The following is a 132,955-nucleotide window of genomic DNA, read 5'->3' as shown; positions in this document are numbered from 1 at the left end:
GGGAGGTATTTGTGAGTTTCTTGCATTGTGCGGGAGGTTGGACTAGATGGCCCTGGAGGTTCCATCCAACTTTATTAGGATTCTATTAGGAAGAATTCCTGACTGTTAGAGCGGTTCCTCAGTGGAACAGGCTTCCTCGGGAGGTGGTGGGCTCTCCTTCCTTGGAGGTTTTTCAACAGAGGCTAGATGGCCACCTGACAGCAATGAGGTTCCTGTGAATTTAGGGGGAGGTGTTTGTGAGTTTCCTGCATTGTGCAGGGGGCTGGACTAGATGACCCTGGAGGTCCCTTCCAGCCCTATGATTCTAAGAGGACGGAGATCCATTTCCCCTGGAGAAAATGGTCACTTTGGAAGGTGAACTTTACGGCATCGTACTCTGAATTCCTGTTTGGGAAAAAATGAAATAATTTTTTTAAAATTAAAACTTACCCTTACTCACGTGATGACATCACTTCCTTATAGTACCGGAAGTGACAGTGAAATCTTAAATTGTTAATTAGTTTTTGTTTAAATATCTTGTAAAATTAATGTATTGATCTATGTTATTAGCCGCCCTGAGCCTGCTTCGGCGGGGAGGGCGGAATATAAATAAAACTGATGATGATGATGATGATGATGATGATGATGATGATGATGATGATGATGATGATGATGATGATGGAATCTCTGGAAACTAAACTACAGAGTGCCGGGCAAGTGACAGGAGGGGTATGGGTGGGGAGGGGGGACAGTGACAGTGGTTACGGTGCTACAGTTCTTCCGGTAAAAGCCTGGAAGTGAAATAGGGTATCTCTAGGATTCACTGGAAACTCTATGGTAACACCGTAGAATTTCCGGTGGTTCCTAGAGCTATCTGACGTCACATCCAGGTTTCTACCATAAGTGATGCAGCGCCACACGCAATGCTGCTGTTTCCTCTCCCTCTATACTGGTGCTCCTGGGAGCAGTGGGAGTTTAGGGACCCCTCACCAGGACTTCGCAGTTCTACCAAACATTAGTGAGTGGAGAGGCCTGAATTTAGACAATCAGAGTTTCCTTGTGATATATGGACTCCGCCTGTACTAGGGTTGCCAAGTCCAATTCAAAAAATATCTGGGGCCTTGGGGGTGGAGCCAGGAGACTTTGGGGGTGGAGCCAAGATCAAGGCTGTGACAAGCATCATTGAACTCCAAAGGGAGTTCTGGCCATCACATTTAAAGGGACGGCACACCTTTTCAATTCCTTCCTTCCATAGGAAATAATGAAGGATAGGGGCACCTTCTTTCGGGGCTCATAGAATTGGACCCCCTGGTCCAATCTTTTTGAAATTTGGAGGGTATTTTGAGGAGAGGCAGTAGCTGCTATACTGAAAATTTGGTGCCTCTACCTCAAAAAACAGCCCCCCCCCCAGAGCCCCAGATATCCGCGGATCAATTCTCCATGATTTTCTATGGGAATAAATCTCCATAGGGAATAATAGAGTTCCCAGAAGACATTTCCCTCCCCTCTCCCCGCTTTCTGATGACCCTGAAGCGGGGGGAGGGCCTCCAAACCGGGGGATCCCCTGCCCCCACCTGGGGATTGGCAACCCTAGCCAGTACTGGTACGCTGGTAGGTCATTGGGGATGGTGGAGAAGACAGGAGCTGTGAAGCTCCACAAGTCCTCAAGATTTTCTGGCCCCATCCACGCACGGAATATCTGTCTTTCACTTCCTACTAAGGGACCCCCGTCAAGGGTCGTTTTGTAGAAAAAGAGGTGCCGAAGTTCATTAGCACAGCTCATTTGCGTATGCCACACACACCCCGACATCACCGGAAGGTGCACTAAATTCTCTCAGCTCAGCGTCGACCTTCGAATGCTCCTTGAATTAGAATTGTCATCTTAAAACCTGACTCCCATCGAACGTTTTGAATTACGTTTTGAATTTCCTCTACGTGGCCGCAGTGGCATGACGTCTGCTTTATACGTTTTGGTCCATTTCCCATTTCTTTGTGGGGGGGGGGAAATGTTAGAAAGCTTGTCAGATTTGAAGAGTTCAGGAAAATTCTCACAGGGGGTTTAGAATGATGGAGCCCAGAAGCAAGCATTTGCGGGGGGGAAGTAAGAAAGAGCACAATAAAATTTAGAGGTTACTCAGCTCCGCTCCTGTGAGCTCCTGCCCAAAATGAGGCCTGGACCCCATAGGGTTGCCAATCCCTAGGTGGGGGCAGGGGATCCCCCGGTTTGGAGGCCCTCCCCCCGCTTCAGGGTCGTCAGAAAGCAGGGGGAGGGGAGGGAAATATCTGCTGGGAACTCTTATTATTCCCTATGGAGATTTATTCCCATAGAAAATCATGGAGAATTGATCCGTGGGTATCTGGGGCTCTGGGGGGGCTGCTTTTTGAGGTAGAGGCACCAAATTTTCAGTATAGCATCTAGTGCCTCTCCCCAAAATATCCTCCAAGTTCCAAGAAGATTGGACCAGGGGGTCCAATTCTATGAGCCCCAAAAGAAGGTGTCCCTATCCATTATTTCCTATGGAAGGAAGGAATTGAAAAGGTGTGCCATCCCTTTAAATGTGATGGCTAGAACTCCCTTTGGAGTTCAATTATGCTTGTCACAGCCTTGATCTTGGCTCTACCCCTAATGTCTCCTGGCTCCACCCCCAAAGTCTCCTGGCTCCACCCCCAAAGTCCCCAGATATTTCTTGAATTGGATTTGGCAACCCTAGGACCCCATCATTCTGAAGGCCGGATTCAAGCCCTACCTGCCGTGTGCAGAGGTGTCCTTTTGATTTTGCTTTCCGTGTTCCAGATGTCAGGAGAGATGTCGAGCAAGTACTGGATGATTTGAGGATCTCCCTCGCGACAGGCGATATGGAAGCAATTCCACCCATCTTTGTTTTTCAGCAGGGGGTTTGCCCCACTTTGCACAAGATCTCGAATCACGTCCAAATTCCTCCGGGTACAGGCCATCATTAGGGGAGTCCTACAATTCGGAGCAGCGGAGAACACAATTCACAATCCTGTTACTTGTGCCAGAAAGAGAAAATATGTCAGATTTCTGAGCCTGGGTAACCAGACCTGTGACAGATTCCCAGCTCTGATTTCAAGTAGTACTAAAATCCAACCTATAGAAATTGCGCATCCACTGGACACAGATTACGTAACAGAATATCGCATAACAAGCCACCAGACCAGATACATTTCGGCTATAAGAGCCTTCCACAGTGGCCTAAAACCAAGGAGCACACACGTTAAACTGTAAAACTTACCACAAAACAGGCAGGTTGGTGGTATTTCCTGAAAATAGTGAAAGTATATAAGAACATATGATCATAAGAGAAGCCATGTCGGATCAGGCCAGTGGCCCATCCAGCCCAACACTCTGTGTCACATAAGAACATAAGAGAAGCCCTGTTGGATCAGGCCGATGGCCCATCCAGTCCAACACTCTGTGTCACATAAGAACATAAGAGAAGCCATGTTGGATCAGGCCAATGGCCCATCCAGCCCAACACTCTGTGTCACATAAGAACATAAGAGAAGCCATGTTGGATCAGGCCAATGGCCCATCCAGTCCAACACTCTGTGTCACAGAAGAACATAAGAGAAGCCACGTTGGATCAGGCCAATGGCCCATCCAGTCCAACACTCTGTGTCACATAAGAGAAGCCCTGTTGGATCAGGCTGATGGCCCGTCCAGCCCAACACTCTGTGTCACATAAGAACATAAAAGAAGCCATGTTGGATCAGGCCGATGGCCCATCCAGTCCAACACTCTGTGTCACATAAGAACAGAAGAGAAGCCATGTTGGATCAGGCCAGGGGCCCATCCAGTCCAACATTCTGTGTCACATAAGAACATAAGAGAAGCCATGTTGGATCAGGCCAATGGTCCATCCAGTCCAACACTCTGTGTCACATAAGAACATAAGAGAAGCCATGTTGGATCAGACCAATGCCCCATCCAGTTCAACACTCTGTGTCACTCAGGAGGTGGGTGGCAGCTACAAGCATAGAAAGCTTCAAGAGGGGATTGGATAAACATCTGGAGCAGAGGTCCATCAGTGGCTATTAGCTACAGTGTATTGGTGGAACTCTCTGTCTTGGGCAGTGATGCTGTGTATTTTTGGTGCTGGGTGGGGGCTACGATGCGAGGGCTCCTAGTGTCCTGCCCCCACTGGTGGACCTCCTGATGGCACCTGAGTTTTTTGGCCACTGTGCGACACAGAGTGTTGGACTGGATGGGCCATTGGCCTGAACCAAACATGGCTTCTCTTATGTCCTTATGTGCCCCATCCTTCATTATTCCCAATGGAGGGAAGGCGTTTGAAAGACGTGTGGTCCCTTTAGATGTGATGGCCAGACCTCCCTTTGGAGCTCCATGATGCTTGTCACAACCTTGCCCCAGGCTCCACCCCCAACATCTCCTAGCTCCGCCCCAAAGTCTCCTGGCTCCACCCCCCAAAGTCCCCAGATATTTCTTAGATTTGGCAACCATCTAAGGAGCAGGACGGCAAAGAGCCAACCAGCCTACCAGTCTGCTTTCTTCAAGCAATCCACGGCTGCTCCTCTCTCCAAGAGGTACAAGACACAGTCCCGGTGGCCCATGGAGGCTGCTTCGTGGAGAGGCCGCTTGTAGTCGTTATTGAACAGCTCGACGTCCATCTCCAACGTCTCTACCAAGTACCGGAGAACGCTGAGGCGGCCGTGCCGGGCTGCGTAGTGGAGCAGCGTGTCCCCTGACAGCCCAAAGTGCTTCCGCTTCACTTCCCCGCTCAGATCCGCGACATTTGTGACCTCTTCTTTGAGAAGGGCAAGCTTTCCGTCTTGAATCAACTTGGGAAGCCGTTTGGGGGTTTCGCCGTCCGCTTTCATAGCATTTGGGGGCTCCTAGAAGGGTGTTAAGATTCAGAATTAGTGGATAGCAGGGCTGCCAGTTCCCCAGGTGGGAAAAACACTCTGTAACTATATGAACGTGTGAAGCTGCCTTCTACTGAATCAGACCCTCGGTCCATCAAAGTCAGTCTTGTCTACTCAGACTGACTCCAGGATCTCAAGCTGAGGTTTTTCACACCTATTTGCCTGGACCCTTTTTAGTTGGAGATGCCGGGGATTGAACCTGGGACCTTCTGCTTACCGAGCAGATGCTCTACCACTGAGCCACCGTCCCTCCCCAACATATATGAACATATGAAGCTGCCTTCTACTGAATCAGACCCTGGGTCCATCAAAGTCAGTCTTGCCTTGAACTTCACCCAAAGGGTGATTAACATGTGAAGACTGCCACAGGAGGTGGTGGCGGCCACAAGCATAGCCACCTTCAAGAGGGGGTTAGATAAAAATATGGAGCAGAGGTCCATCAGTGGCTATTAGCCACAGTGTGTGTGTGTGTGTGTGTGTGTGTGTGTATTTGGCTGCTGTGTGACACAGAATGTTGGACTGGATGGGCCATTGGCCTGATCTAACATGGCTTCTCTTATGTTCTTGCCTACTCAGACTGGCAGCAGCTCTCCAGGATCTCAAACTGAGGTTTTTCACACCTACGTGCCTGGACCCTTTTTAGTTGGAGATGCCGGGGATTGAACCTGGGACCTTCTGCTTACCAAGCAGATGCTCTACCACTGAGCCACCGTCCCTCCCCAACATATATGAACATATGAAGCTGCCTTCTACTGAATCAGATCCTGGGTCCATCAAAGTCAGTCTTGCCTACTCAGACTGGCAGCGGCTCTCCAGTGTCTCAAGCGGAAGTTTTTCACGCCTCTTTGCCTGGACCCTTTTAGTTGGAGATGCCGGGGATTGAACCTGGGACCGTCTGCTTACCAAGCAGATGCTCTTACCACTGAACTACCGTCCCTCCTCCTATATGTTGTAAAGAAATGCCAAACACAATTTCTTACATGCAATTCTCATTTATTATTCATATGAATTTCATAAAGCAATAAGTCTGTTGTCCATTAATCCAACACAAATAAAGTTCCAACACTGGATACTATGAGCGGTGCCGCAGTCTGCTGTCTTTTGCATCCCTCTTGTTGGCAGACGCAGACGGTACCGACTGATGTGATTCTGCTATGATTCTTCCTAGGGTTCTATGACCTCATATGAACATATGAAGCTGCCTTCTGCTGAATCAGACCCTGGGTCCATCAAAGTCAGTATTGTCTTCTCAGACTGGCAGCGGCTCTCCAGGGTCTCAAGCTGAGGTTTTTCACACCTATTTTGCCTGGACCCTTTTTTTTGGAGATGCCGGGGATTGAACCTGGGATCTTCTGCTTACCAAGCAGATGCTCTACCACTGAGCCACCGTCCCTCCCCTGACCAGCAGTGGCTCTCCAGGGTCTCAAGCTGAGGTTTTTCACGCCTGCTTGCCTGGACCCTTTTGAGTTGGAGATGCCGAGGATTGAACCTGGGACCTTCTGCTTCCCAAGCAGATGCTCTACCACTGAGCCACCGTCCCTCCCCATAGCAGGTAGCAGTCCTCAATCCAACAGGTGCGGCTACATGAGTCCTAGCCTCAAGTCATGTTTCATTTGCCACTTCTACCGGCCGTGTGCTACGGCGGAACCCGTGCTAAGGCAACAGCTCACATAGCTTTGTTACATCTCATGCGCTTGGCATTTATTTACACCATTAGTTACACAGTGTTTTTCTTGCTTTACTAATCTAGACACTGTGAGTTTCTGGTTTGCCTAATCCCCAGGTGGGGGCAGGGGATCCCCAGGTTTGGAGGCCCTCCCCCTGCTTCAGGGGCATCAGAAAGCGGGGTGGGGGAGGGAAACGTTTGCTGCCGAGGACCTGTCTACTTGAGGGACCGTCTCTCCCCGTATGAACCCCAGAGAGCGCTGAGGTCAGCTGGAAAGAACCAGCTGAATATCCCTGGGCCAAGGGAGGCCAGATTGAAGTCCACCCGGGATCGGGCCTTCTCCATAGCAGCCCCCCTACTATGGAACCAACTCCCGGAGGAGGTACGGGCCCTGCGATGTTTAGACCAATTCCGCAGGGCCTGCAAGACCCACCTCTTTAAAACAGCCTTCACATAAAACCGAGCCAAGAAAGTCCTGCTGGATATGTTCTACGTTTTATGTTTTAATCACTGGATTTTATGAAAGATCTTGATTATAGCACCATAATCTTAAGTCTAATGTAATTTTAATGATTTTAAGGAGGATTTTATAACTGAAATTGTATATGAATTTATAATTGATTGCACATGGTTTTATTGTATACTGTATTTACATGTTGTGAGCCGCCCTGAGCCTGCTTGCGGGGAGGGCGGGATACAAATAAAAAGTAGTAGTAGTAGTAGTAGCTGGGCACTCCATTATTCCCTATGGAGACCAATTCCCATTGGGTATATTGGAGAACCAATCTACAGATATCTGGGACTCCAGGAGCGCTGTGTTTTGTGGTAGAGGCACCACACTTGCAGCATAGCACCCAGTGCCTCTCCCCAAAATACCCTCCAAGTTTCAAAAAGATTGGGCCAGGGGATCCAATGCTATGAGCCCCATAACAAGGTGCCCCTATCCTTCATTTTTTCCAGTGGAGGGAAGGCAATTAAAATGTGTGTGGTTCCTTTAAACGTGATGGCCAGAACTCCCTTTGGAGTTCAATTATGCTTGTCACAACCTTGTTCCTGGCTCCATTCCCAATGTCTCCAGGCTCCACCCCCAAAGTCCCCAGATATTTCTTGAATTGGACTTGGCAAACCTATCTATGGGTGTGGTTTCCTCAACACAGTCTCCAACAAGGCGAAGAAGAGGAGGAGGAGGAAGAGGAGGAGATTAGATTTATATCCCTCCCTTCACTCGGAGTCTTTGTGACTTACAAATGCCTTCCCTTTCCCCTCCTCACAACACACACTCTGCTAGGTACGTAGGGCTGAGAGAGCTCTAACGGAAACTGCTCTCTCAAGAACAGCTCTGTGAGAACTTGTGGCTGACCCAAGACCATGCTAGCAGGTGCAAGTGGAGGAGTGGGGAATCAAATCCCGTTCTCCCAGATAAGAGAGCTCTGGCTGACCCAAGGCCATTCCAGCAGCTGCAAATGGAGGAGTGGGGAATCAAACCCAGTTCTCCCAGATAAGAGAGCTCTGGCTGACCCAAGGCCATTCCAGCAGCTGCAAGTGAAGGAGAGGGGAATCAAACCCGGTTCTCCCAGATAAGAGAGCTCTGGCTGACCCAAGACTATTCCAGCAGCTGCAAGTGGAGGAGTGGGGAATCAAATCCCATTCTCCCAGATAAGAGAGACCTGGCTGACCCAAGGCCATTCCAGCAGCTTCAAGTGGAGGAGGGGGGAATCAAACCCAGTTCTCCCAGATAAGAGAGTTATGGCTGACCCAAGGCCATTCCAGCAGGTGCAAGTGGAGGAGTGGGGAATCAAACCCAGTTCTCCCAGATAAGAGAGCTCTGGCTGACCCAAGGCCATTCCAGCAGCTGCAAGTGGAGGAGTGGGGAATCCAACCCGGTTCTCCCAGATAAGAGAGCTCTGGCTGACCCAAGGCCATTCCAGCAGCTGCAAGTGGAGGAGTGGAGAATCAAACCCGGTTCTCCCAGATAAGAGAGCTCTGGCTGACCCAAGGCCATTCCAGCAGCTGCAAGTGGAGGAGTGGAGAATCCAACCCGGTTCTCCCAGATAAGAGAGCTCTGGCTGACCCAAGGCCATTCCAGCAGCTGCAAGTGGAGGAGTGGGGAATCCAACCCGGTTCTCCCAGATAAGAGAGCTCTGGCTGACCCAAGGCCATTCCAGCAGCTGCAAGTGGAGGAGTGGGGAATCAAACCCGGTTCTCCCAGATAAGAGTCCGCACACTTAACCACTACACCAAACTGGCTCTCCAGTTTAGAGGGAGCATTGCTCACAGGGTGTGTGTTGTGGGTGGGGGGGGAGGTAAAAGAGATTGTGACAGCTCTGAGACTCTGAGATTCAAAGTATAGGGCGGTGGGCAGTGTTCCCTCTAAGCTGAGTTAGTGTGAGCTAGCTCACAATTTTTAAGCCACTGGCTCACAAATGTTTTGTCTTAGCTCTGGAAAAACGACCCCAGAGCAAACTAATCAATGTAGTAGCTTGCAACTTTAATGCAGTAGCTCGCAAAGTAAAATTTTGGCTCACAAGGCTCCACAGCGTAGAGGGAGCATCGGTGGCTGGATGTAAATCCAGTATCTTCTTCTTCGTCATCATATGCACAATTATTCGTGACATAAAGTAGTTGGACTTTGGGAGCAACATTCTTCATTTCCTGCCATTTATAAGCCCAGGGATAACCCCCTGGACCCAACATCCTGCCAAGGATGAATGACACAGGAGGCCGTCTGAAACATCCCCTCTGTCACCCGGTTATTTTAAGGCCACGTCACCACACACCTCACCTGCCCATTTTCGCCCATTAAGCCTTGATTAAAAGGACAGGCCGGTTTCCCCCTCCAGCTAAACCTCTCTGGCCCTCAACAGCAAAAAGCAGGCGTTTTTTCCAAAGCCGCCTAGAGGGTTGGGTTGAACATAGCCAAGACCACGGGAGCATGTCTCACGTTGCCTTTCCGAAGTGAAAATTAACAACCAAACGAAGCACACAGGAAGGGCTATTTTTGTAGCCGGGAACTCTTTTGAACATAAGGCAGGCCTCGAATTCAGCAGGAGCTCACCGGAGCCCAGCTCCTGAACCTTTCTGGGGGTTTCCCCTCCTCCTCCCCACCTACCATGTCCATTGAATAGGAGGTGCGGCTGCATAAGGGTCCCTGGATGAGGAGAGCGGGCAGCCAGCCAGCCCCCAGGGGCTTTACCACGCCCTCAGCAGCCCTCACTAACCCTTGGAGAAGCCCACACTATAGGGTTGCCAATCCCCAGGTGGGGGCAGGGGATCCCCCGGTTTGAAGGCCCTCCCCCCGCTTCAGGGTCGTCAGAAAGCGGGGGGAGGGGAGGGAAATATCTTCTGGGAACTCTGTTATTCCCTATAGAGATTTATTCCCATAGAAAATCATGGAGAATTGATCCGCGGGTATTTGGGGCTCTGGGGGGGGCTGCTTTTTTTTGATAGAGGCACCAAATTTTCAGTATAGCATCTAGTGCCTCTTCCCAAAATACTCCCCATGTTTCAAAAAGATTGGACTAGGGGGTCCAATTCTATGAGCCCCAAAAGAAGGTGCCCCTATCCTTCATGATTTCCTATGGAAGGAAGGAATTGAAAAGGTGTGCCGTCCCTTTAAATGTGATGGCCAGAACTCCCTTTGGAGTTCAATGATGCTTGTCACAGCCTTGATCTTGGCTCCACCCCTAATGTCTCCTGGCTCCACCCCTAATGTCTCCTGGCTCCACCCCCAAAGTCCTCAGATATTTCCTGAATTGGACTTGGCAACCCTACCACACTACCCTTTCTCCACTTCTCATGTGATTTTGGGTGACTTGCTGGCCTTTTGACTGGTGGGGGCGTGGTGGCCAAGGAGAGCCCCAGGTGAGCAAGGCCTGCTTGGATCTCTAGCCAGCCCAAGCAGGCCTCGCTTACTCGGAGCTCTCCTATCTTGTATCAGGTTGCTTTGGGCTGGTGTGTGTGGGGTGGGGGCACAGCAGCATATGCTAACGAGTTATGCTATTGTGCTCCACCACCTATTTTTCTACAAAATGACCCCTGTATCGGGCCACACATCCCTGATGTAGCCAATCCTCCTGGAGCTTACAGGGCTCTTAGTACAGGGTCTACTGTAAGGTCAGGAGGACTAGCTAAATCAGGGGTGTGTGGCCTAATAGGCAAAGGAGGTCCTGCTAGTATTCCTTACAGGGCTCTTCGTACAGGGCCTGCTGGAAGCTCCAGGAGGATTGGCTGCATCAGGGGGTTTGGTCTAATATGCAAAGGAGGTCCTGCTAGTATTCCTTACAGGGCTCTTCGTACAGGGCCTACAGAGAGCTCCAGGAGGATTGGCTGCATCAGGGGTGTGTGGCCTAATAGGCAAAGGAGTTCCTGCTACAAAAAAAAGCCCTGTACACAGGAAGAAGAAAGGAGGAAGTCACCAGGATGAGAAATAGCCACTAAAGAAGATGATGCTGATGGTGATATTTTGGATTTATATCCCGCCCTCCACTCTGAATCTCAGAGAGGCTCACAATCTCCTTTTACCTCCCCCTCGCCAACAACAGACACCCTGTGAGGTAGGTGTCCCAAAAGTAGAGAAAGAAGTCCTTTTCTCCCTTTCTCACAGTACAAGAATTCGTGGGCATTCCATGAAATTGCTGAGCAGTCGAGTTAAAACGGATAAAAAGAAGTCCTTCTTCACCCAAAGGGTGATTAACATGTGGAATTCACTGCCGCAGGAGTGGTGGCGGCGGCTACAAGCATAGCCAGCTTCAAGAGGGGATTGGATAAAAATACGGAGCAGAGGTCCATCAGTGGCTATTAGCCACATCATATTATTGGAACTGTCTGGGGCAGTAAAGCTCTGTATTCTTGGTGTTTGGGGCGGGGTGCAAAGTGGAAGGGCTTCTAGCCCCACTTGTGAACCTCTTTTTTTGGCCACTGTGTGCCACAGAGTGTTGGACAGACTGGATGGGCCATTGGCCTGATCCAATATGGCTTCTTATGTTCCCTGTTCTTCATTTTTTCCAGCGGAGGGAAAGCGTTTAAAATGTGTGCGGTCCCTTGAAATGCAAACTCCCTTTGGAGTTCAGTTTTGCTTGCCACAATCTTGCTCCTGGCTCCACCCCAATGCCTCCTGGCTCCACCCCCAAAGTCTCCTGGCTCCACCCCCAGGGTCTTCAAATATGTCTTGAATTGGACCTGGCAACCCTCAATCTGAGACAAGCATCATTCCAGCCGTTTGCTTTCCAACCAAGCACAAGAGCACTGCCTTTTTGTCTTTCTGGCAAGCCACAAGCATCCTAAAACTGCCTTTCTGTATTCAGCTTGCTTCCTGTGGTTCGCGTGGGGATAGCAAGCACTTTGCATTCAAGTTCCATTAAAGTATGGCCAATGGCTGGGGCTGGGGTTGCCAAATCCAATTCAAGAAATATCTGGGGACTTTGGGGGGTGGAGCCAGGAGACTTTGGGGGTGGAGCCAGGAGACATTGGGGGTGGAGCCAGGAGACATTGGGGGTGGAGCCAGGAGACTTTGGGGGTGGAGCCAGGAGACATTGGGGGTGGAGCCAAGATTAAGGCTGTGACAAGCATAATTGAACTCCAAAGGGAGTTCTGGCCATCACATTTAAAGGGACGGCACACCTTTTCAATTCCTTCCTTCCATAGGAAATAATGAAGGATAGGGGCACCTTCTTTTGGGGCTCAAAGAATTCGACCCCCTGGTCCAATCTTCTTGAAACTTGGGGGGGGGGGTATTTTGGGGAGAGGCACTAGATGCTATACTGAAAGTTTGGTGCCTCTACCCCAGAAAACAGCCCCCAGATCAATTCTCCATTATTTTCCAAGGGAATAAATCCCCATATGAAATAACAGAGTTCCCAGCAGACATTTCCTCCCCTCCCCCTGCTTTCTGGCGACCCTGAAGCGGGGGGAGGGCCTCCAAAACGGGGGATCCCCTGCCCCCACCTGGGGATTGGCAACCCTAGCTGGGGCTGATGGGAGTTGTAGGCAAAAAACATCGGGCCCCCCCTGCTTTAAACCATTTCAGCCCCCAACGCCCATTCGGTGTATTTGCAAAACAACCTTACACAGATAATCTGAAGAAGTGTCAGATGTCAGCAGCTGGAGCAGTCCTTCCGGGGCACATGGACCCGCCCCTTTGCATTAAACCACACCCTTCACCAGGGAGCACAAACAGAAATTTGCCCTGTGTGCGTCGCCTACGTTAGGAGAGCTGCAGGGGTGGCCAATGGTAGCTCTCCAGATGCTTTTGCCTACAACTCCCATCAGCCCCAGCCATTGGCCATGCTGTCTGGGGCTGATGGGAGTTGTAGGCAACAAACGTCTGGAGAGCTAACGTTGGCCACCCACATGCACACGAAAGCTTCTATCCAGAATTAAACTCTCTTGGGCTTAAAGGTGGCCCTGGACTCCAACTTGGTTCTGCTGCTTTGGATCAACCCGGCGACTCACCTGAATCTCTCTCTCCTCAATAAGTGTAGATGAGATTGGGGTCTTCAGCTCCATGCGCCAGTCCTCATTTTGTAATAATTTCACTCCCAGCTCTGCAATGAGAGAAAGCCTCTCGAAACCCTGCACTTTTTCAAAAGTTTAACTCTTTGCACTTGCACGTCTTTCTGTATTGCATCCCTATGGGCTCCCGTCAGGCTTGCCCTCAAATGGTGATGTCCTCGGCATCGGAATTCTAACTTGTGGGGCGCGCTTCTCTACTTACCTCTTTGGGACAGAAAGGAAATAAACTCCGGGCAAAGGTTGCCGTCTTCCGCGAGGGGGGGCGGGAGCGCCATCTAGCCGCACCCGGAAGTATAACAAAGGCTTTGCAAGATTAGCTCGTTGGAGGCCGAGGGCGGGCTCGCGGCCAGAGGCGGCCGGTGGGGTAGGGTGTTCGACTCCAGGAAGCAGGTTAGGATGCGCGCACAAGGAAGGGATTTGCAGCTTCTTGGATGTTTGCAAACTTCACCAGGATCAGAGTGAGACTTTGCGGGGCGGGAGAGGTTTTCAGTCCAATCATGCAAAGGGAAGCAGAGGGTGGGAAAGGGTAGAGGCTTATAAAATTGGGCATGATGGGGGTTGCCAGCCTCCAGGTGGGGCCTGGAGATCTCCCGCTCTTACAACTGGGGGGGACCTGGCAACCAGTTTTCCTAGGTTTGCCAATCCCCCGGTGGGGCAGGAACAAAGCCCGAAGGCATCCACGAAAAACCAGCCTCAATTATGAAAACCTTTATACAGATTGCTTTATACAGACTGGAGAGCCAGTTTGGTGTAGTGGTTAAGTGTGCGGACTCTTATCTGGGAGAACCGGGTTTGATTCCCCACTCCTCCACTTGCAGCTGCTGGAATGGCCTTGGGTCAGCCAGAGCTCTCTTATCTGGGAGAACTGGGTTTGATTCCCCCCTCCTCCACTTGCAGCTGCTGGATTGGCCTTGGGTCAGCCAGAGCTCTCTTATCTGGGAGGACCGGGTTTGATTCCCCACTCCTCCACTTGCAGCTGCTGGAATGGCCTTGGGTCAGCCAGAGCTCTCTTATCTGCGAGAACCGGGTTTGATTCCCCCCTCCTCCACTTGCAGCTGCTGGAATGGCCTTGGGTCAGCCAGAGCTCTCTTATCTGGGAGGACCGGGTTTGATTCCCCAGTCCTCCACTTGCAGCTGCTGGAATGGCCTTGGATCAGCCAGAGCTCTCTTATCTGGGAGGACCGGGTTTGATTCCTCACTCCTCCACTTGCACCTGCTGGAATGGCCTTGGGTCAGCCAGAGCTCTCTTATCTGGGAGAACCGGGTTGGATTCCCCACTCCTCCACTTGCAGCTGCTGGAATGGCCTTGGGTCAGCCATAGCTCTGGGTCAGCCATAGCTCTGGCAAAGGTTGTCCTTGAAAGGGCAGCTGCTGTGAGAGCCCTCTTCAGCCCCCACCCACCTCACAGGGTGTCTGTTGTGGGGGAGGAAGGTAAAGGAGATTGTGAGCCGCTCTGAGACTCTTCGGAGTGGAGGGCGGGATATAAATCCAATATCATCATCATCATCATCATCATCATCATCATCATCTTCTTCTTCTTCTTCTTCTTCTTCTTCTTCTTCTTCTTCTTCTTCTTCTTCTTCTTCTTCTTCTTCTTCTTCTTCTTCTTCTTCTTCTTCTCTTCTTCTTCTTCTTCTTCTTCTTCTTCTTCTTCTTTCTTCTTCTTCTTCTTCTTCTTCTTCTTCTTCTTCTTCTTCTTCTTCTTCTTCTTCTTCTCCTGCAAAAAACGACTTCTGATAAATACAATTACAAAAATACCCCCGAAACCAAAGTTTTTCCGTTCAGTGCCAAAGTTCATTTTTGTGTGTGTGTGTAGTGGAAGTCTGGGGAAATCCTTGACGCCATGAAGTAGGAGTCCAGCGCTTCGACAGCCCTTTCGACAAGGAAGGTGTGTAGGCAAAAAGCAACACAATGCTATTTCGCGACAGGGAAGGGCAGTATAGCCCTGTTTCACCTGTGGCTTTAACAAGCTTCGCTGATCTGGAATAATTCATACATAGCAATAGCTGAACTTTTTCCCTGCAGGTTAGGTTCTATTGCTATGTGTGAATGATTCCAGATCGGCGAAGCTTGTTAAAGCCACAGGCGAAACAGGGCTATATGCGCTTCCCTGTTGCGCAATTGCGCAGCTTTTCATCTCCACACCCTCCTTGCTGAAAGACTGTCGAAGCGTTGGACTCCGACTTCACGGCTTGTCAAGGATTTCCCCCGGACTTCCACTACACGAAAAATTGAACTCTGGCATGGAACGGAAGGACTTTGGCTTCGGGTATTTTGTAATCGTATTTAACAGAAGTATTGTTGTTTTTGGAGGAAGCAATCTGTAGAAAGGTTTTCATAATTGAGGCTGGTTTTTCGTGGATGCCTTCGGACTTTGTTCCGGCTTCACTTTTCCACTTTACTCTTTGTGTTCCTCTCAATCCCCAGGTGGGGGCAGGGATCCCCCGGTTTGGAGGCCCACCCCCTCTTCAACATCATCAGAAAGCGGCGGGGAGGGGGAATGTCTGTTGGGCACTCCGTTATGTCCCATGGAGACCGATTCCCATAGGGAATAACGGAGAATTGATCCGCGCGTATCTGGGGCTGGGGGGGGGCTCTTGTTTGAGGTAGAGGCACCAAATGCCTCCAATGCCTCTCCTCAAGAGACCCTCCAAATTTCAAAAAGATTGGCTTGAGGGGTCCAATTCTATGAGCCCCCAAAGAAGGTGCCCCCAAAGAAGGCATTTAAAAGGTATGCAGTCCCTTGAAATGTGACAGCCAGAACTCCCTTTGGAGTTCAATGATGCTTGTCGCAACCTTGCTCCTGGCTCCGCCCCCAATGTCTCCTGGCTCCACCCCCAAAGTCCCCAGATATTTCTTGAATTGGACCTGGCAACCCTAAGTGCTTCCTTTAAGCCAGGGACCTGCCACACTTGTTTAATGCAAGAGCCGCATTGAAAAAATGTCAGATATTTGAGAGTGGAGGAAGGAAGGAAATAGATAGGGATAGAGAGGTGGAAAGGAAGCAACTTTAACTTTAAATGCATTCCCCAAGCTGCTGGCTTGGCCTGGAGAAGTGATTTAAAGAGACAAATGCCTCCTCCAAGCTGGCCAACAGGGTGGTGGGAGCTTCGAGAGCCACACGACACGTGTGAAAGAGCCACATGTGGCTCTTGAGCCACAGTTTGGCCACCTCTGCTCTAAGCTGAGTTGGTGTGAGCTAGCTCACAGATGTCTTAGCTCAGGAAGGAGGACCCCAGAGTACAATAATTTACGCAGTCGCTCAGAATTTTAACAGCAGTAGCTCACAAAGTAGAATTTTGCTCACAAGACTCTGCCGCTTAGAGGGAAACATCGCTGACAAACTTCTCTGCCCTGTTGTTGGCCCTCCTGAGGAACTGGTTGGTCACTGTGTGAGATCAGATGCTGATCTAGATGGACAGTTGGTCTGATACAGGAAGGAGACAGATTTGGCCCTTCTTTTGGGCTTTCGATGCTGGATTTCTAATCGCAGGGAGTTTTCCAACATAAGAGTTGTGAGACAGATTGGACCCTTCCTCCTGGGCTTTTGATGCTAGCTTTCTAATAGCAGGGCATTTTCCAACCTAGAGGAGCTTTCCCAAATGCAATCCTACACCTTGGGTTTTTGCTGCCTCCGTCTGCTGGTGGCACGACCCAGGCCGTAAGGTGTGTTTCCAGCTGAAAGCAAACCCCTTGCCATTTTGTTGACTTCTTTCCTGCTAACAGTGAGACGTTTTAAGCGCCTTCGTCTCTCAGCCAATGACTGTGACGCTCTGAGCCAGAGCCCAGAAGGCACCGCAGCTTTGACACAGCCCTTCAGCCAGACGCAGAGCAGACGAGAGTCCCAACCGGGGTCTCTACCCTACTTACCGGACCAAGAGGCGACCAATAGGTACGGCAGCGTCTTGACTTCTGGCATTCTTGGAAGTCCTTTTTCCACCAAATAAGTCATTAACAGGTGCATTTAGAGATGTAAAATTTCCAGAAATTTTGAAGCTCTGAAAAAAAACCCCTAGTTTTTTTTCCCGTTTCCCCCCCCCCTCCCCCGCCCGGAAAAAAACGGAAATTTTCGGAAAAATGGAAAAAAATGCTACATTAGCACTTCTTTTTTCTTTTCCAGATTGGAAGCCGTTCTGTTACTCGAGGAACATAGAAATATGACAATTTTACTTGGCATGAAATTATCACGACTAGCTTCTTAAAAACATCGTGTCTCCAAACCATTATTGCAAACAGAATTTACTTTTTAAATAACATTTATTTGTAATCGTAACAAATGGAGCAACAATCTCCTGAACTGTTTACTAGTTTATGTGGAACAGACAAAAAAAACCCCTCCACAAAACAATTTTTAAAAATCCAGAAGTAACCATTATTCATATTTCCTCTCCACAGTATTAAATAAAAATAAAAAAACTCATTCTCATAAAAAGAATTGAAGAGGGGGAAAGTGTATCGAAGGGAGTGTAGGACTAGGTTTCAGTGAATGGGCATGACCTAGGACTTGCTTGTCCTCAGTGCACAGAAGTTAGAATACTCTGATGAAGAAGAAGAAGAAGATATTGGATTTATATCCTGCCCTCCACTCCGAAGAGTCTCAGAGCGGCTCACAATCTCCTTTACCTCCCCCCCCCACAACAGACACCTGTGAGTAGATGAAGATATTGGATTTATATCCCGCCCTCCACTCGAAGAGTCTCAGAGCGGCTCACAATCTCCTTTACCTCCCCCCCCCCCACAACAGACACCCTGTGAGGTAGATGAAGATATTGGATTTATATCCCGCCCTCCACTCCGAAGAGTCTCAGAGCGGCTCACAATCTCCTTTACCTCCCCCCCCACAACAGACACCCTGTGAGGGTAGATGAAGATATTGGATTTATATCCCACTCTCCACTGCGAAGAGTCTCAGAGCGGCTCACAATCTCCTTTACCTCCCCCCCCTCCCACAACAGACACCCTGTGAGGTAGATAAAGGTATTGGATTTATATCCCGCCCTCCACTCCAAAGAGTCTCAGAGCGGCTCACAATCTCCTTTCCTTTCCTCCCCCACAACAGACACCCTGTGAGGTAGATGAAGATATTGGATTTATATCCCGCCCTCCACTCCGAAGAGTCTCAGAGCGGCTCACAATCTCCTTTACCTTCCCCCCTCCCCACAACAGACACCCTGTGAGGTAGATGAAGATATTGGATTTATATCCCGCCCTCCTCTCCAAAGAGTCTCAGAGCGGCTCACAATCTCCTTTATCTTCCTCCCCCGCAACAGACACCCTGTGAGGTGGGTGGAACTGGAGAGGGCTCACAGCAGCTGCCCTTTCAAGGACAACCTCTGCCAGAGCTCTGGCTGACCCCAGGCCATGCCAGCAGGTGCAAGTGGAAGAGTGGGGAATCCAACCCGGTTCTCCCAGATAAGAGAGCTCTGGCTGACCCAAGGCCATTCCAGCAGGTGCAAGTGGAGGAGTGGGGAATCAAACCCGGTTCTCCCAGATAAGAGAGCTAGGGCTGACCCAAGGTCATTCCAGCAGGTGCAAGTGGAAGAGTGGGGAATCAAACCCAGTTCTCCCAGATAAGAGTCCACACACTTCACTACACCAGACTGGCTCTCCATACATACATATTTTTTTAGAAATGATTTGGAAAAAATATTTAAACACCTTATCTTAAAATATTTTATTCATCAAGTTAAAATAAAGCATTCCATAATCAATTTTTGTTGGGTTTTTTTCAATTTTTCCAGTTTTTTGGAAAAAAACTTGGAAAAAACCCAAACTTTCCCCTCCAGATTTTTCCAGGTTTTTTCTGGGCCTTCACATCCCTAGGTGCATTTCCTGCCTGGGGCAAATAATGCCCTGTATACTTGGTGCTGGGGGGGGGGGGGGGGGGACAGTGGGAGGGCTTCTGGAGTTCTGGCTCCACTGGTGGACCTCCTAATGGCGCCTGGGTTTTGACCACCATTGGACTGGTTTGGCTACTGGCCTGGTCCACACCTTCTCCTACACCTGGGGCAATGCTGCTCTGTATTCTTGGTGCTTGGTGGGGCCACAGTGGGAGAGCTTCTGGAGTTCTGGCCCTGCTGGTGGACCTCCTGAGGGCACCTGGGTTTTGGCCACTGTGTGATACAGAGCGTTGGACTGGATGGGCCGTTGGTGGGAAAGTCAGAAGGACTTCTCCATGCGCTCTTTATTCCCAGGCAGGACCTTATGGGAGAAGATGGTCTTTCAGATAGCCGTATAAGGGCTTTGAAAGACAAAACCAGCCCCTTGAATTGGGCTCAGGAAAAAATTGGTAGCCAGTGTAATTGCTATACTCATGGGCTTACTTGCCCTAGGTAGCTGGCCCCAACCAGCAGTCTTGCAGCAGCATTTGACATGAGCTGCAGCTTCTGAACAGTCTTCAAGGAGAGCCCCAAGTCGAGCACATAGCAGTAGTCCAGTCTAGACGCAACTAAAGCATAAATTATTGTGGGTAGAGCCGACTGAACCAGGAACGGGCACAGTTGACACAACAGCATCTTCTTATATTTGGAAGCTGCTTCAATATTCTTCCTTTCTCTGTCTCTCCAAGGAACAGGCCACCAGAGTACCATCACTGATTACTTCAAAAGCAAAGCGCACCCCTCCCCATTTGCGACTGGCAGGCCCAAAAGCGACAAAATCAAAGCTGAGGATCTCCCGGAATCCTGTTCCCTTCTTGGTGAGGAACAAGACATGGCCCCAACGGCTTCTGGGAAACGGCCATGTTTCTCTCTCAGTGCCTGCCACACAGACAGCAGCCAATGGGACCAGGCGACTCCAACGTTGTCAGACGGGGTTTCCGAGCAATCTCCAGACCAGGCCGGCGTCAAAGAGGAAGTCGACGACGCAGACTCCGATCCGCTTCCGGACGCTTGTTTTGGGCTCCTGGGAACCCCGCCCTGGGCAGAGCCTCAAGGGCACATCGACAAACTGCCGGATGAAGTCTTAAGGGGCATCTTTGCCGTTTTGCCCGCTGTGGAACTCTACCAGAGCCTCAGCCTGGTGTGCCATCGCTGGCGGCGGATCATCTCCAATCCACAGGTGAGCAGCACTTTAGTGGCTTATTAGAGAGCTTCAGAGAGCCAGTTTGGTGTAGGGGTTAAGTGTGCAGACTTTAATCTGGGAGAACCGGGTTTGATTCCCCACTCCTCCACTTGCACCTGCTGGAATGGCCTTGGGTCAGCCATAGCTCTTGCAGAGATGTCCTTGAAAGGGCAGCTTCTGGGAGAGCTCTCTCAGCCTCACCTACCTCACAGGGTGTCTGTTGTGGGGAAGGAAGGGAAAGGAGATTGTAGGCCGCTCTGGGACTCTGTTCTTGAAAGGGCAGTTTTTGTCAGAGCTCTCTCAGCCCCACCTACCTCACAGGGTGTCTGTTGTGGGGGAGGAGGATAAAGGAGATTGTGAGCTGCTCTGAGTGGAGGGCAGAATATAAATTCAATGTCATCTTATCAGAAGGGGTCGCATTCAGTGGGTTTTTTCCTCTTTCAAATGTAGTTTATTGAACTTTGAATTTTCTTATACAACAAAAAAGATGACACACAAAGGTAAGTATTAAATAAATTGTACAAGTGTGCAAACTTAAATGTAAATACAAGGACTGTCAGGGGTTTTGCACAATAATATTTGTACAGCTAATAATAATTTAAACAATAATTTAAAAAATAACATTCATAACCTTAAGGAAGTCAAAATATTGCTCAACTGTTAAAAGGATTGGGTAGGAGGTGATGGGAAAGACCTTCACCTAAGACCCTGGAGAGCCATGAAGTGGCGCTGTGGCTCAGTGGCAGAGCATCTGCTTGGCATGCAGAAGGTCCCAGGTTCAATCCCCAGCATCTCCAGTTAAAAGGACAAGGCAGGAGGTGGTGGGAAAGACCTCCGCCTGAGACCCTGAAGAGCCATGAAGTGGGGTTGTGGCTCAGTGGCAGAGCCTCTGTTTGGCATGCAGAAGGTCCCAGGTTCAATCCCCAGCATCTCCAGTTAAAAGGACAAGGCAGGAGGTGGTGGAAAAGACCTCCGCCTGAGACCCTGAAGAGCCATGAAGTGGGGTTGTGGCTCAGTGGCAGAGCCTCTGTTTGGCATGCAGAAGGTACCAGGTTCAATCCCCAGCACCTCGTTAGAAGGACCAGGCAGGAGGTGATGGGAAAGACTTCTATCTGAGCCCCGGGGAGAGGGTAACATAATTTCACATGTTCAAGGCAGGGGGTATCCTCTTTCCATCTCTCTCTTTGTCTTTCTCCCCTTCCCATATCCCTTTCTTCTGTCACTCCCCAAAAGCTTTACGGCAAGCAGGAGTTTTGAACGTAGAGCCGCTGGGATCCCAGCCTGATGTCTAACCACTGCACCGTCCTGTCCCTCTTTACGTCCAGTTTTAAAAGCAATCTGATGCGTTCCTTTGCCGTTTTCAGTTCATCCCCTGGAAGAAGCTGTACCTTCAGTATCTGAAGGCGGAAAGTCACGCCCTGCTGACGGTGAAGGCCATTCAGCGCCGGTACAGCCTAACTAGAGAGGAGAACCAGTGCATGCTGGGATTGATACGGTGAGCATGCCTTCGTAAACGAGGCCGCAGTGATCCCCTGGGCTTCTCGTTGTCTGTCTGCCCGCTCTGTATCCCGTCTTCTCTGCAAAGGGGTCAGGTCAAAAGTGCAGCAGTTTTATTTTTTGCACATAACAACCTGCCAGGAGCAGAAAAGGACCAACAGCATTTGTTTCTACTCTTCCCCCCCCGCTCCCCCCAATACTTGGAATCATGGGTGGAATTCTAGCAGGAACTCCTTTGCCTATTAGGCCACCCCCCCCCCCCCCCCCCGCGATGTAGCCAATCCTCCTGGAGCTTACAGCAGGCCCTGTACGAAGAGCCCTGTAAGGAATTCTAGCAGGACCTCCTTTGCCTATTAGGCCACACACCCCTCATGCAGCCAATCCTCCTGGAGCTCTCAGCAGGCCCTGTACGAAGAGCCCTGTAAGGAATTCTAGCAGGACCTCCTATGCCTATTAGGCCACACACCCCTGATGTAGCCAGTCCTCCTGGAGCTTACAGCAGGCCCTGTACGAAGAGCCCTGTAAGGAATTCTAGCAGGACCTCCTTTGCCTATTAGGCCACACACCCCTCATGCAGCCAATCCTCCTGGAGCTTACAGCAGGCCCTGTACGAAGAGCCCTGTAAGGAATTCTAGCAGGACCTCCTTTGCCTATTAGGCCACACCCCCCTGATGCAGCCAATCCTCCTGGAGCTTCCAGCAGGCCCTGTACGAAGAGCCCTGTAAGGAATTCTAGCAGGACTTCCTTTGCCTATTAGGCCACACCCCACTGATGCAGCCAATCCTCCTGGAGCTTCCAGCAGGCCCTGTACGAAGAGCCCTGTAAGGAATTCTAGCAGGACCTCCTTTGCCTATTAGGCCACACACCCCTGATGCAGCCAATCCTCCTGGAGCTTCCAGCAGGCCCTGTACGAAGAGCCCTGTAAGGAATTCTAGCAGGACCTCCTTTGCCTATTAGGCCACACTCCCCTGATGCAGCCAATCCTCCTGGAGCTTCCAGCAGGCCCTGTACGAAGAGCCCTGTAAGGAATTCTAGCAGGACCTCCTTTGCCTATTAGGCCACACCCCCCTGATGCAGCCAATCCTCCTGGAGCTTCCAGCAGGCCCTGTACCAAAAGCCCTGTAAGGAATTCTAGCAGGACCTCCTTTGCCTATTAGGCCACACCCCCCTGATGCAGCCAATCCTCCTGGAGCTCTCAGTAGGCCCTGTATGAAGAGCCCTGTAAGGAATTCTAGCAGGACCTCCTTTGCCTATTAGGCCACACCCCCCTGATGCAGCCAATCCTCCTGGAGCTCTCAGTAGGCCCTGTATGAAGAGCCCTGTAAGGAATTCTAGCAGGACCTCCTTTGCCTATTAGGCCACACCCCCCTGATGCAGCCAATCCTCCTGGAGCTCTCAGTAGGCCCTGTATGAAGAGCCCTGTAAGGAATTCTAGCAGGACCTCCTTTGCCTATTAGGCCACACCCCCCTGATGCAGCCAATCCTCCTGGAGCTCTCAGTAGGCCCTGTATGAAGAGCCCTGTAAGGAATTCTAGCAGGACCTCCTTTGCCTATTAGGCCACACCCCCCTGATGCAGCCAATCCTCCTGGAGCTCTCAGTAGGCCCTGTATGAAGAGCCCTGTAAGGAATTCTAGCAGGACCTCCTTTGCCTATTAGGCCACACACCCCTGATGCAGCCAATCCTCCTGGAGCTCTCAGTAGGCCCTGTATGAAGAGCCCTGTAAGGAATTCTAGCAGGACCTCCTTTGCATATTAGCTACACCCCCCTGATTTAGCCAATCCTCCTGGAGCTTACAGTAGGCCCTGTATGAAGAGCCCTGTAAGGAATTCTAGCAGTGAAGGCCATTCAGCGCCGGTACAGCCTAACCAAAGAGGAGAACCAGTGCATGCTGGGATTGATACGGTGAGCCTGCCTTCGCAAACGAGGCCGCAGTGATCCATTGGGCTTCTTTTTGTCTGTCTGCCCGCTCTGTATCCCGTCTTCTCTGCAAAGGGGTCAGGTCAAAAGTGCAGCAGTTTTATTTTTTGCACATAACAACCTGCCAGCTGCAGAAAAGGACCAGCATTTGTTTCTACTCTTCCCCCCCCCCTCCCCTCCCCAATACTTGGAATCAGGGGTGGAATTCTAGCAGGACCTCCTTTGCCTATTAGGCCACACCCCCCTGATGCAGCCAATCCTCCTGGAGCTTACAGCAGGCCCTGTAAGGAATTCTAGCAGGACCTCCTTTGCCTATTAGGCCACACACCCCTGATGTAGCCAATCCTCCTGGAGCTTACAGCAGGCCCTGTACGAAGAGCTCTGTAAGGAATTCTAGCAGAACCTCCTTTGCATATTAGGCCACACACCCCTGATGTAGCCAATCCTCCTGGAGCTTACAGCAGGCCCTGTACGAAGAGCTCTGTAAGGAATTCTAGCAGAACCTCCTTTGCATATTAGGCCACACACCCCTGATGCAGCCAATCCTCCTGGAGCTCTCAGCGGGCCCTGTACGAAGAGCCCTGTAAGGAATTCTAGCAGGAACTCCTTTGCCTATTAGGCCACACACACACACACACACACCCGATGTAGCCAATCCTCCAAGAGCTTACAGGGCTCTTCTTGCAGGGCCTACTGCATCAGGGGTGTGTGGCCAGGGGTGGAATTCTAGCAGGAGCTCCTTTGCCTATTAGGCCACACACCCCTGATGTAGCCAATCCTCCAAGAGCTTACAAGGCTCTTTTTTGTAAGCTCTTGGAGGATTGGCTACATCAGGGGGGCATGGCCTAATAGGCAAAGGAGCTCCTGTTAGAATTCCACCCCTGCTTGGAATGCATTTCCAATAAGGACACAGAGCTCAAAAGCCTCTGAAGTACTGATGACTCAATGGTAAACAACGCATCAGGCGTGGTGCTCTCTCCCAACAACACAACAACGTCATTTCTGGAAGTGACATCGCGTCCATGGCAACACATGACTCTCTGGGCAAAAACTCTATGGTACTTGAGGGGTGGTCAATGGTAGCTCTCCAGATGTCTTTTGCCTACAACTCCCATCAGCCCCAGCTAGCATGGCCAATGACTGGGGCTGATGGCATTTGTAGGCAAAAAAAACATCTGGAGAGCTACCGTTGGCTACCCCTGCTCTATGGTAAAAATTGCTTCTACCAATCAGCTATTTGCCCAAATACCAGAGTGCCCCCATTTTGCTGGTGAGGGATGATGTCATTTCCGGTGCCTGCCTCCTCCCTGCTGCCAGCAAGTCCTTCTCCCCCTACCCCACCCATGGCCAGGGGGCACCAGGCAACCATGTGCTGAGCTGTGGTTCTATCTTCTTGTTCACCCAGGTGTGTAGCAGCCATTAAGAACCATCAGCGCCGAGACTCAGAAGCCATCTTGGAGTGTTTGAAGAGCCACCCGCTGTTTCGTGTGGCCGAAATCTGTGTTGTGAAGCGACTGCCTGATTTGGAAAGCCCGCACGAGGGGGTACGTCCTGAGTCTTTGCACAGTGAGAGGACTTCTAGTGACCTGGCTCCATTGGTGGACTTCCTGATGGCACCTGGTTTGTTTGGCCACTGTGTGACACAGAATGTTGGACTGGATGGGCCATTGGCCTGATCCAGCATGGCTTCTCTTCTGTTCTTATGTTACTCAGAGCGCTGGACTAAATGGGCCATTGACCTGATCCAACATGGCTTCTCTTCTGTTCTTATGTGACACAGAATGCTGGACTGGATGGGCCATTGGCCTGATCCAACATGGCTTCTCTTATGTTCTTATGTGACACAGAGTGTTGGACTGGATGGGCCGTTGGCCTGATCCAACATGGCTTCTCTTATGTTCTTATGTTACTCAGAGTGCTGGACTGGATGGGCCACTGGCCTGATCCAACATAACTTCTCTTCTGTTCTTATGTTACTCAGAGCGTTGGACTAAATGGGCCATTGGCCTGATCCAACATGGCTTCTCTGATGTTCTTCTGTGACACAGAGGGTTCGACTGGATGGGACACTGGCCTGATCCAACATGGCTTCTCTTCTGTTCTTATGTGACACAGAGTGCTGGACTGGATGGGCCATTGGCCTGATCCAACATGGCTTCTCTTATGTTCTTATGTTACTCAGAGTGCTGGACTGGATGGGCCACTGGCCTGATCCAACATAGCTTCTCTTCTGTTCTTATGTTACTCAGAGCGTTGGACTGGATGGGCCATTGGCCTGATCCAACATGGCTTCTCTTCTGTTCTTCTGTGACACAGAGTGTTGGACAGGATGGGCTATTCTGGCGGGGGAGGGCGAGATATAAGAATAAAATTTACTTTACTTTACTTACTTTACTATTGGCCTGATCCAACATGGCTTCTCTTCTGTTATGTGACACAGAGTGCTGGACTGGATGGGCCACTGGCCTGATCCAACATGGCTTCTCTTATGTTCTTATGTTACTCAGAGTGCTGGACTAAATGGGCCATTGGCCTGATCCAACATGGCTTCTCTTATGTTCTTCTGTGACACAGAGTGTTGGACTGGATGAGCCATTGGCCTGATCCAACATGGCTTCTCTTATGTTCTTCTGTGACACAGAGTGTTGGACTGGATGGGACAATGGCCTGATCCATCATGGCTTCTCTTATGTTCTTCTGTGACACAGAGTGTTGGACTGGATGGGACAATGGCCTGATCCAACATGGCTTCTCTTCTGTTCTTCTGTGACACAGAGTGCTGGACTAAATGGGCCATTGGCCTGATCCAACATGGCTTCTCTTATGTTCTTCTGTGACACAGAGTGTTGGACTGGATGGGCCACTGGCCTGATCCATCATGGCTTCTCTTATGTTCTTCTGTGACACAGAGTGTTGGACTGGATGGGACAATGGCCTGATCCAACATGGCTTCTCTTCTGTTCTTCTTTGACACAGAGTGTTGGACTGGATGGGCCATTGGTGTAGTGGTTAAGTGTGCGGACTCTTATCTGGGAGAACCGGGTTTGATTCCCCACTCCTCCACTTGCACCTGCTGGAATGGCCTTGGGTCAGCCATAGCTCTGGCAGAGGTTGTCCTTGAAAGGGCAGCTGCTGGGAGAGCCCTCTCCAGCCCCACCCACCTCACAGGGTGTTTGTTGTGGGGGAGGAAGGTAAAGGAGATTGTGAGCCGCTCTGAGACTCTTCGGAGTGGAGGGCGGGATATAAATCCAATATCTTCTTCTTCTTCTTCTTCATCCAACATGACTTCTCTTATGTTCTTATGTCACACAGAGTGTTGGACTGAATGGGCCATTGGCCTGATCCAACATGGCTTCTCCTATGTAACACAGAGTGTTGTACTGGATGGGCCACTGGCCTGATCCAGCATGGCTTCTCTTCTGTTCTTATGTGACAGGAAATAGCAAACCACCTCTGTTCATCTCTTGCCTTGAAAACCGTTCGGGGTTGTCTTAAGTGGGCTGTGACTTGATGGTGCTTTACACACACAAGGACCAATTGACAAAGCTCTCTTTTTTAATGTTTCTTTCCCTCTCTTTAGATACCAAACGTCTGGGCTGTGATGGCAGCCATCGTGCTCTTCTCGGGATCCCTCGCTGACATCCAGAAACTGGTGACTTGCCTTCAGAGACCTGGTTCTACCCTCTCACTGGTGGATATAACAGAAGCCTTATATTGCATGGCTACCCTTCTCCACAGCATGAGGGACAATGGAGTCAATGTCAGTAACCGGTATGTGTGCAGAAAAAAGGGGGTGCTTAGCAAGTGCAGGCAGGGGGTGGTTGAAGTTATGGAGGGGTTCTGAGATGCATGTAAAGTGGTGGGGGCTACAAGAGGGGGCAGCTTCAAGAGGGGATTGGATAAGCATATCAAGCAGAGGTCTATAGTGCCTATTAGCCACTCTTGTATTCTTGGTGCTTGGAGGGCAAGAGTGCGAGGGCTTCTGGTGTTCTGGCCCCACTGGTGGACTGCCGGATGGCCTCTGGGTTTTGGCCACTGTGTGATACAGAGTGTTGGACTGGATGGGCCATTGGCCTGATGAAACATGGCTTCTCTTATGTTCTTATGTGACACACAGTGTTGGACTGGATGGGCCATTGGCCTGATCCATCATGGCTTCTCTTCTGTTCTTATGTGACACAGAGTGTTGGACTGGATGGGCCATTGGCCTGATCCATCATGGCTTCTCTTACGTTCTGATGTGACACAGAGTGTTGGACTGGATGGGCCATTGGCCTGATCCATCATGGCTTCTCTTATGTTCTGATGTGACACAGAGTGTTGGACTGGATGGGCCATTGGCCTGATCCATCATGGCTTCTCTTATGTTCTTATGTGACACAGAGTGTTGGACTGCATTCTATGTCCAACATTCTATGTCACATAAAAACATAAGAGAAGCCATCTTAGATCAGGCCAATGGCCCATCCAGTCCAACACTCTGTGTCACACAGTGGGCAAAAACGCCAGGTGCCTTCAGGAGGTCCACCAGTGGGGCCAGGACACTAGAAGCCCTCCCACTGTGCCCCCCCCCCACACCAAGCACCAAGAAGACAGAGCATCACTGCCCCAGACAGAGAGTTCCATCTATATCTTGTAGCTAATAGCCACTGGTGGACCTCTGCTCCAGGTGTTTATCCAAAATGATGTTTGACTTGGAACATCAGGGGAGGGATGGTGGCTCAGTAGAAGAGCCATCTGCTTGGTAAGCAGAAGGTCCCAGGTTCAATCCCCGGCATCTCCAAATCAAAAGGATCCAGGCAAATAGGCATGAAAAACCTCAGCTTGAGACCCTGGAGAGCCGCTGCCAGTCTGAGTAGAGGAGACTGACTTTGATGGACCCAGGGTCTGATTCAGTAGAAGGCAGCTTCATACGTTCATATATATATAACCTCTCAACATTTTGAAATTGCTCACTCCCAGCAGCCATTTTGTGTTTGGTCCCGCCTCTGACAGCAGCCATTTTGTTTTGCTGCCAGCTAACCGTTTTAGAGTTCCCAGCCTGCCCACAGACTCCAGAAGCTCAAGGAACCCTCCCCCTAACCCCACTGGCTCCTTCAGTTTCTCACTTTCCTCTCGTAGGATTCACTACAACATTTTCTACTGCCTGTGCCAAATGGAGAACTCAAACTGCGGCCCAGCGGTCGTCAAACCAGAGGTGCCCAGCTGCAGCTACGATGGTGGCCATGGATGCAGGTACTGCCCATCTGTGGCGCCCCCTGTCGGTGCCCCCACCCCCCGGGGCCTCTGCCATGGTAGGGGAGGGAGGCTCAGAGGTCTTCAGGCCTCAGAAATATGGAGCAGGGCTGAGTTACCGCACTCAGTTCCCTCTACGTCGCAGATTACTGTCACCGGGCCCTGTTTCCCTTCTTTCTCTCTTTCTCTCTCCGTCTTCACGCGGCCCTTCCTCCGCCTCTCCTTTCCTCCCCGGCCAGCAGCGTTAATCCCCCCCCCCCTTTTGGGGGGGAAAAATTAACTTTTATTGGATTTTGCAGCGTTGCATAGGTATAATAGAAATAACACAATAGAAAACAAAGCAGGAGTCAAGTGGCACCTTGAAGACCAACCAGTTTTTATTGAGAATGTCAGCTTTCGTGTGCTCTTAAGCACACTTCATCAGATGAGGAATCCAGCACAGTGAGCAAAGCCATACAGAGCTGAGCAGAGCCGTACAGAGCTGGAAGGCAGTGGCCCAGAATGCAACAAGGGGCAGAGACTGACCAAGAGAGAGATCTTGGGGTCGTGGTAGATAACTCACTGAAAATGTCGAGACAGTGTGCGTCTGCAATAAAAAAGGCCAACGCCATGCTGGGAATTATTAGGAAGGGAATTGATAACAAATCAGCCAGTATCCTAATGCCCCTGTAGAAATCAATGGTGTGGTCTCATTTGGAGTACTGTGTGCAGTTCTGGTCGCCGCACCTCAAAAAGGATATTATAGCAATAAAAATGGGCTGGTCTTAAAGGTGCCCCTTGACTCCTGTTTTGTTCAGCTGCTTCACACCAACACGGCTGCCCGCTTGGTTCTAAAGGCTGCCCGTCCTTTATCTCCATTTCATTATTTTTCCATTGGACTGCATATGAAGCAGTGCGCATGCACACATAAGCTCATGCCTTGGTCCTAAAAGTGCTTTCTTGGTCCTAAAAAGGGGTGGCCGAAGTTGCTTCACTTAAGAACCACACAGATGTTTGGAGATAGATCTGCTATCTGTCTACTAGACATACTGCTGTTTTGCTGCTTTCGCATGCTCCTGCTGCTCAGATCAAAGGTTTGCTCAAGTTAATTTTACTGCATGCTGCTGTTTTGTTGCTTTCGCATGCCCAGGCTGCTCAGATCAAAGCTTTGCTCAATTTGTTAATTTTACTATTCTGTCATTGTACTATTTTGCATTCGAAACCACCGCCTACCAGATAATTTTATTTCACTGTCATTGGTTCTTTAATCTGTCCCATGTTGCATTCTGGGCCCCTGCCTACCAGCTCTGTATGGCTCTGCTCAGCTCTGTACGGCTTTGCTCGCTGCGCTGGATTGCTCGTCTGTGGAAGTGTGCTTAGAAAGCTGACGTTCTGAATAAAAATGGGTTGGTCTTAAAGGTGCGCCTTGACTCCTGCTTCGTTCAACTGCTTCAGGCCAACACGGCTGCCCGCTTGGATCTATGTACAATAGACAACAGGATAACATAAACTTAAACAAAGGACAAACGGTGCCGTGCAAACTAGAACGAGTTTCAAGCCAAGAATAAAGTTGCATAAGAATAGTATGGTTTCAAAACAGGATTTTACTTCATTCTTGCAAGGACATAGTGATAGAATTTCTTGGTATAGGGTTCTCCGGTTGAAGGAATTTGCGTATTCAGGTTCCGTGCCTCTTTTTTCTAGGATTGGGGCCATTTGGAGACAAAACGTAGATAGGATTAGTATGGATTTGATTGGTCCAGACCAGATGTGATCTTATCCATGACCAGATGGTCCCAGATTTTGGAAAGGCAGAGGTCAGTGGTAAGGAGTTTAGGACTCTTCCAGCTCTATGATATTACAGACTTGGCTGAAGTGAGGAGAATGCTCAGTAGAGGGCATTTATGGGTTGCTATTTTAGTGATTTGCCAGTGATTAAGAACATAAGAACATAAGAGAAGCCATGTTAGATCAGGCCAGTGGCCCATCCAGTCCAACACTCTGTGTCACATAAAAACATAAGAGAAGCCATGTTGGATCAGGCCAGTGGCCCATCCAGTCCAACACTCTGTGTCACATAAGAGAAGCCATGTTGGATCAGGCCAGTGGCCCATCCAGTCCAACACTCTGTGTCACATAAGAATATAAGAGAAGCCATGTTGGATCAGGCCAATGGCCCATCCAGTCCAACACTCTGTGTCACATAAGAACATAAGAGGAGCCATGTTGGATCAGGCCAGTGGCCCATCCAGTCCAACACTCTGTGTCACACAGTGGCCCCAAAAAATTATATATTGAGCAGGATTAGCATGGGATCCATTGGGAGTGTGGTTTCAGTTGAAACGCTTGGGGCTCTTCAGCAGGGAAAAACGTTGACTATGGGGTCACATGATAGAGGTTTACAAGATAATGCCTGGGATGGAGAAAGTAGAGAAAGAAGTTCTTTTCTCCCTTTCTCACAATACAAAAACTTGTGGGCATTCGATGAAACTGCTGAGCAGTTGGGTTAAAACGGATAAAAGGAAGTACTTGTTCACCCAAAGGGTGATTAACATGTGGAATTCACTGCCACAGGAGGTGGTGGCGGCTACAAGCATAGCCAGCTTCAAGAAGGGTTTGGATAAAATTATGGAGCAGAGGTCCATCAGTGGCTTTTAGCCACAGCATATTATTGGAACTCTCTGGGGCAATTCATGCTCTGTATTCTTGGTGCTTGTGGGGGGGCAAAGTGGAAGGGCTTCTAGCCCCACTTGTGAACATCGTGATGGCACTTGAGATTTTTTGGCCACTGTGTGACACAGAGTGTTGGACTGGAGGGGCCATTGGCCTGATCCAACATGGCTTCTCTTCTGTTCTTATGTGACACAGAGTGTTGGACTGGATGGGCCATTGGCCTGATCTAACATGGCTTCTCTTATGTTCTTACGTGACACAGAGTGTTGGACTGGGTGGGCCATTGGCCTGATCTAACATGGCTTCTCTTATGTTCTTACGTGACACAGAGTGTTGGACTGGGTGGGCCATTGGCCTGATCTAACATGGCTTCTCTTATGTTCTTACGTGACACAGAGCGTTGGACTGGATGGGCCATTGGCCTGATCTAACATGGCTTCTCTTATGTTCTTAATCACTGGCAAAGCACTAAAATAGCAACCCATAATTGTTACTCCTGCCCACTTGCCTGTCTGGCAGCTGTGGAAGGATTAGCTGAACTCTGATGTGATGTGACGGAGTGTTCACAAACACTCCACACTTCTGAAGCTATTAAAAACAGCAGAACAGTGCCGCGTGTAAAAGAAGGGAACAAGCACCTTGGCTGCGAAAAAACTTTAAATTTAACCTACCACTGAGGACATAAAATCATAGAATCATAGAGCTGGAAGGGACCCAGGAAACTCACAAAGACCTCCCCCCAGATTCACAGGATCTTTATTGCTGTCAGATGGCCATCTAGCCTCTATTTAAAAACCTCCAGGGAAGGAGAGCCCACCACCTCCCGAGGAAGCCTGTTCCGCTGAGGAACTGTTCTGACGGTCAGGAAGTTCTTCCTAACGTTGAGCTGAAAACTCTTTTGATTTAATTTCAACCCCTTGGTTCTGGTCCTACCTTCCGGAGCCACAGAAAACAATTCCACACCATCCTCTATATGACAGCCCTTCAAGTACTTGAAGATGGTGATCCTATCACCTCTCAGCCGCCTCCTCTCCAGGCTAAACAGGCCCAGCTCCTTCAGCCTTTCCTCATAGGACTTGGTCCCCAGACCCCTCACCCTCTTCGTCGCCCTCCTCTGGACCCGTTCCAGCTTGTCTCTATCCTTCCTAAACTGCGGTGCCCCAAACTGAACACAAGACTCCAGGTGAGGTCTTACCAGAGCAGAGTAAAGCGATACCATCACTTCACGCGATCGGAACATTCTGTATGATTCCGTTCATACAGTCCAAAATGTTGTATGCTGTCTGTATGGAAGGGACCACACCAGCCAGTGAGCTTGGGATTCTGGGGGGATTGTGGGCTAGGATGCCAAGTGGACTGACTATGCACTTTAAAGCAGGGAAGAAGAGTTAAACGTCAAACAGAGGTTTACACTAACTCCAGGCCGGAACAGGGACCCCTTGGCCCTAACAACAGGTTTGCATTGCGATCTTTCTGTGCAACAGGTAGAGATGCACCAGGCGAAGAACCACGTGGGAGAACCTTCATCTGGTGAATTTCTGCTTGTTCTGCAGATAGTCAAAGCAGGACCAAGGGGAAAACCCCCAGCCATTTGCCGCTTAACAGACCTAGCAACAGCGGAATGGTGAACACGGCCGTCTCTGTTTCGTTCAGACTGAACGGTGGCGGTTGTCTCAGTCCCGGTGTAGGGTGGAAGGGCGCAAAAGGGAGACGAAGACTCTCCCCGCGAACCGTCTGTGGTTCCCGCGGGCACCGAGCACTGGGGCACATGCCGATGAGGTCCTCACCTTGTTTCTCTAGAGAGCCAGTTTGGTGTAGTGGTTAAGTGCAAAGACTCTTATCTGGGAGAACCGGGTTTGATTCCCCACGCTTCCACTTGCAGCTGCTGGAATGGCCTTGGGTCAGCCATAGCTCTCATAGGAGTTGTCCTTGAAAGGGCAGCTGCTGTGAGAGCCCTCTCAGCCCCACCCACTTCACAGGGTGTCTGTTGCGGGGGAGAAGATACGGAGATTATGAGCCGCTCTGATTCAGGGAGAAGGGCGGGGTATAAATCTGCAATTCTTCTCCTTCTCCTCGTCCACTTGCAGCTGCTGGAATGGCCTTGGGTCAGCCAGAGCTCTCATAGGAGTTGTCCTTCAAAGGGCAGCTGCTGTGAGAGCCCTCTCAGCCCCACCCACCTCACAGGGTGTCGGTTGTGGGAGGGGGGGAGATATGGGAGATTATGAGCCGAGGGTGGAGGGTAGAATATAAATCCAATGCCTATCTTACTTGCAGGGGTGGAGGGGAGGCGGGGGTCTCTCAGCGTAGGGTTGCCAAGGACCTAGGAGAGGCTATCCGGACACTATCTTACTCATATTGAAATACAAGATCAGTTGTTACTCCTGCCCACTTGCCTGTCTGGCAGCTGTGGAAGGCTTAGCTGAACTCTGCTGTGATGTGACGGAGTGTTCACAAACACTCCACACTTCTGAAGCTATTAAAGACAGCAGAACAGTGCCGCTTGTATGAAAGAAGGGAACAAGCACCTCGGCCGCGAAAAAAACTTTAAATTTAACCTACCACTGAGGACATAAAATCATAGAATCATAGAGTTGGAAGGGACCCAGGAAACTCACAAAGACCTCCCCCCAGAGTCATGGGATCTTTATTGCTGTCAGAGGGCCATCTAGCCTCTGTTTAAAAACCTCCAAGGAAGGAGAGCCTACCACCTCCCGAGGAAGCCTGTTCCGCTGAGGAATCGCTCTAACGGTCAGGACGTTCTTCCTAACGTTGAGCTGGAAACTCTTTGGATTTAATTTCAACCCGTTGGTTCTGGTCCTACCTTCCGGAGCCACAGAAAACAATTCCACACCATCCTCTATATGACAGCCCTTCAAGGACTTGAAGATGGTGATCCTCTCACCTCTCAGCCACCTCCTCTCCAGGCTAAACATGCCCAGCTCCTTCAACCTTTCTAAGTTGCAATTTCTTCTCCTCGTCCACTTGCACCTGCTGAAATGGCCTTGGGTCAGCCATAGTTCTCATAGGAGTTGTCCTTGAAAGGGCAGCTTCTGAGAGAGCTCTCTCAGCTCCTTCAACCTTTCTTCTAAGTTGCTCTGAGTCTCTGATTCAGAGAGAAGGGCAGGGTATAAATCCGCAGTCTTCTTCTTATCTGGGAGAACCGGGTTTGATTCCCCACTCCTCCACTTGCAGCTGCTGGAATGGCTTTGGGTTAGCCATAGCTCTGGCAGAGGTTGTCCTCGAAAGGGCAGCTGCTTTGAGAGCCCTCTCAGCCCCACCCACCTCACAGGGTGTCTGTTGCAGGGGAGAAGATATGGAGATTATGAGGCGCTCTGAGTCTCTGATTCAGGGAGAAGGGCGGGGTATAAATCTGCAATTCTTCTCCTCCACTTGCAGCTGCTGGAATGGCCTTGGGTCAGCCATAGCTCTCATAGGAGTTGTCCTTGAAAGGGCAGCTGCTGTGAGAGCCCTCTCAGCCCCACCCACTTCACAGGGTGTCTGTTGCGGGGGAGAAGATACGGAGATTATGAGCTGCTCTGATTCAGGGAGAAGGGCGGGGTATAAATCTGCAATTCTTCTCCTTCTCCTCGTCCACTTGCAGCTGCTGGAATGGCCTTGGGTCAGCCAGAGCTCTCTTATCTGGGAGCACCGGGTTTGATTCTCCACTCCTCCACTTGCACCTGCTGGAATGGCCTTGGGTTAGCCATACCTCTCTTATCTGGGAGAACCGGGTTTGATTCCCCACTCCTCCACTTGCACCTGCTGGAATGGTCTTGGGTTAGCCATACCTCTCTTATCTGGGAGAACCGGGTTTGATTCCCCACTCCTCCACTTGCAGCTGCTGGAATGGCCTTGGGTCAGCCATAGCTCTGGCAGGAGTGGTCCTTGAAAGGGCGGTTTTTGTCAGAGCTCTCTCAGCCCCACCTCCCTCAGAGGGTATCTCTTGTGGAGGAAGGAGATAAAGGAGATTATAAGTGGCTCTGAGACTCTGATTCAGGGAGAAGGGCGGGGTATAAATCTGCAATTATTCTCCTCGTCCACTTGCACCTGCTGAAATGGCCTTGGGTCAGCCATAGTTCTCATAGGAGTTGTCCTTGAAAGGGCAGCTTCTGAGAGAGCTCTCTCAGCTCCTCCCACCTCACAGGGAGTCTGTTGTGGGGGGAGAAGATATGTGAGATTGTAAGCTGCTCTGAGACTCTGATTCAGGGAGAAGGGCGGGGTATAAATCTGCAGTCTTCTTCTTTGATTCTGTTTAGCGCCAGCTCTAACATCCAGCCGACCCGCGAACAGCAGTTGATCTTAAACCACGCCATCGTGCCCGGGCAGGTTGTGAAAATCATGGCGTTTGCAGGTAAGCCTGGGGGTTGCCTTAACTCCCAAACTGCTTTTAACGCACTCTGCGCTCTTTGGAGCAGAATGGCCTTACCCCCACCGCAGTGTCTGTTGAGAGGCTGAAACAGGGAAGAGAGGATTTTGTACGGTGCCCTGAGCTCCCTGAGAGAAGATCAGGATTAAAGATTTGCAAAATAGTTAAGATTGCCCAGGAAAGGCTTGAAGCTGCCTTATGTCAGAGCATTGGTCCATCAGGGTCAGGATTGTCTACTGAGACTGGTGGCTTTCTATTTCAAGGTGGAGGGTTTAAACTGGAGATGCTGGAGATGGTTTAAACTGGAGATGCTGGGGATTGAACCTGGGACCTTCTGCATGCCAAGCAGAGGCCCTGCCCCTGAGCTATAGCCCCACTTCATGGCTCCCCAGGATCTCAGACAGAGGTCTTTCCCATCACCTTCTCGCGGCTCCTTTTAACTGCAGATGCCGAGGATTGAACCTGGGACCTTCTGCATGCCAAGCAGAGGCTCTACTGTTGAGCCACAGCCCCTGATAATTTTGACCTTGCTAGACCAAGGGTCTTACTTAGTATAGGGCAGTTTCTTCTATACAGGTGAAGGAAACACTGTTAACCTCACCTTATGGATACAGGTGGAGGCCATTCTAGTTTTGGAGCCCTTGATTGGTTTCCTGGGCTTGAGGATTCAGAGCCTGAGGCTTGGAAGCTGTTTTCTGTAGCAAGTAGTTTTTTCAGTTTGGCGGGGGCGGGGGGGCAGGGGGAGTCCCACAGCGAACGTTGCAGCGGAACGGCTTCGCAGGAGAACCAAGAGATGGGAATGCCAGAAACAGTTATGGTCGTCCCTTTCCCAGGGCTTTTTTTGTAGTAGGAACTCCTGCCGGTTTGGTGTCGTGGTAAAGTGCATGGACTCTTTTCTGGGAGAACCGGGTTTGATTCCCCCACTCCTCCACTTGCAGCTGCTGGAATGGCCTTGGGTCAGCCATGGCTCTCGCAGAGCTGTCCTTGAAAGGGAGGAGTGGGGTTTGATTCCCCCACTCCTCCACTTGCAGCTGCTGGAATGGCCGTGGGTGAGCCAGAGCTCTCGCAGAGCTGTCCTTGAAAGGGCAGGTGCTATCAGAGCTTTCACACCCCACCCCACCTCACAGGGTGCTTGTTTTGAAGGAGAAAGATAAAGGAGATTGTGAGCCACTCTGAGACCGAGATTCAGAGAGACGGGTGGATATAAATCCAATATCTTCTTCAGAGAGCCGGTTTGGTGTAGTGGTTAAGTGTGCGGACTCTTATCTGGGAGAACTGGGTTTGGTTCCCCACTCCTCCACTTGCAGCTGCTGGAATGGCCTTGGTTCAGCCAGAGCTCTCTTATCTGGGAGAACCAGGTTTGATTCCCCACTCCTCCACTTGCACCTGCTGGAATGGCCTTGGGTCAGCCAGAGCTCTCTTATCTGGGAGAACCGGGTTTGATTCCCCACTCCTCCACTTGCAGCTGCTGGAATGGCCTTGGGTCAGCCAGAGCTTTCTTATCTGGGAGAACCGGGTTGGATCCCCCCCCTCCTCCACTTGCCGCTGCTGGAATGGCCATTGGTCAGCCATAGCTTTCGCCAGGGTTTTTTTTTTTTGCAGGAATGCACACGAATGCAGTTCCAGCTGGCTTGGTGTCGGGGGGTATGGCCTAATATGCAAATGAGTTCCTGTTAGTGAAACCATGGTGATGTCAGGGAGTATGGCCTAAAATGCCAAAGTGTTCCTGCTGGGCTTTTTCTACAAAAAATAGCCATGGCTCTCACAGAGCTGCCCTTGAAAGGGCAAATTCTGTCAGAGCTCTCTCAGCCCCACCTACCTCACTGGGTGTCTGTTGTGCAGGGAGGGGTGGGGAGGTAAAGGAGATCGTGACTACTCTGAGACTCTGAGTTTCAGAATATAGGGCGGGATATAAATCCAATATCATCATCATCTTCTTCTTCATTTGCCTGTTAGGCCACACCCCCGTGTTGTAGCCAATCCTCCAAGGACTTACAGGGCTGTTAGTACAGGGCCTGCTATAAGCTCCAGGAGGATTGGCTACATCGGGGTTTGTGGCCTAATATGCAAAGGAGCTGCTACCAAAAAAGCCCTGCTCTTTCCCCTACAGGCACTGGGAAGACCTCCACTTTGATCAAATACGCAGAGAAGTGGTCCAACCTTCGGTTCCTGTACTTGGCGTTCAACAAGACCATCGCGGACCAGGGCGGGCGGGCGTTTCCCCCGAACGTGACGTGCAGGACCATCCACTCCTTGGCGTTTGCGAAACTCGGCAAGCTGTGAGTGGCAACCGTCCGGGTCTCCCGCCTCCGGCCTCGAAGCACAGCAGCGATTGGAGCATTGCCTCTGTCTCTCGCCTGCTTTTCTACTCAACCCCAGGGCGCCCATCTGCCTTTGCCTTCAGCCAGCCTCCTTTCTGAGGGGCCAGGGACATTTGGGGGCTAGGCAGGTGAAGGGTGAGTAACACGCTGAATTCACGGCCACAGGAGGTGGCGGCGGCTGCAAGCATAGACGGCTTCAAGAGGGGATTGGAATAACATAAGGAGCAGAGGTCCGTCAGGGGCTGTTAGCCGCAGTGTATTGTTGGAACTCTGTCTGGGGCAGTGATGCTCTGTATTCTTGGTGCTTGGGGGGAGGGCAATAGTGGGAAGGCTTCTAGTGTCCTGGCCCCACTGATGGACTTCCTGATGGTGACTGGTTTATTTGGCCATTGTGTGACAGTGTGTTGGACTGGATGGGCCATTGACGCGATTCAAAATGGCTTCTCATATGTTCTTATGTCTGGGGCAAGTGATGCTCTGCATTCTTGTGCTTAGGCGGGGTGGGCACAGTGGGAGGGCTTCTAGTGTCCTGGCCCCACTGATGGACTGCCTGATGGCACCTGGGTTTTTTGGCCGCTGTGTGACACAGAGTGTTGGACTGGATGAGCCATTGGCCTGATCCAACATGGCTTCTCTTCTGTTCTTATGTGACACAGATTGTTGGACTGGATGGGCCATTGGCCTGATCCAACATGGCTTCTCTTCTGTTCTTATGTGACACAGAGTGTTGGACTGGATGGGCCACTGGCCTGATCCAGCATGGCTTCTCTTATGTTCTTGTGTGACACAGAGTGTTGGACTGGATGGGCCATTGGCCTAATGCAACATGGCTTCTCTTATGTTCTTAAGTGACACAGAGTGTTGGACTGGATGGGCCATTGGCCTGATCCAACATGGATTCTCTTATGTTCTTATGTGACACAGAATGTTAGACTGGATGGGCCATTGGCCAACTTCCTTTTATTCGTTCTAACCTGATTGCTCAGCAATTTCATTGAATGCCCACGAGTTCTTGTATTGTGAAAAAGGGAGAAAAGTACTTCTTTTTCTACTTTCTTCATCCCATGCATAATCTTGTAAACCTCTGTCATGTCACCCCGCAGTCGGCGTTTCTCCAAGCTAAAAAGCCCCAAGCGTTTTAACCTTTCTTCATAGAGAAAGTGTTCCAACCCTTGAATCATTCTAGTTGCCTTTTTCTGCACTTTTCCCAATGCTATAGTATCTTTTTTGAGGTGCGGTGACCAGAATTGTACACAGTACTCCAAATGAGGCCACACCATCGATTTATACAGTTCAAACTAACATTGATGATGCGATGTAGCATGAATTCAATGAAAGATAAACAGCGCGATGCTGAAGCAGCGTCTTCCAGTATGGTTTTTTTCTCTTTTTTTGCACATAAATCAACCTTTATTGAAAAAATAGGGGTTACAACAAAAGGGATAGCAAAATAAAGTAGTAATTTCCATGAAAAAAAGCAAAAGACATAAGAACAAAAGAGAAGCCATATTGGATCAGGCCAATGGCCCATCTGGTCCAACACTCTGTGCCACAGGAGAACAGAAGAGAAGCCATGTTGGATCAGGCCAGTGGCCCATCCAGTCCAACACTCTGTGTCACATGAGAACAGAAGAGAAGCCATGTTGGATCAGGCCAATGGCCCCTCCAGTCCAACACTCTGTGTCACATAAGAACATAAGAGAAGCCGTGTTTGATCAGACCAATGGCCCATCCAGTCCAGTACTCTATGTCACACAGTGGCCAATACATGTGTGTGTATATATACACACACACATATATATACACACACTGTGACTAATAGCCACTGATGGACCTCTGCTCCATATTTTTATCCAATCCCCTCTTGAAGCTGGCTATGCTTGTAGCTGCCACCACCTCCTGTGGCAGTGAATTCCACATGTTAATCAGCCTTTGGGTGAAGAAGGACTTCCTTTTATCCGTTCTAACCCGACTGCTCAGCGATTTCATCGAATGCCCAGGAGTTCTTGTATTGTGATAAGACTAATAAACAACCAAATACATCAGAGTATCTTCATTACATAACACATAAGAATGAATGAAAAGGTCTGGTTTACTAATATAAATACAAAGGTGCATGTCAAAACATTAGAAGTAAAGCAAATTTAAATAGTAAGGATTTTTTGGTATGACGTTATGATCTGTCAGGTACTCCACTACGGGGTACTAAAGAGCTTGAAATTTCTGTTGATAAGTTACTAGATTTAGCCTCAAGGCGTTATTTGAGATCTTGCCATGTACAAAAGATTTCCAGAGTGTATTTTGCTATTGCTGGATTATAGGAGGTTCTTCGTCTCTCCATTTTGTGGCTACAACTTGTCTAGCGGCATAAAGTTCAAAAGAGCAACAACCTTGAAGTACAAAAAACACTGACCCCCTCTCTCCCTCCTTTTTCAATCTGCCTCAGGTACAGCCAAAAGGGCAAGCTGAACACAGGCTCACTGAGCTCTTATTGGATCAGCTTCGTCCTCCAGAACCTCAAAGGGCAATCTCCGTTCATAAGGGCCAAGTCGGTCGCCCAAACCCTGGCGACGTTTTTCGCCTCCCGGGACACAACCATCAGTTTTGAGCACACGCCAATCTGGTGCAAGAACACCCTGGGAGAGAAGGTTCTTGTCCCACAGCATGAGAAGATTGTGAGTATTGGTTGGTGGAAACTGGCTCATGGGGTCCGGTGGGTGGCTGTTGTGGATCTGGAGGACCTCCAGATGGCACCTGGTTTCTGGCCACTGTGTGACACAGAGTGTTGGACTGGATGGGCCACTGGCCTGATCCAACATGGCTTCTCTTATGTTCTTCTGTGACAGAGTGTTGGACTGGATGGGCCATTGGCCTGATCCAACATGGCTTCTCTTATGTTCTTCTGTGACAACAGAATGTTGGACTGGATGGGCCAACACTCTGATGATCCAACATGGCTTTTGCATGCTGAGCAGAGACTCTCCCACTGAGCCACAGCCTCACTTCATGGCTCTCCAGGGTCTCGGGTGGAGGTCTTTCCCATCATCTCCTGCCTGGTCCTTTTAACTGGAGATGCAGGGGATTGAACCTGGGACTTTCTGCATACCAAGCAGAAGCTCTTCCACTGAGCCACAGCCTCACTTCATGGCTCTCCATGTTCTCGGGTGGAGGTCTTTCCCATCACCTCCTGCCTGGTCCTTTTAACTGGAGATGTCAGGGATTGAACCTGGGACCTTCTGCATGCCAAGCAGAAGCTCTTTCACTGAGCCACAGCCTCACTTCATGGCTCTCCATGTTCTCGGGTGGAGGTCTTTCCCATCACCTCCTGCCTGGTCCTTTTAACTGGAGATGCCGAGGATTGAACCTGGGGCCCTTCTGCATTCCAAGCAGTTGTCCCACCATTGTTACAGTCCCTCCCCATCTTGGTCTACCTTGTGAGGTAGATTAGAGTGGCTGTACGTGACCGGCCCAAAGGCTCATAGCAGACTTCCACGGCAGTTGAGGAAGTTGGAACTGGGTCTTCCGAATCTTAGTCTAGCTCTCTAACCACTACACCACTCTGCCCCTTTGCAGGCAAGACTGTTCTGATGTTCTTGTGCCCTCTAGATCATTCTCGAGGAAGCCAACAGAATTTGGGACAATATGCAAAGTCTAAGTCCGACGAACGAGATGGCATACAAGATGACCCATGATGGTACGTAGAGCGGGGGTGGGGTGGGGTGGCTGAATGTCACAAACAAGCACTTGGCCATATGTGGGGGGAGATTCCCCATTCTGAAGCACCTTCATCGTGTTCAGGAATGGGAGGAAACGTCTGTATCCCTTTTAGTTTGAACATACCGAATTTCCCCGGTATTTCCTTGCAGAGATGCTTTGTTTCACGTTTGTGTGATGAATCATAGAGTTGGAATGGATCTCCAGGGTCATCTAGTCCAACCCCCTGCACATTGCAGGAAACTCACAAATACCTTCCCCAAATTCACAAGATCTTCATCGCTATCAGATGGCCATCTAGCCTCTGTTGAAAAACCTCTAAGGAAGGAGAGCACACCACCTCCCGAGGAAGCCTGTTCCACTGAGGAACAGCTCTAACGGTCAGGAAGTTCTTCCTAATGTTGAGCTGGAAACTTTTGATTTAATTTCAACCTGTTGGTTCTGGTCCTACCTTCTTGGGCCACAGAAAACAATTCCACACCATCCTCTATATGACAACCCTTCAAGTACTTGAAGATGGTGATCATATCACCTCTCAGCGCCCTCCTCTCCAGGCTAATGATACCAAGAGAGGTTTATATTTACCTCAGGGATTCCCTAGCCTTCTTGAGCTTGAGGGCACCGTTGGAATTCTGACACCGCGTGGTGGGTGCAGCCACAACATGGCTGCCACAAAATGGCTGCCAACGGAGGTTTCATGTCTGTGTAATGATACCAAGAGAGGTTTATATTTACCTCAGGGATTCCCTAGCCTTCTTGAGCTTGAGGGCACCATTGGAATTCTGACACAGTGTGGTGGGTGCAGCCACAATATGGCTGCCACAAAATGGCTGTCAATGGAGGTTTCATGTCTGTGTAATGATACCAAGAGAGGATTATATTTACCTCAGGGATTTCCCTAGCCTTCTTGAGCTTGAGGACACCATTGAAATTCTGACACAGCGTAGCGGGTGCAAAATGGCTGCCAAAGACGGTGGAGCCAGCCACAAAATGGCAGCTCCCACAACTTACCTTCTTTCATACAGTGAAGATCCTTGTGCTTGGGAGGTAGTTGCTGTCAAAGCAACATTTAAAAAAAAACCTGCCCAACTGATTGAAACTCCAATGGCCAATCAGAAATCTTTCTGGGTTAAAGGCCTATTTGGCCCCACCCACTTTGCAGGTGCTGTGGTAGGGGCTTCTGGTTTAAAAGTCTAAAACATTTTCCGGGTGGTTCTTTTCTTCAGTGTCATTTCTTCAGTGTTGTCACATGAAAAGATATACTTAAATATTTACAAAATGTGAGGGGGGTGTACTCGCTTCTGTGACATACTGTAAATGGAAAGTAAATAAAATAAAATGAAAATTAACTGTATAGAAGAGCAAGCCAAAAAGGCACGCTAAGTAATTACCCTCAGCTTCCAATCCTGTAACCTGGACCAACCCAGAGGCTAAAAAACAGAAGAGGTGTTCTGTCACATGTTCCAAAATCACAAATTTTGCATCCTTCTTGTCAGGCTACTTGAAGCTTTGGCAGATAAGTAACTCCCGGCTTCTTGAATACGATGCCATATTTGTCGACGAAGCCCAAGATTGTACTCCCGGTGAGTATTGTGCGGATTCGAGTTGAAACAGCGTGGACTTTTCAAATGTACATCTTTCATGTGCGCCCCTTCGAAGAGGAGCTGCACATCTGGGCAGAGGTGGGGGGGGGCTTGGGGGGGACAACTCATTGTAATACCTGGCCCCAGAGATGTCCTTCTGGCCTCGACAAGAACCAGGGCCTTTTCAGCCTTGGCCCCTGCCTAGTCCGTGCCCTGCGGGATCTGCTCCAGTTCCGCAGGGCCTGTAAAACAGAGCTCTTTCAGCTGAGGCAGCGGATGTCACTTGTTACCGGCCTCCGCCCTTCATTCCATCCCAGTGCTATAAGATCTGCTGGGCCTGAACAACAGGCCATGTCTGCGAGGCAGAACCTGCCCTTTTAGTCTTTTAATTGTTTTTTTTATTGTTGATTGTTTTAATGATGTAACCCCGCCCCGAGCCTGTCCTATGGGAAGGGCGGGCTGAAAATCGAATAAAATGAAGCGAATGAGCAGGGGAAAATACAGGGTTCCTTTTTGGCTGCTGCTTCGTGTGAATTCACCCAATTAGACTAGTAAGAAGGACCAGAACTCCTTCCAAATAAAATATAAGAAGGATGCAGTTTATTTACAAGACAGATTTTTTAAAAAAGAAAAATAGAGGTGTACAGACAAACAAGAAACACAAAAACAAAAAAACCTTACTAGTCTGTTCTAGCCAATACTTGTTACAGCTGGCAGCTTCTCAGGGTTGCTTGCAGTTCCTCTCTCAGCAATACCGTTCAAGTCAGAACAGTGGAAGCTGATGATTTCCAGGGAAACATTTACCCCTTTTCATGGGGGGGGGGGGGGGGGCGTAATCAGCAGTGTAAATCGGTGTCCCATTTTGCCTTGCTGAGCCAGGAACGGAGACAGAAATGACCCCAACAAGCCGATGCTCTGGACCAAGCCTGACAATGTGAATTCCAACAGAGATTAATGTGAAGTTAATTTCGAAGAGTTTTCAGCTAAATGTTAGGACAGGGGTGTCAAACTCATTCAGTATGAGGACCGGATCTGACATAAATGAGACCTTGTCGGACCGAGCCATGTGTGTCTTGTCTGCACGCCCTACAACTTGTAATCTGGACCCCTGCCCCTCCTGGCTTCTTAAAGCTTGCCAGAGGGAGCTTAGATATCCTGTACGGGATATCATAAATAGATCCCTGATGGAAGGGCATTTTCCAGCACCTCTTAAAGAGGCGGTGGTCCGCCCTCTACTGAAAAAACCAACATTGGATCCGGCCGAATTGGCACACTATCGGCCGGTCTCGAATTTACCCTTTTGGGGTAAACTCATTGAGAGGGCAGTGGTATTGCAGTTGCAGAGTTTTCTGGAGGATGCTTCCGTTCTCGATGCCCATCAGTCCGGCTTTCGCCCGGGTCACGGGACGGAGACAATGCTGGTCGCTCTGATGGATGATCTCCAGTGGCATCTGGATCGAGGCGGCTCGGCAGTGCTGATGTTGTTAGACCTATCGACTGTGTTCGATACGGTCAACCATCGGCTGCTGATTTGCTGTCTCGCCGATGCGGGGATCCAGGGGTTGGCCTCTCCTCTTTCCTTGATGGTCGGGGACAAAGGGTGGCGATTGGGGGTGAGCTGCCCCGGAGGCACACGCTTGATTGCGGGGTGCCTCAGGGGGCAGTTCTCTCCCCGATGTTGTTTAACAACTACATGTGCCCTCTTGCCCAGATTGCCCAGAGGTATGGGCTGGGTTGTCGCCAGTATGCTGATGACACCCAGCTCTATCTACTCATGGATGGCCGGCCTGACTGTGTCCCAGAAAACCTGGACCTGGCATTACAAGCCGTGGCTAGATGGCTCAGGCTGAGTAGGTTGAAGCTAAATCCAGCGAAGACAGAGGTCCTTTGCTTGGGTCGCCGTGGTCTGAGAAGGGAAATTCCCCTCCCAGCTTTTGATGGTGTGCCACTGACAGTGGCGCACAGGGTCAAGAGCTTGGGGGTACTATTGGAGCCTGCCTTAACTATGGAGGCCCAAATAGCAGCCACTGCGAAGTCTGCATTCTTTCATCTTAGGTGGGCAAGGCAGTTGGTTCCTTTCCTGGAGCAGGACGATCTGGCAACAGTGATCCATGCAATGGTCACCTCAAGGTTGGACTACTGTAATGCCCTCTACATGGGGCTGCCCCTGTGCCGAACCCGGAAGCTGCAGCTAGTGCAGAACGCCGCCGCTCGGCTGTTATTAGGGCTCCCTAGACGGGAGCACATTCAGCCGGGGCTCCGCGGACTGCACTAGCTGCCAATAATATACCGAGTTCGGTACAAGGTGCTGGTTATTACCTTTAAAGCCCTATATGGCCTAGGACCTGCCTACCTTAGAGACTGTCTCTTCCCATATGCTCCCCAGAGAGTGCTGCGATCCGGCTCTCGAAATCTGCTTGTAATCCCCGGGCCAAAGGAGGCCCGGCTGAAGTCAACTAGGGACAGGGCCTTCTCAATCTCAGCCCCTTGCTGGTGGAACCAGTTACCGGAAGAGGTCAGGGCCCTGCGGGACTTTGGACAGTTCCGCAGGGCCTGTAAGACTGTCCTCTTCTGGTTGGCTTATAACCGACCGGCATTGAAATATTCTGAAGGAAGATTGGTAGATAGCACACTGAAATTGATCGATTGATTTTATTTTTTTTAAATTATCTAAATTATTATGTATTTTAATTCTTAGATCCTATTGTTAGAATTTTTGTGTTGTGAGCTGTCCTGAGCCCGCCTCGGTGGGGTAGGGCGGGATATAAATCAAATGAAATGAAATAAAATAAAAATATATAATGCCAGATAGCGGAGCTATAAACTTTATAAAGAAGAAGAAGAAGAAGATATTGGATTTATATCCCCGCCCTCCACTCCGAAGAGTCTCAGAGTGGCTCACAATCTCCTTTACCTTCCCCCCCACCGCACAACAGACACCCTATGAGGTAGATGAAGATATTGGATTTATATCCCGCCCTCCACTCTAAAGAGTCTCAGAGCAGCTCACAATCTCCTTTACCTCCCGCCCCCCCCACAAAAACAGACACCCTGTGAGGTAGATGAAGATATTGGATTTATATCCCGCCCTCCACTCCGAAGAGTCTCAGAGCGGCTCAAAATCTCCTTTACCTTCCCCGCCCCCCCCACAACAGACACCCTGTGAGGTAGATGAAGATATTGGATTTATATCCCGCTCTCCACTCCGAAGAGTCTCAGAGCGGCTCGCAATCTCCTTTACCTTCCTCCCCCCCCACAACAGACACCCTGTGAGGTAGATGAAGATACTGGATTTATATCCCGCCCTCCACTCCGAAGAGTCACAGAGCGGCTCACAATCTCCTTTCTCTTCCTCCCCCACAACAGACACCCTGTGAGGCGGGTGGGGCTGAGAGAGCTCTCACAGCAGCTGCCCTTTCAAGGACAACCTCTGCCAGAGCTATGGCTGACCCAAGGCCATGCTAGCAGGTGCAAGTGGAGGAGTGGGGAATCAAACCCGGTTCTCCCAGATAAGAGAGCTCTGGCTGACCCAAGGCCATTCCGGCACCTGCAAGTGGAGGAAGTGGGAATCAAACCCGGTTCTCCCAGATAAGAGTCCGCACACTTAACCACTACACCAAACTGGCAAGAACACATTGCTGGTGGCAATGCCCACTAAAGAAGCTTTCTGAAGAAAGATGATTGAACACATTAAGCACATGACTGGTTACAACATCTCCCACTCTCCTGAAAGTCTTCTTACAGCTGCTAAAACTGCTATAGCATCTCTATGGAAATACAGTATCTTTGCCATCAGTTGAACTCCGGTTTACAAAAATCTGGGACATTTTAATCATGGAGAGAATCATGGCACGACTTTCCTTGTCTGACATTTACCCCGAGGTCACAACTTTTGAAGAAAAATTGCTTCTGTTTCTGGAATATACTGAATCTAAAAACAACTCACCTATTAGCACAACTTCTCTCGCTGTAATTCTTTCTAGCTTACGCTGTCCCTTCTTTCTCTTTGTATTTAAATATTCCCTTTTGTTTGGCTTGGGATGGAGCAAGGCTGTATTCTTAGTTTAAGAGTCAAAATTCTAGCCCCATTCCCGTTAGAAGGTATTTATTTATTTATTTAGAAGAAGAAGATGATATTGGATTTATATCCCGCTCTCCACTCCGAAGAGTCTCAGAGCGGCTCACAATCTCCTTTACCTTCCCCCCCCCCACAACAGACACCCTATGAGGTAGATGAAGATATTGGATTTATATCCCGCCCTCCACTCCGAAGAGTCTCAGAGCGGCTCACAATCTCCTTTACCTTCCTCCCCCACAACGGACACCCTGTGAGGTGGGTGGGGCTGAGAGGGCTCCCACAGCAGCTGCCCTTTCAAAGACAACCTCTGCCAGAGCTATGGCTGACCCAAGGCCATTCCAGCAGGTGCAAGTGGAGGAGTGGGGAATCAAACCCGGTTCTCCCAGATAAGAGTCTGCACACTTAACCACTACACCAAACTGGCTCTACAGATTGATTGATTGTTTGGTGAACTGAATGTTATCTCGAATGCTAAATAAGATGTTCTGCAGTGTTATAGATACCATGGTACTTTATGCATAGTAGAATTTTGTTATGTATGGAATTAATCTACTTGATGCCACTTCACCCAACAAAGTTCTGTATGACTTGGGATTTCTAAAATATGTTTACAAGATTATGCCTGGGATGGAGAAAGTAGAGAAAGAAGTCCTTTTCTCCCTTTCTCACAATACAAGAACTTGTGGGCATTCGATGAAATTGCTGAGCAGTCAGGTTAGAATGGATAAGAGGAAGTCCTTCTTCACCCAAAGGGTGATTAACATGTGGAATTCACTGCCACTGGAGATGGTGGCGGCTATAAGCATAGCCAGCTTCAAGAGGGGGTTAGATAAAAATATGGAGCAGAGGTCCATCAGTGGCTATTAGCCACAGTATGTGTGTGGGTATATATAATTTTTTTGGCCACTGTGTGACACAGAGTGTTGGACTGGATGGGCCATTGGCCTGACCCAACATGGCTTCTCTTATCTTCTTATGTGACACACAACGTTCGACTGGATGGGCTATTAGCCTGATCCAACATGGCTTCTCTTATGTTCTTATGTGACACAGAGTGTCGGACTGGATGGCCCATTGGCCGGATCCAACATGGTTTCTCTTATGTTCTTATGTGACACAGGGCGTTGGACTGGATGGGCCATTGGCCTGATCCAACATGGCTTCCCTTATGTTCTTATGTGACACAGAGTGTTGGACTGAATGGGCCATTGGCCTGATCCAACATGGCTTCTCTTATGTTCTTATGTGACACAGAGTGTCGGACTGGATGGCCCATTGGCCTGATCCAACATGGTTTCTCTTATGTTCTTATGTGACACAGGGCGTTGGACTGGATGGGCCATTGGCCTGATCCAACATGGCTTCTCTTATGTTCTTATGTGACACAGGGCGTTGGACTGGATGGGCCATTGGCCTGATCCAACATGGCTTCTCTTATGTTCTTATGTGACACAGAGTGTTGGACTGGATGGCCCATTGGCCTGATCCAACATGGTTTCTCTTATGTTCTTATGTGACACAGGGCGTTGGACTGGATGGGCCATTGGCCTGATCCAACATGGCTTCTCTTATGTTCTTATGTTTAAAAAAAGAAAGAAAGAGAGAACACAGACAAACACAGTTAAAGAGAAGATGAGCCTGGTGAAACCACAGTGTCCTAGTAATGGCATCTTCACACGTGACGTTGGATGGTCTGCAGTTCTTCACAACACTGAGGTTCTTTTTCACCCCCTGTTTCTGCTGTTCTTCTTCCCGAAGCCGTCCTGGACATGGTTCTCTCCCAGCCCTGCGGGGTCATCTTGGTCGGAGACCCGCACCAGCAGATCTACAGCTTCCGGGGGGCCGTCAATGCTCTGGAGGAGGTGCCGCACACTCACCTCTTCTACCTGACCCGGGTAATGCCGAGCGGTTCTTCATGTCTCTTCCTGGGCGATGCAGTGCTAATTATTTTGGGGTTTTTTCATTTGTTTTAATTGGCTAATATCCTGTCCTTTCCCGCGAGCAGGCTCGGGGCAGATAACAGCGTAAGTTCGACGCCCATTAGAATCTTACGAATGAAAACCGTATAGCGATACCATAAAACCATAAAACAGTAACAGTAACATACGCAGTGGGCGAGAATTTCAGTCGGGCACATTCTACAGATTGATACCGCTTAGGGCTGCCACGTTCCTGTCCCCGCACAGTGATCTCACCCGGAAGCAACAGATGATACCATAGAGTTTTACTGTGAACCCTAGAGCGTTTCCGGTGTGACCCCTAGTCCAATCCTTTTGAAACTCGGAGGGTGTTTTGAGGAGAGGCACTGGATGCTATGCTGGAAATTTGCCGTCTCTACCTTAAAAAACAGCCCCCCCCCCCGCTCCCCAAGAGCTCCAGATTCCAAAAGGCTGATAACCCTGGAAGAATTGGATGGATGGATGGATGGATGGATGGATGGATGGATGGATAGATAGATAGATAGATAGATAGATAGATAGATAGATAGATAGATAGATAGATAGATAGATAGATAGATAGATAGATAGATTTTATTTGTATCCCGCCCTCCCCCGCCGAAGCAGGCTCAGGGCGGCTAACAACTCAAAAGCAAACAGTACAGTAATAAAACATCGAGTTAACATTAAAACATTAAAACCAATCAATACTTAATTAACAATTCTAAATCTGACAATAAATAAATAAATCTGGCGGTAACATTGTTGTTGATAAAAGATTACTCCTGAGAAAGTCCATCGACGAAGCGAGCTTACATCCGGGCGCTCACAGGACTTTTCTTTTTGTCATGTTGAAATGTGAAAATGGACCTCTGTCATAAGACGAAGTACAAAAAGGATATTTGCAAAGGTTTCAAAAGGATTTTAAGAAACACTGTTAGCCAGCACATCACAGTAGTTGTTTTTTTGTATCACCTACCTGAGGATTCACAACCCTAGTGGGTGTGGAACCCCTAATCCTCTGGGCAGACCCCTCTGAGCGTGAGCCGAGTTCAAGTATTCCCTGCAGCTCTGCGGGGGCCAGTTTGGGTAACTGCTGGTTCTAGACGTGGCTATTCTCGAGGGGGAGGGGGAGAGAGGGACGGAGGTTTTGTTCAGTAATGCGGGGTGTTTTGTAACTTCCCCCCTTCCCCTTGTTTGCTCCTCTTCTGTAGAGTTTCCGATTTGGCCCCGAAATAGCATACGTTGGAGCTACCATATTAGACGTCTGCAAGGAAGTTCGGAATAAGACCCTGGTAGGGGGCACTCAAGAGGGTAAGCCGCTTCTAATATTTGGGAGGGATCTAGGTGGGCAGCCGTGGTGGTCTGAAGCAGTAGAAGCAGGGTTTTGGGTTTGTTTTTTTTAGCAGGAACTCCTTTGCATATCAGGCCACACTCCTCTGATGTAGCCAATTCTCCAAGAGCCGAAAGGGCTCTTTGTACAAGGCCTACTGTAAGCTCTTGGAGGATTGGCTACATCAGGGGGTGTGGCCTGATATGCAAAGGAGGTCCTGCTAGAATTCTGTACAGGGCTCTTCTTACAGGGCCTACTGAGAGCTCCAGGAGGATTGGCTGCATCAGGGGGGCGTGGCCTAATAGGCAAAGGAGGTTCTGCTAGAATTCCGTACAGGGCCTACTGTAAGCTCCAGGAGGATTGGCTACATTGGGGGGGTGTGGCCTAATAGGCAAAGGAGGTCCTGCTAGAATTCCTTACAGGGCTCTTCGTACAGGGCCTGCTGGAAGCTCCAGGAGGATTGGCTGCATCAGAGGTGTGTGGCCTAATATGCAAAGGAGGTCCTGCTAGAATTACTTACAGGGCTCTTCGTACAGGGCCTACTGAGAGCTCCAGGAGGATTGGCTACATCAGGGGTGTGTGGCCTAATAGGCAAAGGAGGTCCTGCTAGAATTACTTACAGGGCTCTTCGTACAGGGCCTACTGAGAGCTCCAGGAGGATTGGCTACATCAGGGGTGTGTGGCCTAATAGGCAAAGGAGGTCCTGCTAGAATTACTTACAGGGCTCTTCGTACAGGGCCTACTGAGAGCTCCAGGAGGATTGGCTACATCAGGGGTGTGTGGCCTAATAGGCAAAGGAGGTCCTGCTAGAATTCCTTACAGGGCTCCTCGTACAGGGCCTACTGAGAGCTCCAGGAGGATTGGCTGCATCAAGGGGGTGTGGCCTAATAGGCAAAGGAGGTCCTGCTAGAATTCCTTACAGGGCTCTTGGTACAAGGCCTACTGTAAGCTCTTGGAGGATTGGTTACATCAGGGGGTGTGGCCTGATATGCAAAAGAGCCCCTGCTACAAAAAAAGAGCCCTGAGCAGATCAAAGTTTGAGTCTAGGGGACCTATAAGACCAACACAGTTTTATTCAAGGTATGAGGTTTCGTGTGTGCACCCACTTCCTCAGATATATTTGGGCAGGTGTCATGTCGTAGAAGAAGAGGTGCTGGAGCTCACCAGCACAACTTATTTGCATTTGCCACACATCCCTGTCAATGGAAGGCAAGCTAAATGATATCGCTTAAGTAGTGGTTAAGTGTGCGGACTCTTATCTGGGAGAAGCGGGTTTGATTCCCCACTCCTCCACTTGCAGCTGCTGGAATGGCCTTGGGTCAGCCACAGCTCTCTTATCGGGGAGAACCGGGCTTGATTCCCCACTCCTCCACTTGCAGCTGCTGGAATGGCCTTGGGTCAGCCAGAGCTCTCTTATCTGGGAGAAACCGGGTTGGATTCCCCTCTCCTCCACTTGCAGCTGCTGGAATGGCCTTGGGTCAGCCAGAGCTCTCTCAGGAGTTGTCCTTGAAAGAGCAGCTGCTGTGAGAGCTCTCTCAGCCCCGCCCACCTCACAGGGTGTCTGTTGTGGGGGGAGAAGATATGGGAGATTGTAAGCCGCTATGCGTCTCTGATTCAGAGAGAAAGGCGGGGTATAAATCTGCAGTCTTCTTCTACTGGCTTTAAAGTTGTGAGTGACTGCATGACATTAGTTTGCTCTGGGGGCCATTTTTCCTGAGCGAAGACACAAATGTGTGAGTTGGAAGCTAAAAAGCTGTGAGGGAGCTCTCACACCGACTCAGCGTAGAGGGGGACGCTGCTCCCCATCATAGATTTTCAGTTACTTTCTCCTATGTAGCCGCAGTGCATGAAGACTTCCTTCTGCCTGCGTTATACATTTAGGTTGTTTTCCTATTTTTTGTGGGGGGGAAATATTAGAAAGTCTGTCAAATCTTAGGACTGTTTTTCGCACCCAGCTCACCTCACCGTCACAATCCCGTTCCCTCCGCAGCGTCTGTCAGATTTCCCACCATCTGCGCCGGAGTTACAGGAAGTGCCGCGGCTTTTGCGTAGCAAACGTAACCTGGGTTTTAGCGGTTTACGTTTGCTACGCAAAAGCTGCGGCACTTCCTGTAGCTTCGGCGCAGATGGTGGGAAATCCGACCCGGACGCTGCGGAGGGAACAGGATTGCGACTGCGAGGTGAGCTGTGTGCGAAAACGGTCTTAGAGTTCAGCAAAGTTCTCACAGGGGGGTTGAACAAGGGAGCCCAGAAGCAAGCATTTGTGGGGGGGGGGGGCGGGTAAGAAAGAAAGAGCATGATAACATTTAGAGGTTCTGGAGCTCCGCTCCTGTGAGCTCCTGCCCAAAATGGCCAGAGTCCTGCCTACCTTAGGGACCGCCTTTCCCTGCACGTGCCCCGGCGAGTGCTTCAGTCCAGGTCTCAAAACCTGTTGACGGTTCCCAACATCAGAGAAGCGAAGCTCAAAACGACAAGAGGCAGGGGCCTTTTCCGTCGCTGCCCCTAGCTGGTGGAATGAGTTGCCGGAGGACGTTAGAGGCCCTGCGAGAGCTCCTACAGTTCCGCAGGGCCTGCAAAACGGCACTCTTCCGCCAGGCGTTTGCATGAATGGTCACATCCGCAGCAATGGGACTGGTCCATAAGAACACCACCAATGGCTTACTTCACTGCGCCGCGGCGATCCTGAGACCTCTGAGGACAGCTAACCGCCAGAATTTTTATTTTTATTTTTTTATAGAAAAAGTTTTAAGTTTATTAAGAAAAACAAGATACAAAACAAAACAAAACACAGAAACAAGAGAGCACTAATACAAAAAACACTAAGACAAAAAACACTAAACACTAATACAAAGAAACACTAAACAAAATGCACATTACTACATACAACCTCTAACCATTGACAACAACTACTTAACTACTTAACTACAAATACTCCCCCACAGGAGAGGGAGAGGATTGAGCTTGTAAATAAAACATTCCTTACTCCATCTCTACTTTAAATTAGATATAATATTTTCGTATCAAAAACCTCTATTTTTAAGATAGATACAATCATTTTATGTCAAAACCTCTATTTTTAACCCACTCGTATACAGGATCCCATTCCTCCCGGCATTTCTGCACGTTACCATTTCGCAGTCGGTAGTCAGCAGATCCGATTCCGCTATTTCTAAAAGTTTAATAATAAATCTTCTCTATTAGGGGTTCTGTCTTCCTTCCAATATTTTAGCGTATAAAATTCTTGCAATTGTGACTATGTACAGCAATAGTTTCAGCTTGGTCGCAGGTAAGTTTTGTCTACAAATGTTTATAAGATACAGTTTCCGGAACATGTTTCACTTGTATTTGCAAAATTTTTTGGATCCAGATATTGACTTGTGTCCAGTATTTTCTAGCCTTTTTACATTGCCACCATATATGGAACAGAGAGCCCTTAACTTCAGTACATTTCCAGCATTTATTAGAGTAAGAAGGGTAAATCTTTGCCAATCTATCTGGCGTAAGGGTACCATCTGTATATCATTTTATACATATTTTCTTTAAGATCTGCTGGCTTTATTAACTTTATATTTTGCTTCCATAGCTTCTCCCATTCTTGCTTGCAGATCTATATTGTAACCGAAGTCCTTCAGCCATCTGATCCATGCTTCTTTAACCACCTCATCTTGCATCTTGACTTGGAGCAACCAGTCATAGACTTTAGTAATTAATTTTTGTTTGGACTCCAAAATCAAATCTAGGTCAGAATAAGAGTTCAGGAAACCAATTTCTTTATCTTTCCGAAATCTTGATCTCACTTGGCATTGTAGCCACCAAGTTAACTTTAGAACTTCTTCCTCAATCAGTTCATTCTGGTCATTGAGCAAGTAGGCATAGTCCTGTTGGTTTTCCCAATTATACAGTTTGGGATGTGACGCAGCCTCTATCGGGGAGATCCATTTTGGAGTATGTTTGTACATCACTTTAATTTCACTCCAGACCGCATACAGAGATCTTCTTATTTCATGTCTGAAAAAGCGCCCAGTTTTGACAGGAGTTTTATACCACATGTAATTATGCCAGCCTTCTCCTAACCCTTCGCCCTCTAAAGACAATAATCTTTTGTTTTCCAATTTACACCAAGTTCTCAGCCACGCTATATTGCACGCTTTATAATACAGTTTCCATTCCGGGAGAGCTAATCCTCCTCTTAGCTTAGCATCTTGCATAACTTTCATTTTGATTCTGGCCTTCTTACTCTGCCAGATAAACATTTTGGTCATCTCGTTAAGTTGCTGAAAAAAAGATTTAGGTAGTGTAATTGGAATTGTTTGGAATAAGAATAATACTCTCGGAAGAATATTCATTTTAATCGTTGCAACTCGGCCAAGGAGCGAAATTTGAAGATCTTTCCAATTATTTAGATCCCTCCAAATCTCTCTCAAAATTTTTTCATAGTTGTCTCTATATAAATTCTTTAAGTTATTGGTCAAAAAGATTCCCAAGTATTTAACCTTCTTTTCATTCTTAAATCCAGAAAGCTGTTCCAACCTTTCAATTTGGTCCTTTTCCATATTCTTTGTTAGGATCTTGGTTTTAACAGTATTCAATTTAAATCCGGATACTTCTCCATACTCTCTTAATCTTTGTTTTAAGAGCTCAATCGATGATATAGGTTGTTCCAATGTAAATACCAGATCGTCTGCAAACGCCAACGTTTTTAATTCTGTATTGTTTATTCTAATCCCCTGAATTTGAGAGTCTTCTCTAATCTTCTTGATCAGCGGTTCTAAGGTCAGTATAAATAGTAGCGGAGATAGTGGACATCCTTGTCTTGTACCTTGTTCTATTTCTATTAAGTCGGTCGTTACTCCGTTGAAATTAACTTTCGCTGTCTGTTTCGTGTACACTGCTTCAACCATTGAACAATATCTTTCTCCACACCCAACTCCTACCAAAGTCTCTTTAATGAAGTTCCAATTAACATTGTCAAAAGCCTTTTCAGCGTCTATCAGGATCGCCGCAAATTCTTTATCTGGGTGCTCTCTATAGTACTCAATTGCGTTCAGGAACAGTCTCACGTTCTGATTCATTAAGCGTCCCGGAACAAACCCCGTTTGATCCTCATGTATTAAACTTCTGATGACTTTCTTCAATCTATTTGCTAGTATTGTTGCATAAATCTTATAGTCACTGTTCAACAAAGAAATTGGTCTGTAGTTTTTAATTTCTCCTGGATCAGAGTCTTCTTTATGTATAAGAGATATTAAAGCTTCTTTCCACGATTCTGGAATATCACCGGTATTGTAAACATTTTCCATTACTTTCTTGAAGGGAAGTAGTAATACATCTTCAAAAGCTCTAAAAAATTCAATCGGCAATCCATCTGTGCCCGGCGTCTTGTTATTTTTTTGAGTTTTTATAGCATCAACTACTTCCTGCATTGAAATTGAATTTTCTAAACTTGCTTGTTGTTCCTTTGTTAATTGTTGCATTTTCACTTCCTTTATATAAGCCTCTTGTTTTTGTTGATCAAGTTTCTGTTTCTTATACAAATTCTGGTAAAAGTCCTGAATAATGGTTTTCATTTGAGAATTTTGAAAGATCTCCTCTTTCGCCTCATTCCTTAACATCTTTATGATCTTTTTCTCCTTCTCTTTTCTCAATCTGTACGCCAGCCATCTACTCACTTTGTTCGCATTTTCAAAGTAATTTTGTCTTGTCCACTTTAGCTTTCTCTCAATTTCTTCTGCTAAAAGAATATTTATCTGATGTTGAATAGCTATAATTTTGGTCTTGATCCCATTTGGGTTCCCCGTTTTCTGTTGTTTCTCAAAATAGTTCAACTTTGCTAGGAGCTCATTGTAAGTCTTTCTTTGTTCTCTCTTCCTCCTTGATGAATATCGGATGGCAACACCTCTAAAAAAAGCCTTGAATGCATCCCATATTATTGAAATCTTTGTATCCTTTTCAAGATTACATTTAAAAAATTCTTGTATTTCTTTTTTGGCTTCTTCCAAAAATTTGGTTTCCTTCAAAATTTGTAAATTTAAAGACCATCTAAAGTTTCTTTTTTGTTCCTGAAATGCCACCGAAATTGGGCTATGATCTGAATACGATTGGGGAAGGATATCCACTTGATTAACTGTCAACATCATATCCAGAGACATCCAGATCATATCAATTCTTGACCAAGACTTATGTGGTTGTGAGTAGAAAGTAAAATCTGCTGTGCTCGAATTTCTTGTTCTCCAAGCATCTACTAGATTCAGTTCCTCAGCCATTTTTAAGAAGGAGTTAGGTAATAAATTTCGAGTCTTCTTCTTTTTCTTTTGTGAGTCTTCATATTTTTTGTCCAATTTCATATCAAATATCGCGTTATAATCTCCTATAATACAATATCTATCCGAATTAAATTCTCTTAACTTAAGGTACAGATCTTGATAAAATTTTTCTTGATTTTCATTGGGGGCATATATATTCCCCAAAATTGTTTTCTGCCCATTTAATTCTACTTCAACAATAAGAATTCTTCCTTGCTCATCCGAATCAAACAGCTCGATTTAATCTGATGAGAGATGAAAATTGCTACCCCTTTCTTCTTCTTCTGCGAGGTCACATGAAGCATATAAAGTTCCGAATTTCTTATTTTCCAGGTACTTTACATTGTCTTTCCGAATATGGGTTTCCTGTAAGCAAATGATTTGTGCGCCAGATTTTTTCAATTGTTGAAAGACTCTCCTCCTCTTGCCGGGTTCATTTAAACCGTTCACATTCAAAGAAAGTATTGTAGTCTCTGCCTTGGAATTCATTTTGCTGGTTCCTTACTATCAGGTATCTTAACTTCCTTCCTACTCTGAAGTCTTGTCTTCATCTTGTCTCGTTGTTTTTTGGGGGATTCTCCAGCCGGAGATTCCTCATCGCCTTCTAGCTCTTGTTCGCCTCCTGACTCCGATCCACTCCGTTCCACGTACTGATCCCAGAATTCTTCCATCTTTGCCTCAGTAGTAATGTTATACCTCTTCGCTTGAAATGTAAAAAAGAGACCTTGTGGAAAAAGCCATCTAAACTGAATTTCATGCTTAATTAACCACGCAGACAGTTTCTTGAATTTAAACCTCCTCTGCCTTACACTCCAGGGTATCTCTTTTAGGATCTTTATTTTGTTTCCTTTCCAATTAATTTCACATTCTCTTGTTTTTCTCAGGACTCTTTCCGTTGTTTCTGATCGCAAAAGTTTAACTTGAACCTCCCTAGGGAGTTTAAACTTCCTTATGTAACTGGATGAGACTCTTTTAGCCCATAAGATATCTCTTGGGCCTTCTTCTAGTAATTCTTCATTATCCACTGTTAAAATGTCCATTATCTTACTGGGTAGGTCTTCTTCCCTCTCTTCAGGAATGTTTTGAAAGCGCAGAATTGTTGCTGCTTTCTCCATTTCAAGTCTCATCAATCGATCTTCCAGCTCTGTCAACTCTTTTTGATTCTCTCTAGCTATGTCACTTGTCTGCTTACTTCGCTCTTCCATTCTGTCTACTTTAGCAGTTAAGCCATGGACCTGTTGCGTATTAGCCAGCAATTGTTTTTGAAATTCAGCCAACTGGTCATTTGTCTTCTTTACTTCACTCATCAAATCAGTTCTTAATTCGTCCAATGCTTCGTGATTTTTCTTGAATCCAGCTGTTACACTCTTCTGCAGTTTTTCCAGTGCATCTTGGTTGCCAGAGACTGGAGTCATTTTAGGTCCCACCGCCGGTGGGGTGCCTTGCTGATATTTTTTGATCTTCGTTTCTGTCATTCTAATTTTGCTAGACCAAATCTAATAAGTTCACCCCCCCTTTCACTTTACTATATAGTTCAATCTCTCAATCTCTCAATTTCTTCTTAACAAAACCGGCACCCCTCTTGTTTAAGATGAGCTATAACAATTCAATAATCAATAATCCAATCCAATCATTAAATCACCATTCAAGATCCCCTTACACCAAAACAACCCCCCTAAATGGATTTACCCTTAAAAAAAAACAGTATTTCAGTTCATTATAATGTAGATCAGATATTCCAATTAATTTCTTATTGCTTAATAATTAGGAACTTCAATTATTCAATAAAAAATAAATAAAAAAATAAAAATAAATCAATTTAGTCCAATAGCAAATACAGTTTCTAAAATAATTATACAGTTGTGCTGTTATAAAAATTTAAAAAGTGGATAAGAGTTTTATTCACAGTCTTATCTTGCCTGCTTCTTGTCTGCCTCTTCTTCTTTCTTCTTTCTTCCCTCCCCCTAACCGCCAGAATTTTAAATCGCTGTCTGAAATGGTGATAGCAGTGCATGCAATTGTTTTAAACGGTTTTTATGTTTTGTGTTTTTATTGTTTGTTGTATCGGTCACGCTAATGGGCTTGTGCCGACCCTCGGTTTGTGAGCCGCCCTGAACCTGCCTTTGGTGGGGAGGGTGGGATATAAATTAAATAAATAAAATGAGGCCTGCATTTGGTAGTAATGGTCTGTCTAAGAAGCCAGGGGTGTCAAACTCAGTTGCTTTGAGGGCCAGATCTGACATAAATGAAACCTTGTCGCGCTGGGCCATCTGCGTCATAAAGAAGAAGACATTGGATTTATAGCCCACCCTCCAAGTCTCAGAGTCTCAGAGCAGGTCACAATCTCCTTTATCTTTCTCCCCCACAACAGACACCCTGTGAGGTGGGTGGGGCTGAGAGGACTCTCACAGCAGCTGCCCTTTCAAGGACAACCTCTGCCAGAGCTCTGGCTGACCCAAGGCCATTCCAGCAGCTGCAAGTGGAGGAGTGGGGAATCAAACCCGGTTCTCCGATAAGAGAGCTCTGGCTGACCCAAGGCCATTCCAGCAGCTGCAAGTGGAGGAGTGGGGAATCAAACCCGGTTCTTCCAGATAAGAGAGCTCTGGCTGACCCAAGGCCATTCCAGCAGCTGCAAGTGGAGGAGTGGGGAATCAAACCCGGTTCTCCCAAATAAGAGAGCTGTGGCTGACCAGAGGCCATTCCAGCAGCTGCGAGTGGAGGAGTGGGGAATCAAACCCGGTTCTCCCAGAAAAGAGAGCTCTGGCTGACCCAAGGCCATTCCAGCAGCTGCAAGTGGAGGAGTGGGGAATCAAACCGGTTCTCCCAGATGAGAGAGCTCTGGCTGACCCAAAGCCATTCCAGCAGGTGCAAGTGGAGGAGTGGGGAATCAAACCCGGTTCTCCCAGAAAAGAGAGCTGTGGCTGACCCAAGGCCATTCCAGCAGCTGCGAGTGGAGGAGTGGGGAATCAAACCCGGTTCTCCCAGATAAGAGAGCTCTGGCTGACCCAAGGCCATTCCAGCAGGTGCAAGTTGAGGAGTGGGGAATCTAACTCGGTTCTCCCAGATAAGAGTCCGCACACTTAACCACCACACCCACCTGTAATGCCAGGTAGCAGAGATATAACTTTATAAAGGACACAGACAAACACAGTTAAAACTTCTGGAGAGAAATGCTTTCATTTGACACAGAGTGTTGGACTGGAGGGGCCATTGGCCTGGTCCAACATGGCTTCTCTTCTGTTCTTATGTGAACAGAGTGTTGGACTGGATGGGCCATTGGCCTGATCCAACATGGCTTCCCTTATGTTCTTATGTGACACAGAGGGTTAGGCTGGATGAGCCATTGGCCTGATCCAACATGGCTTCCCTTATGTTCTTATGTGACACAGAGGGTTAGGCTGGATGAGCCATTGGCCTGATCCAACATGGCTTCTCTTATGTTCTTATGTGACACAGAGTGTTGGACTGCAGGAGCCATTGGCCTGATCCAACATGGCTTCTCTTATGTTCTTATGTGACACAGAGTGTTGGACTGGATGGGTCATTGGCCTGATCCAACAGGGCTTCTCTTATGTTCTTATGTGACACAGAGTGTTGGGCTGGATGGGCCATTGGCCTGATCCAACATGGCTTCTCTTATGTTCTTCTGTGACACAGAGTGTTGGACTGGATGGGCCATTGGCCTGATCCAACATGGCTTCTCTTATGTTCTTCTGTGACACAGAGTGTTGGACTGGATGGGCCATTGGCCTGATCCAACATGGCTTCTCTTATGTTCTTATGTGACACAGAGTGTTGGACTGGATGGGCCATTGGCCTGATCCAACATGGCTTCTCTTATGTTCTTATGTGACACAGAGTGTTGGACTGGATGGGCCATTGGCCTGATCCAGCATGGCTTCTCTTATGTTCTTATGTGACACAGAGTGTTGGGACTGGATGGGCCATTGGCCTGATCCAACATGGCTTCTCTTATGTTCTTATGTGACACAGAGTGTTGGACTGGATGGGCCATTGGCCTGATCCAGCATGGCTTCTCTTATGTTCTTATGTGACACAGAGTGTTGGACTGGATGGGCCATTGGCCTGATCCAACATGGCTTCTCTTATGTTCTTATGTGACACAGAGTGTTGGGCTGGATGGGCCACTGGCCTGATGCAACATGGCTTCTCTTATGTTCTTATGTGACACAGAGTGTTGGACTGGATGGGCCATTGGCCTGATCCAGCATGGCTTCTCTTATGTTCTTATGTGACACAGAGTGTTGGACTGGATGGGCCATTGACCTGATCCAGCATGGCTTCTCTTATGTGACACAGAGTGTTGGACTGGATGGGCCATTGGCCTGATCCAACATGGCTTCTCTTATGTTCTTATGTGACACAGAGTGTTGGACTGGATGGGCCACTGGCCTGATCCAACATGGCTCCTCTTATGTTCTTATGTGACACAGAGTGTTGGACTGGATGGGCCATTGGCCTGATCCAACATGGCTCCTCTTATGTTCTTATGTGACACAGAGTGTTGGACTGGATGGGCCACTGGCCTGATCCAACATGGCTCCTCTTATGTTCTTATGTGACACAGAGTGTTGGACTGGATGGGCCACTGGCCTGATCCAACATGGCTCCTCTTATGTTCTTATGTGACACAGAGTGTTGGACTGGATGGGCCACTGGCCTGATCCAACATGGCTCCTCTTATGTTCTTATGTGACACAGAGTGTTGGACTGGATGGGCCACTGGCCTGATCCAACATGGCTCCTCTTATGTTCTTATGTGACACAGAGTGTTGGACTGGATGGGCCACTGGCCTGATCCAACATGGCTCCTCTTATGTTCTTATGTGACACAGAGTGTTGGACTGGATGGGCCACTGGCCTGATCCAACATGGCTCCTCTTATGTTCTTATGTGACACAGAGTGTTGGACTGGATGGGGCAATTGGCCTGATCCAACATGGCTTCTCTTCTGTTCTTAAGGAAGCAGACAACAGCCAGTTGCTCGGGGGTCTGAGAGGAGCTTGATTCAACCCCTGGGCCGCATGTCTGACACCCATGCTTTTAAAACAAAAAATGCGTGAGCCGGAGGCTAGAAACTGGCGATCTAGCTCACTCAAACTCAGCTTGGAGGGAACACTGTTCGGGAGGGGTGTTTGTTTGCTCGCTTGCTCTGGATTCAGCTGGGCTTTGCAACCCTCCCGCCAGGTGACGTCACTGGGAGAGAGCCAAGAGGGACGGTGGCCATCCTGACCCGGAGCAATGTGGTGCTCTTTGATTCCATCGTGCATGTCACTCGAGGAAATCCACCAGCTAAAATACACCTGATTGGGGTAAGTGTGCCACGAGGGCGGGGCCACTGAAAAAAAGGAAGTCTTTTGGAGTTGAAAGGGCCAGAACGGATATTTCTGCGGCAGCCGGGATGACTTGAAAGCATCGTCGCCGTATTCGGTGTGCTGACAGAGGTTCTCTCTCTGGAGAGCTTTACGTTCCGTGGATCAAAATCTGCTGGTAATCCCTAGCCCGAAAGAAGTCCACTTAGAGCCGGTTTGGTGTAGTGGTGAAGTGCGCGGACTCTTACTTGGGAGAACCGGGTTTGATTCTTCACTTCTCCACTTGTACCTGCTGGAATGGCCTTGGGTCAGCCAGAGCTCTCTTATCTGGGAGAACCGGATTAGATTCCCCACTCCTCCCCTTGCAGCTGCTGGAATGGCCTTGGGTCAGCCAGAGCTCTCTATCTGGGAGAACTGGGTTTGACTCCCCACTCCTCCGCTTGCAGCTGCTGGAAGGGCCTTGGGTCAGCCATAGCTCTCTTATCTGGGAGAACCAGGTTTGATTCCCCACTCCTCCACTTGCAGCTGCTGGAAGGGCCTTGGGTCAGCCATAGCTCTCTTATCTGGGAGAACCGGGTTTGATTCCCCACTCCTCCACTTGCAGCTGCTGGAATGGCCTTGGGTCAGCCAGAGCTCTCTTATCTGGGAGAACCGGGTTTGATTCCCCACTCCTCCATTTGCAGCTGCTGGAAGAGCCTTGGGTCAGCCAGAGCTCTCTTATCTGGGAGAACCGGGTTTGATTCCCCACTCCTCCACTGCACCTGCTGGAATGGCCTTGGGTCAGCCAGAGCTCTCTTATCTGGGACAACCGGGTTTGATTCCCCACTCCTCCACTTGCAACTGCTGGAATGGCCTTGGGTCAGCCAGAGCTCTCTTATCTGGGAGAACCGGGGTTTGATTCCCCCCTCCTCCACTTGCAGCTGCTGGAATGGCCTTGGCTCAGCAGAGCTCTCTTATCTGGGAGAACCGGGTTTGATTCCCCACTCCTCCACTTGCAGCTGCTGGAAGAGCCTTGGGTCAGCCAGAGCTCTGGCAGAGGTTGACCTTGAAAGGGCAGCTGCTGTGAGAGCCCTCTCCAGCCCTACCCACCTCACTGGGTGTCTGTTGTTGGGGAGGAAGGGAAAGGAGACTGGGGCCTACTGTAAGGTTCAGGAGGATTGGCTACATCAGGGTGTGTGGTCTAATATGCCAAAGAGTTCCTGCTGCAGTAAAATCCCTGAATACATCTGTTATGTTGTCAATAACGTTTCTTTCTGTAACATTCAGGTGCGTTCTCTCTCTTTCTCTCTGTTCTTTAGGGTCTTCAGGCCTTTGGCCTTGACCAGATTCGGGATATTTGGCACCTTTACCATTCCGAACGTGAGTGTTGCCCAGACTTTATGTTCATTAGGCACAGTTGCAGCATCCCATTTTCTTCCTGGCATAAACTGGAGGTGGGGAGGGAGCAGCGCAGTTACATATATGTAATTGTCTCCAGGGTGATTGTAGAATAATGGATTGGTTGAGTGCGAAGGGACCAGTCATGTCCTCCAATTCAAACTTCTGTGCTGTGTCCAGTGTTCCCTCTACAGCAGGGGTATCAAACATGCGGCCCAGGGGCCGAATCAGGCCCTCGGAGGGCTCCTATCAAGCCCCTGAACAACTGGCTGCCATCTGCTTCCTTCTCCCTCTCTCTTGCTTCCTTTTGCCTCACAGCTTGCTTTCCAAAGCTTGCTCAATCGCACAGGAGCTACAGAGCAAAGCCTCTATTTTCTCCGTTGGCTGAGGCTCCTTCCTTGGGGAGGAAGGAGGGGAGGCAGAGCTTGCTTTGCCAGGCTCTCTCAATCGCACAGCAGAGCTACTGAGCCAAGCCTCTCTCCCTTCTCTTGGCCTGAGGGCCAAATCAGGCCCCCAAAGGGCTCCTATCAGGCACACGAGCAACTGGTTCTTCTCTGCTTCCTTCTCCCTCTCTCTTGCTTCTTTCTGCATCTCAGCTTGGTTTGCAAGGCTTGCTCAATCGCACAGGAGCTACAGGGCAAAGCCTCAGTTTTCTCCATTGGCTGAGATTCCTCCCCCTCCTGGTTCCCTGGGGAAGGAAGGAAAGAGCCAGAGCTTCCTTTGCCCAGTTTCCTGGTTCCCATGGGAGAGATACAAAGAAAGCACCTGTAAGACCAAAAAGTGTTGATGTTTTAAGCATGTTTTCAGGTTTTTTTAAAAAAAATCTTTAGTCATGTTTGTGTCCTTTAAAAAGTTTATATCTTTGTTACCTTATCGTAAATTGGTGCACAAACGGCCTGGCCCGATGTGACCCAGCCCGGCCCAATAAGGTTTCATTTATGTCACATTCAGCTCTCATAACAAATGAGTGGAGTCTAAGCTGAGTTAGTGTGAGACAGCTCAAAGTTTTTTAGCCTCCGGCTCACACAATTTTGCCTTAGCTTAGCCCCACCCCCCCGCCCTCCCTCCAGCTCCACACAGTTGGTTGCTGAGGGTGGAGACGCGCATAGCTTCCATTTTCAGGGGGCATCCTTGCATTCTCTGCATCGTCTAGCGTTCAGATCACGTGAAGTGACGGTGTTGATTTACTCTGCTCTGGTAAGACCTCACCGGGTGTATTGTGTTTCAGTTTCGGGCACCACGTTTTACGAAGGATATAGACAAGCTGGAACGGGTCCAGAGGAGGGCGACGAAGATGGTGAGGGGTCTGGAGACCAAGTCCTATGAGGAAAGGTTGAAGGAGCTGGGGATGTTTAGCCTGGAGAGGAGGCGGCTGAGAGGTGATAAGATCACCATCTTCAAGTCCTTAAAGGGCTGTCCTATAGAGGATGGAGTCTTGTGTTCAGTTTTGGGCACCACATTTTACGAAGGATATAGACAAGCTGGAACGGGTCCAGAGGAGGGCGACGAAGATGGTGAGGGGTCTGGAGACCAAGTCCTATGAGGAAAGGTTGAAGGAGCTGGGGATGTTTAGACTGGAGAGGAGGCGGCTGAGAGGTGATAGGATCACCATCTTCAAGTCCTTGAAGGGCTGTCATCTAGAGGATGAGGGGTCTGGAGACCAAGTCCTGTGAGGAAAGGTTGAAGGAACTGGGCATGTTTTAGCCTGGAGAGGAGACAGCTGAGAGGTGATAGGATCACCATCTTCAAGTCCTTGAAGGGCTGTCGTCTAGAGGGTGGTGCAGAATTGTTTTCTGTGGCCCCGGAAGGTAGGACCAGAACCAAGGGGTTGAAATTAAACCCAAAGAGTTTCCGTCTCAACATCAGGAAGAACTTCCTGACCATTAGAGCAGTTCCTCAGTGGAACAGGCTTCCTCGGGAGGTGGTGGGTTCTCCTTCCTTGGAGGTTTTTAAACAGAGGCTAGAGGGCCATCTGAAAGCAATGAGGATCCTGTGAATTTAGGGAGAGGTGTTTGTGAATTTCCTGCATTGTGCAGGGGATTGAGCTAGATGACCCTGGAGGTCCCTTCTAGCTCTGTTTCTGTGATTCATTATTGATGGCAAGGGATCCTGGTGGTTTTTGCCATCTTCTGGGCATGAACAGGGGTCTCTGGGGGGAGGTGTTTGTGAGTTTCCTGCATTGTGCAGGAGGTTGGACTAGATGACCCTGGAGGTCCCTTCTAGCTCCGTTTCTGTGATTCATTATTGATGGCAAGGGATCCTGGTGGTTTCTGCCATCTTCTGTTCATGGCCAAAACTGAAGTTCCAAAATGATCAGACTTGTCTTTCTTCAAAACTAAGTTTCATTTATTGATTACAACAATGTTACTCTCTACATGGATTCATTGAAACTGATAACAGATAGCCTGAGCCATTGGTATTTATGAATACACATCAAAGACTAGGGCTTTAAACTACTTCTCATAATAAACCAGAAGCGTCCCTGCAAGCAGCACTTTCACACGCCTTTCTTATCTTCCACCGGTGATGGATGCGCTCTCCCCCCTGGTGATGTCCTTGCTCTGCTAGGAAGGCGCCGGGGAGGCGAACTTGGCGCTCTGCACTTCAAAGGCCTCTGCTGGGCTTTGGAGTCTTGGCACCTCCGTTCCCACCCCTCCTTTTGCTCTTGCTGGGCATAGTATTAGTGGCACAATATTTTATTCAACAATGGTGTTAGTAAACATCAAGTAAGCATAATCATATAGCAGTAATAACTTCAACGAAGCATGGCCTGACATCTGGGGGGAGGTGCTTGTGAGTTTCCTGCAATGTGCAGGGGGTTGGACTAGATGATCCCGGGGGTCCCTTCCAACGCTACGATTCTCGACGACAGGCAGCGCCGTGGTCATTCGGTCCCAACTTGTGTGTTCTCAGTGGGCTTCAAGGTGAAGGACCCTTTCGTGAAGAGGTGGCGGGAGAAAGGTTTCCAGGCTTTAAAGGACTACGCGGTGAAGGCAGAAGATAAACAGATGGAGTTCAAGATCGCAGTTGTGGAGAAATATTGTCGCTACATCCCTTTGCTGCTGGAGAGGATATCTCAGTGCCACACACCCACTCCTGAAGTTGCAGGTAAAGGAGAAAGTGATTTTTACTTGAGGGATGGGAAGAAGCACCCTGTGGGACTCGTGTCCCGAGGAGTTAGCTGTGTTAGTCTGTCGCTCCAAAATAGCAGCGTCCTGTTAGCGCCCTTTAGACTAACGATCTTTATCGTAGCAGAAGCTTTTGGGAAACACAGCTCCCTTTGTCAGATGCAAAATAGTAAAGAGTCCAGTGGCGCCCTTAAGACTTAACAAATTTCATTGTAGCAGAAGCTTTTGAGAAACACAGCTCTCTTCGTCAGGTGCAGGATAGTAAAGAGTCCAGTGGCACCTTTAAGAACATAAGGACATAAGAGAAGCCATGTTGGATCAGGCCAGTGGCCCATCCAGTCCAACACTCTGCGTCACATAAGAGAAGCCCTGTTGGATCAGGCCATTGGCCCCCAGTCCAACACTCTGCGTCACATAAGAGAAGCCATGTTGGATCAGGCCAGTGGCCCATCCAGTCCAACACTCTGTGTCACAGAAGAACATAAGAGAAGCCCTGTTGGATCAGGCCAATGGCCCATCCAGTCCAACACTCTGCGTCACATAAGAGAAGCCCTGTTGGATCAGGCCATTGGCCCCTCCAGTCCAACACTCTGCGTCACATAAGAGAAGCCATGTTGGATCAGGCCAGTGGCCCATCCAGTCCAACACTCTGTGTCACAGAAGAACATAAGAGAAGCCCTGTTGGATCAGGCCAATGGCCCATCCAGTCCAACACTCTGCGTCACATAAGAGAAGCCCTGTTGGATCAGGCCATTGGCCCCTCCAGTCCAACACTCTGTGTCAAATAAGAGAAGCCCTGTTGGATCAGGCCAATGGCCCATCCACTCCAACACTCTGTGTCACATAAGAACATAAGAGAAGCCATGTTAGATCAGGCCAGTGGTCCATCCAGTCCAACACTCTGTGTCACATAAGAACATAAGAGAAGCCATGTTAGATCAGGCCAATGGCCCATCCAGTCCAACACTCTGTGTCACATAAGAACATAAGAGAAGCCATGTTGGATCAGGCCAATGGCCCATCCAGTCCAACACTCTGTGTCACATAAGAACATAAGAGAAGCCATGTTGGATCAGGCCAGTGGCCCATCCAGTCCAACACTCTGTGTCACATAAGAACATAAGAGAAACCATGTTGGATCAGGCCAATGGCCCATCCAGTCCAACACTCTGTGTCACATAAGAACATAAGAGAAGCCATGTTAGATCAGGCCAATAGCCCATCCAGTCCAACACTCTGTGTCATATAAGAACATAAGAGAAGCCATGTTGGATCAGGCCAATGGCCCATCCAGTCCAACACTCTGTGTCACATAAGAACAGAAGAGAAGCCATGTTGGATCAGGCCAGTGGCCCATCCAGTCCAACACTCTGTGTCACATAAGAACATAAGAGAAGCCATGTTGGATCAGGCCAATGGCCCATCCAGTCCAACACTCTGTGTCACACAGTGGCAAAAAATTTTATACATACACACACACTGTGGCTAATAGCCAGTGATGGACCTCTGCTCCATATTTTTATCTAAACCCCTCTTGAAGGTGGCTATGCTTGTGGCCACCACCACCTCTTGTGGCAGTGAATTCCACATGTTAATCACCCTTTGGGTGAAGAAGTACTTCATTTTATCCGTTTTAACCTGTCTGCTCAGCAATTTCATCGAATGCCCACGAGTTCTTGTATTGTGAGAAAGGGAGAAAAGTACTTCTTTCTCTACTTTCTCCATCCCATGCATTATCTTGTAAACCTCTATCATGTCACCCCCGCAGTCGACGTTTTCTCCAAACTAAAGAGTCCCAAGCGTTTCAACCTTTCTTCATAGGGAAAGTGTTCCAGCCCTTTAATCATTCTAGTTGCCCTTTTCTGGACTTTCTCCAATGCTATAATATCCTTTTTGAGGTGCGGCGATCAGAACTGCACACAGTCCACAAAAGGACAACTAGAATGATTACAGGGCTGGAACACCTTCCCATGAAGAAAGGTTGAAACGCTTGGGGCTCTTTAGCTTGGAAAAACGTCGACTGAGGGGTGACATGATAGAGGTTTACAAAATAATGCATGGGATGGAGAAAGTAGAGAAAGAAGTACTTTTCTCCCTTTCTCACAATACAAGAACTCGTGGGGCATTCGATGAAATTGCTGAGCAGACAGGTTAAAACGGATAAAAGGAAGTACTTCTTCACCCAAAGGGTGATTAACATGTGGAATTCACTGCCACGGGAGGTGGTGGCGGCCACAAGCATGGCCACCTTCAAGAGGGGTTTATATATATATAATATATATATATATATATATTATATATATATATATATATATATATATATATATATATATATATATATATATATATATATATATATAAAAATATATATATATAAATATAAATATATATATATATATATATATATATATATATATATTTGGCCGCTGTGTGACACAGAATGTTGGACTGGATGGGCCATTGGCCTGATCTAACATGGCTTCTCTTATGTTGTTATGTTCTTAACTGAGTTAGATTCCCCAGTTTGGTGTAGTGGTTAAGTGCACAGACTCTTATCTGGGAGAACAGGGTTTGGTTCCCCAGTTTGGTGTAGTGGTTAAGTGCACGGACTCTTACTTGGGAGAACGGGGTTCGATTCCCCAGTTTGGTGTAGTGGTTAAGTGTGCGGACTCTTATCTGGGAGAACGGGGTTTGATTCCCCAGTTTGGTGTAGTGGTTAAGTGTGTGGACTCTTATCTGGGAAGAACGGGGTTCGATTCCCCAGTTTGGTGTAGTGGTTAAGTGTGCAGACTCTTATCTGGGAGAACAGGGTTCGATTCCCCAGTTTGGTGTAGTGGTTAAGTGTGTGGACTCTTATCTGGGAGAACAATGTTTGATTCCCCAGTTTGGTGTAGTGGTTAAGTGTGCAGACTCTTATCTGGGAGAAGCGGGTTTGATTCCCCACTCCTCCACTTGCAGCTGCTGGAATGGCCTCGGGTCAGCCAGAGCTCTCTTATCTGCGAGAACCGGGTTTGATTCCCCTCTCCTCCACTTGCAGCTGCTGGAATGGCCTTGGGTCAGCCATAGCTCTCTTATCTGGGAGAACCGGGTTTGATTCCCCTCTTCTCCACTTGCACCTGCTGGAATGGCCTTGGGTCAGCCAGAGCTCTCTTATCTGGGAGAACCGGGTTTGATTCCCCTCTCCTCCACTTGCAGCTGCTGGAATGGCCTCGGGTCAGCCAGAGCTCTCTTACTTGGGAGAACTGGGTTTGATTCCCCACTCCTCCACTTGCAGCTGCTGGAATGGCCTCGGGTCAGCCAGAGCTCTCTTACTTGGGGGAACCGGGTTTGATTCCCCACTCCTCCACTTGCAGCTGCTGGAATCGCCTTGGGTCAGCCAGAGCTCTCTTACCTGGGAGAACCGGGTTTGATTCCCCCCTCCTCCACTTGCAGCTGCTGGAATGGCCTTGGGTCAGCCATAGCTCTCTTATCTGGGAGAACCGGGTTTGATTCCCCCCTCCTCCACTTGCAGCTGCTGGAATGGCCTTGGGTTAGCCATAGCTCTCTTATCTGGGAGAACCGGGTTTGATTCCCCCCTCCTCCACTTGCAGCTGCTGGAATGGCCTTGGGTTAGCCAGAGCTCTCTTATCTGGGAGAACTGGGTTTGATTCCTCACTCCTCCACTTGCAGCTGCTGGAATGGCCTTGGGTCAGCCATAGCTCTCTTACCTGGGAGAACCGGGTTTGATTCCCCACTCCTCCACTTGCAGCTGCTGGAATGGCCTTGGGTCAGCCATAGCTCTCTTATCTGGGAGAACCGGGTTTGATTCCCCCCTCCTCCACTTGCAGCTGCTGGAATGGCCTTGGGTTAGCCAGAGCTCTCTTATCTGGGAGAACTGGGTTTGATTCCCCACTCCTCCACTTGCAGCTGCTGGAATGGCCTTGGGTCAGCCATAGCTCTCTTATCTGGGAGAACAGGGTGTGATTCCGCACTCCTCCACTTGCACCTGCTGGAATGGCCTTGGGCCAGCCAGAGCTCTCTTATCTGGGAGAACAGGGTGTGATTCCGCACTCCTCCACTTGCACCTGCTGAGATGGCCTCGGGTCAGCCAGAGCTCTGGCAGAGGTTGTCCTTGAAAGGGCAGCTTCTGTAAAAAGCTCTCCCAGCCCCGCCCACCTTACAGGGTGTCTGTTGTGAGAAGAGAAGATATAAGAGATTGTAAGTCGCTCTGAGTCTCTGATTCAGAGAGAAGGGCAGGGTATAAATCTGCAATTCTTCTTCTTTTCCCAATTCTGGGACCTTCTGCGCACCAGTGGCAACTGTGGCAGTGTCATTCGTAATCAGTAATCATACAGCAGTTGCTTCAGTACATGCGCAGCCGCTTGCAAACTTCAGCATTCTTCGCGTGGACTTCATGCTTTTGGTTTACGTTCCAGATTTCGTCCTGGGGACCGTCCATAAGGCCAAAGGGCTCGAATTTGACACCGTCCAAGTAGCCGATGACTTTGCGGCCGTCCCTTTAGAGCGGCACAACCTTGGGAGGATTCCAGGCTTCCACGTCGGTAAGTCAGCCTTTCTTCAGGGTATCCCCTCCCCTGGTCTGTGGAATCCTTGAAGGCACCATAGCCAAACGGCCGGTCCTTCTAAGAACAGAAGAACAGAAGAGAAGCCATGTTGGATCAGGCCAATGGCCCATCCAGTCCAACACTCTGTGTCACATAAGAACAGAAGAGAAGCCATGTTGGATCAGGCCAATGGCCCATCCAGTCCAACACTGTCACATAAGAACATAAGAGAAGCCATGTTGGATCAGGCCAATGGCCCATCCAGTCCAACACTCTGTGTCACATAAGAACATAAGAGAAGCCATGTTGGATCAGGCCAATGGCCCATCCAGTCCAACACTGTCACATAACAACATAAGAGAAGCCATGTTGGATCAGGCCAATGGCCCATCCAGTCCAACACTCTGTGTCACATAAGAACATAAGAGAAGCCATGTTGGATCAGGCCAATGGCCCATCCAGTCCAACCCTCTGTGTCACATAAGAGAAGCCATGATGGATCAGGCCAATGGCCCATCCAGTCCAGCCCTCTGTGTCACATAAGAATATAAGACAAGCCATGTTGGATCAGGCCAATGGTCCATCCAGTCCAACCCTCTGTGTCACATAAGAACGTAAGAGAAGCCATGTTGGATCAGGCCAGTGGCCCCTCCAGTCCAACACTTTGTGTCACATAAGAACATAAGAGAAGCCATGTTGGATAAGGCAGTGGCCCATCCAGTCCAACACCCTGTGTCACACAGTGGCCAAAACCCTTGCCATCAGGAGGAGCACTGGTGGGGCGAGAACTCCAGAAGCCCTCCCACTGCTGCCCCTCCTAAGCACCAAGAATACAGAGCATCACTTGCCCACGTATGATACGGGGATCCTTTAGTTTTACAATTCCTCCAGCAATCTAGTCTTGAGACCTTGGAGAATAGGCTCATTGCAACAGGGTTTAAATACCAAAGTGAATACATTGTAAAAAATTGGAGTTGCATACCAGTGCTTTTAGTCTCTATGGAAGGGGAGTTCCAGATCATTTCCCATGGGAAATGGGGCCCATCTTGATCTATCTGCACTGAATTTTCATCCGTGTTCTTTACTCCCCTTCCTCACGAATGATCTGTGGAGTAAATAACTTTGCAACCAGCCCTTCATAGAATCATAGAGTTGCAAGGGATCTCCAGGGTCATCTAGTCCAACCCCCCTGCACAATGCAGGAGACTCACGAACACCTCTCCCTAAATTCACAGGATCTCCATTGCTGTCAGATGGCCATCTAGCCTCTGTTGAAAAACCTCCAAGGAAGGAGAGCCCACCACCTCCCGAGGAATCATAGAATCATAAAGCTGGATGGTACCTCTGGGGTCATCTAGTCCAACCGTCTGCACAATGCAGGAAACTCACAAACACCTCCCCCTAAATTCACAGGATTGCCATCTAGCCTCTGCTTAAAAAACCTCCAAGGAAGGAGAGCCCACCACCTCCCGAGGAATTATAGAATCATAAAGCTGGACGGGACCTCTGGGGTCATCTAGTCCAACCCTCTGCACAATGCAGGAAACTCACAAACACCTCCCCCTAAATTCACAGGATCTTCATTGCTGTCAGATGGCCATCTAGCCTCTGTTTCAAAGCCTGTTCCACCGAGAAACCGCTCTAACAGTCAGGAAGTTCTTCCTAATGTTAGCCAGAAACGCTCTTGATTTAAGTTCAACCCAGTGGTTCTCGTCCTACCTTCTGACGCCACGGAAAACAATCCCACACCATCCTCTACATGACAGCCCTTCAAGGACTTGAAGATGGTGATCCTACCACCTCTCAGCCGCCTCCTCTCCGTGCTAAACATCCCCAGCTCCTTCAGCCTTTCCTCATAGGACTTGGTCTCCAGACCCCTCACCATCTTCGTCGCCCTCCTCTGGACCCGTTCCAGCTTGTCTCTATCCTTCTTAAAATGTGGTGCCCAAAAACTGAACACAAGACTCCAGGTGAGGTCTTACCGGAGCAGAGTAAAGCGATACCATCGCATCACGTGATCTGGAAGTGATGATATTGCTTGGCTCTGTCTGGTAAGACCTCCCCTGGAGTAGCGTTCAGTATACAGGGTTGTTGTTTTTCTAATGCCGTATTTCGTTATCTGATCTGCCTGCCTGTCCACCTGTCTGTCTTGAATCTCCCTGCAGACAGAATCCCGGCCGATGAATGGAATTTGCTCTACGTCGCGGTGACTCGGGCCAAGAGGCGTCTCATCATGCCGCAGGTTCTGTGCCATCTCTTGACCTTGGCTGGGGTGAGTGAAAACCCTCCCCCCCACCCCGCCACTCTGCAATTTGGGAACGTCTTTTGTGCACGTCACCAACCTGATTTTGGAGAAGCTGATAAAATACTCGGCAGAGTATTTCCTGAATGCATCAGATTGTTACGCTGCACAGGGACGGTGGCTCAGTGGCCGAGCCTCTGCTTGGTAAGCAAAAGGCCCCAGGTTCGATCCCCGACATCTCCGACTAAAAAGGGTCCAGGCAAGTAGGCGTGAAAAACCTCAGCTTGAGACCCTGGAGAGCCATGAAGCGGGCTATAGCTCAGTGGTAGAGCCTCCGCTTGGTAAGCAGAAGGTCCCAGGTTCAATCCCCGGCATCTCCAGCTAAAAGGGGTCCAGGCAAGTAGGCGTGAAAAACCTCCGCTGGAGACTCTGGAGAGCCACTGACAGTCAGGGGAGGGATGGTGGCTCAGTGGTAGAGCCTCTGCTTGGTAAACAGAAGGTCCCAGGTTCAATCCCTGGCATCTCCAACTAAAAGGGTCCAGGCAAGTAGGCGTGAAAAACCTCAGCTTGAGACCTTGGAGAGCTGCTGCCAGTCTGAGTAGACAATACTGACTTTGATGGACCCAGGGGGGTCTGATTCAGTAGAAGGCAGCTTCATGTGTTCATATATGTTCATTTGAACCTAGTTTTAAGGGAGGGACAGTGGCTCAGTGTAGAGCCTCTGCTTGGTAAGCAGGAGGTCCCAGGTTCAATCCCCGGCATCTCCAACTAAAAAGGGTCCAGGCAAGTAGGCGTGAAAAACCTCAGCTTGGGACCGTGGAGAGCCGCTGCCAGTCTGAGTGGACAATACTGACTTTGATGGACCGAGGGTCTGATCCAGTAGATGGCAGCTTCATATGTTTATATGCTATTCTAAAGAGAGTGAAGGTTTACAGCAAGAGCAGACGGTCTGGAGTGAAGGGAAGGAACAATGAAAATGTTTTTATATGTGCAAAACTATTTCAATGCTAAATCTTGCTTTTGGAAGAGAGAGAGAGAGAGAGAGAGAGCGGTGCTTATTTTTAAAATAAGCAAGAAAGGAAACTGTTCTCTTGTACAGTCCAAACAACTGGTGGGACACAGGCCCAAAGTGGCAATTTAAGTGTGCCACGGTTCCCTCATACACACCCCAAACTAAATAGAGGCTCACATGTGAAACAGTTGGAATTTCCATCATTCACAGAGAATGGAGGATAAATTTATCTACATGGTGGATAGTTCTATTAACATCTACTGGCTGTGGAGACTAAAGGGAACCTCCGTGTTCAGGAGCAGTAAACCTCTAAAACTCAGTGCAAGGAGAACGACATCAAGGGAATGTCCTCAGCCTCACTGTCCTATTTTTGGCTAACCAGAGAAATTGCGTGAGACAGGTTGCTGGACTAGACAGACCACTGGTCTGAGCCAGGACGGCTCTTTTTTATGTAAATCAATTTTTATTATTTTTGCAATATATTGAAAAATATACTTCTATCAAAACCCAAAAATAATCAGCCAATACATTACAAATCCCCCCCCCCTCACCTCTAATTCATGACCTCCGCCGGTATTTAAAATATATAAAAAACAATCTAAAGGTAAAATTCACAATTATAGAATCTTCTCTAAAAATTGCCATTACCTTAACTCAAAAATGATTATTATACTTTATCCTCTACTTAATTCTTATTCATCTAACTTGCATATTAAATCAAATATCAATAATCACAGTTCTTCTCTTCCCCTTGAAAGTTCAGTTAATGTTATCAAAAACCACTAAATGTCTCTTCACTTCCCATTGTTTCTCCACATAGTTTTGAAACTTCTCCCAGTCTTCTTTGAATTTCTCCTGATTACAGTCTTTTAAGATTCTAGTAAGTTTGTCCATTTCACTCCAGTTTAGTACTTTTAAGACCCAGTCCCATTTTTCTGGTATTTTGTCTTGCTTCCACATTTGTGCATACAATGTTCTCGCAGCTGAAAGCAAATACCACAGCAATGTCCTGTCTCGCTTCGGAAAGCTTTCCATTTGTAATCCCACCAGAAAGACATCCGGTGCTCTCTTAGTATTATATCCCAAGATTTTCGAAATCTCTTGTTGAATCATAAGCCAAAATTGTTTCGCCTTTTCGCAAGTCCACCACATACGGTAGAAAGAACCTTCGTGTTTTTTACATTTCCAACGCCTATCTGAAGCTTGGTTGTTCATTTTTGCTAATGTTTTAGGTGTCGTATACCACCTATACAGCATTTTCAAACAGTTCTTTTTTATGTTATAGCATGTCGATATTTTCATAGAGTTCTTCCATAGGTGTTCCCTCGTCTCCATTTGTATTTCCTTGTTAAAATTTATTGCCCATTTAATCATTTGAGGTTTCACCACCTCCTCTTCTGTAGACCATTTCAGTAACAGCTTATAAATCCTTGAAATCAGTTTTTCATTCTCACCCAACAGCATTTTTTCCATTTCTGTTTGTTCATGCCTTATACCTGTATTCCTAATATCATCCACTACCAAGCTTTTAATTTGTTGCATTTGAAACCAATTAAACTTACCCTGCAACTCTTCGGCCGGTTTCAATTCTACTTTGCCTCCATGAATCTTTAGCAGTTGTTTGTATGATACATATTTTTCTTCCTGTGGATTAGAAGACAACTTTATAACTTCTGTTGGCACAATCCAAAGTGGTTTTCTCTCATCACCATATTTAATATATTTTTTCCAGGTATTCAACAAATTCCTCCTTATATAATGGTGTGAGAAAAGTCCATCCATCTTCTCCTTCCCATAATACATATAGTCATGCCAACCAAAAATATTTCCATGGCCTTCTAATGCCAATAATTTTCTATTAAGCAAAGTTATCCAGTCCTTAATCCATACCAAACAAACCGCATCATGGTATAACCTTAAATCAGGTCGTTGGAAGCCACCTCATTCTTTTGCATCCGTCAGAATTTTCATTTTAATTCTTGGTTTTTTTGCCCGCCCATACAAATTCTGAAATCTTTCTTTGCCAAAGATTAAATTGTTTCTTATGGTTTGAAAAAAACCCCATAATTCTTGGTAGAACATTCATTTTAATTGCGGATATCCTCCCCAGCGTGGATAGATTCAATTTATTCCACTCTAACATATCCTCTTCAATTTTATGCCAAAGCTTTTTGTAATTGTTCTTGTATAAATCAATGTTCCTCATCGCAATCTCCACACCTAAATATTTTACTTTTGAGGTAACTTCGCATCCAGTAACATTTTGTAACTCTTTCTGTTTGCTTAATGACAGGTTCTTTCTTAGGATTTTCGATTTTTCTTTGTTTATAGAAAAACCCGCCAGTTCTCCATACATATTGTCTCTTATTTGCCTTCTTATTGCCAGCACGGCTCTTATGAGGTTCTTATGAAGGTCTCGGCTTCTCTGCCCTGTTGTTGGCCCACCAGAGGAACTGGTTGGCCCCTGTGTGAGACAGGAGTCTGGACTAGATGGACCTTCAGTGGTCTGATCCAGCAGGGCTCTTCTGATGTTCTTATGAAGGCCTTGGCCTCTATGCCCTGTTGTTGGCACTCCAGAGGAACTGGCTGGCCACTGTGTGAGACAGGAGGCTGGACTAGATGGACCCTCCCTGGTCTGATCCAGCAGGGCTCTTCTGAGGTTCTTATGAAGACCTCAGCCTCTCTGCCCTGTTGTTGGCCCTCCAGAGGAACTGGCTGGCCACCATGTGAGACAGGAGGCTGGACTAGATGGACCCTCACTGGTCTGATCCAGCAGGGCTCTTCTGATGTTCTTATGAAGGCCTCGGCCTCTGTGCCCTGTTGTTGGCCCTCCAGAGGAACTGGTTGGCCACTGTGTGAGGAATGACGCTGGACTAGATGGACCCTCACTGGTCTGATCCAACAGGGCTCTTCTCAGGTTCTTATGAAGGCTTCAGCCTCTGTGCTCTGTCGCCGACCCTCTAGAGGAACTGTTTGGCTGCTGTGCGAGACAGGATGCTGGAGTAGATGGCCCATTGGACTGATCCAGCAGGGCTCTTCTTTCTTTTGGAGACCTCAGCCTCCCTGCTGTGTTGCTGGCTGTCCATAGGAACTGGTTGTCCCCTGTGTGAGACAGGATGCTGGACTGGATGGACCCGCACTCCAGCACTCTTCTAACAGTGCCCCCCCCCCATCCTGAAAGGAGCTTTTGCTCAGAAACCACGGTCTCCTGCAAGGGTGGCCAGACTGCGGCTCGGGAGCCATATGTGGCTCTCAAAGCCCCCACCGCCCCATTGGCTGACTTGGAAACGGCATTTATCTCTTTAAATAACTTATTCAAACTGAGCCAACTGGCGGCTTGGAGAATGAAGAATATATTGGATTTATTTCCCCCTTCCACTCCAAATCTCAGAGTCTCAGAGCGGCTACAATCTCCTTTCCCTTCCTCCCCCACAACAGACACCCTGTGAGGTAGATGAAGATATTGGATTTATATCCCGCCCTCCGCTCCGAAGAGCCTCAGAGCGGCTCACAATCTCCTTTCCCTTCCTCCCCCACAACAGACACCCTGTGAGGTAGATGAAGATATTGGATTTATATCCTGCCCTCCACTCCGAAGAGTCTCAGAGGGGCTCACAATCTCCTTTACCTTTCCCCCCACAACAGACACCCTGTGAGGTAGATGAAGATATTGGATTTAAATCCCGCCCTCCACTTCGAAGAGTCTCAGAGCGGCTCACAATCTCCTTTACCTTCCTCCCCCACAACAGACACCCTGTGAGGTAGATGAAGATATTGGATTTATATCCCGCCCTCCACTCCAAAGAGTCTCAGAGCAGCTCACAATCTCCTTTCCCTTCCTCCCCCACAACAGACACCCTGTGAGGTAGATGAAGATATTGGATTTATATCCCGCCCTCCACTCCAAAGAGTCTCAGAGCAGCTCACAATCTCCTTTCCCTTCCTCCCCCACAACAGACACCCTGTGAGGTAGATGAAGATATTGGATTTATATCCCGCCCTCCACTCCAAAGAGTCTCAGAGCGGCTCACAATCTCCTTTACCTTCCTCCCCCACAACAGACACCCTGTGAGGTAGATGAAGATATTGGATTTATATCCCGCCCTCCACTCCGAAGAGTCTCAGAGCGGCTCACAATCTCCTTTACCTTCCTCCCCCACAACAGACACCCTGTGAGGTGGGTGAGGCTGAGAGACCTCCCACGGAAGCTACCCTTTCAAGGACAACTCTTGAACAAAGCAGGAGTGAAGTGGCACTTTTAAGACCAATCAAGTTTTATTCAGCTCCTAAGCGTTCCTGTGCTCTCTAAGCACACTTCATCAGACGAGGGGATCAGGTATTGTGGGCCACTATGCCTGATTCTCCATCTGATGAAGTGTGTTTAGAGAGCACACGAAAACTTAGGTTCTGAATAAAACTTGGTTGGTTTTAAAGGTGCCACTTGACTCCTGCTTTGTTCAACTGCTTCAGACCAGCACGGCTGCCCGCTTGGATGTATCTACAAGGACAACTCTTGCGAGAGCCATGGTTAACCAGCAGCTGCAAGTGGAGGAGTGGGAATCAAACCCAGTTCTCCCAGATAAGAGAGCTCTGGCTGACCCAAGGCCATTCCAGTAGCTGCAAGTGGAGGAGTGGGGAATCAAACCCGGTTCTCCCAGATAAGAGAGCTCTGGCTGACCCAAGGCCGTTCCAGCAGCTGCAAGTGGAGGAGTGGGGAATCAAACCCGGTTCTCCCAGATAAGAGAGCTGTGGCTGACCCAAGGCCATTCCAGTGGCTGCAAGTGGAGGAGTGGGGAATCAAACCCAGTTCTCCCAGATAAGAGAGCTCTGGCTGACCCAAGGCCGTTCCAGCAGCTGCAAGTGGAGGAGTGGGGAATCAAGCCCGGTTCTCCCAGATAAGAGAGCTCTGGCTGACCCAAGGCCATTCCAGCAGCTGCAAGTGGAGGAGTGGGGAATCAAGCCCGGTTCTCCCAGATAAGAGAGCTCTGGCTGACCCAAGGCCATTCCAGCAGGGGCAAGTGGAGGAGTGGGGAATCAAACCTGGTTCCCACAGATAAGAGAGCTCTGGCTGACCCAAGGCCATTCCAGCAGGTGTAAGTGGAGGAGTGGGGAATCAAACCCAGTTCTCCCAGATAAGAGAGCCCTGGCTGACCCAAGGCCATTCCAGCAGCTGCAAGTGGAGGAGTGGGAATCAAGCCCGGTTCTCCCAGATAAGAGAGCTTTGGCTGACCTATGGCCATTCCAGCAGGTGCAAGTGGAGGAGTGGGGACTCAAACCCGGTTCTCTCAGATAAGAGTCCACACACTTAACCACTACACCAAACTAGCTCTCATATGCACCCAAAGTTGCTTTTTCCCACCTTTCCTTCCCTCCTCCTTCCCCCATCTATTTTCCTTCCTTCCTTCCTTCCTTCCTTCCTTCCTTCCTTCCTTCCTTCCTTCCTTCCTTCCTTCCTTCCTTCCTTCCTTCCTTCCTTCCTTCCTTCCTTCCTTCTCCCTCCCTCCCTCCCTCCCCCAAACATCCGACATTCATGTCTTGTGGCTCTCAAACATCTGATGTGTGGCTCTTATGCTAAGCAAGTCTGGCCACCTCTGGTTTCGTGTGTCTCCTCCTCTTCCCCCCCGTTAATGTCTCATCTTCTTTTCCAGGAGTATTTCTTAAGGCCAGAGCTGACCAGCGAGGTCTGCAAGGAGCAGCCAGTTCAGTGCTCTGTCGTGGGGTGCCTCAATCCTATTCCTCCCAACTCTTTCCTGACCATGAAGAAGAGGCCGTTTTCTTACGTACGTGTCCTGTTTGCTCAGCTGTGCGTTTGAGAGGTCGTTGCTGACGGAGCAGCGCTTTCCATCCTCCCTTCCCGTCTCCTCTCCCTGTTTGCTGGCTGTTGTATCATAAGTTCCCCAGCCCTCCTCCTTCTGCAAGACATGAATGTCCGATGTTTGAGAGCTGCGAGACAGGAAGGAAGGAAAGCTGGAATGAAAGCAAATAGATGGGCAGGGGGTGAGGTGGAAAGAAAGCAACTTTAAATGCGTTCTCCAAGCCATTTAAATGTGTTCTCCAATCCACCAGCTGGCTTGACTTGGGGAAGTGATGTAAATAGACAAATACAGCACCATAAAATGTTCTAATTGTAATTAAGAACATAAGAGAAGCCATGTTGGATCAGGCCAATGGCCGATCCAGTCCAACACTCTGTGTCTCATAAAAACAGAAGAGGAGCCATGTTGGATCAGGCCAATGGCCCCTCCAGTCCAACACTCTGTGTCACATAAGAACATAAAAGAAGCCATGTTGGATCAGGCCAATGGCCCCTCCATTCCAACACTCTGTGTCACATAAGAACATAAGAGAAGCCATGTTGGATCAGGCCAATGGCCCCTCCATTCCAACACTCTGTGTCACATAAGAACATAAGAGAACCCGTGTTGGATCAGGCCAGTGGCCCATCCAGTCCAACACTCTGTGTCACATGAGAACATAAGAGAAGCCATGTTGGATCAGGCCAGTGGCCCATCCAGTCCAACACTCTGTGTCACATAAGAACAGAAGAGAAGCCATGTTGGATCAGGCCAATGGCCCCTCCATTCCAACACTCTGTGTCACATAAGAACAGAAGAGAAGCCATGTTGGATCAGGCCAATGGCCCCTCCATTCCAACACTCTGTGTCACATAAGAACAGAAGAGAAGCCATGTTGGATCAGGCCAGTGGCCCATCCAGTCCAACACTCTGTGTCACATGAGAACATAAGAGAAGCCATGTTGGATCAGGCCAGTGGCCCATCCAGTCCAACACTCTGTGTCACATGAGAACATAAGAGAAGCCATGTTGGATCAGGCCAGTGGCCCATCCAGTCCAACACTCTGTGTCACATGAGAACATAAGAGAAGCCATGTTGGATCAGGCCAATGGCCCCTCCAGTCCAACACTCTGTGTCACATAAGAACAGAAGAGAAGCCATGTTGGATCAGGCCAGTGGCCCATCCAGTCCAACACTGTGTCACACAGTGGCCAAAAAAATTATATACACACACACACACACACACAGTGTGGCTAATAGCCACTGATGGACCTATCGAGAGCCACACTATATGTGTGAATGAGCCACATGTGCCTCCCGAGCCACTGATTGGTCCCCTCCGATCTAGGCTTTGGCAACCCTAATTTGGGCAAACGTGTTCCTGAGCGGTAAGGAAGCATCAGGGGTCATTGTCTCTCTGAACTTCTTCCCCAACAGAGCAACAGCACCCATGGTCCCGAGGGCTACCTCTGCCACAGCTGCGTGCAACGGCGTCTCGGCCCACTGACGTGGCTGATGGTTTCTCCGGAAGTGATGGAGACGCTGAAACCCGCGGAAGAGGTTGTCGCTCTTCCGGAAGGCTACCATGACCTCCTGTTGGAACTGGATTGAATTTGGAGACACTTCGCTGGGGTCCCTGTTGTCGGAGGAGACGGGGACGAAAAGGTGCCAATAAGGGTGATTCTTTCGGCGCGGCACCGACGTTGGAGCGCTCGCCTTCGGAGCACTTTGCGAGCGCTGTCCGAGCGCTGAGCGTCCGAACAAAAGAGCATCCCAAGCAGAGCAGAATGTAGTTGTGTTTTCAACATGGGAGGCAGCAAACCCGTTTGCGGGTCCAGAACATCTCTTTTGGCCTCTCTCCACGCCCAGAAGTCGTCGCTGGAGATGCCGCGGCCTTCCATTTGTACCAGACTATATTAGAAAGCTCTGCCTTTTATAACACGGTGGGAGCTTGCCAGGGAAAAGTAAGGGTTAGCGCAAACAACAGCTGAGGTGGCGCTCGGCTCCGGTTTGTGGGGATCGGGGCAGCGTGCGTGTGTGTGTGTGCAATTCATAGAGAAAAGGGTCGGCAGTTCTTGCTGAAGAAGACCTCTTCTGGTAACTTTTAATACCAATTGCTTTTTCTCAGGAGTGGAATGCTAGCAGGCGCTCCTTTGCCTATTAGGCCACACCCCCTTGATGTAGCCAATCCTCCAAGAGGTTACAAAAAAAGAGTCTTGTAAGCTCTCAGAGGATTGGCTACATCAGGTGGTGTGGCCTAAATATGCAAAGGAGCTCCTGCTAAAACCCACCCCCCTGCTTTTTCTAGTTATTTCTCTGGAAGCTGTCATATGCCTTTTCAGTAAGTTTGAGGAGACAGGGAATGCCCATCCAACCTTCTGACAGGTTTTTTTTTTTTTTGCGGGGGGGGGAGGAAGAGGAACAGAATCTTTTGAATAAAACCTTCCTCACATCCGTCTCCTTCTGTTAAAATACATGGTAGCAACAGGGATGGGCACAAACCGATTTACAAAGAGGGTCCAATTTGTGGTTCTCGAACCGCCGTTCGTGCCGTCGCTTCTCCCGCGAACCACCCATGAACCGAATCAATTTTCAGGGAGGTTCATACAGTTTGTGGGAGCGGTTTGTCGGCCAGACGCACTGATGCTGATGAATCAATTGTCGAGGCAACGGGGGGATAGATTTCTGCAGCCTTGGAAACACCAATCTTAGCCCTCCAAAGCTTGGCAGGGGAAAGGGTGGCCACTCCCAGAATCCATCTGTACAACACTGTGGCAGGCAGGTCATTGCCTCTCAGGCCAGAGGGGGAGTGTGGCGGTCCACCTCCCACCCCAAGATCCTGTCACCGGGGGGGAGGCAGGCACTGTCACTAACCTTCTGGTTAATAATGTGCTGTCATTAACCTTCTGGTTTTTAATTCCGGGCTTTGAGTTAAGCCCACCTCCTTTTTGGGGTTTTTTTTTATGGGTTTACCTCAGAGTTATCTACCTTGAGTTACTTCAGAAATTTCAGCCCCTGATTTCACTTGAACTTTCCCGTGTTAAATGAAATATCTTGTTATTTTTTTTAAATTTCAAAACATATTGAGTGCTGTTTAGGTTGTTTGAGTTGTTGGGCTTGTTATGCTGTGGCTTTCCTGGATGTAATGGGTTCCCCTTCTCTTTTCCATTGTACTCATGCCCTCATGATCCAGTCTTCCTCAGTAGGAAAGCAATGTGGACTTTTTAGATGAGGAATAACCATAACAACAAGCCAGTGAGGTGGATTAGGCTGAGTGTGCATGTCCAGACCAAGTTCACCCAGCACTTTTTTGCAGACTGGGAATTTTGGACCTAGGCTTCCAGATAGCATGCTGATACTGACCACTGTACATGGCTGTCTCTCTGTTCTTCCACTGCCTCATGGGAGTTTTCTGATAGATCTAAGTGGGAAGACTACAATTTTGTGGACAAAGACCTATCCCTCGCTCTATGTCATGATGCCATCACATGTTCTTTTTTTTTTTGTAACCAAGCTTTTATTTTGCAATATATTGAAATACATTCATCTATTCAAATTCAAATCTACTTCTCCAATACATTACATATTTCCTCCCCCCCCCCCCTCTCTTATTCATGACCTCCGCCGGTACTTAAAACAAATTAAAAGCATATTAAAGGTAAATTCACAATTATAGAATCTTTAGAGAAGAAAAAAATATATATATCATTCACTAACCTTCTCTCTAATAATCACTTAGCGCTTATTAAACACAACACTCATAATTATTAATTCAGTTCCAGAGTTCCCTCTATCTTAGTCTTATCTTAACTCTCATATATATATATATATATATATATATATATATATATATATATATTTACCAAGTAGCTATGTTCTACTAATACTTTTATCACAATAGCACAATACCTCTTTATCATTAAAAGTTCAATTAATATTGTCATACACTACTAAATATCTTTTCACCATTATAAAATTTTTACACAGAGAGTTATCTTTCTCCAACCCTTTCTCTGTAATTCACTTAATGCTTATTAAACACAAAACACAAAGTTATAAAATCAACTCCGGAATCCCAACGGTCTTCGTTTTATCTTAACTCATATATGCATAATTACCATGTAACTATATTCTACTAATTCATCAATCACAATTCTTCTTTATCATTTAAATTTCAGATAATGTTGTCATAAACCACTAAATGACTCTTCACCCTCCATTGTATTTCCACGTAACTTTGAAATTTACTCCAGTCTTCTTTAAATTTCTCCAAGTTGTTGTCTTTTAAGATTCTAGTAAGTTTATCCATTTCACTCCAGTTAAGAACCTTTAAGACCCAGTCCCATTTTTCAGGTATTCTGTCTTGCTTCCACATTTGCGCATACAATGTTCTCGCAGCTGAAAGCAAATACCACAACAATGTTCTGTCTTGCTTCGGAAAGCTTTCCATTTGTAACCCCACCAGAAAGACATCTGGTGCTCTCTTAATATTATAACCTAAGATTTTCGAGATCTCCTGTTGAATCATTGTCCAAAATTGTTTCGCCTTTTCACAAGTCCACCACATGTGGTAAAAAGAACCTTCATGTTTTTTACATTTCCAACACCTATCTGAGGCTTGATTACTCATTTTTGTTAACTTTTTAGGTGTCATGTACCATCTGTACAGCATTTTGAAACAGTTCTCTTTTATGTTATAGCACGTTGATATTTTCATTGAATTCTTCCATAGGTGTTCCCACGTCTCCATCTGTATTTCTTTATTAAAATTAATCGCCCATTTAATCATTTGAGGCTTCACCACCTCTTCTTCTGTAGACCATTTCAATAACAGTTTATACATCCTTGAAATCAATTTTTCATTCTCACCCAGCAGCATTTTCTCCATTTCTGTTTTCTCTCGTCTTATACCTGTACTTTTAATGTCTTTCTCTATCAAGCTTTTAATTTGTAACAACTGAAACCAATCAAATTTGTCCTGCAATTCTTCAATCGATTTTATTTCAACTTTGCCCCCCTTGAACTTTAGCAGTTGTTCGTATGATGCCCATTTCCCTTCCCTTACACTTTGCGGCATACTTATTACTTCTGTTGGCACAATCCAAAGTGGTTTCCTCTCATCTCCATATTTACTATATTTTTTCCAAGCATTCAGCAAACTCCTCCTTATATAGTGATGTGGAAAAAAACCATCCATCTTCTCTTTCCCGTAGTACATATACACATGCCAACCAAATATATTTCCATGTCCTTCTAGCGCCAATAATTTTTTGTTGATCAAAGTCATCCATTCCTTAATCCATACCAAACAAACTGCATCATGGTATAGCATTAAATCAGGTAGTTGGAAGCCGCCTCTTTCTTTTGCATCTGTTAAGATTTTCATTTTAATTCTTGGTTTCTTGCCCGCCCAAATAAACTCTGAAATTTTTCTTTGCCACAGATTAAATTGTTTCTTGTCTTTCACTATTGGGATAGTTTGAAATAAAAACATCATCCTTGGTAGAACATTCATTTTAATTGCAGATATCCTCCCCAGCATGGATATGTTTTGTTTATTCCATTTTAACATATCACCTTCTATTTTATGCCAGAGCTTTTCATAATTGTTCTTGACCACATCACATGTTCTTGACCAGCACACAAAGCCATTTATATACAAAAACTCACAATGCCCAGCCATTTCATGTTTACCCCTTGGTCCTAGGCTCAGAGCACTGACCATGAGGTTTCTGTCAGAAGTAGATTTGCAGCTGACAGATGCAGACCTGAGCAGCATATTCATGTTTTCTACAGCACAGACATTTGATACAATGATTTGATACAATAATCTCAGAGACTGTTGAGTAAAATAGTGCAGGAGTGATAATGTTTTAAGCATGTTTTTATTTTAAATTTTTTAAAAAAATCTTTAAATGTGTGTTTGTGTCCTTTATAAAGTTTGTATCTCTGCTGCCTGGCGTTACATTTTATGTAAGTTCGGTAAGAGCCAGTTTGGTATAGTGGTTAACTGCGCGGACTCTAATTGGGAGAACTGAGTTTGATTCCCCACTCCTCCACATGCAGCTGCCGGGTGACCTTGCATCAGTCACAAGTTCTTTCAGCTGTTCTCTCAAGAGAAGTTCTCCCAGAGCTCTCTCAGCCCCACCTACCTCACAGGGTGTCTGTTGTGGGGAGAGGAAAGGAAGGAGATTGTAAGCCGCTCTGAGGCTCCAAATGAAGGGTGGGGTATAAATCCTTCCGCATGGCCTGACCCAGCTAGTTTTCATTTGTGTCAGATCCAACCCTCGTAACAAATTAGTTCGACCCCTGATCTAACTAATCTACAATACTGGTTGTCAACGCCGTCTTCGTTAGATTTTGCTTCAGGATTAGCCTCAGGCAGGACTTTGCTTTGTGTGCCATATGAAATCGTAGAATCCTAGAAGGCACCCCCAGGGTCATCTAGTCCAACCCCCTGTGCAATGCAGGAAACTCACAAACCCCTCCCCCTAAATTCACAGGATCCTCAGTGCTGTCATATGGCCCTCTAGCCTCTGTTGAAAAACCTCCAAGTGGAACAGGGCAGAAACCTTGCATCAAAACGTCTCTAAAGATGTCTGTCAACGTTTTTCAATAACACAATAAAGAATCTTCAGTGTCAAAAATAAAGATTGACTTAAGAACATAAGAGAAGCCATGTTGGATTAGGCCAACGGCCCATCCAGTCCAACACTCTGTGTCACATAAGAACATAAGAGAAGCCATGTTGGATCAGGCCAGTGGCCCATCCAGTCCAACATTCTGTGTCATATAAGAACATAAGAGAAGCCATGTTGGATCAGACCAATGGCTCATCCAGTCCAACACTCTGTGTCACATAAGAACATAAGAGAAGCCATGTTGGATCAGGCCAATGGCCCATCCAGTCCAACACGCTGTGCCACATAAGAACATAAGAGAAGCCATGTTGGATCAGGCCAGTGGCCCATCCAGTCCAACATTCTGTGTCACATAAGAACAGAAGAGAAGCCATGTTGGATCAGGCCAGTGGCCCATCCAGTCCAACACTCTGTTTCACATAAGAACATACGAGAAGCCATGTTGGATCAGGCCAACGGCCAATCCAATCCAATACTCTGTGTCACAGAAGAACAGAAGAGAAGCCATGTTGGATCAGGCCAATGGCCCATCCAGTCCAACACTCTGTGTCACATAAGAACATACAAGAAGCCATGTTGGATCAGGCCAACGGCCCATCCAATCCAATGCTCTGTGTCACATAAGAACAGAAGAGAAGCCATGTTGGATCAGGCCAACGGCCCATCCAATCCAATGCTCTGTGTCACATAAGAACAGAAGAGAAGCCATGTTGGATCAGGCCAATGGCCCATCCAGTCCAACACTCTGTGTCACATAAGAACATACAAGAAGCCATGTTGGATCAGGCCAACGGCCCATCCAATCCAATGCTCTGTGTCACATAAGAACAGAAGAGAAGCCATGTTGGATCAGGCCAATGGCCCATCCAGTCCAACACTCTGTGTCACAAAGTGGCCAAAAAAAACCCCAAATGTCATCAGGAGGTTCACAAGTGGGGCTAGAAGCCCTTCCACTTTGCCCCACCCCCAAGCACCAAGAATACAGAGCATCACTGCCCCGGACTGTTCCAACAATATGCTGTGGCTAAAAGCCACTGATGGACCTTTGCTCCGTATTTTTATCCAATCCCCTTTTGAAACTGGCTATGGTTGTAGCTGCCACCACCTCCTGTGGTAGTGAATGCCACATGTTAATCAAGCTTTGGGTGAAGTACTTCCTTTTATCCGTTCTTACCCGACTGCTCAGCAATTTCATTGAATGCCCATGAGTTCTTGTATTGTGAGAAAGGGAGAAAAGGACTTCTTTCTCTACTTTCTCCATCCCATACATAATCTTGTAAACCTCTTATCATGTCATCCCGCGGTCGACCTTTCTCCAAGCTAAAGAGCCCCAAGTGTTTTAACTTTTCTTTGGTGTAGTGGTTATGTGCGTGGACTCTTATTTGGGAGCACTGGGTTTGATTCCGCACTCCTCCACTTGCACCTGCTGGAATGGCCTTGGGTCAGCCATAGCTGGCAGAAGTTGTCCTTGAAAGGGCAGCTGCTGAGAGAGCTCTCTCAGCCCCACTCACCTCACAGGGTGTCTGTTGTGGGGGGAGAAGATGTAGGAGATTGTAAGCCGCTCTGAGTCTGATTCAGAGAGAAGGGCGGGGTATAAATCTGCAATTCTTATTCTTCTTTATAGGGAAAGTGTTCCAAACCTTTAATCATTCTAGTTGCCCTTTTCTGGACTTTTTCCAATGCTATAATGTCCTTTTTGAGGTGCGGTGACCAGAATTGTACACAATATTCCAAATGAGACCGCACCATTGATTTATACAGGGGCATTATGATACTGGCTGATTTGTTTTCAATTCCCTTCCTAATAATTCCCAGCATGGCGTTGGACTTTTTTATTGCAATCGCACACTGTCTCGACATTTTCAGTGAGTTATCTACCACGACCCCAAGATCTCTCTCTTGGTCCGTCTCTGCCAGTTCACACCCCATCAACTTGTATTTGTAGCTGAGATTTTGGCCCCGATGTGCATTACTTTGCGCTTGGCCACATTGAACCTCATCTGCCACGTTGACTTCTGTTCCCAACGCACCGTAGCATACAGGGATATATCCAAAGGTGGAGGCATTACAGTCCCAACATCGTCAACTTGACGCCCAATTATTCAGTCCATTTCTAATTAATAAGTTATGAATATTGGAGAAGTCATAGATCCAGTGTTTGAAGAAAGTGGGAAGGAATTTAAACGTTGAGAATAGAGGAGCCAGGAAAAAGCGGATGTGTGAAACAGAACATTACACCGGTTTTGCCTGTTGCTATACAGGATGAATGGATTAAATAATTGGGCATCAAGATGGTGATTGTTATTGCCTTAGAATCATAGCATTGGAAGGGACCTCCAGGGTCATCTAGTTCAACCCCCTGCACAGTGCAGGAAACTCACAAATACCTCCCCTCAAATTCACAGGATCTTCATTGCTGTCATATGGCCATCTAGCCTCTGTTGAAAAACCTCCAAAGAAGGAGCCCACCACCTCCTGAGGAAGCCTGTTCCACTGAGGAACCGCTCGAACGGTCAGGAAGTTCTTCCTAATGTTGAGCCGGAAGCTTTTGATTTAATATCAACCCATTGGTTCTGGTTCTACCTTCTGGGGCCATAGAAAAAATTCCACATCATCCTCTAGATGACAGCCCTTCAAGTACTTGAAGATGGTGATCATATCACCTCTCAGCTGCCTCCTCTCCAGGCTAAACATCCCCAGCTCCTTCAATCTTTCCTCATGGGACTTGGTCTCCAGACACCTTGTGGTGGAAGAGTACAGAGTTTGAATAAGAGTAACATCAAGACTGTAATTCCTTCACCTTTGGATATATATCTCAGCAGTAGTATGTGTGAAAAGGATCTAGGGCTCTTAGTAGACCATATGCTAAACATGAGTCAACAGTGTGATGCGGTGGCTAAAAAGGCAAATGCAATTTTGAGCTGTATCAACAGAAGTCTAGTGTCCAGATCACATGAAGTGATGGTATCACTTTACTCTGCTCTGGTAAGAGTACAGTGTTCAGTTTGGGGCACCATATTTTAAGAAGGATATAGACAACCTGGAACGGGTCCAGAGGAGGACGATGGAGATGGTGAGGGGTCTGGAGACCAAGTCCTATGAAGAAAGGTGGAAGGAGCTGGGCATGTTTAGCCTTCATAGCTCTGAATCAGACCCTTTCCCATCACCTCCTGCTTGATCCTTTTCACTGGAGATGCTGGAGATTGAACCTGGGACCTTCTGCATGCCAAGCAGAGACTCTGCCACTGAGCTATAGCCCCACTTCATGGCTCTCCAGGGTCTCCGGCTGAGGTCTTTCCCATCACCTACTGCTTGGTCCTTTCTAACTAGAGATGCAGGGGATTGAACCTGGGACCTTCTGCATGCCAAGCAGATGTTCTACCACTAAGCTATTGCCCTTCCCTTGAACGGAACTCTCGCATGAAGCTTCTTTATACTGAATAAGATGATTGGTCCATCATGGTCAGTATTGTCTAGACTGGCAGCAGTTCTCCAGGGTCTCAGACTGAGGTCTTTCCCATCACCTCCTGCCTGGTTGTTTCTAACGGGAGATACTAGGGATTGAATATGGGACCTTCTGCATGCCAAGCAGATATTCTACCACTAAACCATGGCCCTTCCCTTGAATGAAACTCTCACACGAAGCTTCTTTATACTGAATAAGATGATTGGTCCATCATGGTCAGTATTGTCTACTCAGACTGGCAGCAGTTCTCCAGGGTCTCAGACTGAGGTCTTCCTCATCACCTACTGCCTGGTCCTTTCTAACTGGAGATGCCAGGGATTGAACCTGGGACCTTCTGCATGCCAAGCAGATGTTCTACCATTGAGCCATGACGCTTCCCTTGAACAGAACTCAGTCTTGTTTACTCAGACTGGCAGCGCCTCTCCGGGGTCTCAAGCTGAGGTCTTTCCCATCACCTCCTGCCTGGTCCTTTTCACTGGAGATGCCAGGGATTGAACCTGGGACCTTCTGCATGCCACTTCATGGCTCTCCAGGGTCTCAGGCTGAGGTCTTTCCATCACCTCCTGCCTGGCCCTTTTAACTAGAGATGCTGGGGATTGAACCTGGGACCTCCTGCATGCCAAGCAGAGGCTCTGCCCCTGGGCCACAGCTCCACTTTATGGCTCTCCAGGATCTCAGGGTAGGTCTTTCCCATCATCTCCTGCCTGGTCCTTTTCACTGGAGACGCTGGGGATTGTACCTGGGACCTTCTGCATGCCAAGCAGAGGCTCTGCCACTGAGCCACGGCCCTTCCCCATCTGAAAGCAGCCAGCTTCCTTTTGCTTCTCACGGGACTCTCCCTCCTCGGTCCCGGAAAGACTGGCACACGCCTGAGAATTGGAGCAAAGTGCAGGCAGGCAGCCAAAGGGCACCGATGAACCAGCAAGAATTTTTATCTTGTTGTCGAACTTGTGTGTGGCACGTTGCAGCCGCTGCCTCAAGGAACACCCTGTGCCACTCCTGGCTTTAGAGCTGTCATCGCCGCCATGGTTCCAGCTTGCAATTTGAACCGGTTCACATACATTTGCAAACAGTAGCTGGTTCTCTGAGAGCGGGTGACGCTCCCTTAATCCCGTAGCCGGCTTTTGCGCCACAAGACTGCTGGCAGATGTTCAGACTGGGCAGAAAAGAGCACTTCTTGACATAGTGTGTAAATCCAGGGGTGGAATTCTAGCAGGAGCTCCTTGGCATATTAGGCCACACCCCCCCTGATGTAGCCAATCCTCCGAGAGCTTAGAAAAAAAGAGCCTTGTAAGCTCTTGGAGGATTGGCTACATCAGGGGTGTGTGGCCTAATATGCAAAGGAGCTCCTGCTAGAATTCCTTACAGGGCTCTTTGCACAGGGCCTGCTGGAAGCTCTAGGAGGATTGGCTGCATCAGGGGGGTGTGGCCTAATAGGCAAAGGAGGTCCTGCTAGAATTCCTTACAGGGCTCTTCATACAGGACCTGCTGTAAGCTCCAGGAGGATTGGCTGCATCAGGGGGTGTGGCCTAATAGGCAAAGGAGGTCCTGCTAGAATTCCTTACAGGGCTCTTCGTACAGGGCCTGCTGAGAGCTCCAGGAGGATTGGCTGCATCAGGGGTGTGTGGCCTAATAGGCAAAGGAGGTCCTGCTAGAATTCCTTACAGGGCTCTTTGTACAGGGCCTGCTGGAAGCTCTAGGAGGATTGGCTGCATCAGGGGTGTGTGGCCTAATAGGCAAAGGAGGTCCTGCTAGAATTCCTTACAGGGCTCTTCATACAGGACCTGCTGTAGGCTCCAGGAGGATTGGCTGCATCAGGGGGTGTGGCCTAATAGGCAAAGGAGGTCCTGCTAGAATTCCTTACAGGGCTCTTCGTACAGGGCCTGCTGAGAGCTCCAGGAGGATTGGCTGCATCAGGGGTGTGTGGCCTAATAGGCAAAGGAGGTCCTGCTAGAATTCCTTACAGGGCTCTTTGTACAGGGCCTGCTGGAAGCTCCAGGAGGATTGGCTGCATCAGGGGTGTGTGGCCTAATAGGCAAAGGAGGTCCTGCTAGAATTCCACTCCTGTGTAAATCAGTCTATGGAGCTCACTGTCACAAGCTGAGTGCTAGCTTAAGGGGCTCTCCAAAGGGATAGGATAAATTTCATGGAGGTTAGAATTGGGTGGTCCAGTGCCAGAGTGTGGAGACCTGGGTTCGAATCCCTGCTCTGTCTTGGACGAAGTCACTTTCTCTCTCTAACCCACTAAACCAGGGATGGCCAAACTTGCTTAACATAAAATAGACATAGAATAAACATCAGATGTTTGAGAGCCCGAACATGAACGTCAGATGTTTGAGAAGCGGGAGGGAGGAAGATCATAGAATCATAGAGTTGGAAGGGGCCTCCAGGGTCATCTAGTCCAACCCCCTGCACAGTGCAGGAAACTCACAAACACCTCCCCCTACATTCACAGGATCTTCATTGCTGTCAGATGGCCCTCTAGCCTCTGTTTCAAAACCTCCAAGGAAGGAGAGCCCACCACCTCCCGAGGAAGCTTGTTCCACTGAGGAACCGCTCTAACTGATAGAATCATATAGTTGGAAGAGACCTCTAGAGTCATCTGGTCCAACCCCCCTGCACAATGCAGGAACTCACAAATCCCTCCCCCTAAATTCACAGGATCTTCATTGCTGTCAGATGGCCATCTAGCCTCTGTTTCAAAACCTCCAAGGAAGGATAGCCCACCACCTCCCGAGGAAGCCTGTTCCCCCGAGGAACCACTCTAACGGTCAGGAAGTTCTTCCTCACGTTGAGCCGGAAACTCTTCTGATTGCATTTCAACCCATTGGTTCTGGTCCTACCTTCTGGGGAGGGAGATGCGGAAAGAAAGCAACTCTAACTTTAAGTGCATTCTCCAAGCTGCCGGCTGGCTTGACTTGAAGCAGTGATTTAAAGAGAAACGCCTTCTCCAAATTGGCCGAGGGGTTGGTGGGGAGTTTCAAGAGCCACACGATGTGTGTGAAAGAGCCACAGTTTGGCCACCCCTGCTTCTTGCCTCTTGGAGGTTTTGTGAGGACAAACTGGACGGGTGGTGGTGGTGGGAGAACCCTGTGAGCTCAGATGCCTGAGCTTGCAGGGGTGGAATAAACATAGACAAACAGAAACCTCAGAAAACCTGCCCTGAGCAGAAAAAAATGAGTGTTGACGGGCAAGCTTAACGTTTCCATCCGTAGGGATACAGGTTGGGGAAACCCTTGTTTTAAACCTTGTATCTTTGATACTTGTTTCACCCAAAGGGTGATTAACACATGGAATTCACTGCCACAGGAGGTGGTGGCGGCTACAAGCATAGACAGCTTCAAGACGGGATTGGATCAACATGTGGAGCAGAGGTCCATCAGGGGCTATTATTATTAGTATTCACTACAGCTTATCGTTGGAACTCTCTCTGGGGCAAGTGATGCTCCGTATTCTTGGTGCTTGGGGGGCAACAGTGGGAGGGCTTCTAGTGTCCTGGCCCCACTGATGGACCTCCTGATAGCACTCATGGGTGGTTTTTTGGCCACTGTGTGACAGAGTGTTGGACTGGGTGGGCCACTGGCCTGACCCAACATGGCTTCTCTTATGTCTGGGACAATAATGTTCTGTATTCTTGGTGCTTGGGGGGCAATAGTGGGAGGGCTTCTAGTGTTCTGGCCCCACTGGTGGACCTCCTGGTGGCACCTTGTTGTTTTTGGCCACTGTGTGGCACAGAGTGTTGGACTGGGTGGGCCATTGGCCTGATCCAACATGGCTTCTCTTATGTTCTTATGTGACACAGAGTGTTGGACTGGAGGGGCCACTGGCCTGACCCAACATGGCTTCTCTTATCTTCTTATGTGACAGAGAGTGTTGGACTGGGTGGGCCATTGGCCTGACCCAACATGGCTTCTCTTATGTTCTTATGTGACAGAGTGTTGGACTGGATGGGCCACTGGCCTAATCCAACATGGCTTCTCTTATGTTCTTATGTGACACAGAGTGTTGGACTGGGTGGGCCATTGGCCTGATCCAACATGGCTTCTCTTATGTTCTTATGTGACACAGAGAGTTGGACTGGATGGGCCTTTGGCCTGATCCAGCATGGCTTCTCTTATGTTCTTATGTGACACAGAGTGTTGGACTGGGTGGGCCATTGGCCTGATCCAACATGGCTTCTCTTATGTTCTTATGCGACACAGAGAGTTGGACTGGATGGGCCTGATCCAGCATGGCTTCTCTTATGTTCTATGTGACACAGAGTGTTGGACTGGGTGGGCCATTGGCCTGATCCAACATGGCTTCTCTTATGTTCTTATGTGACACAGAGTGTTGGACTGGATGGGTCTTTGGCCTGATCCAGCATGGCTTCTCTTATGTTCTATGTGACACAGAGTGTTGGACTGGGTGGGCCATTGGCGTGATCCAACATGGCTTCTCTTATGTTCTTATGTGACACAGAGTGTTGGACTGGATGGGTCTTTGGCCTGATCCAGCATGGCTTCTCTTATGTTCTTATGTCTGGGGCAGTGATGCTCTGTATTCTTGGTGCTTGGGGGGGGGCACAGTGGGAGGGCTTCTATTGTCCTGGCCCCACTGGTGGACCTCCTGATGGCACCTTGTTGTTTTTGGCCACTGTGTGACACAGAGTGTTGGACTGGATAGGCCACTGGTCTGATCCAACACGGCTTCTCTTCTTATGTTCTTATGATACTGATGAGTCGTGGAACTTGTTAAACTCGGCCTGTGAACCCAAAATGCGTCCCAAACCCTCCCGGACAGCTTATCTCCCCTTATGAGGAGAAATAAATTCGCTCAACGCTTTGGGAGGAACGCTTCAGACAAGGAGTCTCAGAAAGACTGTTTTATTGAGGTACGTCAATAAACACCAACAAATGATTTACTCAGTTCCGTGGCAGACGGTTAGCTGGTCACGAACCTCTCCTCATTGGCCAGGAAGCCCTTAAACAAACACAGCTCACACAGAAAGCTTTGATTGTTCCTTCCCTGCTAAGAATCTTAGAGACTCGCTGCTGCTCAACTATACCTCAAGTCTTGTACCTTGTGGGGAGACCCATTGCTTTCCATAGCTACTTCCGGGGCCGGATTAACAATTACGCCAAGTAGGGCCCCCAGGCCTTTAGGGGCCCTGGGCTGGTTCCCCCCCTCAAATTTCCCTCCTGCTTGCAGCCCTCCCAGCCTGCACCTGGCCCACTCTTTGCCCGAGTTGCCTGGTGCGGCTGCTGCTGGCGTTGTCACCAAGTTTGCCTCTCTCTGCCTCTTCCCTGCAGCTTTGTCAAAGGGGCTTTTGAGAAGATGTCTGCAGGCTTTGAGATAATTTGCAAGGGCGGCCCAGGAGCCTCCACAGCAGGGGCGTCAAATATGCAGCCCAGGGGCCGAATCAGGCCCCCAGAGGGCTCCTATCAGGCCAAGTGACTGGCTGTCGTCTGCTTCCTTCTCCCTCTCTCTTGCTTCCTTCTGCATCACAGCTTGCTCTGCCAGGCTTGCTCAATCGCACAGGAGCTACAGAGCAAAGCCTCTATTTTCTCCACTGGTTGAAGCTCCTTCCCCTCCTGGACCCTGGGGAGGAAGAGAAAGAGCCAGAGCTTCCTTTGCCCAGTCCCCCGGATCCCATGGGAGAGATACAAACAAAGCACCTTTAAGACCAACAAGTGCTCCGCCAGGCTTGCTCAATCGCACAGGAGCTACAGAGCAAAGCCTTTATTTTCTCCATTGGCTGAGGCTCCTCCCTTGGGGAGGAAGGGGGGAAGGCAGAGCTTGCTTTGCCAGGCACAGCAGAGCTACTGAGCCTCCCTTCCTTCTATTGGCTGAGGCTCTTCCCCCCTCTTGGTCAAGGAAGGAACGAGCCAGAGCTTCCTTTGTCCGGTTCCCTGGGCCCCATGGGAGAGATTCAAAGAAAGCACCTTTAAGACCGAATGCTGATTTTTAAAGGATGTTTTAAGGTTTTTTTTTTTTTTAAATCTTGGTGTTTGTCTGTGTCCTTTGTAAAGTTTACCTCTCTGCTACCTAATCATAAATAGGCACACACGTGGCCCGGCCCAACCCAACATGGCTCAGCGCCGCAAGGTCGCATTTATGTCAGATTCGGCCCTCATAAGCAGATGAGTGTTACCCCTGCTCCCCAGGGTTTAATCCGGCACTGGCTACTTCACACTTGTGGCCAAGCAGAGATCCACCCTCCCCCACTTCTTGCTAAAATAAAAATAAGAGGCCTCCTCAGAATCCTACTCTAGCCTATCAGAGGGGGCTTGCTCTCAGGAAAGCGTCGCTAGTATTGTACTGTTAAGGCTTTTTAAGAAAGCGCCCGAAGGCTTTCTGGCCACGACCTGCAGTCTTTTTCTCTTACACGATTCTTCTCGAAGCAAACGTGACCGATCACGTTGCCCTGATTTCTTGTGAGACCTGATTTCATGTGAGACCACACTGGTCCCACTCTTTTTAACGGGGTTCATAACAGCCCCCTGGATTGTGCTTTTTATCTGTTTGACTCCTGCTGTTCCAATCTGGGGGGAGCAGAAAACCAGTCTTGCAGTGACCAGAAGCACGACATCCATCGCCCGTGGCCACTTGATGTAAGATGATTTTCTCCCGGAGCTGTATCATGGCTTTATCACTTGCTCCACCTGAAAAAGACCGGATAATGAAGGTCAGAGCACCAGAAGGATGAATCGTGGAATCACAGAGTCAGAAGGGACCTTAGAGACCATCTAGTCCAGGGGTGTCAAACATGAAGTCTGGGGGCCAAATCAGGCCCTTGGAGGGCTCCTATCAGCACCCCCCCGGGCAACTGGCTGTCGTCTGCTTCCTTCTCCCTTTCTCTTGCTTCCTTCTGCATCACAGCTTGCTTTGCTAGGCTTGCTCAATCGCACAAGAGCTACAGAGCGAAACCTCGATTTTCTCCATTGGCTGAGGCTCCTCCCTGGGGGAGGAAGGGGGGGGGAGGCAGAGCTTGTTTTCTCAGGCTCTCTCAATTGCACAGCAGAGCTTCTGAGCCAAGTCTCTCTTCCTTCTATTGGCTGAGGCTCCCCCCCCCGAGTCCCCTGGGGAAGGAAGGAAAGAGCCAGAGCTTCCTTTGCCCAGTTCCCTGGATCCCAAGGGAAAAATACATAGAAAGCACGTTTAAGACCAATGAGTGCTAATGTTTTAAGCATGTTTTCACTTTTGTTTTGCTTTTTTAAAATATTTAATTGCGTTGGCTGTCCTTAAAAGTTTATATTTCTGCTACCTAATCTTGAATAGGTACATACATGGCTCGGCCCAATCCAAGATGGCCCGGCCCAACAAGGTCTCACTGATGTCAGATCCGGCCCTCATAACAAATCAGCTTGACACCCCTGTTAAAGTCCAACCCGCTGCTCAATGTAGGATCAGCCTAGACTAGCATCCCTGTCAAGTGTGAGGGGGAGCTCACCACCTCCCCAGGCAGCCAATCCCACTGCTGAACTATTCCGACTGTAGAGAGATTCAGCGGGTAGCTGCGTTGGTCTGAAGCAATAGAACAAAAAAAGAGGCAGTTTGGTGCATGGACTCTTATCCGGGAGAACCGGGTTTGATTCCCCACTCCTCCACTTGCAGCTGCTGGAATGGCCTTGGGTCAGCCAGAGCTCTCTTACCTGGGAGAACCGGGTTTGATTCCCCACTCCTCCCCTTGCAGCTGCTGGAATGGCCTTGGGTCAGCCAGAGCTCTCTTATCTGGGAGAACCGGGTTTGATTTCCCACTCCTCCCCTTGCAGCTGCTGGAACCACCTTGGGTCAACCATGGCTCTCTTATCTGGGAGAACCGGGTTTGATTCCCCACTCCTCCCCTTGCAGCTGCTGGAATGGCCTTGGGTCAGCCATGGCTCTCTTATCTGGGAGAACCGGGTTTGATTCCCCACTCCTCCACTTGCAGCAGCTGGAATGGCCTTGGGTCAGCCAGAGCTCTCTTATCTAGGAGAACCAGGTTTGATTCCCCACTCCTCCACTTGCAGCTGCTGGAATGGCCTTGGGTCAGCCATAGCTATCACAGAGCTGTCCTTGAAAGGGAAGCTTCTGTCAGAGCTCTCTCAGCCGCACCTACCTCACAGGGTGTCTGTTGTGGGGGGGGGGATAGTAAAGGAGACTGTGACTACTCTGAGACTGCAGTTCAGAGTATAGGATGAGATATAAATCCAGTATCTTCTACCTTCTTCTTCTTCGAGTTCACTGGCACCTTTAAGACCAACAAAGCTTAATTCAGGGTGGGCCTGAGAGAACTCTGACAGAAGCTACCCTTTCAAGAACAGCTCTGCAAGAGCTATGGCTGATCCAAGGCCATTCCAGCAGCTGCAAGTGGAGGAGTGGGGAATCAAACCCAGTTCTCCCAGATAGGAGTCCACACTTTTAATAACTACACCAAATTGACCCTCGAGGAGGAGGGGGATTGGATTTATACCTCACCCTTCTCTCGGAATCTCACAGCAGTTTACAAACTTCTTCCCTTCTTCTCCCCTCTACAAAAGGCCTCTAGAGTTCTGGTTTTTGGAATCCCAAGGACCTGACCAAAACGAAGCACAGAAAAGGGGAGGAATCATAGAATCCTAGAGTTGGAAGGGACCTCCAGGGTCATCTAGTCTAACCCCCTGCACAATGCAGAAAACTCACAAACACTTCCCCCTAACAGGATCTTCATTGCTGTCAGATGGCCATCCAGCCTCTCTTTAAAAACCTCCAAGGAAGGAGAGCCCACCACCTCCCGAGGGAGCCTGTTCCACTGAGGAATCGCTCTAACGGTCAGGAAGTTCTTCCTCACGTTGAGCCAGAAACTCTTTTGATTTAATTTCAACCCACTGGTTCTGGTCCTACCTTCCGGGGCTACAGAAAACAATTCCACCCCCTCCTCTATACAGCAGCCCTTCAAGTACTTGAAGATGGTGATCCTATCACCTCTCAGCCACCTCCTCTCCAGGCTAAACATGCCTATTGTAGCTCACCTCTCCTTCTCCAACTCTGAAACGGATCCAGGTTCCCACGTTCCACATCTGCTCCTCTGCTGCCCATTCTCCTTCCAAGAAAGGCGCAGCACTTCTTCTGCCTGTTGCTCTCCAAGGCTGGTTTTTCTCCGGCGTCTCCACTCTGCGTTTCACACTGTCTCGTACATCCTCCAGTTCTCTCTCCCCACCCCTCTGAGGTGCGTGCGTGTGTGAAAAAGCCACCCGTTCAAAGAAGATCTCCAAGAGAGACCAGGTGAGGCAGAAGCTCTCCCATCAATCTCTGTTTCACTCTTGACCCCGGCCAAGAAAGAGGCCGGCCAGAGCCACAATGGCGTGAAGTTCGGAAAGGAATTCCCTGGTCTTCTTATAAAGGCTTCGTGACAGGAATTCAGATCCATTTCCCTTTTGGAGTTGAGCACCTGCTCTGCTTTTCTGCCTTCGATCTTTCCTCTCCGTTTTCAAGTTTTGAGGACCTCTAGAATTTTCCTCCGGGACGCCTCATTCAGCCAGTGGAGGCGGCGCAGTCCGACGGCCGCGTCGGCGTCTCTTTGTGGGCCAGTCCCGCGTCACCTGAGTTCCCACCCTCTGAGAGCATTGGATCTCCTTCCTCCGGCCTTTCTGTTGCTGGGATCTCTTCCATGGCGATGTCTCTCGGCCCTCGGAAACGGCTAGAAAACAAAATCGACAAGGAATGGGACGAAGTCTCGGGGTTCGGCACCGAGTGAAGTTTCGGCTGTCATTTAAAAAAAGTGCTCTGAGGCGACAAAAGGAACCGGAAATAATGTGAAAGAAACCTGTTTTGTTACCCTAACATATCTACGGGACCGCCTTTCTCCAAATGTCCCCCAGAGAGCACTGTGTTCAGGGACACAAAACCTGTTTTATATCCCCGTACCAAAGGAGGCCAGACTGTGTTCCACACGGGCCAGGGCCTTCTTGGTGGCAGCACCAACAATGTGGAACGCCCTCCCGGAGGCCGTAAGGGCCCTGGGGGATCTCTCCCAATTCCGCCTGTGAAACTAAATGATTTCGACAGGCCTTTAATACCAAATGGGAGAGGACTGCCACCCTACGCTGCTGACATCACTCATGAGGAATTAGGATCACTGTCGGAAGAAAGAAAGCTATGATCCCGCCTCTACTGAAATTTTGGAGCAGCGCCATGAAACGGTATTTCCATTGTTATTTTAGGGTTTCAATTGTAACCTTCAATTGTTTCTGAAGTGGGCTCTTAGCCGCCCTGAGTCTACTTGCGGAGACGGCAGGATAGAAAACGAAAGTAAAAATCAATAAATACCCGCCCCCATCCAAGGCTAGCGGAGGCAGTGAGCTAAATAGATCCTCCATGTTCAGAAACGGTGTACCTCCGTATACCAGTTGGTGGGTAAAGGACGAGCAGAGTAAAACCAGCACTCCCTGCAATCAACTTGTTGCCCTCTTTCCCCACAGGAAAGGGACCAGCGATCTAGCACAGAGCTGTGTGAACTGAGTTAAAAACAGGGCTTTTTTTTTTGTCGCAGGAGCTCCTTTGCATATTAGGCCATGCCCCCCTGATGCAGTCACTGCTACAAGAGCTTACAGTAGGCCCTGTACGAAGAGCCCTGTAAGCTCCAGGAGGATCGGCTACATCAGGGGTGCGTGGCCTAATACGCAAAGGAGTTCCTGCTACAAAAAAAAAGCCCTGGTTAAATGGAAACTCCACATTCAGAAGCAGTGTATCTGTGTATGCCACAGGGCGCTACAAGCAGTAGGAGACTAAAACCACCACACCCCCACTGTGGCCATCTCGCTCTTGCCCAGGGTGGATCCCGTGTTGCTGTTGATTATCTACTTATTGTGAATTTATTTGAAACGTTTTATCAGCCGCCTTTTTTCCTTCTGGAGCTCGGCGGCTGACCACATAGATTTTAAAAAATATATATAATAAAACTCATGAAAAACACAAAATCCAATATTTAAAAATCACAATTCGGGACTGCTAGGCAACTTAACCAAATGTGGTCCTAGATAAACCTGTCCTCAACTGCCTCCCTGAAGGGAGGAAGTGAAGCGGCCTGGTGCATCTCCCTGGGGAGGTTGTGGGGCAGTGGTGGGGCTGCTACTGAAAAGGCCCCCTCGCTCGGGTGCCCACCCAATGAGCTTCTTTGATCGATGGGATGGTCAGGAGAGCCTTTCCCTGTGACCTTAATTTTGGGCAGGAACACAAGGGAGAAGAAGTTGCTTTTGGTACCCAGGGGCTTTTTTGTAGCAGGAATTCCTTTGCATATTAGGCCCCACTCCCTTGATGTAGCCAATCGTCCAAAAGTTTACAGGGCTCCTCTTACAGGACCTACTGCAAGCTCTGGGAGGATTGGCTACCTCAGGGGTGTGTGGCCTAATATGCAAAAGAGTTCCTGCTACAAAAAAAGCTCTGTAGGTACCCCAGCCCTAAGCCGTGCAGCCTTATTGTTTTACTCTTTCTTCTCAGTGGCCATTTTGCTATTCCCCCAGCAGTTGCTGACCTGCTTGTATGTCTACATATACTTAGGTTTGTGTTTTGTAGTGGGAACTCCTTTGCCTATTAGGCCACACCCCCATGCTGTAGCCAGTCCTCCTGGAGCCTACAGTAGGCCCTGAACTAAGAGCCCTGTAAGCTCTTGGAGGATTGGCTTCATCAGGGGTGTGTGGCCTAATATACAAAGGAGTTCCTGCTACAAAAAAACACTGATTAGGCCACACCCCCTGATGTAGCCAATCCTCCAAGAGTTTACAGGGCTCTTCGTACAGGGCCTGCTGTAAGCTCCAGGAGGATTGGCTACATCAGGGGTGTGTAGCCTAATATGCAAAGGAGGTCCTGCTAGAATTCCGTACAGGGCTCTTCGTACAGGGCCTACTGAGAGCTCCAGGAGGACTGGCTACAGCATGGGGGTGTGGCCTAATAGGCAAAGGAGTTCCCACTACAAAACACAAACCTAAGCATATGTAGACATACGTTAGTTAAATAAACATATTGGTTAAAATGCTGTATTTTTAGTACTGTCTCACTATTAATGTATAACGACTGCACCGTACTGTATGATTTTATTTTGTTATGTTTATGTTGTGAAAATACAAGAAATTGTTAATTTAAAAGTTTTAAAAAAACCCATTAGTTTTGCCCCCAAACCACAGCATCCTTCCTCCAACATCACCAACGTGCCCAAGTCACTTCACGATGTCGCTGTTTGAGGTGCGGGAATTTCCTCCCACTGGCCAGCTGGCTGACAGAAGGCAGGAGTCTGCAAAAGCAGAGGAACCCCCATCCCCCTGGGGGATAGTAACCCTACCGGAGAAGGTCGGCTTCTTACTTACATTCCTGGCAAGAAGCTCCTGGGTGACTTGTTCTCCAGTCTTTCCAGCAGCAGCTGTTCCAAAATGGGAACCATCTGCTGACCACATGTTCCTATTTGGCCTCTGCCCAGTTTCCTAAAACTTAGGGTGAGTGCCATATCGGGAACGAGGGCTACCAACCTCCCGGGCCGAGCAGGAGGTCCCCAACCTGCGGGATCCCCTCCCCACGTCGCGATGACGTCATTTGCAAGTGACGTCATTGTGCTGGCTGCTCTAGGAGCTTCCAGGAAAACTCTATGGTTTCCCTGGACGCTCTAGCAATTTGGGAGGGGAATTCTATGGTACCATAGAGTTCCCTTCCAAATTGCTAGAGCGTCCGGCGGAAACCATAGAATTTCCTGGAAGCTCCTAGGGTGGCCGGCACGCGACGTCACTGCCACGATGATGTCACTTGCGAGTGATGTCACTGCGCTTGAGGCTGCGGGGAACTTGGCAACTTATTGGAAACAGTTCTCGGAAGATTGGCAGGGGAGCCACTTGACTGGGTAGAAGAAGAAGAATTGCAGATTTATACCCTGCCCTTCTTTCTGAATCAGAGACTCAGAGCGGTTTACAATCTCCTCTATCTTCTCCCCCCACAACAGACACCATGTGAGGTAGGTGGGGCTGAGAGAGCTCTGACAGAAGCTGCCCTTTCAAGGACAACTACTGCAAGAGCTATGGCTGAACCCAAGGCCGTTCCAGCAGCTGCAAGTGGAGGAGTAGGGAATCCCAGATAAGAGTCCGCGCACTTAACCACTACACCAAATTGGCTCTGGGCACATTGGATCCGTAGCTTTTCAGATCCCTATCTGATATGAAGTTGCCCAAAATTTCGTAGGAGCCAGCAAGAGACCTTACCTGTGTTTTCTGTAGTAGTACCACAGCCCAGCAATTACAAACAGCAGCAGGATGAACACTGCTGTTAATTTAAAAAGGAGGAGAATTAAAACCACAACGTACAGGACCATGCCACCCGTCTCCCGCAACTATTGGCTGAGTTAACACCACACTATGGAATGATGACAAACATTATGATCTTGCTGTGGGAGAAATGGTGGACCACAGGGCTTTTTTTTTTTTTTGTAGCAGGAACTCCTTTGCATATTAGGCTACACCCCCCGATGTAGCCAATCCCCCAAGAGCTTAAAGGGCTCTTAGTAGAGGCCTGGCCCCCTGACAGTTTTGGGAGCCTCCTCACCCCCAGACTGCGCCTCTCCCTCCTACATGATTTAAATTGCATGGGAGGGGCACCCAGGAGCAGCTGCTGCCCCTCCCATACAATTTAAAGGGTCCACAAACCAGCTGATCGGTAGGGTCCAATCACGCAGGATGGGGAAACAGGACCAATCTCCAGTCCCCTGCGTGATTTAAAAGGCCCCCTCCCCCGTCGCTATGGGGCTGGTACAGGGCCTACTGAAAGCTCATGGAGGACTGCCTAAATCAGGGGTGTGTGGCCTAATAGGCAAAGGAGGTCCTGCTAGAATTCCTTACAGGGCTCTTCGTACAGGGCCTGATGGAAGCTCTTGGAGGATTGGCTACATCAGGGGGGTGTGGCCTAATATGCAAAGGAGTTCCTGCTAGAATTCCTTACAGGGCTCTTCGTCCAGGGCCTGATGGAAGCTCTTGGAGGATTGGCTACATCAGGGAGGTGTGGCCTAATAGGCAAAGGAGGTCCTGCTAGAATTCCTTACAGGGCTCTTCGTACAGGGCCTGATGGAAGCTCTTGGAGGATTGGCTACATCAGGGGGGTGTGGCCTAATATGCAAAGGAGTTCCTGCTAGAATTCCTTACAGGGCTCTTCGTCCAGGGCCTGATGGAAGCTCTTGGAGGATTGGCTACATCAGGGAGGTGTGGCCTAATAGGCAAAGGAGGTCCTGCTAGAATTCCTTACAGGGCTCTTCGTACAGGGCCTGATGGAAGCTCTTGGAGGATTGGCTACATCAGGGGTGTGTGGCCTAATATGCAAAGGAGTTCCTTCTACCAAAAAAGCCCTGGTTGGCCATAGAAATTTCCCCAATACTGCGTCCATGAAGGAAACAAGAAGCCACCTTTGGGGAAATCCTAACATAAAGCCTAGGAAGAAGAAGAAGAAGAAGAGGAAGAGGAAGAGGAGGAAGAAGGATCCTCTGAAAACTTTCACAGCAAGCAAGATCCTCTGAAAACTGGTTTCTGCTTGCTGCAAGAAAGAGGCTGAGCGGGTTGCAGCCCCGGGGCAGCTTGTGCGAAATTGGACGGAAGCCCCACGGAGAACAGGAGCGCGAAACAGGACAAGCCTAGTGGGGAATCAGTCTAAGATGTGACCAACTTTGTAATATTTCCCCCCCCCCCCGCCAAAAAATAATGGAAATAGAACCAAAACATATAATGCACGGGATGGAGAAAGTAGAGAAAGAAGTACTTTTCTCCCTTTCTCACAATACAAGATCTCGTGGGCATTCCATGAAATTGCTGAGCAGTCAGGTTAGAACGAATAAAAGGAAGTCCTTCTTCACCCAAAGGGTGATTAACACGTGGAATTCACTGCCACAGGAGGTGGTGGCAGCCACAAGCATAGCCAGCTTCAAGAGGGGGTTAGATAAAAATATGGAGCAGAGGTCCATCAGTGGCTATTAGCCACAGTGTATATACATTTTGGCCACTGTGTGACACAGAGTGTTGGACTGGATGGGCCACTGGCCTGATCCAACATGGCTTCTCTTATGTTCTTCTGTGACACAGAGTGTTGGACTGGATGGGCCACTGGCCTGATCCAACATGGCTTCTCTTATGTTCTTATGTGACACAGAGTGTTGGACTGGATGGGCCACTGGCCTGATCCAACATGGCTTCTCTTATGTTCTTATGTGACACAGAGTGTTGGACTGGATGGGCCACTGGCCTGATCCAACATGGCTTCTCTTATGTTCTTCTGTGACACAGAGTGTTGGACTGGATGGGCCACTGGCCTGATCCAACATGGCTTCTCTTATGTTCTTCTGTGACACAGAGTGTTGGACAGGATGGGCCACTGGCCTGATCCAACATGGCTTCTCTTATGTTCTTCTGTGACACAAAGTGTTGGACTGGATGGGCCATTGGCCTGATCCAACATGGCTTCTCTTCTGTTCTTCTGTGACACAGAGTGTTGGACTGGATGGGCCATTGGCCTGATCCAACATGGCTTCTCTTATGTTCTTACGTTCTAAAGCAGACACATGGAAATCTTCATCAGGCCACTGTGATCACGTAGGAGAACGTAATTTAAAAAGTATGAAGAGAAGGTTTTATTATGACTATTCTAGTTCAAGAAGCCTTTTAAGGTAGATGCTGAGTCCACCTTCTGGTGATGTCAGGGGTGTGTGTGGCCTATGCATATGAATCGTGCAAACGAGTTGTGCTAATGAGCTCTGGCACCATTTTTTCTGTGAAATGAAACAGCTGCGACTTGATAGCAAAAACAAAAAGGAAATGAACTAACCAACTAAATCTTTAACTAAAAATGCTGCGCTAAAGAAAGAAATCGTTTAAACCAAGCACCTAAAGTCCAGATAGATCAGGGGCGTCGAACTCATTTGTTATGAGGGACGGATCTGACATAAATGAGACCATGTCGGGCCAGACCCCGTAGCGCAGAGTGGTAAAGCTGCAGTACTGCAGTCGGAGCCCTCTGCTCATGACCTGAGTTCGACCCAGCGGAACTGGATGGCTTAAATATGCTTAAAATATGCTTAAAACATTAGCACACGTTGGTCTTTAAAGGTGCTTTCTTTATATCTCTCCCATGGTATCCAGGGAACTGGGCAAAGGAAGCTCTGGCTCTTTCTTTCCTTCCCCCAGGGACCAGGAGGGGGAGGAGCCTCCGCCAATAGAAGGAAGAGAGGGTGGGCTCAGTAGCTCTCCTGTGTGATTGAGAGAGCCTAGCAAAGCGAAAGCTGGTTCAGGTAGCCAGCTCCAGGTTGAATCAGCCTTCCATCCTTCCAAGGTTGGTAAAATGAGTCCCCAGCTTGCTACACGTCCCTACAACAATTGCTAAAGAGTCCCGTGGTGCAAAGTGGTAAAGCTGCAGTACTGCAGTCAGAGCCCTCTGCTCACGACCTGAGTTCGATCCCAGCGAAAGCTGGTTCAGGTAACTGGCCCAAGGTTGACTCAGCCTTCCATCCTTCCGAGGTCGGTCAAATGAGTCCCCAGCTTGCTGGGGGGAAGGTGTAGAGGACTGGGGAAGGCAAGGGCAAACCACCCCGTCAAAAGTCTGCCGTGAAAACGTTGTGAAAGCAACGTCACCCGAGAGTTGGAAACAACTGGTGCTTGCACAGGGGACTACCTTGACCTTTTTCAGCACAATTAAAAAAAAAAAAACTTAAAACATGCTTAAAACATTAGCACTCATTGGTCTTTAAAGGTGCTTTCTTTGTATCTCTACCTTTACCTTTTTAGCAGAGATATAAACTTTATAAAGGACACAAACACAATTAAAAAAAAATCTTAAAATATGCTTAAAACATTAGCACTTGTTGGTCTTAAAGGTGCTTTCTTTATATCTCTCCCATGGGATCCAGGGAACTGGGCAAAGGAAGCTCCAGCTCTTTCCTTCCTTCCCCCGGGGACTAGGAGGGGGAGGAGCCTCAGCCAATAGAAGGAAGCGAGACTGGGCTCAGTAGCTCTCCTGTGTGATTGAGAGAGCCTAGCAAAGCAAGCTCTCCCTCCCCCCTTCCTCCCCAAGGGAGGAGCCTCACCCAATGGAGAAAAAAGAGACTTTGCTCTGTACCCCCTGTGTGATTGAGCAAGCCTGGCAAAGCAAGCTATGATGCAGAAGGAAGCAAGAGAGAGGGAGAAGGAAGCAGACGACAGCCAGTTGCTGGAGGGCCTGATAGGAGCTTTCTGGGGGCCTGATTCATCCCCTGGGCTGCATGTTTGACACCCCTGAGAGAGATGCGGATGAATCCAAGATAATTCCTTACCTATTGGAAGCAGCACAGTCTGAAGTTGGGAAGAACCTATGGAAACAAAAACAGTAATCCACGTTATCTTCCTGCTGCTAACCGGCTTTTTCTAAGCATTCTGTAATTTTAAGCAGGTTTACGTTCTGCCTGGCTGTCTTTTCCCTAGTGTATCGTTCAAGCGAGTCTAAATCCAAGCGCGTGGGGACTGCAGCCAAGAAATCAGAAGGAGGCTGAGCCTTGGAAAGGCAGCCAGGAAGGAATAAGAAAAGATCCTTGTGCAATTGAGTGCCAGTGTTCCCCCTAAGCCATGGAGTTTTTTGAGCAAAAATTCTACTCTGTGAGCTACTGGCATTAAAGCGGTGAGCTGCTGCATCAATTAGTGTGCTGCGGGGCTCTATTTCCTGAGCGAAGACAAAAATGAGTGAGCTGGAGGCCAAAATCTGAGAGCCGGCTCACACTAACTCAGCTCAAAGGGAACACTGGTGCCAACCTCCAGGCGGGATAAATTAGTGCACAGAGAGAGGTCGCTGTAAGGATACAGACCCGACAACCAACATGGTTATAGTGACCTAATAACTATGTGTATTCATGAATGCCCTCCACATGAAACGTAAATGCACAATTCCCAAGCAATACAATTCCAACAAAGGAATCCCAACGTGCAGGGAGTCGACTTGGTTACTCCTGCTTTGATTTCTCTTCTAGCACTGCGTGCTCCATAAATCACATTTACACAAAAAGTACAATGCCCTGAATTCGTGGGCATTCAATGAAATTGCTGAGCAGTCGGGTTAGAACCGATAAAAGGAGGTACGTCTTCACCCAAAGGGTGATTAACATGTGGAATTCACTGCCACAGGAGGTGGTGGCAGCTACAAGCATAGACAGCTTCAAGAGGGGATTGGATAAAAATATGGAGCAGAGGTCCATCAGTGGCTATTAGCCACAGTGTGTATATATATGTATATATATAAAAAAAATTTGGCCTCTGTGTGATACAGGATGTTGGACTGGAGGGGCCATTGGCCTGATCCAACATGGCTTCTCTTATGTGACACAGAGTGTTGGGACTGGATGGGCCATTGGCCTGATCCAACATGGCTTCTCTTATGTTCTTATGTGACACAGAGTGTTGGACTGGATGGGCCATTGGCCTGATCCAACATGGCTTCTCTTATGTTCTTATGTGACACAGAGTGTTGGACTGGATGGGCCATTGGCCTGATCCAACATGGCTTCTCTTATGTTCTTATGTGACACAGAGTGTTGGACTGGATGGGCCACTGGCCTGATCCAACATGGCTTCTCTTATGTTCTTATGTGACACAGAGTGTTGGACTGGATGGGCCATTGGCCTGATCCAACATGGCTTCTCTTATGTTCTTCTGTGACACAGAGTGTTGGACTGGAGGGGCCACTGGCCTGACCCAACATGGCTTCTCTTATCTTCTTATGTGACAGAGAGTGTTGGACTGGGTGGGCCATTGGCCTGACCCAACATGGCTTCTCTTATGTTCTTATGTGACACAGAGAGTTGGACTGGATGGGCCTTTGGCCTGATCCAGCATGGCTTCTCTTATGTTCTTATGTGACACAGAGTGTTGGACTGGATGGGCCATTGGCCTGATCCAACATGGCTTCTCTTATGTTCTTATGTGACACAGAGTGTTGGACTGGATGGGCCATTGGCCTGATCCAACATGGCTTCTCTTATGTTCTTATGTGACACAGAGTGTTGGACTGGAGGGGCCATTGGCCTGATCCAACATGGCTTCTCTTCTGTTCTTCTGTGACACAGAGTGTTGGACTGGATGGGCCATTGGCCTGATCGAACATGGCTTCTCTTATGTTCTTAACACTTCTGCAACGCCTCACAAGGTACAATGCTCTAAATCAGGGGTGTCAAACTCATCTGTTATGAGGGCCGGATCTGACGTAAATCAGACCTTGCTGGGCCGGGCCGTGTCTTGCTGGGCCGTAAGTGTACCTATTTAAGATTAGGGAGCAGAGATATCAATTTTATAAAGGACACAGACAAACACAAATATATATATTTTTAAGAAACTTAACACATGCTTAAAATGTTAGTATTCATTGGTCTTAAAGTTGCTTTCTTTGAATTTCTCCCTTGGGAACAGGGGAACTGGGCAAAGGAAGCTCTGGCACTTTCCTAACTTCCCCAGGGGATTGGTGGGGGAGGAGCCTCAGCCAATAGAAAGAAGAGAGGCTTGGCTCAGTAGCTCTGCTGTGCAATTGAGAGAGCCTGGCAAAGCAAGCTATTCCTCCGCAAGGGAGGAGCCTCAGGCAATGTAGAAAATAGAGGTTTTTGCTCTGTAGCTCCTGTGCAGTTGAACAAGCCTTGCAAAGCAAGCTGTGATGCAGAAGGAAGCAAGATATAGGGAGAAGGAAGCAGATGACAGCCAGTTGCTCAGGAACCTGATAGTGGGGAATCCAACCCGGTTCTCCCAGAGAAGAGAGCTCTGGCTGACCCAAGGCCATTCCAGCAGGTGAAAGTGGAGGAGTGGGGAATCAAACCCGGTTCTCCCAGATAAGAGAGCTCTGGCTGACCCAAGGCCATTCCAGCAGCTGCAAGTGGAGGAGTGGGGAATCCAACCCAGTTCTCCCAAATAAGAGAGCTCTGGCTGACCCAAGGCCATTCCAGCAGCTGCAAGTGGAGGAGTGGGGAATCAAACCTGGTTCTCCCAGATACGTGAGCTAAGGCTGACCCAAGGCCATTCCAGCAGCTGCAAGTGGTGGAGTGGGGAATCCAACCCGGTTCTCCCAGATAAGAGAGCTCTGGCTGACCCAAGGCCATTCCAGCAGGTGCAAGTGGAGGAGTGGGGAATCAAACCCAGTTCTCCCAGATAAAAGAGCTGTGGCTGACCCAAGGCCATTCCAGCAGCTGCAAGTGGAGGAGTGGGGAATCAAACCCGGTTCTCCCAGATAAGAGAGCTCTGGCTGACCCAAGGCCATTCCAGCAGCTGCAAGTGGAGGAGTGGGGAATCAAACCTGGTTCTCCCAGATAAGAGTCCGCGCACTTAACCACTACACCAAACTGGCTCTAGAAGATGTGGTGTATTGGAAATGAAGTCGAGGAAACCAGAATGAATGGGAAGTGCAGGGCAGAACGCTTGTTTCTGCAGCACCCCTTCGCCACGGGATTATTACTTCTAATGGAGTTTGCTATGTTAATAAACAGAATGTGACTGTCCTGGATTGCCTCCATTCTTAAAGGACACAGAATCATAGTTCCCTCGGAGATGAACTTTGGTTCCCTTGGCAAAGAGCGGTGATCTTTTTTTTTTTCATATTCAGTTCTGAGTGAGCACAGCTGGATGAACAATTGCCCCTACCCCTCTGCTGCCTTGTTTCTAGAACTCTCTTCCCCAAGGGATGGGCATTTTCCCAGCATGCTCTTTGCACACAGCAAGAGGTCCCGGATCCGCTCCCTGGCATCCCCCATTCCAAGCCAGTATGGTCTAGTGCAGGGGTCCCCAACCGTTTTGAGTCTGCCCGTGCCTTTGGAATCCTGACAAAGAATGGCCACAACAAGATGGCTGCCACAGGCGGGTGGAGCCAGTCACAAAATGGCTGCTGCAGGAGGAACAGCCAGACATAAAATGGCTGCCACATCTTTGGCCACACAGCGAAGATCCTTGTGCTGTGGTACCAGCTGTTGCCAAACCAATGCCTTTTAAAATCCGCCCAGCAAAACAAAACTCCAGCACTCAATGAGAAACCCTGTTGGGCATCTGATTGAGTGCTGGAATTTTGTTTTGCGGTGCGGATTTTAAAAGGCATTGGTTTGGCAACAGGAGTTTAACAAAGTTGCGGAGACTTTTTTGTTGGGATTACAAATGGAAAAATTTCCAAAAGAAGATAGAACTTTAATCTGGTACTTGCTCTCAGCTGCTAGGATACCGTATGCGCAGTTGTGGAAGCAAGAAAAAATACCAGAGAAATGGGATTGGATTATAAAAGTTATGACATGGAGTGAAATGGACAAATTGACAAGAATATTAAGAGACTATGATTTAGAAGTTTTTAAGATGGAGTGGAAAAAGTTTAAAAGATATGTAGAAAAAGAGTGGAAAATAAAAGAACACTGGACAATTTTTGATAATGATTAAGTTTTAAAAAGAAGAAGAAAAAGAAACCCTGCTGGGCAAAAATTCTATCTGGCTCCACTCGCTTGGCAGTCACCATGGTTTCCACGGGTGCCATGTTGGGGACCCCTGGTCTATTGGAAGGAGTGTTGGATTAGCAGGGGTGGAATTCTAGCAGGAGCTCCTTTGCATATTAGGCCACACACCCCTGATGTAGCCAATCCTCCTGGAGCTTACAGTGGTCCCTGTAAGAAGAGCCTTGTAAGCTCTTGGAGGATTGGCTCCATCAATGGGATGTGGCCTAATATGCAAAGGAGCTCCTGCTAGAATTCCACCCCTGTGGATTAGGATTGGGGAGACCTGGGTTCGAAACCCCATTAAGCTACAAAACCCACAGCGGAACCTCTCAGAGTGGATAGAAAATGAATAGATAATATTGTCCTGAGTTTGGTCTAAGGCAGGTTGAGGTGGGGTTTTTTGTTTGTTTTTTTAAACAGATTATCACATCTAGCTTCTCCCTAAGAAGAAAATACTTTTTTTTCAAACATGCTGACAACAGTGCCTTTCCAATGTTTGTTTTCCTGTTTGGAGAAGGAGCGGATTTAGTGGCAATTAATAAACATGTTTTTTTGAAAGGCTGACATTCGAAAGGCCAAGTTCAGCTAACAGAAAAGATGACTGGAGGAAGATCTGCCAGTGGAAGCTTTAAAAGCTGCTTTAAAATATTTGACAGCCTGTCCTAAAGGATACAGCTGTTCCTGAGGAAAAGCCAAAATCGAGGGCGTTTGTGTCTCATAATTTTGTCCCTAGTGAAGTGCGAAACCAAGGAGATGGAAACTCATTTGTTTTTTGCATGACCCATGTTTGAGTGCAAGGGGAATTAGCTATGATATAAACCTCGATGTTCGGGGCAGAATATCCTGGAATACCAGATGCTGAAGGCAAACAGCTTTCATGGCCCATTTTAAGCATCACAGAGGTCTTGGGGTAAGTGCAGCTTTCAAATAATGCCCCTGTATAAATCGATGGTGCGGCCTCATTTGGAATACTGTGTACAATTCTGGTCACTGCACCTCAAAAAAAATATTATAGCCTTGGAAAAAGTCCAGAAAAGGGCAACTAGAATGATTTAAGGGTTGGAACACTTCCCCTATGAAGAAAGGTTAAAACGCTTGGGGCTCTTCAGCTTGGAGAAACGTCGACTGAGGGGGGACATGATAGAGGTTTACAAGATTATGCATGGGATGGAGAAGGTAGAGAAAGAAGTACTTTTCTCCCTTTCTCACAATACGCGTACATTCAATGAAATTGCTGAGCAGTCAGGTGAGAACAGATAAAAAGAAGTCTTTCTTCACCCAAAGGGTGATTAACATGTGGAATTCACTGCCACAGGAGGTGGTGGTGGCTGCAAGCATAGACAGCTTCAAGAGGGGATTGGATAAACATATGAAGCGGAGGTCCATCAGTGGGTTTTAGCCACAGGGTATAGATGGAACTCTCTTTCTGGGACAGAGATGCTTTGTATTCTTCGTACTTGGGGGGGGGGGCAACAGTGGAAGGGCTTCTAGTATCCTGGCCCCACTAATGGACATCCTGAGGGTGCTTGGTGGTTTTTTTGGCCACTGTGTGACACAGAGTGTTGGACTGGATGGGCCTTTGGCCTGATCCAACATGGCTTCTCTTATGTGACACAGAGTGTTGGACTGGATGGGCTTTTGGCCTGATCCAACATGGCTTCTCTTATGTTCTTATGTGACACAGAGTGTTGGACTGGATGGGCCTTTGGCCTGATCCAACATGGCTTCTCTTATGTTCTTATGTGACACAGAGTGTTGGACTGGATGGGCCATTGGCCTGATCCAACATGGCTTCTCTTATGTTCTTATGTGACACAGAGTGTTGGACTGGATGGGCCTTTGGCCTGATCCAACATGGCTTCTCTTATGTTCTTATGTGACACAGAGTGTTGGACTGGATGGGCCATTGGCCTGATCCAACATGGCTTCTCTTATGTTCTTATGTGACACAGAGTGTTGGACTGGATGGGCCTTTGGCCTGATCCAACATGGCTTCTCTTATGTGACACAGAGTGTTGGACTGGATGGGCTTTTGGCCTGATCCAACATGGCTTCTCTTATGTGACACAGAGTGTTGGACTGGATGGGCTTTTGGCCTGATCCAACATGGCTTCTCTTATGTGACACAGAGTGTTGGACTGGATGGGCCTTTGGCCTGATCCAACATGGCTTCTCTTATGTGACACAGAGTGTTGGACTGGATGGGCCTTTGGCCTGATCCAACATGGCTTCTCTTATGTGACACAGAGTGTTGGACTGGATGGGCTTTTGGCCTGATCCAACATGGCTTCTCTTATGTTCTTATGTGACACAGAGTGTTGGACTGGATGGGCCTTTGGCCTGATCCAACATGGCTTCTCTTATGTTCTTATGTGACACAGAGTGTTGGACTGGATGGGCCATTGGCCTGATCCAACATGGCTTCTCTTATGTTCTTATGTGACACAGAGTGTTGGACTGGATGGGCCTCTGGCCTGATCCAACATGGCTTCTCTTATGTTCTTATGTGACACAGAGTGTTGGACTGGATGGGCCACTGGCCTGATCCAACATGGCTTCTCTTATGTTCTTATGTGACACAGAGTGTTGGACTGGATGGGCTTTTGGCCTGATCCAACATGGCTTCTCTTATGTCCTTATAGGTGGCAATGGGGAAAATGGCCTTGGGAAAATGGTCTTTAAAGAGCTCAGGGTGACTCTGCCTCTTGTACCTGTTTCACAACAACCCTGTGAGGTGGGCCAGGCAGGTGGCCAAACTAGAGGCGACAGGGTCCTCATGGTAGATTTTGAAGTCATTTAAAAATGCTGCAATAGCCTGCAGAATTCTTCTCCTGGAGGAGGCCAGAAAAAAAATGAAAAAGGTAACCAATAAAATCCCTCTCATGGATTGCCGCCTTGTTGTGGCGAGAGGGCTTGCGCGGTTCAATGAGGCTGTGGGCTATGCCATGCAGGGCCACCCAAGATGGACAGGCCACGGATGAGAACCCAGATTAAATGTGATCCACTGGAGAAGGAAATGGCGAACCACTCCAGTATCCTTGCCAACAAAACCCCATGAACAGTAACAAAAGGCTAAAAGATATGGCGCTGGAAGATGAGCCCCTCAGGTCAGAAGGTGCTCAATATGCTACTGGGGAAGAGAAGTCAAGTAACTACAGAAAGAGTGAAGCGGCTGGGCCAAAGCCGAAAGGACGTTCAGCTATGGATGTGTCTGATGGGGAAAGAACAGTCCGACGCTGCAAAGAACAATACTGCATCGGAACGTGGAATGTAAGATCTACGAATCAAGGTAAGCTAGATGTGGTCACACAAGAGATGGCAAAACTGAACATCGACATCTTGGGAATCAGTGAACTAAAATGGACGGGAACGGGCGAATTTAACTCAGAGGATCGCTACATCTATCATTGTGGTCAAGAGTCCCGTAGAACAAATGGTGTGGCCTTTATAGTTAACAAGAGAGTGAGGAAGGCAGTAATGGGATACAATCTCAAAAATGATAGAATGACCTCGGTCCGTATCCAAGGCAAACCATTCAATATCACAGTAAGTCTATGCCCCAACCACTGATGCAGAAGAGGCTGAAGTGGACCAGTTCTAGGAAGATCTACAGCACCTTCTAGAATTAACACCAAAAAAAGATGTCCTCCTCATCATAGGGGACTGGAATGCCAAAGTAGGAAGTCAAAACGTGACCGGAACAACTGACAAGTTTGGCCTTTGAGAACAAAATGAAGCCGGGCAAAGGCTAATAGAGTTTTTTCAAGAGTTTTGTCAAGAGAACCTCTTCCAACAACCTAAAAGGCGACTCTACACATGGACAGCACCTGATGGGCAACACGGAAATCAGATTGATTATATACTCTGCAGTCAAAGATGGAGAAGCTCCTTACAGTCAGCAAAAACAAGACCTGGAGCTGACTGCAGCTCAGATCATGAGCTACTCACTGCAAACTTCAGGCTTAAACTGAAGAAAACTGGGGAAGCCATTAGGCCATTCAGCTTTGACCTTGATCACATCCCTTATGAATATATAGAGGAGGTGAATAACAGGTTTAAGGAATTAGAGTTGATAGACAGAGTGCCTGAAGTACTATGGATGGACATTGAACAGAAGGCAGCAATCAGTACCATCCCAAAGAAAAAGGAATGCAAGAAAGCAAAGTGGCTTTCTGATGAGGCTTTACAAATAGCTGAGGAAAGAAGGCAAGCGAAAGGCAAAGGTGAAAAGGAAAGATTCACCCAACTGAATGCAGATTTCCAGAGAACAGCAAGGAGAGATAAGGAGGCCTTCCTGAAGGAACAATGCAAAGCAATAGAGGAAAATAATAGAATGGGAAGGACAAGAGCTCGCTTCAAGAAAATTGGAGAAATCAAGGGAACGTTTCATGCAAAGATGGCCATGATAAAGGACAAAAATGGTAGGGACCTAGCAGAAGCGGAAGAGATCAGGAAGAGGTAGCAAGAATACACAGAAGAATTATACAAGAAGGATCTCAAAGGTCCGGACAACCATGACACTGAAATCAATGACCCTGAGCCAGACATCCTGGAGAGTGAAGTCAAATGGGCTTTAGAAAGCATTACTAACAACAAAGCGAGCGGAGATGAAGGTATCTCAGTTGAGCTATACAAAGTCCTAAAAGATGATGCTGTTAAAGTGATGCACACTTTATGTCAACCAATTTGGAAAACAGCAGTGTCCACAGGATTGGAAAAGTTCAGTTTATATTCCAATCCCAAAGATGGGTAACGCCAAGGAATGTTCAAACTATCGCACCATTAACTCTTTTCACATGCCAGTAAGGTCATGTTAAAGATCTTACAAGCTAGGCTTCAGCAGTATGTAGATCAGGAACTACCAGAAGTTCAAGCTGGGTTTTGGAGAGGTAGAGGAACTAGAGATCAAATTGCCAACATTCAATGGATTATGGAGAAAGCATGGGAGTATCAGAAAAACGTCTATTTCTTCTTCATTGACTATGCTACAGCCTTTGATTGTGTGGATCACAACAAACTGTGGCAAGTCCTTAAAGAGATGGGAGTACCAGACCACCTCACATGTCTCCTGAGAAACCTGTATAAGGGTCAAGAAGCAACTGTCAGAACGGGATATGGAACAACTGATTGGTTTAGAATAGGAAAAGGAGTTCGACAAGGAGGTATATTGTCACCCTGCTTATTTAATTTATATGCAGAGTACATCGTGCGGAAAGCTGGCCTGGATGAAACACAAGCCGGAATTAAGATTGCTGGGGAAAACATCAACAACCTCAGATATGCAGAGGACACTACTCTAATGGCAGAAAGTGAGGAGGACCTAAAGAATCTCTTGTTGAGGGTGAAAGAGGAGAGCACAAAAGTAGGCTTGAAACTCAACATCAAAAAAACTAAGATCTGGTCCCATCACACCTTGGCAAATAGAAGGGGAAGACATGGAAGTAGTGACAGACTTCACATTTCTGGGATCCAAGATCACTGCGGATGGTGACTGTAGCCATGAAATTAAAAGACGTTTGCTCCTTGGGAGGACAGCTATGGCGAACCTGGGCAGTATAATAAAAAGTAGAGACATCACCCTGCCAACAAAAGTCCGTATAGTCAAAGCGATGGTATTCCCAGTAGTAATGTATGGCTGTGAGAGCTGGACCATAAGGAAGGCCGAGTGCAGAAGAATAGATGCTTTTGAGCTGTGGTGCTGGAGAAGACTCTTGAGAGTCCCTTGGACTGCAAGAAGATCAAATCAGTCAGTCCTAAAGGAAATCAACCCAAACTGTTCCCTGGAAGGTCAGATGCTGAAGCTGAAGCTCAAATACTTTGGCCACCAAATGAGAAGGGAGCACTCCCTGGAGAAGATCCTGATGCTAGGAAAGACAGAAGGCCAAAGAAGAAGGGGACGGCAAAAGATTAGATGGCTGGACAGTGTTACTGATGTAACTAACACGAATTTGAGCAGACTTCAGAGGATGGTGGAAGACAGGAGGGCCTGGCGTGACTTGGTCCATGGGGTCGCAAAGAGTCAGACTCGACTGTGCGACTGAACAACAACAACAAACCGATAAAATATGAATAAAAATAGCCGATCATCTTAGGGGGGCTCTAATCAAACCTACAAATAAGGTTGCCAGCTTCCACTTGGGGGCAGAAAACCAAGTTATGGCACTTGGGGGTTTTGGCCACTGTGTGACACAGAGTGTTGGACTGGATGGGCCATTGGCCTGATCCAACATGGCTTCTCTTATGTTCTTATGTGACATAGAGTGTTGGACTGGTTGGGCCACTGGCCTGATCCAACATGGCTTCTCTTGTGTTGTTATGTGACACAGAGTGTTGGACTGGATGGGCCACTGGCCTGATCCAACATGGCTTCTCTTCTGTTCTTATGTGACACAGAGTGTTGGACTGGATGGGCCTCTGGCCTGATCCAACATGGCTTCTCTTATGTTCTTATGTGACACAGAGTGTTGGACTGGATGGGCCACTGGCCTGATCCAACATGGCTTCTCTTCTGTTCTTATGTGACACAGAGTGTTGGACTGGATGGGCCACTGGCCTGATCCAACATGGCTTCTCTTATGTTCTTATGTGACACAGAGTGTTGGACTGGATGGGCCACTGGCCTGATCCAACATGGCTTCTCGTATGTTCTTATGTGACTCAGAGTGTTGGACTGGATGGGCCTCTGGCCTGATCCAACATGGCTTCTCTTATGTTCTTATGTGACACAGAGTGTTGGACTGGATGGGCCACTGGCCTGATCCAACATGGCTTCTCTTCTGTTCTTATGTGACACAGAGTGTTGGACTGGATGGGCCACTGGCCTGATCCAACATGGCTTCTCTTATGTTCTTATGTGACAGAGTGTTGGACTGGATGGGCCACTGGCCTGATCCAACATGGCTTCTCTTCTGTTCTTATGTGACACAGTGTTGGACTGGATGGGCCATTGGCCTGACCCAACATGGCTTCTCTTGTGTTCTTATGTTCTTATCTCCCAGAATTACAACCCATGTCCGGACTACATAGATCTCTCATTTATTATTCATTCATTTAAAACATTTGTTCCATTTCTGTAGAAAACGGCTGCTTTTTCAGCACGTTGCATGAGATTTAACATACTTGAATTCAGGGCTTTTTTTGCAGCAGGACCTCCTTTGCCTATTAGGCCACACACACCCCTGATGTAGCCAATCCTCTTGGAGCTGACAGGGCTCTTAGTACAGGGCCTACTGTAAGCCCCAGGAGGATTGGCTACATCCGGTGGGGCGTGGCCTAATAGGCAAAGGAGGTCCTGTTAGAATTCATTACAGGGCTCTTCGTACAGGGCCTACTGGAAGCTCCAAGAGGATTGGCTGCATCAGGGGTGTGTGGCCTAATATGCAAAGGAGGTCCTGCTAGAATTCCTTACAGGGCTCTTCTTCCAGGGCCTACTGTAAGCTCCAGGAGGATTGGCTACATCAGGGGGGCGTGGCCTAATAGGCAAAGGAGGTCCTGCTAGAATTCCTTACAGGGCTCTTCATACAGGACCTGCTGTAAGCTCCAGGAGGATTGGCTGCATCAGGGGGTGTGGCCTAATAGGCAAAGGAGGTCCTGCTAGAATTCCTTACAGGGCTCTTTGTACAGGGCCTACTGTAAGCTCCAGGAGGATTGGCTGCATCATGGGGTGTGTGACCTAATATGCAAAGGAGTACCGGCTACAAAAAAAGCCCTGCTAGAATTCAACAGCGTCCGATGACGCTGATGGGCAGTAGATTCAGGAAGGACACGAAAGAGCCATTTCTTTAATCACAACGAGTCATTAAAATGTGGAATTCACTGTCGGGGGATGGAATGATGGACAGAGGCATATATGGCTTTAAAAAGGGATTAAGGAAAGAAAGTTCAAAGCCCCAGAGTTTCTGAAACCTTTCTAGCGCAAATAGTAATCGATACACATATAGGAATACAAGGCAGAGAATGTGAACATTAGCATGCATACTAATGACAGGTCAAAAATGCACGGCATACATCATTAGCAGGAGTGATAAACAAAAGCAACACAATCAAGCAAAAGCATAAATGATGGTGCATAGGAGTGAACAGTGCAGTAGAAGAAGAAGATATTGGATTTATAGCCTGCCCTCCACTCCGAAGAGTCTCAGAGCGGCTCACAATCTCCTTTCCCTTCCTCCCCCACAACAGACACCCTGTGAGGTAGATGAAGATATTGGATTTATATCCCGCCCTCCACTCCGAAGAGTCTCAGAGCGGCTCACAATCTCCTCTACCTTCCTCCCCACAACAGACACCCTGTGAGGTAGATGAAGGTATTGGATTTATGTCCCGCCCTCCACTCCGAAGAGTCTCAGAGCGGCTCACAATCTCCTTTCCCTTCCTCCCCCACAACAGACACCCTGTGAGGTGGGTGGGGCTGGAGAGGGCTCTCACAGCAGCTGCCCTTTCAAGGACAACCTCTGCCAGAGCTCTGGCTGACCCAAGGCCATTCCAGCAGGTGCAAGTGGAGCAGTGGGGAATCAAACCCGGTTCTCCCAGATAAGAGAGCTCTGGCTGACCCAAGGCCATGCTAGCAGGTGCAAGTGGAGGAGTGGGGAATCAAACCCGGTTCTCCCAGATAAGAGAGCTCTGGCTGACCCAAGGCCATTCCAGCAGGTGAAAGTGGAGGAGTGGGGAATCCAACCCAGTTCTCCCAGATAAGAGAGCTCTGGCTGACCCAAGGCCATTCCAGCAGGTGAAAGTGGAGGAGTGGGGAATCCAACCCAGTTCTCCCAGATAAGAGAGCTCTGGCTGACCCAAGGCCATTCCAGCAGCTACAAGTGGAGGAGTGGGGAATCAAACCCGGTTCTCCCAGATAAGAGAGCTCTGGCTGACCCAAGGCCATTCCAGCAGGTGAAAGTGGAGGAGTGGGGAATCCAACCCAGTTCTCCCAGATAAGAGAGCTCTGGCTGACCCAAGGCCATTCCAGCAGGTGCAAGTGGAGAAGTGGGGAATCAAACCCGGTTCTCCCAGATAAGAGAGCTCTGGCTGACCCAAGGCCATTCCAGCAGCTACAAGTGGAGGAGTGGGGAATCAAACCCGGTTCTCCCAGATAAGAGAGCTCTGGCTGACCCAAGGCCATTCCAGCAGGTGAAAGTGGAGGAGTGGGGAATCCAACCCAGTTCTCCCAGATAAGAGAGCTCTGGCTGACCCAAGGCCATTCCAGCAGGTGCAAGTGGAGAAGTGGGGAATCAAACCCGGTTCTCCCAGATAAGAGAGCTCTGGCTGACCCAAGGCCATTCCAGCAGCTACAAGTGGAGGAGTGGGGAATCAAACCCGGTTCTCCCAGATAAGAGAGCTCTGGCTGACCCAAGGCCATTCCAGCAGGTGCAAGTGGAGGAGTGGGGAAGCAAACCCGGTTCTCCCAGATAAGAGAGCCCTGGCTGACCCAAGGCCCTTCCAGCAGCTGCGAGTGGAGGAGTGGGGAATCAAACCCGGTTCTCCCAGATAAGAGTCCGCACACTTAACCACTACACCAAGCTGGCTCTCCTCTGGCTCTCAGTACTTAAAAACATTAATCGCAATGCACAAAAACAGCACCAAGCAAGGTACAAAGACATTAACTGTAATGCACACAAAACACACAACAATAGATGCTTTGCATCTCTTTTCCCTTTTCCATCCAGAGAATTCCCCTTCTTTTCTTGCTTTTAAAAGGGGATCTGACAGATTCGTGAAGCAGAGAGAGGCCTATTACTAGAGATGTGAAGGCCTGGAAAAAAAAAAACGGAAACATTCGGGGAAAAAAACAGGTTTTTTCCGGTTTTTTCCCGAAAGCTTTTTTTGTTTTTTCCCCCAAAAAATTGAAAAAAAATTGAAAAAAAAAAGAAAATAAATTGATCATGGAACATTTTATTTTAACATGATGAATGGGTTTTTTATTTTTATTTAATACTGTGGCAGAGGAAACTTTCGGAATTTATATGGGCTGGCAAGAAACCAAGAATTAAGATGAAGATCCCAACAGACGCTAAAGAAAGGGGAGGCTTCCAAGTACCGGATTTAAGACTATATCATGATGCAGTTTGTTTGGTATGGATTAAGGATTGGATAGTGTTATTAAACAGAAAATTATTAACATTAGAAGGCCATGGAAAGGTTTTTGGTTGGCATGCATATTTGTGCTCTGGGAAAAGTAAAATTGATGTTTTTTTCTCACATCATTATGTAAGAAGGAGTTTGCTTAAAACTTGGTTGAAATACCAAAAATATGGAGATGAGAGGAAACGGCTGTGGATTGTGCCAACGGAAGTAATAAAGTTTATATTCGGATATTGAGGAAGAGAAATGGTTACCATATAAACAATTGTTAAAAATACAAGGAGGCAAAGCAGAATTAAAATCAGTGGAAGAATTGGATTATAAATTTAATTGGTTTCAATGGTTACAAATTAAAAGTCTGCTGAAGCAGGATATTAGGAATGAAGGAATAAGCCAAGAACTAACAGAAATGGAGAAAATGCTGTTTGGTGAGGACGTAAAATTGATCTCAAGAGTATATATAAACTGTTACTGAAATGGTCTACAGAGGAAGAAGTGGTAAAATCTCAAATGATAAAGTGGGCAATTAATATAAACAAGGAAATTCAGATGGAACAATGGGAATATTTGTGGAAGAACTCTATGAAAATATTGACATGTAATAACACAAAAGAAAATTGTTACAAAATGTTGTATAGATGGTATATGACACCAAAAAAACTGTCGAAAACAAATAATCAGATGTCTGATCGATGTTGGAAATGTAAAAAACAGGATACACTATATTTTTAATATGCTAGTATTGATAATTTCATGCCAGGTAAAATTGCCCATAGTCATATTTTATATTCCTAAAGTAACAGAATGACTTTCAATCTGAAAAAAAAAAAAAGTGCTAATGTTGCATTTTTTTTCAATTTTTCCAAAAATTTCCATTTTTTTCCAAAAAGAAAAAAAAAAAACCCTGGGAAAAAACGGGTTTTTTTCCGAGCTTCAAAATTTCCGGAAATTTTACATCTCTACCTATTACCGGCTACAACCCAGGGCGACTGAAAGGAACCTCCACGTTCAGAAGCCTCTGAACTCCCAGAGCCAGCAGGAAATATCAGGGGAAGGCCTTGGCCTCTATGTCTTGTTGTTGGTTCTCCAGAGGAACTGGCTGGCCACTGGGTGAGACAGGAGGCTAGACTAAATGAACCCTCACTGGTCTGATCCCGCAGGGCTCTTCTGAGGTTCTTATGAAGGCCTTGGCCACTCTGCCCTGTTGTTGGTCCTTTTGGTGTAATGGTTAAGCGCACAGGCTCTTATCTGGGAGAACCAGATTTGATTCCCCACTCTGGAATGGCTTGGGTCAGCCATAGCTTTCTTGCAGGAGTTGTCCTTGAAAGGGCAGCTTCTGAGAGAGCCTCTTAGCCCCACCTACCTCACAGGGTGTTTGTTGTGGGGGAGGAAGATAAAGGAGATTGTGGAGGGTGGAATATAAATCCAATGCCATCTTCTTCCTTCAGAGAAACTGGCTGGCCACTGTGTGAGACAGGATGCTGGGCTAGATGGACCACTGATCTAATCCAGCAGGGCTCTTCTGATGTTCTTATGAAGGCCTTGGCCTCTCTTCCCTGTTGTTGGCCCTGCAGAGGAACTGGTTGGCCACGGTATGAGACAGGATGCTGGACTAGATGGACCCTCACTGGTCTGATCCAGCAGGGCTCTTCTGATGTTCTTATGAAGGCCTCGGCCTCTCTGCCCTGTTGTTGGCCCTCCAGAGGAACTGGTTGGCCACTGTGTGAGATGAAATGCTGGCCTAGATGGACCCTCACTGGTATGACCCAGCAGGGCTCTTCTGAGGTTCTTATGACGGCCTTGCCCTCTGTGCCCTGTTGTTGGCCCTTCAGAGGAACTGGCTGGCCACTGTGGGAGACAGGAGGCTGGACTAGATGGACCCTCACTGGTCTGATCCAGCAGGGCTCTTCTGATATTCTTAAGAAGACCTCGGCCTCTCTGCTCTGTTGTTGGCCCTCCAAAGGAACTGGTTGGCCACTGTGTGAGACAGGAGGCTGGACTAGATCTGGCCCAGCCGGTCTGATCCAGCAGGGCTCCTCTTATTTCCTGAGGTGTGTGTGTATACACCAAATGTGTACACTTCACCCTTTATTAAGAGAGAAAAATAAAATCCTCTAAGCATGCCAGGCTGGGAGAAGAAATCACACACTGAGGAGAAACGTGCAGCTTATCGACTCAGACACAAGCGGAACAACTGAAGCGGGAGCTCACACCCTAAGACAGCTATAGCGGCAAGGTTATTGGTTAGTTGTAGCTTGTGGCCCAGAAGTCGTGGTGACAAACCTGTTCGTCCCTGTTGTATGTCTGTGTTGGATGCCCCTGTGGAATTCTCTGGAACATTCCTTGAGGGGACAGCTGTTGTACTGCTGATTTCTCTTGATGGTGTGCTACTGAACGGCCGTTTGCTACTGTCAGGCTGGAGGTCGTGTCTCGTCATTTCTTTGTGCCGCGTTACGTTTCCACCGTTGTTGCCAGAAACCCCTCTGCCGATCTCTTGGGGAATGTCCGCGGCAGTCAACTCCTCTGGGGATGGCTTGGTTGTTGTGAGGATCATTGTGGCCACACTTAGTTCTGATGGCCGAGGGGTTTCGCTTCTGTTCGGGTCCCCGAAGACTGCAGCCAGGTTTGCGCTCGTCTTTGGAGGCGCCGGCTGAGTAGTTGTTGTGGGAATCTCTGTGTCTACAACATGTGTTAAGTATAGTTTCTTAGGTATGCTTCAGACACACACGGGAGAGGGGTTTTATTTTAATAACGGGATGAGTGATTCCCGGCTTTGTCCCACCGTGCACAGACCACCCCCGCCCCACCAATGTTCCCTTTAAACTGCAGAGTCTTGTGAGCAAAAAATTCTACTTTGTGGTAAAGTTGTGAGCTACTGGCATTAAAGTTGTGATCTACTGCATAAATTACTGTGCTCTGGGGCCATTTTTCCTGAGGTAAGACAAAAATGTGTGAGCTGGTGGCTAAAAATCTGTGAGCTAGACAGGGCTTTTCCCCTACAATAATAGAATAAAGTGTCCAAATAATTTATAAAGGTACCCCAAATACACAGGATGTATATTTCATGAGGGGATGGATCCCACAATAATTTTCAAGAAGATTCCATGGAGAATGCAAAAGGCCCATTCAAAAAGCTTCCCCTGGAAATTCAGTCAGTCGATTTCACAAGATGTGGTTGATCCACAGTCTCCCAAAATAAAGGCTCCAAAGGTACAAAGCTCCTTCCTTTACGTGTTTGTCGACTTGATATACCATGTTTCGACAACCATGAGCTTGTGCCTTTTGGAAACTGAATATGTTTAAGTTTGACGTCATTGTTGTGAGTTTGCAGGATGGCTCTTGGATGAAGCTTGTTTGCGAAACGTGGTATCTCAAGTGGACAAACATGTAAAGGAAGGAACTTTGTACCTTTGGAGCCTTTATTTTCCACATCTTGCGAAATAGGCTGTGATTGAATTTCCAGGGGAAGCCTTTTGAATGGACCTTTTGCATTCTCCATGGAATCTTCTTGAAAATTATTGTGGGATCCATCCCCTCCTGAAATATACCTCCTGTCTATTTGGGGTATCTCTATAAATTGTTGGGACACTTTATTCTATCATTGTTGATTCATTTTGTGCTTGCACAGTGGTTTTGCTTTGCTCTATTTACTGTGTAGCCACTTTGTTTCCCGTCCAGGGCTTCCTTTCTAGCAGGAGCTCCTCTGCATATTAGGCCACGCCCCCCTGATGCAGCCAATCCTCCAAGAACTTAGAGGGCTCTTAGTACAGGGCCTACTGTAAGCTCGAGGAGGATTGTCTACATCAGGGGGGCGTGGCCTAATATGCAGAGGAGCTCCTTCTAGGAAAAAAGCCCTGGAGCCAGCTCACGCTAACTTAGCTTAGAGGAAACCATGCTCCCCATGACTTTTAATTACCGGGGCTTTTTTGGTTGCAGGAACTCCTTTGCATATTAGGCCACACACCCCTGATGTAGCCAATCCTCCAAGAGCTTCCAGGGCTTTTCTTCCAGGGCCTACTGTAAGCTCCAGGAGGACTGGCTACATCAGGGAGGTGTGGCCTAATATGCAAAGGAGTCCCTGCTCAAAAAAAAAACCTGTTGAGAAAACATACATTGCTTTCCCACTGCCCTTGCAATGAGCCAGAGAGGGCGCAATGGAGGAAAGTGGCTTGCGAAAAGGCCAGTCTAGACAATTACCTGTGCTCTGGAGGACCAAATATGGTTCTGCTGAACTCTAACAGGACCTAGGGGGTTCTCAACTCCCTGGAGGGCCTTCTCTCTAGCATAGCCCGCCGCCACCACTAATCCTTTTTGCAATTCATTGCCCACTGGGAGGGACAGGACTCCCAGCTTCCCTCCCAAGACCCAGAGATCTTACCTCTACCACAAGGACACTGTTCTGCTTTGTGTGCCCCTGGGGAGAATAGCCAGTTGTCAAATGCCTGCCTTTCCCCTTCCTGGGGCTCGCTTTTAAAACAGTGTGGTATTTGTGTTGTTGTAGATTTTTCAGGCTGGGCATTGTGAGACCTGATGTTTTGCCAGCAATTGTGACTGGCATCCTCAGAGGTGTAACCCAGAAAACTGGAGTTCTCTCTGGGTCGAAGTGAGAAGAAGACGGTAGGCAGGTAATTTATATCTGCTCAGGCCGGTGGGGTAGGGCTGAGTCATTATCTTGTGGGAGCTTCCTGGGCTGTGACATGGTAATGGAGGAGCTTCCCTGAGGGGGTTCTTTTGTATATGGATTGGCTATTGAAATTCTAATCTAAATTATAATTCTAAATTGCCTTCCCCCTTCCTGAGGCTCCCTTTTAAAACAGTGTGGTATTTTGGTTGTTGTAGATTTTCCGGGCTGTGGTCTTGGCATTGTGAGACCAGATGCTTCGCCAGCGACTGTGACTGGCATCCTCAGAGGTATAACCCAGAAACTGGAGTTCTCTCTGGGGCAAAGTGAGAAGAAGATGGCAGGCAGGTAATTTATATCTGCTCAGGATGGTGGGGTAGGGCTGAGTCATCATCTTGTAGGAGCTTCCTGGGCTTTGACATGCTAATGGAGGAGCTTTCCTGAGGGGGTTCTTTTGTATATGAATTGGCTATAGAAGTTCTAATCTTATCTGTAGCGCTGATGTATGCTGCCGGGTACTTTGTGTTTTCTGGGTTACACTGAGGATGCCAGTCACAGCTGCGGGCAAAACGTCAGGTCTCACAATGCCAAGACCATGGCCACACGGCATGGAAAATCTACAACAACCAAAGGATTCCGGCCGTGAAAGCCTTCGACAACATAGTGTGGTATTTATTTGTTTTTTGTTTGTTCTATTATAGCCCGCCTTTCCTGTAGAACAGGCTCAAGGCGAGTTACATCATAGAAAAAGACAACTAGTGGTTAAAACCAAATTAAAATGTATATAATCTAAAATGACAGATGAAACACTAGAAGCTAAAAATGACAAATTCAGCTTCACTGGCATGGCCTATTGTTCTGGTCCAGCAGGTCCCACAGCACTGAGATGGAATGGAGGGGGCGGGGGAGGTATAGAGAATCACTTCCAGAATCGAGACTTTAAATCATTTATTTTAAATAAAAGTATTTGCAAGCATACTTTCAGCACTATGGCAGACTGAAACAAGGAAGAACAAAAGAACTGGTAAAACGCAAATCCTCTGTCTTCCTTAGGGTTGCCAAATCCAATTCAAGAAATATCTGGGGACTTTGGAGGTGGAGCCAGGAGACTTTGGGGGTGGAGTCAGGATACTTTGGGGGTCGAGCCAGGAGACATTGAGGGTGGAGCCAAAAGCAAGGGTGTGACAAGTGCAATTAAACTCCAAAGGGAGTTCTGGCCATCACATTTAAGGGACCGCACACCTTTTAAATGCCTTCCCCCATTGCAAATAATGAAGGATAGGGGCACCTTCTTTTGGGCTCATAAAATTGGACCCCCTGGCCCAATCTTTTTGAAACTTGGAAGATATTTTGAAGAGAGTCATTGGATGCTATGCTCCAATTTTGATGTCTCTACCTCAAAAAACAGCCCCCCCAGAGTCCCAGATACTTGCAGATCAATTCTTCATTATACTCTATGCAAATCAGTTTCCATAGGGAATAATGGAATGGCCAGCAGACATTTCCCTCCCCCCCTACTTTCCAATGACCTGAATGTATTTGCTTCCTTGGTGTATGCAGCTCCGCCTCTTGTGGCAGCCCTCTTGTGGTTGGCTCCGCCCCCTGTGATGGCCATTTTGTGGCCGTGCCCACCACCCTGTGTCAGAATTCCAAAGGAGCCTGTAGGTTCAAAAAATTTGGAGATTCCTGCTCTACGACATGTTTGTCATCTAGCTCTGGTAAGCAGCAAAAAGCGCTCCTACCCTTCCTGACGTCTTCTGTCGTGGGTTCAGATTCTGGCAGCGATGGATCTCCTTGTAGGGGAATAAGAGAGAGAAAGAGCCAGTTAGTCTTCGGGACCATGGCACACCCATGGTTTAGAGACTCCGCTATCGCTTCATTGTCTCCTGGGCAACTTTTAAGGTGCTGCTCAGCACTACAGAAATATCCAGGTTCGATTCGGCCCCAAACACTTCAGTTACAAAGGACATACTATGTCTGCAATTATGTCTCATAATGGTAGACAAATTGGCGGGTTTTTGCGGGGGCAGTATCCTGAGAGAAAATTTTAAAAGAAAAATGGTGGGGAAATCGAGTAAATGTCAGAAACTCAACGGTAAGATTAACATTGAGTTTCCGGTGATTTCTAGAGCGACCAATGTCTAGGGCTCCGAAGCTCAGGTGGGAATTCTTCCGCTTGAGAGGTCCCCAACCCGTCAGCCCGCATTAGGCTGGTAGGGGGATCCCCTCTCGACATTGCTGGTGTGATGACCTCACTCACAAGTAATGACACCACGTCGGCGACATCGCACGCCTATCACTCTAGGAGCTTCTGGGAAAACTCTATGGTTTCCCCAGATGCTCTAGCGATTTGGGAGGAAAACACTATGGTACCATAGAGTTTCCCTCCCAAATTGCTAGAGTGTCCGGGGAAAACCATAGAATTTTCCCAGAAGCCCCTACAGCGGCCAGTGTACGACATCGCTGGCGTGATGACGTCACTCATGAGTGTCACTTGCGAATGACATCATCATGCAGTGAAAAAAGTCCCCTGCCGGAGGCCGCGAGGGACTTGGCAACCCTACCAATGTCACTTCAAGGTAGCTCTAGGAATCACTGGGAATTCTTTGGACAAAACTTCCTATAAGTATTCAAGGCCTTATTTTTAACGTTTCTCCCCAGTGTGCTCCCCCTTTTGCCACAGTTTCAGCCCACTGATCACCTGATCACTGGCTGGCAATTGATTGGAGAACTCCTGCCATAAACAGACAAATGGGAACCCCATAAGCATGCAGGGAAGTGAGTGGACGATCTGTGAAGGGGGGTGGGTGGAATGAGTGGTGCTGGTCACCACCAGTAATGTCACAGGCACTAGCCAGTAGGTGCCTGCGACGTTCACGCTCTCACATTACACAGCGAGAGAATTCAGTACCATGAGATTTGAAGGGTTTGTCCTGCTGCCCCCTTTTCATTTGACAGTATTGTTGTCATCAGGCCTCAAATTATATGAATATATGAAGCTGCCTTATACCGAATCAGACCCTTGGTCCATCAAAGTCAGTATTGTCTACTCAGACTGGCAGCGGCTCTCCAGGGTCTCAAGCTGAGGTTTTTCACACCTATTTGCCTGGACCCTTTTTTGGAGATGCTGGGGATTGAACCTGGGACCTTCTGCTTCCCAAGCAGATGCTCTACCACTGAGCCACCATCCCTCCCCTTTTCTGGTTACTTTCTGCAAGAACCAAATGGACTTTCTGCAAGAACCAGCAGGAGCTCACAAGAGCACAGCTCCTGAACCTTTCTGACGGTTCCCTCTCCTCCTCCCCACCTACCTACCTTGTCCATTGAATAGTAGTTGCAGCTGCATAACAATCCCTGGATTAGCAGAGCCACCAGGGGCTTTGCCACACCTCCTGCAGCCTTCATTAACCCCGGAGCCTACACCACCCTTTCTTCATTTCTTACGTGATTTTGGGCAGCGGGTGGCTTGCTGGCCTTTTGACTGGGGGGGGGGGGGCGGGGCAGCCCAGGAGAGCCCCAGGTGAGCGAGGCCTGCTTGGGCTGGCTGGTTCTCTAGCCCAAGCAGGAAAGGAACCTAATATGGTAGACAGGGCAGGACAGTGCGACTTACGAATGCAAATCAGGGTGGAGTTCCATTCAAATAGCTTCGTTGTCCTATTTGGCTCACACACACTCAGACTGGACGTGCCAGCTTTTCTCTTGTAACCTTCCACGCACGTGTAGCGCATTCTCTGGCTGCCACTGTCCTTGGGCATGGCGTTCTCGATGTGTATTGGCACCCCACACTTCCCTGGTGAGATAATAACACAGGGGGTGTTTTTACATTCAGTATGATCCAGAGTTTTAGAGTCTTCAAATCGCCTGCCACCGTTCCGCTTTAATTATTTTCCGTTTACACTGAAGATGAAGAAGAAGATGAAGAAGATATTGGATTTATATCCTGCCCTCCACTCCGAAGAGTCTCAGCGCGGCTCACAATCTCCTTTACCTCCCCTCCCCCACAACAGACACCCTGTGAGGTAGATGAAGATATTGGATTTATATCCCGCCCTCCACTCCAAAGAGCCTCAGAGCAGCTCACAATCTCCTTTACATTCTTCCCCCACAACAGGCACCCTGTGAGGTAGATGAAGATATTGGATTTATATCCCGCCCTCCACTCCAAAGAGCCTCAGAGCAGCTCACAATCTCCTTTACTTTCTTCCCCCACAACAGGCACCCTGTGAGGTAGATGAAGATATTGGATTTATATCCCGCCCTCCACTCCGAAGAGTCTCAGAGCGGCTCACAACCTCCTTTCCCTTCCTCCCCCACAACAGACACCATGTGAGGTAGATGAAGATATTGGATTTATATCCCGCCCTCCACTCCAAAGAGCCTCAGAGCAGCTCACAATCTCCTTTACATTCTTCCCCCACAACAGGCACCCTGTGAGGTAGATGAAGATATTGGATTTATATCCCGCCCTCCACTCCGAAGAGTCTCAGAGCGGCTCACAACCTCCTTTCCCTTCCTCCCCCACAACAGACACCATGTGAGGTAGATGAAGATATTGGATTTATATCCCGCCCTCCACTCCAAAGAGCCTCAGAGCAGCTCACAATCTCCTTTACTTTCTTCCCCCACAACAGGCACCCTGTGAGGTAGATGAAGATATTGGATTTATATCCCACCCTCCACTCCAAAGAGCCTCAGAGCAGCTCACAATCTCCTTTACTTTAAGAACATAAGAACATAAGAACATAAGAGAAGCCATGTTGGATCAGGCCAACGGCCCATCAAGTCCAACACTCTGTGTCACACAGTGGCAAAAAATGTTATATACACACATACACTGTGGCTAATAGCCACTGATGGACCTGTGCTCCATACACTGTGGCTAATAGCCACTGATGGACCTGTGCTCCATATTTTTATCTAAACCCCTCTTGAAGGTGGCTATACTTGTGGCCGCCACCACCTCCTGTGGCAGTGAATTCCACATGTTAATCACCCTTTGGGTGAAGAAGTACTTCCTTTTATCCGTCTTAACCTGTCTGCTCAGCAATTTCATCGAATGCCCACGAGTTCTTGTATTGTGAGAAAGGGAGAAAAGTACTTCTTTCTCTACTTTCTCCATTCCATGCATTATCTTGTAAACCTCTATCATGTCACCCCGCAGTCGACGTTTCTCCAAGCTAAAGAGTCCCAAGCGTTTCAACCTTTCTTCATAGGGAAAGTGCTCCAGCCCTTTAATCATTCTAGTTGCCCTTCTCTGCACCTTCTCTAAAGCTATAATATCCTTTTTGAGGTGCGGCGACCAGAACTGCACACAGTACTCCAAATGAGACCGCACCATCGATTTATACAGGGGCATTATGATACTGGCTGATTTGTTTTCAATTCCCTTCCTAATAATTCCCAGCATGGCATTGGCCTTTTTTATTGCAAACGCACACTGTCTTGACACTTTCAGTGAGTTATCTATCATGACCCCAAGATCTCTCTCTTGATCAGTCTCTGCCAGTTCACACCCCATCAACTTGTATTTGTAGCTGGGATTCTTAGCCCCAATGTGCATTACTTTGCACTTGGCCACATTGAACCGCATCTGCCACGTTGACGCCCACTCACCCAGCCTCAACAGATCCCTTTGGAGTTCCTCACAATCCTCTCTGGTTCTCACCACCCTGAACAATTTAGTGTCATCCGCAAACTTGGCCACTTCACTGCTCACTCCGAACTCTAAATCATTTATGAACAAGTTAAAAAGCATGGGACCCAGTACCGAGCCCTGCGGCACCCCACTGCTTACCGTCCTCCACTGCGAAGACTGCCCATTTATACTCACTCTCTGCTTCCTATTACTCAGCCAGTTTTTGATCCACAAGAGGACCTGTCCTTTTACTCCATGATTCTCAAGCTTTCTAAGGAGCCTTTGATGAGGAACTTTATCAAAAGCTTTCTGGAAGTCAAGATAAACAACATCTATCGGGTCTCCTTTGTCCACATGTTTGTTCACCCCCTCAAAGAAATGCAACAGGTTAGTGAGGCAAGATCTTCCCTTGCAGAACCCATGCTGAGTCTTCCTCAATAACCCGTGTTCATCAATGTGCCTACTCATTCTGTCCTTGATAATGGTTTCTACCAACTTTCCCGGTATTGAAGTCAGACTGACTGGCCTGTAGTTTCCCGGATCTCCTCTGGAACCTTTTTTAAAGATGGGGGTGACATTTGCTACCTTCCAGTCCTCAGGAA

At 48.2% G+C, this 132,955-nt stretch overlaps 2 protein-coding genes across 2 annotated transcripts in view; one reads left to right on the top strand and one right to left on the bottom strand.

Annotated features, from left to right (window-relative positions):
- Positions 1-4,839, bottom strand: part of ANKRD16 (ankyrin repeat domain 16) — a 46,668-nt gene extending 41,829 nt beyond the window's left edge. Inside the window, exons 1-2 of the mRNA XM_060246016.1 lie at positions 4,499-4,839; positions 2,727-2,947 (exon numbers count right to left, since the gene is read on the bottom strand). Of these exons, the coding sequence (XP_060101999.1) occupies positions 2,727-2,947; positions 4,499-4,839 (562 nt within the window). The remainder of the gene's footprint in view (positions 1-2,726; positions 2,948-4,498) is intronic.
- A 14,932-nt stretch (positions 4,840-19,771) lies between these two features.
- FBH1 (F-box DNA helicase 1) lies at positions 19,772-82,102 on the top strand. Its single transcript, XM_060244462.1, has 19 exons — positions 19,772-20,119; positions 21,487-21,617; positions 24,944-25,082; positions 27,119-27,309; positions 28,660-28,773; positions 35,682-35,776; positions 37,902-38,070; positions 40,559-40,787; positions 41,719-41,806; positions 43,323-43,409; positions 49,246-49,382; positions 50,639-50,738; positions 62,268-62,392; positions 63,691-63,751; positions 66,683-66,877; positions 71,313-71,438; positions 73,607-73,713; positions 80,344-80,475; positions 81,929-82,102. Exons 1-19 carry the CDS (start codon positions 19,772-19,774, stop codon positions 82,100-82,102), a joined length of 2,748 nt encoding a protein of 915 aa, XP_060100445.1.
- Positions 82,103-132,955: the final 50,853 nt, after the last annotated feature.

This window comes from Heteronotia binoei, chromosome 8 (assembly GCF_032191835.1).
Source record: "Heteronotia binoei isolate CCM8104 ecotype False Entrance Well chromosome 8, APGP_CSIRO_Hbin_v1, whole genome shotgun sequence".
Taxonomy (NCBI): domain Eukaryota; kingdom Metazoa; phylum Chordata; class Lepidosauria; order Squamata; family Gekkonidae; genus Heteronotia; species Heteronotia binoei.
The sequence above is the reverse complement of the archived record's forward strand: the minus strand, read 5'-3'. Positions and strand labels throughout refer to the sequence as shown.

Coding starts and splice junctions, on each gene's coding strand:
- FBH1 (XM_060244462.1), top strand. CDS start 19,772: ATGGCCCCAACGGCTTCTGGGAAACGGCCATGTTTCTCTCTCAGTGCC. Junction 38,071..40,558: donor TTTGCGAAACTCGGCAAGCT/GTGAGTGGCAAC, acceptor AATCTGCCTCAG/GTACAGCCAAAAGGGCAAGC. Junction 66,878..71,312: donor ACCCACTCCTGAAGTTGCAG/GTAAAGGAGAAA, acceptor TTTACGTTCCAG/ATTTCGTCCTGGGGACCGTC.